The 144,179-nt window shown below is 35.9% G+C and overlaps 2 protein-coding genes across 2 annotated transcripts; one reads left to right on the top strand and one right to left on the bottom strand.

Annotated features, from left to right (window-relative positions):
- Nucleotides 1–23,705: 23,705 nt before the first annotated feature.
- Nucleotides 23,706–67,901, top strand: LOC131152063 (glutamate receptor 2.2-like). Its single transcript, XM_058103668.1, has 5 exons — nucleotides 23,706–24,315; nucleotides 64,375–65,714; nucleotides 65,945–66,257; nucleotides 66,699–67,105; nucleotides 67,197–67,901. Exons 1-5 carry the CDS (start codon nucleotides 23,964–23,966, stop codon nucleotides 67,824–67,826), a joined length of 3,042 nt encoding a protein of 1,013 aa, XP_057959651.1. The 5' UTR covers nucleotides 23,706–23,963; the 3' UTR covers nucleotides 67,827–67,901.
- A 1,468-nt stretch (nucleotides 67,902–69,369) lies between these two features.
- LOC131152062 (histidine kinase 5) lies at nucleotides 69,370–111,273 on the bottom strand. Its single transcript, XM_058103667.1, has 13 exons — nucleotides 110,763–111,273; nucleotides 106,811–107,754; nucleotides 104,842–104,898; nucleotides 104,376–104,603; nucleotides 102,592–102,685; nucleotides 101,466–101,672; nucleotides 100,820–100,950; nucleotides 91,737–91,786; nucleotides 90,452–90,795; nucleotides 90,177–90,280; nucleotides 73,210–74,025; nucleotides 70,584–70,763; nucleotides 69,370–69,645 (listed from the first exon to the last, which is right to left on the bottom strand). The coding sequence occupies exons 2-13, from the start codon at nucleotides 107,525–107,527 to the stop codon at nucleotides 69,523–69,525; spliced, it is 3,051 nt and encodes a 1,016-aa protein (XP_057959650.1). The 5' UTR covers nucleotides 107,528–107,754; nucleotides 110,763–111,273; the 3' UTR covers nucleotides 69,370–69,522.
- Between the last annotated feature and the right edge of the window lie 32,906 nt (nucleotides 111,274–144,179).

Below are 144,179 nucleotides of genomic sequence, written 5' to 3'. Positions count from 1 at the left end.
GTTCCTCCAAGTCATCGTGAAGAAATGTTGCCTTCACATCCATTTGTTCCAAATGAAGATCTTAATAAGCTACCAACTCCAACACAACTCTGATAGAAGTATGTCAGACTGCTAGAGAAAAGATCTCATCATAATCTATCCCCTTATGTTATGAGTATCCTTTTGCCACCAACAGTGCCTTGAATTTCTCTCCTTCCTTTTCTAAAATTGCCTCCTTCTTCCTGTACACCCATTTGCAACCTATCGGTCTTTTCCCATCTGAAAGCTCCACCAACTCCCAAGTTTTGTTTTTCTACAGTGATTCCATTTCCTTAATCATTGCTCCCATCTACCTATCTTTCTCTTGGCCATGCACTGCCTCTTGAAAAGAAGTTGGATCATTGTAACATGTAAGGAAAGCATAAGATACTAACTCATCAAAATCATACCTTGGTGGAGGCTTGATAGTGCGTCCGGATCTCCGTATAAGAATATCATCGACTTGCCAGTTTCCCGAGCTTGAGCTCCCTACAACCACAGGACCATGATTTTCGTTGCCTTAAGCTTCCAACTCCACCTACACAACATGTTCAAAACTGCCCCAGCTTTCTAGCTCCTATTTTTGTTCATCAAAATCTTGAGTACGCTTCATCATTGCCTTCTCATCAAAGAGTATATCTCTATTGATCACCACCTTGTTTGCCACTGGACCCTACAGCTTATACCCCTTCACATCCTCTGGATATCCCAAGAAGATGCAACAACTATACTTTGGGTCAAGCTTAGACCTCTCCTCACTAGACACGTGGACATAGGCTAGACACCCAAATAACTTCAATTTGGAGTAGTCTACTGCATTTTCCATCCAAACCTCTTCCACCACTTTACCCGCTAGTGATACCCTTGGTAATTAGTTAACTAAAAAACAAGTCATACTAACTACCTCGACCTAGAAATTCTTTGGTAGCCCTGCATTCAATATGAGACACCAAGCCCTATCAGCAAGAGTCCGGTTCATCCGTTCTGCCACACCATTTTGCTGAGGTGTCCGATGAACTATTAAATATCTTTTGATGCCCTGCTCCACACAAAACTCCATAAACCAAGAATTAGCATACTCTGTCACATTATCCGACATTAAGTATTTGATTCTCCTCCCTGTCAGGTTTTCCACTTCAGCCTTCCAAATCTTAAACTTAGCAAACGCACTATATTTGTGATGTATGAAGTAAACCCAAACCTTCCTTGAGTAATCATCAATGAAACTCATATAGTACACATGTCCACCCTTTGATGCAACTCTAACTAGACCCCAAACATCTGAATGTACATAGTCAAGAATTCCTTTTGTCTTGTGAGTAGCTGATATGAATTTTGCCCTGTTCTGTTATTCAAGAACACAAAATCCGCAGAATTCCAACTGACATGATTTTAAACCTTTCAACAACTTTCTCTTGTATAGTTCTTTCATGCCATGTTCTCCCATATGCCTAAGATGCATGTCGCGACGTCCCGGGAGCGCGTGTGCCCCGAGTGGAAAAACATGGATATCGGAGTCGCCACTAACCTTTAATGCAGTTAGAACACATGATTACTACCCCGTTAGGGGTAGAATCGGTCTACATTACCAGAGTTGGGGCTGGGAGTTCGGTTACGTGAGGGGAAGGTACGAGCACCCCCTACGCGCCCGTTCTTACGAACGGTACCTAATTAATTTGAAATTATCCCTAAGTTAATCTAATAATTCTTTAAATTACTCCCTTTTATGAATTTATAAATACATGTAAAATAAATAAATAAATAAATATATACATATATATATATATATATATTCCCTCAGAGCTTAGGGTACGTGATGCCCGAAGGCCCATACCCCTGCAATAAAATCATAGGGATAATGAGTAAGAAAATACACTCTCAAAATTTTGAAATAGTATATAAAATTTTTATAAGAAAATACTAGTATGGGAGGTTTTAATATATATTAATAAGATAATAAACTAAGAAACTAAATTACCATAATACATGTAATAATAATAGGGATACATATATGCTATATATACTATATAATAATAAATTGCTTATAACACCTAATAACTTACCCTAATATTAAACCAACCTAATAGATAGTAATAATACACGCATCATAATAATAATAATAATAATAATAATAATAATAATGTAACTCATATCATAATAATACTAAACTTAGAATAATAATAATAATGATACTATATCATACGTAATAATAATAACAATAATACTAATAATGACAATAATATACTACCATATAATAAGATATTAACATCCTATAGATACAATAATAACAACCTGGAAATAATCAAAACCCTAAAGTTAATATTCAATATATACACATATGGAAACAATAAAAAAATAATAATAATATGGAAACAATTTGAACCCTAAAATAAATATACGATATATGCAATAATAGTTATGGAAATAATTGAAGTCTTACCATTAATATACAATAACAATATGAGAGACCAATCAAACCCTAAAAAAAATTCAACATGCAATAAAATGGAAATAAATCAACAATCCTAAAAAATATGTACTAATAATTTGGAAACATAACAAACCCTAAAGTTAAAATGTGATAATAATATGGAAACTCTCATAACCCTAAAATTAATAAACAATCTATATAGAGGCAGTCAAACCCTAAAAATATCAATAACATGCTAATTATAATAATGATGATGATAATAATAATATTTTAACAATAATAAACAATATGCTTGTATTTCTACATAAACAATGCACTTAATACTACCAATAATGTACAAATAATATAACATTTATATTAACACAATTCATCTAATAGTAATACTTAATAAATTAACAACGATATAACCGATAATAGTGACATACTAATTATATAATAATCTTACCAATAATGCTATATAAACAATATAGTAATAGTACTAAGATAATTAATATAATAATAATGCTAATGATAATGAACCAACTACATAATAATATGACTAATAATGATATATAAATCATATAATACTAATAATAACAATACACCTATAATATGATGACAATATTATAAATATTATACAAATCATATAATAATATTATTAATGGTAATATACAAATAATATAACAACACAAATATAAACATAAGTATATATAGAAAAACCTAAAATAAGTATTTCAAACGTAAAACCCTACAATAACAAGATTATACAATAAACACAAAACATAAAACCAAAAGCATTAAAAACCTAAAATGGATATTTCAATCATAAAACCCTACAATAACAATTCTAATAAGTATAGCAATATGCAGATCGAATATTAAAACCAATCCTTTAATAACAATTTTCATATACACAATAATGATAAAATAAAGAAAAATTAGAACTTTAAAACATAAAGTGTGTGTGTGCATGTGAGAGTATGTGTGTGTGCGTGTACAGGAAAACTTACAGTGGGGGGCGCTGTAGAACTAAGAGGATGCCGGAGACGGCGATGGTTGCTGGAGGCACGTGGGAAAGCGGCGGCAACTATGAGTGGCCGGAGCAAGAGAGAACAAGGTTGCAGCGGCAGAGGGGCGACTGAACGTGTGCGTCGGAGCTTGGTGTCACCGGAGTGTAGCAGTCTCCCGCAGGCTTCTCAGGCTCGTGGCGGCAGCAACAGGAGATTAAAGTTTCTGGAGCGGTCGCAGCACTGTCGGAGGACAGCTGTGAGCAGCGACGGGTGCGGATTTTCTGCACTGGCCTGATGTGGGGAACTCGGACCAGTGGTGCTCGCCGGAGGGGGGGGGCTGGTCGTTGCGTTGCTGGAACAGGCCGGAGCAGAGGAAGGTTGTGCTCTGCTCACGGCCGTGCTAGCGTGGCTGGACAGTGCTCGGGCTGCAAAGGGAGCCGCTCCGATAGCCGCTGGCAGGCTGGGTGGCCTCGGGCTCGGGTGAATCTTGATGATTGCAGCAGGTGTTGTCGGTGATGGGGTCGTGGCCGTGAACAGCGAGGACGCCGGGGCTGGTATGCTGCTGGTGCTCGTTGTGGCTGGAGAACAGGGAAGGACGACTGCTGCTTTGCGAGTGGTACTATGGGTATGGATGCGGGGCAATGACGAGAGATTAAAGAGACAGAGAGGATGGAAGAAGAAGAAGAAGAAGAAGAAGAAGGCAAGAAACAGTTTTTTTTTTCGTTTGGCTATGCTCTGCGCCCGTGTCCCCCTGTACGTCTCCCCCCCTTTGCTTTATAATAATAAAAAAAATGAAAACCCTAATACAACCTTCCTTCTTTGATTTTCTTTTTCTTTTTATTTTTATTTTTTATTCTTATGGTAATAATGAAAAAGGAAATAATAATAATAATAATTATCATAATAATATAAGTATCCATAATAATAATAAAAATAATACTACTATTAATAGTAAATAATAATAAATAATTATAGTAAAAATAAAAATAATAAAGATAAAATAATTATAATGATAATAATAAATAATCAATAGTGATAATAATAAATTACTTATAATAATGTAGGAAAATAAATAATACTAATAATACTAATAAATAATAAACAAATAACAGTAATAATAATAATAATAATAATAATAATAATAATAATAATAAAAAACAAATAACAGTAATGATAATAATAATAATAATAATAATAATAATAATAATAATAATAATAATATATCACAAATAATAAAATAAATAAAAAAATAATAATTATAGTAAAGTAAAAAGAAAATAAAGATAGTGAAAGTACTAGTAATAATAATAAAAATGAAAAATAATAATAATAATGATAATAAAAATACAAGCAAAATAATAGTAAAGTACTAATAATATAGGAAAATAATAATAATATAATAATAATAATAATAATAAAAATAATAAGAGGGGACCCCTTGTTCTATTTGATTAGGGCAAAAATAGGGTGTCTACAGCTGCCCCTCTTTGTAGGCTTAGTTGCTTCAATGTAACGATAAGAACTCTCCTACGTTTTTGTAGCAACAAGCCTGCAAAGATAAAAGACACCTATTTGAGCCAAGCCATTCAACTCTCTATGACTTTTCAGGTTAATCAAGAGTTGTTTATTTCTGCCAACCAGAGACGATCCGCACTGTATGTAAGAATCCAGGTTGAGGTACACATGGATGGCTTGCTTGAGTATAGGATCTCGAGGACTTCTCAAATGTAGGATTATAAGAGTCTGCTGATTGCTCGAGTGTAGGATCTCGAGGACTTTCTCAGATGTGCGATTCTGAGAGTTTTCTGATTGATCGAGTGTAGGATCTCGAGGCCTTCTTAGATGTAGGATTCTAAGAGTCTGTTGATTGCTCGAGTGTAGGATCTCGAGGACTTCTCAGATGTAGGATTCTGAGAAATTGCTCGAGTGTAGGATCTCGAGGACTTTCTCAGATGTAGGATTTTGAAAAATTGCTCGAGTGTAGGATCTCGAGGACTTCTCAGATGTAGGATTCCGAGAGTCTCCTAATTGCTCGAGTGTAGGATCTCGAGGACGTCTCAGATGTAGGATTCTGAGAGTTTGTTGAATGCTCAAGTGTAGGATCTCGAGGACTTCTCAGATGTAGGATTCTGAGAGTTTTCTGATTGCTCGAGTGTAGGATCTTGAGGACTTTCTCAGATGTAGGATTCTGAGAGTTTTTTGATTGCTCGAGTGTAGGATCTCGAAGCTTTCTTAGATGTAGGATTCTAAGAGTCTATTAATTGCTCGAGTGTAGGATCTCGAGGACTTCTCAGATGTAGGATTCGGAGAGTCTCCTGATTACTCGAGTGTAGGATCTCGAGGACTTCTCAGATGTAGGATTCTGAGAGTTTGTTGATTGCTTGAGTGTAGGATCTCGAGGACTTCTCAGATGTAGGATTCTGACAGTTTGTTGATTGCTCGAGTGTAGGATCTCGAGGACTTCTCAGATGTAGGATTCTGAGAGTTTGTTGATTGCTCGAGTGTAGGATCTCGAGGACTTCTCACATGTAGGATTCTGAGAGTCTCCTAATTGCTCGAGTGTAGGATCTCGAGGACTTCTCAGATGTAGGATTCTGAGAGTTTTCTGATTGCTCGAGTGTAGGATCTCGAGGGCTACTCAGATGTAGGATTCTGAGAGTTCAATTACTATTCGATGGGAATTATGGACCAATGGTTAATGATGACTCGGGTGTAGAATCCCGGTTAGCAAGATGAATGTTCGACTTGATGATGAATACTTGGGTATGGGATACCGAGAGTTAGATGAATTGTCAATTTGATGATGAAAGCTCAGGTATACGATATTGAGAGCCAGATGAAATTTGAATTTATGATAAATGCTCGGGTATAGGATCCCGAAAGCCAGATGAATTTTTGAATTGATGATGAATACTCGGGTATAGGATCCCAAGAGTCATGCGACCTAATTTGGTCCTGAAGGCAGATGCCCCAGCTTCAAAATGAATGCTAAAATTTGGACTAGGGTCGATTGCCCCAGTTTGGAAGTGAAAGACTTGAATAAGACCTGGGCCAGTTGCCTCAGTCTCAGGGTAGATGGATCGATTGGTACCTGGGCCAGTTGCCCCAACCCCTTTTTTCTTTTTCTTTTTTTTTTCTTCTTTTTTTTTTTAGATGAAATATGGATTGCTTATACAAGGATGACAGGACAGGTGTGAATGAATGATATTATATGGGGATACATGCATGCAAGGTATTTGATATGACACTGGAACATGAGGATATGCAAGCATGTTGCATGATATAATATGTATGCATTTTTCTGTGTAATGCATGAAATGCATGACGATGCATGAACTTTCTTTTTCCAATATGCCTATAATCAATCGATCAATCTCCAATCTTGACTATGTTGCCTCTGACCTGGTTTCCTCGAAACTTGCCCCAGATGAATGGATTCATAACTGAACTTAGCCCAATTTTCTTAATGGAGGTCGTTAACTTGGCTCAAATGAAACTCCATCCCAGAATCTAACCAGTTGAATGGATTTATAATAGCTTTTGGCCCTGTTTTCCTATTCATCCAACCTGATAAGAAGGTGCTTGAATAAGTCCCATGAAACTCAATTCGAAACTTGCCCCAGATGAGTTTATCTGCCACTGATCTTGACCTGGTTGTCAGATCCTTCTTGAATAAGCAGATCTCTAAAACCTGACATGACATTTGCCCCAGTTAAATTGACTGATTCTATGTGCATTATATTTCCTCAATGGGGACCTCTTCTATAAGAAGCACACCAGTGGTTCCGAAACTCTTTGACTATCCACCCCTTTGTTTTTTTTTTAATGAGGAATGATTATGCAATTATGACATCAACTTGTGAAATCAAAAGGTCAACCACCCAAAAATAGATGTTTTACCATGTTCCAATGCTATTACAAGAAATATTCATACCAGTATTCAAAAGCCATATGATATTGATGTTAATTTACCAAACTGAATGACTGATCTTTTCTTTGACTATCCCAGCTTTGTTGATGGCCACCTCTCTTCTTTTGTTTCATCCTGCTGTGAAACCATTAGAAATTTCACATGTTGCCTTTAGTTTAGTCAAGTTCAACTCATGTTTTGATCTCAAGATGGTCTTTAAGACTCGGGACGAAACGTAAGCTGAGGGATACAGGTTTTCAGAATAAAAGGGAAACTAAGGCTCAATAATACCACCCCACATAATGTTTTACACCCCCAGTTTGAGTTGAGACATTTTGCAAGATGTTGACCGAACTTGTTATTTAAACAAGCTGCCTACGTACCTTTTCAGGATCAGGTCATTACGTAGTTCAGACTCGTCATTGAGTCTGACAAATCATTTGAGACAACAATGTATACCAATCTGGTCAGGACTTCATTTGGATCGTAATGTAGGCTGGGGGGTTATAGGTTAAAGAAGAAAAAGGTTAAATAAGGCTCAAAATTGTCAATTTCATCAAGGGTAATTTGGTCAAAGATCACATATGTAATATGTCCCTTATTTCTTTCTCTCCTTTTTTCTTCTTCTTTCTCTTCCTTACACATTCTTTTTACTGCACTTTTGCTCTTCCTTTTGTGAAGGACTTTTTTAGCATTTTATTTGGACATCCTTTGGGACTGATTTCTTTTAAACTGCCCCAGTGTGGGGTGTGATCCTTTGATAGGTTAATCAATAAATGAATTTTTCAGGCTCAAAAGGGCTTGCAAGAGATTTCTTCTTTGAGTTTCTTTTGGGTAGCAGAAAAATGGCCTGCCATCATTTCGATAGCCCATTGTTGTCTCATATGACTTGCCAAACGTTAGGAGACCCAACCCAGGTTAACTTTTTGGTGAACTGACTTTTAAGAAAAGACTAGTTTAACATTTAGGCTCAACTTGGTTAACAATTGGTAAATCAATATTTGGTTCTTTTTAGGGATAACTTGTCAGCCAAAGATGACCATTTATCATTTGATCAAAACATGAATAGTGAATTGACTTGAAATTCTTGACACAACACATATATTTTACTGAATTCCGTCAAAATTCTTTATTTCATCATAACATCTGTCTTCATAGGGTGAGGAAAATTATTTTATCTTCTTCTGATTCCACCTCCCGTGTTTGGTTTTCAAAATTAACATCCCTTTTTGGCTTATGAATATTGGTATTATTATTTTCCTTATCTTTACACGAAGCATCAGCAAACAAATTTTTGGTCAACTGAACTCAGGACACAAGTGATATGAGAAAATGCATAATTCAATTTATTGATGAAAGGGAAATTGTCTGAGACAATAGTGTCGGCAGACTGCCAGAAAATAGAGAATTAAAATGACATCATCACATGAAACAAGCTAGATAATCAAAAACTTGCCCCTTGTGTACTTCTGCTCCCTTTGGGCTCCTTACGAGAACTCTAGGATCCATAACTTGACATATTCTTTTGCCTGACCTAGGCTCCCAGTCCTTCGTACAACATCTTAACCATTTCTTTCCCCGTGATTGGGTAAGGGATCACTCTGAACTCCTGGCTGCTTATCATCGAAGACCAACCAACCGGCGTCCCTCAACGACTGTACCTTGTGTTTAAATGTCCAACAGCGGTCAATGGTGTGAACTGGAGAATTGGAGTGATACGCGCACTTAGCATCTGGGTCATACCATTGTGGTAGGGGGTGTCATACGGCTACTCCAGGGATTGTTGAAATGAGCCTTCTTTCGAGCAATTGGGGGAGAAATTCCGAATAGGACATAGGAATTGGTTCCACCCTATTAGGACCATATCTCTGTGTTTGAACATTTTTCTGTGTGAGCGTAGGCCCATAGGGAATAAACTGAGACCCTGTGCCTGTATGCGCTATCTGGTTAATAATATTTCTTCTAAACCCTTGATTATGACCTCTTTGGTATTGTTGCCCTTGAATCATATAAGTTTCATCATCCTTCTTCCTATTTGTCTATTTCTTGTCCGAACTGATTTCTTCGCCACTACTTCTGGCCTTTCCAACTTTGATGGCTGTTTCGATTCTCTCTCCGGTAGAAACAATATCCATGAAGTCATGGGGGGTTGCCCCTAAGAGATGCCCAAAATAAGGATCTTTCAATGTATTCACGAATAGGGAGATAGCCTCCCTATCTTCCAATGGAGGGCTCACTTGGATGGACATGTCCCTCCATCTATATGCATATTCTATGAATGTTTCATTAGGTTTCATTTGCATGCTTTGCAAGGTCATACGATCAGGTGCCATCTCTATCACATGGCGGTACTGAGCTATAAATGAATTTGCCAAATCTTTCCAAGTACGGATTCGAGCTCGATCCTGCTGAATGTACCATCTGATAGCCGCTTCAGTCAGGCTATCTTGAAAGCAATGCATCATCAACCTTTCATCATCAGTATGTGCAGCCATTTTTTGGCAATACAGGCGCAGGTGGGTCCGAGGACAGTGGGTCCCATTGAATTTTTCAAAATTCGGCAACTTGAATTTTGGCGGCAGAGTGACCTTTGGCACTAGGCAAAGGTCATTAAGGTCAACGGAGTCAAATGTATTATACCCTTCAATTGCTTTCAAGCGCTCCTCCAATACGTCACAACGACGCTCAGACTCAGATCTATTTATCCTCATATCAGGAGTTGCTAAGGGGGAAGTCCCTGCCACTGGAAACCCCTGTGCTGTCACAGTTGGGATAAATGGAGGCATATTTGGCATTGGATCCCCCATGACGCCCGGTGGTGGAGCTGATGTTTGTTCATGATTTAGGGTGAACCCTGGAGGATGAGTAGGGTCTATATCTATTTCAGAATCATTTTGTACCGCTTTTCCTTTGTTCATCAACAATTCCATAATTTTGCTCATTTTTTCAATCAATTCTTCCTGTCCTTGTTCTATGCCCAGGACCCTGTTTTCTAGCTGTTCACTCATTTCTCTTGCCTTTCTTCGGGTATTGTACTGATGTGTAGTGATCTCAATTATTGCTTTTTTCTACTCAAATGACTTCTTTTCCTTGAGAGAGCTGTGGACCAAAACTTCCTTTTTAGAACTGAATGTATGATTATGTAAGGCATGAATGTGTGAGTATTTAATGCATAACCATGGGATGCAATAAATGTTTGTGCATGGATGTAAATAGTGCAATTACACATACAAATAGAGATATGACCATGCATGTGACCTATCGTGCATGATTATGTGTGAAATTATGCATGAATGCATGGATGCAATGTAACCTAACTAACTACTTTGTCAGCATTCTAGGAAAAGTCCCACTAATGAGAGATTTCAAGATTAAGACAATCATTGATGGGCCACAATTTCAATTCAATTCTTCCCTCAATCATTCTTTTCCTTGATGACAGTCCATGTACCTTAGATTCTATGAAGGGTCAAATTATGATCTGAGGTTGGGGTTGACCCAGGTTAGTCAACTCACTGGATTTGTTCAATATGGGCTTGTGGACTTTAGTGTACACTTGGGCCGCAAGTATATTAAAATATGGGCTTCAATATATTTCATGATGGGATCAGACCCTAATTTTAAAAGGACTTGAGCTTGGATTTGCTTAGAAAAATGTTGGCCCATATTTTTAGACAATAGGGCCGAAGCCCACTTTTGAAATCTGGGTTTTACCCTTTTTGAAAATCAGGCCTGGGCTACGTTTTTACTTAGCAAAATGTCGGGCCTAGGTTGGTTTTTTTTTTCTTAAAAAAAATTGGGTTCGAGTTATTTGAAAAGGGTTAGGCCGACCCATATTTTAAAATGCTTAGGCCAAGTGCTTCATTTTTTAAAGGATGAGCCATGATCTCATTATTGGGCTTTTCCAGAATACTGGCTAAGTAGTATGTATGTTTAAAATGGATGTCAAATGTATAATATAATACAAAGTATCTCTTAACCTATACACAACACACTATACATGGAGAAGGATGTGGCTCCTGTCCCAACTTAGGGTAGGTACGTATATATAGGGTTCTTCATGGCTCTATCCTAGTTAGGAAAGACTATAGACAAGTATGTGTGGGTAGGCTCTAATCCCTATATAAAACAGGTTCCTAATCTAACCTCCATCCTCACCCAAAAGGGGTTTGGACAAAGTTTAAACTGAGTGGAGTGGTTCGCAGGTCCCCACAAGCCCTGCCACGTGGGGACAAACGCTATTACACTCCTATCTAATCCTAGTAAGGAAAACTCGGGTATAGAGCGTGAAAGTGTGTGCATTTAAATTTAACCTAATCCTACTATCCCCACATTTATTCACATGCTATAAACGATATGGAAACAAGATATCTACCATTAATACATATATTCAAAAGATAAGGAAACACAATATATGCAATTAATATGTTTATTCAAAAAAATTTGGAAACAAAAAATAAGGAAACAAAATATTTACGATTAGTATACAAAATGTCTATAATAAATAAGCTTATTCAAAATATCTACAATTAATATTCAAAAAAAAATTAGGAAACAAAATATTCTTAATTAATTAAGATTATTTACAAATTATGGAAGTAAAATATTTACAATTAATCAAGGTTATTTATGAATTACTATATTTACAAAATAAGGAGTAATTAAAAGATTTATTAAATTTAAACTTGGGATAATTTTCAATTAATTAATGGCTCGACTCTCTAAGTCCCCAGCGGAGTCGCCAAGCTGTCGCGACGTCCCGGGAGCGCGTGTTCCCCGGGTGGCAAAATTAAAAATTATTTTAATATTTTCATGGAAAAACATGGATATCGGAGTCGCCACAACCTTTTAGTGCGGTTAGAACACATGATTACTACCCCGTTAGGGGTAGAATCGGTCTACATTACCAGAGTTGGGGCCGGGAGTTCGATTACGCGAGGGGAAGGTACGAGGACCCCCTACGCGCCCGTTCTTACGAACGGTACCTAATTAATTTGAAATTATCCCTAAGTTAATCTAATAATTCTTTAAATTACTCCCTTTTATGAATTTATAAATACATGTAAAATAAATAAATAAATAAATATATACATATATATATATATATATATATATATTCCCTCAGAGCTTAGGGTACGTGATGCCCGAAGGCCCATACCCCCGCAATAAAATCATAGGGATAATGAGTAAGAAAATACACTCCCAAAATTTTGAAATAGTATATAAAATTTTTATAAGAAAATACTAGTATGGGAGGTTTTAATATATATTAATAAGATAATAAACTAAGAAACTAAATTACCATAATACATGTAATAATAATAGGGATACATATATGCTATATATACTATATAATAATAAATTGCTTATAACACCTAATAACTTACCCTAATAATAAACCAACCTAATAGATAGTAATAATACACGCATCATAATAATAATAATAATAATAATAATAATAATAATAATAATAATAATAATAATAATAATAATGTAACTCATATCATAATAATACTAAACTTAGAATAATAATAATAATGATACTATATCATACGTAATAATAATAACAATAATACTAATAATGACAATAATATACTACCATATAATAAGATATTAACATCCTATAGATACAATAATAACAACCTGGAAATAATCAAAACCCGAAAGTTAATATTCAATATATACACATATGGAAACAATTAAAAAAATAATAATAATATGGAAACAATTTGAACCCTAAAATAAATATACGATATATGCAATAATAGTTATGGAAATAATTGAAGTCTTACCATTAATATACAATAACAATATGAGAGACCAATCAAACCCTAAAAAAAATTCAACATGCAATAAAATGGAAATAAATCAACAATCCTAAAAAATATGTACTAATAATTTGGAAACATAACAAACCCTAAAGTTAAAATGTGATAATAATATGGAAACTCTCATAACCCTAAAATTAATAAACAATCTATATAGAGGCAGTCAAACCCTAAAAATATCAATAACATGCTAATTATAATAATGATGATGATAATAATAATATTTTAACAATAATAAACAATATGCTTGTATTTCTACATAAACAATGCACTTAATACTACCAATAATGTACAAATAATATAACATTTATATTAACACAATTCATCTAATAGTAATACTTAATAAATTAACAACGATATAACCGATAATAGTGACATACTAATTATATAATAATCTTACCAATAATGCTATATAAACAATATAGTAATAGTACTAATATAATTAATATAATAATAATGCTAATGATAATGAACCAACTACATAATAATATGACTAATAATGATATATAAATCATATAATACTAATAATAACAATACACCTATAATATGATGACAATATTATAAATATTATACAAATCATATAATAATATTATTAATGGTAATATACAAATAATATAACAACACAAATATAAACATAAGTATACATAGAAAAACCTAAAATAAGTATTTCAAACGTAAAACCCTACAATAACAAGATTATACAATAAACACAAAACATAAAACCAAAAGCATTAAAAACCTAAAATGGATATTTCAATCATAAAACCCTACAATAACAATTCTAATAAGTACAACAATATGCAAATCGAATATTAAAACCAATCCTTTAATAACAATTTTCATATACACAATAATGATAAAATAAAGAAAAATTAGAACTTTAAAACATAAAGTGTGTGTGTGCATGTGAGAGTATGTGTGTGTGCGTGTACAGGAAAATTTATAGTGGGGGGCGCCGCAGAACTGAGAGGATGCCGGAGACGGCGATGGTTGCTGGAGGCTCGTGGGAAAGCGGCGGCAACTATGAGTGGCCGGAGCAAGGGAGAACAAGGTTGCAGCGGCAGAGGGGCGACTGAACGTGTGCGTTGGAGCTTGGTGTCACCGGAGTGTAGCAGTCTCCCGCAGGCTTCTCAGGCTCGTGGCGGCAGCAACAGGAGATTAAAGTTTCTAGAGCGGTCGCAGCACTGTCGGAGGACGGCTGTGAGCAGCGACGGGTGCGGATTTTCTGCACTGGCCTGATGTGGGGAACTCGAACCAGTGGTGCTCGCCGGAGGGGGGGGGGCTAGTCGTTGCGTTGCTGGAACAGGCCGGAGCAGAGGAAAGTTGTGTTCTGCTCACGGCCGTGCTAGCGTGGCTGGACAGTGCTCGGGCTGCAAAGGGAGCCGCTCGGATAGCCGCTAGCAGGCTGGGTGGCCTCAGGCTCGGGTGAATCTTGATGATTGCAGCAGGTGTTGTCGGTGATGGGGTCGTGGCCGTGAGCAGCGAGGACGCCGGGGCTGGTATGCTGCTGGTGCTCGTTGTGGCTGGAGAATAGGGAAGGACGACTGCTGCTTTGCGAGTGGTACTGTGGGTATGGATGCGGGGCAATGACGAGAGATTAAAGAGACAGAGAGGATGGAAGAAGAAGAAGAAGAAGAAGAAGCCAAGAAAGAGTTTTTTTTTTTCGTTTGGCTGTGCTCTGCGCTCGTGTCCCCCTGTGCGTCTCCCCCCCTTTGCTTTATAATAATAAAAAAAATGAAAACCCTAATACAACCTTCCTTCTTTGATTTTCTTTTTCTTTTTTTTTTATTCTTTTAATCTTATGGTAATAATGAAAAAGGAAATAATAATAATAATAATTATCATAATAATATAAGTATCCATAATAATAATAAAAATAATACTACTATTAATAGTAAATAATAATAAATAATTATAGTAAAAATAAAAATAATAAAGATAAAATAATTATAATGATAATAATAAATAAATAATAGTGATAATAATAAATTACTTATAATAATGTAGGAAAATAAATAATACTAATAATACTAATAAATAATAAACAAATAACAGTAATAATAATAATAATAATAATAATAATAATAATAATAATAATAATAATAATAATATATCACAAACAATAAAATAAATAAAAAAATAATAATTATAGTAAAGTAAAAAGAAAATAAAGATAGTGAAAGTACTAGTAATAATAATAAAAATGAAAAATAATAATAATAATGATAATAAAAATACAAGCAAAATAATAGTAAAGTACTAATAATATAGGAAAATAATAATAATATAATAATAATAATAATAATAAAAATAATAAGAGGGGACCCCCTGTTCTATTTGGTTAGGACAAAAATAAGGTGTCTACAATGCATATGCCACAAGACATTCTCATCTGATTTAGCATCCATGGTTGCAACTCCACCTACAATGGTAGTTCTAAGCAATGTGTAAATATTCCCATCCAGTTTTTGCCCTTTCATCACAATCAGATTACCTTTCCATATCATCAAGACTCCACCTTTGGACTTGTAATTAAAACCATTACAATCCAAAGTGCCAAGAGATATCAAACTCTTTCTCAACTCAAGTATATGTCTTACATTACACAATGTTCTTACAGTACCATCAAACATTTTTATCTTTACATTTCCTATGTCAACGATCTTGCAAGAAGCATCATTACCCATAAGAACTGTTCCAGAATTTACTAACCTGTAAATGCTGAACCACTCCTTATTTGGAGTCATGTGATAAGAACATGCTGAGTCAAGTATCCAAGAGTTCATTAGATTATCTGACTTCACTGAAACTGATAGAACATCACCATCCGCTGAATCCTCTTCTTAAACAACATTCACAGATTTAGAAATCCCCTTATGCTTATTAGCATTTTCCTTCTTCCAATTTCGATACTCCGGTTTCACATGCCCCTTTTTACTGCATTTATAACACCGAATTTCCTTCTTCTTCTTAGATTGATTCTGGGATTTCTAATTAGACCTATTTTTAAACTTTCCTTTGCCTCGCTTATTACAACCCTTTACCACAAGTCCTTCTCCTTCATCACATATTTTCAACCTTTGATGAAAATTTAACAAAGCATTTGTTACCTCTTCTAAATCAAGTGTTTCTTTTCCCCACGTAAGAGTGGTCACAAGATTTTCGTAGGTATGAGTTGAGGGCAAAGAATTTAACAACATCAAAGCCTTATCATCCTCATCAAACTTCACATCAACTCTCATAAGATCACTTATGATTTGATTAAACTCATTGATGTGTTGATCTAGACTAGATCCTTCTACCATCTTAAGCCAATATAAACGCTGCTTAAGAAAAAAGTTTGTTATTGAGGGATTTAGACATGTACCAACTTTCTAACTTTTCGCAGATAGCCGCTGGAGAATCCTCCTCCATCACCTGACAGAGAACTTCGTCGGCCAAACACAAGCGTATTGTCGACACTGCCTTTGCTTTCAAATCTAACCATGTTGCCTCATCCATTCCTTCCGGTTAAGTATCAAGTAGATTCTTAGTCATTCCTTATTGCACAAGAATATCTTTCACTCTCCTCTTCCACAAACTGAAGTTTTCAGTTCCATCAAATTTGACAATGTCAAATCTTGCAGAAGACGATCCCGATGCCATAACAATAATCGCTTTGATACCAATTTGTTGTGATATGTGGATCGTATAATGAAGATGCACAGTGGAATAAATAACAAAAAATAAATTACACACACAACCAAAACAAGATCAACACAAAAATTTACATGGTTTGGCAAAGCCTACATTTACGAAAGCAATGGCACACAAATTTCACTAAGGAAATCAAATTGTACACAACACATTTCAATAATGATCACTCTCACTCTCAAAATATGCCCAGATGACATATATAGAGTTTTCTCAGAGGTTTCCCCCCGTTTGCCCAACCACCCAACATTCAAATTTTCAAAATTTCAAAAAACTGTCGCAACCCAGGCGCCTCTCGTCAACGAACACAGATCCTCGTCGACGAAATGAAGAAGACCCTTCTTCGACAAATACAAGGCTCTCGTTGAAGATGCTAGAAGTCTAAAAATTTCCTACTCTCGGTAATTGTTCGTCTACAAGCTTCAGAACCTTCGTCGACGAACCTATGTTGTTCCCTCATTGGCGAGAATAGGCTCCTCGTCGACGAGTCCTGTTGTGCTACCCCCTTCATGTTTTTCCTCCTTCCTTCTTTGCTTATGAAAATAGAAGTATAAGAGTAATAAATAACAAATAGCTAAGGGTTTAAGTTGAAATTAGGAATAACTTCCCAAGAGGGGAGGTGAATTGGATTCTTTTCGATTTTAATGATTTTTAAGCTTTTGCTTATGACACCAAGAAAACAACAATTAATAAATGATTATCACACTTAAAAATACTGAAATTCAAATTCACAAGTCAATCAATGAAATCAAAGCAATTCAATCATTCAATCAAACATATTAGTGCTTTTATCAATTTCCCTGTAAACGTTTACCACCTTGTTTGAATATGCTCTTAGTATGCACTTCTCTTGATCAAGATTTCTGCAGATTAATCAATGTACTCCCTTTTGGGTTTCCACAAACGATTTATCAAAACGTACTTTCTAATTATCAAGAGTATTTGTTTCTTTCTCACTTTAAAACCTGCAACCTGAATTTTTAAATCATACAACAACAACAAGTATGAAATATAAAGTAAAGCAGAGAGAAAGACACAAAGATTTTTATGAGATTCGGATTTAACACAGCCTACGTCCTCACCCTTGGCAAAATACCGAAGGGTTCCACTATAGCAGTTCCGTTATCGGGTGGAACAAAGCCTGTTTACAACCACTCCTTGGCCAAGGCTAGAGCCTGCCTTTTCCAAACAATAAACCCTTGTTCGGTCAACGATCCAACAGCCTGGAATCGTCTAGAATCTACAAGAGAGATATTAAAAAGCTGGTGTACAAGAGAGGCTCACACAAAGAGCAGATTAGTACAAATTCAAACTATGTACTTCAAAAGATAAATATCAAGAAATAAATACACTTTTGAACAAGAATTTCACCAAATTCCTTTTCTCCAGATGAGAAATCAATATTCTTTCTTCTGGAATTGATGAGCAAGAATATCAAAACAATAATACTTTCAGCTTTGCACGAGTTTGATCAAAGGAGAGATTTTGAGAGCAAGAGAGCTTGAGAGATTTTCAATGCTTGGTATATATTTTTGATTCACAAGAACAATGTATTTATAGGCTTCCAAGCAAGTTTCCTTGTTGCAAAAGTTTCCTTAAAGAGTTTCCCAAGTTGTTAGAAAATTTGAGGTTCAAACGGCTATAATTTAAAAAATAAGAGTTTTAAAATTTTTGCCTGTTGAACAGTGTTCAGACGTCTAAGGATTCGAGGTCAGACGTTTGAAGTTCCTGAAACCCTTAAAAAATAGAACTAGATACAGGATCAGATGTCTGAAGTCAGAGTTTAGACGTCTGAACTGCTACTGCATCTTTTTGTTTTGCTCCATAAATTCTTCAAACGTCTGCACTTAATCTTCAGATGTCTGAAGTAATTCTTCAGATGTCTGAACATGAAGTTCAGTCATCTGATCTTTCAAGAACTTGTTTTTTTTAAAAATAAATTCTTTACAAACTGTTTTGCTCTCTTTTGATTTTTACAAGACTTATTTCAGAAAACTTCAATAGGCCTTTTAAAACTTTATAATCTCTTGAAAGAGCTTCAAAACATATTTCAAATGACATTTTGGCTTTTGAAATACTTACAAATATGTTTCCTAAGCCTTCATAAGACATGCTTGAGTTCTTTCTCATGGTTTGCTCTTGATGTTCTTTGAAAAAAATTGCTTGACCTTCAAATATATTAGATTCTCTTTGGATCATTTAATAGTTGTCCCATACTTGATTCATACTTGATCTTCTCCTAATCCATACTTGAGCTATACTTGAACTTTGCTTGAACCACACATGATCCATATTTCCTAAAACACAAAACTCAACCTTTCCAAGTTAAATAGTCATTTGCTTGTTATCACCAAAACCTATTGAAAGACCTTGTTAGGCCAACATAAGTATTTAAAATTCCGCAAATAATTTTAAATAACCCAATTCACCCCCCACCCCCCCCCCCCCTTCTTGGAAATACATCCTAATTTCAGAAAAATCTCAAAAAGACCATGAATCTTTTCAAGTTGAACTAAGAAATTTGAAAAATTAAATCGATAATATTTTGAAAGAAACACATGCTTGAAAAAGAAAAATGAAGATCATGGCAAAATCATAAGAGGAAAAGAAAATAAATTCTTGGGAGTTAAAAGAAATATTTCCAAAAAGAATTTGAAATCCTCTTGTAAATCACATAGTCATGCCTCAACAAGCAAAAATAATGCAAATAAGTCAAGACCCTCAGACAAAAACAATGTTTGTCTATATTGTGAATGAAAGGGTCATATTCGATATTTTTGCCCTTATAGAGGAGCTAGAGGCAAAGAAAGGAAAATGGAATGGGTAGTGAACAAAAAGTCCTTTGAACCCAAGGAGGAATGGATACCAAAAGGAAACACATGAATTCTTTGAATTCTGTTTCCTTAGAACCTAGGATTAGGAAATAGGACTTAAGTAGATTTAACCAAGAAGGAATGGAATAAGTGTTGACCAAGTGAATTGTCATAGTGATAACTTTGAAACACTTATTTTTTGTGGATAGAGCTCAAAATGTGAAAATTCTAGACTATGCATTTTAATTTGTTCAAATTATTTTGCTGGAATTTTTTGAAGAATCATGCCAATATTGACGAGTTGAAATTATAAAATCAATGTGATGTTTTAATTGTGTATATGTCATTATCAATTGGTTTCTGTTTTAAAATGCTAGCTATTGCTTATGGGATAAAATAGCATGTGCTCCAAGCTTATTAAGTGGGAAGATCTTGTTTTTCTTCATGAAAATTACTACGGTTTTAGATTTTTTTTTTTTTTTTTATTCAAAACCATGCTATAATTTGTTTTGATGATATATGCTCTTATTTGGATACATTGTAGGATGTCTAAGCATAGCATAATACATCTCATTCATGAAGTTGAGCTTTAGTGAAACTAATAATAACAACAATTGAAAATTTGCATTGAATGTTTGCTCAATCAATATATGGTATTTTTCTTTAAAAAAGTCATCATTCATGATTTTGCAAGAAAGCCATTCTTGGCATTTCCAATGTTATGGTTTAGCACCAATCTTTTGACATATTGTTTTTGCACACACACACCACACCACCATGGAATCTTATATTAAGGGGGAGAAAACATTTTTAGGTAAAATGAATTATACCTCTCTTTTTGATGATGATCAAAGGGGGAGAAGAAGATATTTGGTGTCCGATATGTTAGGAAGAAGATGTTTGGTGTTATGTGCGGGGGAGAAGTGAAAAATGTATGTGGGGTAGAATGCATATGGTAGTATGAGAGTTCATTTTGCTTATTTGTTTATCTTAAATGAACTTTCTATGGTTTGCATAAATATAGCTCAAATAGTCATGAATGTCTTTATTATGTTTTATGTGCATAAAGTAAGGGGGAGCAAATTGTAGACATGCATATAGTAAGGGGGGCATATTTTAGTGCTATTCTAAAATATGCATAATTTGAGGGGGAGCTTTAAAATATACCCTATAGCGAACACCAATGGTTTGTCATCATCAAAAAGGGAGAAGAGTGTTAGCCTTGGTGGTTACATGAGCTTAATTGTCTTGTTTTGAGGATAACAACCTATTAGTGGTTCTAGGTAAGCTTAATTATCTTTGCAAGGCATCTTGGTGATCCTTGTGACTCTTGGTGAGTGCGGTAGGGATTTGTTCCCGAGTGTAGGGTTTGGTACCCCAGTTGTAAGGCTTGCTTCGCCGATGAAGGAGTTTTATAGTGGATTGTGAAATCTTTGACTTGGTGCTAAAGCATGGATGTAAGCTTAGTGTCGAACCACGTTAAAATACCGGTATTAAGTTTTTTCTCCCTTCACTCTTAATTTTTGTCTTGTGCTTAATTTTCATTATGTGTTGTGATATAATCGCTTGCAATCTTATCAAGAGTTTTATTTTGTAGAGAAAATCTTGAATTCGCGAAAGGAGTCCATTCACCCCCCCTCCCTCTGACTCTATATACTCCAAAGTGGGATGATTAATAGCCTCGAATTCGCAAAATGGGCATAGAGAAGGGGGGGAACTAGAGTGTGCCCGATCCTAGTTCTTAGTGGAGCATTATGAGTTAGGGTGTTGACCTTTTTGGTAGAATGGCAATCAATAGAAAGTTAGTAAAAAAAAACTAAAAACATTGTATCATACCGTTAGAATTAATGTGGGACTTACAAATGAGAAAAACTTGGAAGTAATGACCCCTCCATGTTGGATTTTGAACCCACTAATCACATATGTTATATAAATGGTTGCACTCACAAAAGTAATGTACAACATCCCACATAATTTAGATTCATGCAAACTTATGACTCTCGCTTATATGGGTCCAAATGGTAAAGTGGTATTTATAGATGGTGGGTTCCATATCCTCGTGAGGGATCGTTCCTTTCAAATCTTCCTTCTAACGGGCTGACTATACTATAAGATTTTTTACCTATATGATGTCAGGTTCATGACTCTTTTCGAGTCAAAAGTTATGACCATTTGAAGTTAAGTGTAAAATATTATCTCTTACTAAGAGAGTTTTTAAGAATATTGGTACGAGAGTTGTTTTACATTAGGTTTACAATTTTTTTTTTTTAAAAAGGGAAAGAGATATAAAAACTAATTGATTCAAAAATAAATTTAGGAAGCATCATGTGGTTGATTGCTAACTAAAACCCCATGGGTCTTACAGAACCTTGTAAAGTCACTACCCTAGCTATTCATACTTGCTAGCAAAACATATTAGACAGAGAAAAACATCCACACATTAATTAATACTCAAATTAATGTGTATACTTATTGGACCGATATAAACAAAGTTACTCTCTTTACGAGTTGGCTAGTGAGAAGCACACCAAATCACCGTTTTGTATAGCCACTTGCAAGGTCTTCAGAGGTAATTGATGTTGCTGGTGGTGACATGTGAGTCCATGAAGTAAGAGTACTAAGGCAATAATCACATACTAATTGCCAATGGAGTATTCGTATCAACTAATTAAGAGATAGGACATTGAAAATTGGATCCCATGTTTCAGGAATGTACATGCTCAAAGGTGAACTGGGGATGTCGAGTTTGTGTGAATATTATTCAAATCAATTAATATTAATTGGATCAATTCTTCTGTGGATAATTTGATATTTTCAACATTTCTTCTCTTGTTAATACATCACAACAGGACTAAGATTTTGCATAGCTGTAACAAGGAAGCACAAGGAAGTCTGGTGTGAAACCAACTAATATTTCAACTGCCGTGGAAATTGAGCGTACTGGACGGACACACAAGCTTATGAAAATATCATATTGTCCATCTGTGTGTGCGATAAAGACATCAGAAGCTTTGACAATTCAAGCTCTTTAGTATTAAATATTTCTAGTTCTTATTTGAAACTTTTTTTTGTGAAAATGTATAAGACAAAATTGATTTTCTTCAACTCAAGTACCGAAAATTGTTAAGTTTGAAAATTGGATGTTACTCTTACATCTCTCAAAAACATAGTTTCTCTCAATTTTTCACTATAAAATGCATCTTACAGTGACCATTGACAAATTTTCATGTTTTGAAATCGTTAAATGATTAATTTATTTACACTATGTAATTGAAAATCTCTTTCTCAATATAATTGGCTAAATGATTCAAGTTCCGATCAATATAGAAAAGATAACCATTTAGGATTTACCTTAAGCTAAAAACTAATAAACATCAACTCAGGTTGCATTTGGGAGTAGGGGATTTGGATTTGGACAAAAATCAACATGATTTTGCACTATAATTTGAAAAAATTCACACAAGTCCAAATTTCATTGAGAGTGTTTCTAAATACAAAGTCATGTTGCGAAATATTTTATGGGATTTTTCAAAAAAATATTGATAGAAAACAAGGAATTTAATCTTCTTTATTTGAATTAGCCCCTAAATAAAAGAAATTTTAAAAAATTAAATTAGTCCCCAGATCTTATTTATTTGGACTTAAATCCTGAGTAGGTGCAATCTCTAAAAACCTTATTATTTTAAGCCCATTATATATATTTTTTTGTATAGCCCACTCAAACAATTAGTGTGGATTTTCACCCTATTGCCTAGTTGTGGTTTTTTTTTTTTTTTTTTCTAATCAAGGATTTAGCTTGAAAAAAAAAATAAGAAGAAAATTCATTTTATGCCTACTTCTCTTCAATTAATAGTTACTAGTAAAGATTGAAAATTTATTGATGTACAAAATTAAAAGTCTATTTCTTAATTATTACTTTCTTTCAAAACCAAACCTCAAAGAATGAATTCTCTAATTATATTTTTTTCTCTTTTCACAATATTTGTCAACTTTAAGACGAGACTTAATTTGAAAATAAATAATACAAAAATACATAGCAAGATCCATTGTTGTACGCGTACTGGAGGAGACAATATTGCATTATATGCTTACCTATAATTTCTCTTAAACTTTGCTTGGTGGAGGAAGACTCCACGGTCCACTCTTGATACACACACCCCCACACAATTAATATCTTCTGTCAGATGCTATGCAATTCGAATTGTCCCCGCCGGCCGGAGCCTGTCTAGCTTCCTCTTGATACCAGAGAGCAGCTGGTTGTATCAGTACTCAATAATAAAAATGAAGAAGAGGAAGAGCATTAACAGTAGTACCCCCCATGGCCGCCGCTTAGAAGTTTTCTCATCTGCTATCTCCCTGTGTCTCTGTCTCATGGGGATCTACTACTTGGTTCCAGCAGACACTATAAGAATGGCCATGGCGCAGAATTCTACTAATTCAACAATAAGTCCTGCAGCTGCAGAGATAGACGTGGGAGTGGTTCTTGACCTTAACACCCCCGTAGGGCAGATGGGGCTGACCTCCATCTCCATGGCTCTCTCTGACTTCTACGCCTCCCACTCTTCCTACAAGACTAGGCTCCGTCTTCACATCAGGGATTCCAAGAACGATGTTGTTGCTGCTGCTGCCTCTGGTTCTCTCTCTCTCTCTCTCTCTCTCTAGCACTTTAATCATATATATATCATAGAATTTCCAGAATGCCCATAACAAAACTTGATAGTATATAATTGGGGAAGGCATGCGTGTATGTTGCGCAATCCAACTCAACACTTCGAAGTTGAAGTAGCCATGTTGGGTAACTCAGATATTGATATCTTTCTGATATTGATATCTTTCTCTTCGAATGAGATACTAATTTGAGGGAGGCTTACGATTAGAATCCTTCTTCTTCTTCTTTTGTTTTTTTGGATTAAGTTCCTCCATTATATATACTTTTTCTGATTACTAATTTAATATATTCTATCTATGCCTTTTCAAGAATATCTACATGCTTCCTCCATTATATATACTTGTTCTGATTATTAATTTAATATATTCTATCTATGCCTTTTCAAGAATATCTACATGCAAGTTCTTCGCAAGTCTTATCATTAAAATAAGTAATTTTTGTTTTATATACTTCTCTGATAACATTTGTCTTTTAAGAATTGAGCGAGGGACGCGTTTGGCGCTTTTGGGGGGAGAGGGTTTAATTGTTTCCACCGTATTAAATTCGCAATTCGCAAACCTGCTCCACTCCCATTAAATTCTTGACTTTTTCTTTATTTATTTTTGTTTTTTTTCCTATTGCATTAAACTCGGAGGGCCTACTCCAGTCCCATCCAATTCTTCATTTGTCTTTTTTTTAGGAAAATTTTTTTAAAAAGTGCTGAATTTAGCTCCTATTAGAAAGGACTTTAAAAATATATATATATATATATATATTTATAACATAAATATATTTATAATTTTTAAAAAATTATTTAAGTGAATTTAAAAAAAAAAAATTTAAGATAGTTTTTCGCCCACTTATAAGTGACTCTATTCATAAATGGGGTCAATTTTGTAAATATAAGAAAATTTAGTTACTATTTATAGTTTAAAAAATACATCAAAAATAAGTATATATTATTTTACTATGTATTATAATATATTAATTGTCAGTGAAATATAATTTAATTTTAAAATGAAGAAGAAGAACCATTTGTTCATTTAAATTAATATTAAATTTTAAAATTTTAATTTAATTAATAATATTATTTTAACATAAATTAATTTGATAATGATATATTATAAATATAAATTACGAACATGATTATTGTCACTTGAAAAATCATATTATATTTTTTTCTTAATTATAAATTTCAATTAAAAATAACAGTTAAAATAATTATTAATTAAATTTATTAATTATAAATTCATTATATATTATTTTATTACACATTATAATCTATTCATTATTAATAAAATTATAATTAAATTATGGAATGAATAAAAAATCCATCTATAAATTTTAATTAACATTAAATAAACTAAAAATCTTAACTTATATTTTAATACTATTTTAACATACATTAATGTGATAATCATATTTTATAACAACAAGATTATTATCGATTAATAAATAATAATAAAATATTGATATTTTTATTTAAAATATATTTCAAAATACATCTTAGTTATTATAATTCAGTTCTAGATTGGCAAGAACTATTTATTAATTTAAATTAAAATTAAACTAATTAAAATTTTAAATTTGAATAATTGTATATTTTTATCATAATTTAATATGATAGCAATATGTTATAAATATACATTAACAACATGATTATGATTAATTGAAATTATATTATTTTTAATAGAAATATTTAAATTTTAACAATAAATATATAAAAATTATTAATAAAATTTAAAATATTAATATTTGGTATCCTATAATAAAAGTAAGCATTCAAATACTACTTATTTTAAGCATAAACGAACATTACTTATAACTTTCAGCACTTTCTTAGTAGAACACTTATTTTTAGCACTTATTAAATTTAATAATTTAAAAAAAAAAAAAAAAAACACTTCTATATGAATTAAGCACTTATTGTCGGTGCTTATTTTAAGTGATAATTTTTTTTTAACTTTTAAAAAGTGATTTAGAGCAATATACATGTTATTTACTTGTATGAATTCAAAAAAAAAATTCCTTAATTATCTTTGTATATGTACGTGCACACCTGCAGTATTTATTAAATATTTTTTTTCTTTTTTTTTTGCAAAATATTTGTAGGCTTCATGGATGGAGCTACGTGGAGTTGTGCCTAATTAGAAGATATAATAAAATAATATTTGGTAAAATTAATATCTCTTTTCCTATCTTTTTAAAAGAACTAGCTATCTTACTTCAAATAGTATTTGTGTTTACACCATCTTCTATAGTTCAATCACCATCTTTGATCATTTTATTTATAAAATTTTATTCTATTTTTTCTATTTAGGTTTTACCACCTATCTCTCTTATATTGGTTTATTTTATCCTTTCTCTTCCATTTTTTTGAATACATATATCCAACACTAAGATTATGTTGTATAGTTAAGTTTTCACCTGAGATAACTTTACAATCCTTACACGATAAACAATCTAACCTCTTAGTTGATAAAAAAATTGTTTGACTTTTATTTTGTCCAGTTTTGAAGGTTATTAATTGTTTTCTCTCTTTTTAAAGTAATTATTCATTGTAATAAATCATATGACATAGAAAAGTCTAAGATCATTTCCTTAGACTCATTTTTGTCTTCATATCCGTGTCCTCCATACCCTCTCATAACATTTATTATCCCTTTAAACATGCCCATTTAGATATGTTACTATGAATATTTTCTCAGTCTCTCCGATATGTTTGTATAGTACTATTTATATCTTCCCAAAATTGTCTCTTAAGACTTTCTATTAGACCTACTTAAGCAGTATAAATACTAATGACATTTATTATCTCTTGGCCTAAAACCATCTTGATTTTTATAATACTATCCCTTACTCTTTTGACATCTACAATGATATCTTTTACATTTTTGTCTACAATAATTTGCATCACATTTTTAGGTTTTATTTTCCAATATACCAAAGTTTAAATACTAATCTCTCAGTTTCTCTTACTTTCTCCCCCAACCACTTAGTTTCCTATAGGCAGATTAGATTAATTTTTCTTCTAATCATTATGTCCACAATTTTCAGGCTTTTGTTCATAAGTATCCCTATATTTCAAGTTGCTAATTTAATCATAGTTTCATAAATTAACTTCTTTACCCGGTCACGTCCAGAATGATGCGGGAACCCTTGTGGTGTAGGACAGGAATGGTTGACCTAGTCCTATGGTTCAACCACCACACAAGCACATAGATTCAAAACACTTTGGATTAAGAATGTAATTAACCAAACATAAACACCATAAATTATGCTACCGTTCACAAGTTGACGGATTTTTGAAAAGGTGTATGTGTTTATCCATAAAATAAGTCCCAAGGGTCCTTTATCAAGGAATCAAGCTTTATGCATATTGATGTTAATTTCAAAGCCAAGATTGCCAGTTCTAACTTAGCAAACTAATATTCATACAATTGATTTTAGTTGAAAAGTATCAATATTGCAATCTATGGATTCAAACAGGTTATTCGAATATGATATTTTAAACTACTTGCAATGGTTCACAAAATAAAACAAGGATTCAAACAAGTACCGAATTTATCAAGAGATTCGTTTGAATGACTTGACGTTATTCCCACATATTTGGATCACACCGTAGGTCCTTCGTACAAGCTTTGAATCACAAGATGAACGTAGCAATGGAGTGTAAATGTAATAGTCGTGTAGGTATCTATGGGAAGTGGTCGTGGGGGTGTATGTTGGTGGTGATCGTGTGGTGTTGATGGAGGTATTGAGAATCTAGGTATACTCTCAAGAGAGGGGGTGAATTGGGATTTTAAAATTTCTTTGCTTCTTTGTATTACAAATTCCTTAGTTAAGTTTTAACTTCAGCAAAAGTTTTCTTTCAATAATTAATTAATCTTCAACAATCACTCAAATATAATATTGATAACCAACCAAGTATAGTCAATATTCAATCCAAGTTTAAGTCTTTGATGTTAAAGCCCAACTGATAAATTATAAGTTTCAATTTAGGATTGTTAGAAACAAATCTCAGACTCTTTTAAAATTAAAAACTCAAATTTTATTCCTTGACAATGAATAATATAATTCTAGAGATTTGATAAAACTTGCAACTTTAGCAAAATACTTTTCAGTTGTGATATTTAAAATCAAAATTCTAGCAATTCCCAAAATTCAGCAAGTGTTAAAGATCATACATGCAGATTATATTCTTGTAGAAAATTAAAGAGAATAGGGAGAAAAGCTAAGAATCGAATTTTTTACAAGGTTCGGCCAGTAGCCTACGTCCTTGCCCCAAGCAACCGCTATGAGGATTTTCCTTTCCAACTTTCTTTAATAGGCTAAGTTACAACCTCTCTCCTTCTCAGGTGGAGATCCCTCTCTAACAAGAATACCCCTTCTTGTTAGGCAACGATCCAATACCCCTGAATCGCCAAACAACAAAAACAAAGAAACAAACTTTGTGTCATACAAGATAAACTCTCTATTAGAGCAGATTTGTACAAATTAAGAGATACTTCAGCAATATAACAATATAAATATTGAAGCTTAGAGTTATATCACCATGGTTCTATCTTGATTTTAAATTCTCAATAGAAAAATCATAGAACTGTGAGTTTTGATCAGTGAGAATACAGCAAAAACTTCAGTAAAAGGTTTTTCGACAATAGAGCTTTGAACGTGTGAGTATAAGCTTGATTGCTAATTGTTGTTGGTATATGTAATTCTTGAAATTAAATTGTATTTATAGAGTTAAAAAGTATATTTTCGTATTCCCCAAGTTACTTGCATTGTTTCTCAGGTTTTCTCAAAGTTTGGGGGACAAGTAATCAATTTTGGAAACTTTCCTTCACTTTTTTAAATTTGAAAATACAAACATTAGTCGTCTGTGACACCAGGGTCAGTCACTTGTGCCTTTTAAGTTCAGCGTATTTTTCAAACACTGAATGGGGTCAGTCGCCTGTCTCGATTCTGTCTGTTCAGTTTTTAACAATATAAAAATTGTCAGTCGCCTGATGATGTTTCATCAGTCGTCTGTCTCGCTTTTGTTTACTCAATTTTATCAGCATAATTATGTTAGTCACCTGATGGTGTTTCATCAATCGCCTGTCCTTGCAACTCATATGCTTTTAAGAAATTTGTTTCCAAAACTCTTTAGCTTTTAAACTTGAAATATTGAAATGATACTTTAAAAAACATATTTTCCATGGTTTTCAAAAATAGGTCTCTAAGTCAATAATAGTTCCTAAGAGCTTCAAACATTTATATTGAAATCGTGAAATACTTACATGAGACTTCTTAAAAACTATGACTTTATAATCACTAAGTGTAGCGACCCGAGAATTTAAACTGCAAAAAAATATATACTCTCTAATACCAGATACATATATATATTGCAACCCACCCTAACCAGGGAATCACAGGTATACCTGCCATTATTGGAATTAAAAATCATACACCGGAAGATGCTAAAACATCAAAACACTTTACTAAAGTTCTAACTGTTCCCAAAAACATACATACAACTACCTGTCTATATAATACAACCCAACAAAATAACCAAATGTAATAGCTGGTGGCTCACCAGCTCTATCACCCCCAAAAGTCTAATCCTTGCCCCGTAGTAAGCTAGGCACGGTTCCCTAAAAGGCCTGAAAAATGATTTGTATAATGGGGTGAGACACTTCTCAGTAAGATGAATTATATTATTATCAGTGTGTGGCTAGCATGAGTTCCCGTATGAATATAAAACTTCCATTACTTCATTGTATATAAAAATATGGCATTTAAACTATACTACACAATATATATATATATATATATATATGAAAATACATAATTTCAAAATAATAAACTGTCGGCTCAGTATAGCTCATTTAGAGTAAATTTGCTTATATATGCATAAAAGATACAATCAGGATTGCTGAATTAGCGTCATCACGCTATCACATACTTATACAACATGCTTCCCCCCATGACGGGTTGTGCGGCCCAAAGGCTGGACTCAGCATATGGCCTGCCGATCATAACTGAGTTAGAAAAAGGTTGTAAGTACCATTGTGCCTACCTTAAAGGATCACCCGGAACTGCATCGGATGGGGCCCCCGGAACTGCCTTGGAGTAGTACTGTACCAAGGTCTCCAATTGACTATCCCATATCACACTTCCATCCCTGTGTGATTGCACTCACTGCCCACATATAGCTACGGTATCTTGCTCATAATATCACATCGCATATCCACAGGGTTTTAGAATCATATATGGCAATTTACATAATAATACGAAAATCATAATTCATTTTTCATAACATTGCATAAAACATATGTTGTTCATAATTTTGTCATTTTCTGTCTCGATATAAAACCTACATATCAAATCTCGGCTTATAGTCATCACATCACATCTCGGCTTATAGTCATCACATCACATCTCGGCTTATAGTCGTCACATCATACTGTATTATATTAGTTAAAACATTCTGTTCAAATATGCCATTTAAAAACCGTTCTCATGTCACACAATTTTTATCTGATAAACCATAATAAAATAAACTGATGGGAAAACATACAAGTTGTTGAAAACAGAGATATGAGCATCTCCATGGTTTTATCTAACTAAAACTACATATTTTATTGAAAATCAGAGATGTTTAAACCATTCACGTTAGTTTTCCCCAAAAACATATAACAGTCAAAACTACCATTTTCATTTACCCAATTCATTCATAAAATCATATATGTCATTTTTTACAAACATAAATTGCAATTTAATCGGTCCATAATTCAAAAACAACTGACATAATATAATCCCCTTGCCTGTTCCTGAAGAAAATGTCTAAAACCTTCAAAACAACGAAAATCTAATCGTATGAATCCGCCGAAGATCGACGGCCTATGTGCCAGGAGAAGGGAGAGAGGACTGGATAGTACTTGCAGAGACTTCCCGGGCTAGAGAGAGAGAGAAAAAACCAAAGCCCTAATTTTTAGAGAGAGAGAGAGAGAGAGAGAGAGAGAGAGAGAGAGAGAGAGTAAATTATGAAAGAAAATGAGTAACTTAGCCCTTAAGTAAGTTTGCCCGCAGGAAAACTATCAACGATTTTTTTGGGCTTGACAAAACCGTCAATGGTTTGGCCTTTAAATAGCTCTCAATTTTTTACCTGCAGGAAAACCGTCGACGTCTTTTTTAATCCTCACAAAACTGGCGATGGTTTGGTCCTAGCCAAACCCTTTTTCCTCTTTTTCCTTTCCTCTCTCTCTTTCTTTATTTATTTCTTTATTTTTTTGGTTCAAGTTACTACAATCTCCCCTCCTTACAAAAATTTCATCCTAGAAATTTTCTAACTGATTTCCATCACATCTACAGAATGATTACTAATGTGTTGATCCGACTCTAGGAAGGGCTGGCGGCCATCCACATAGCAGCTGCATCCAAAATTTATTAATTACTCTCACTTATCGCGAAGGAATACCATGGTTACACATACTATCTCGGGAAGTTACAATACCCATACCAAAACTCTCCCGAAGACCAACCATGAAACAAACAGTAAACAACTGATAAAGCTAAACAAACCTACTCTAAGCAACCTATATACAAAACCAACACTTACCAACTGATATAACTACCTGATTAGCACTGAGCCTCTCTAAACAGATGTGGATACTTCTAACATATCTCTATCTCTAATTCCCATAATGCTTCCTCTACTGCATGACTACGCCAAAGTACCTTTACAAGAAGAATCCTCTTAGTACGTAGCTCCTGCTCCTTATAGTCTAGAATCTGAACTGGTATTTCCTCATATACCAAAGTGTCCCCGAGCTCCAAAGACTCGTAACTAATCACATGTAAAGGATTTGGAACATACTTCCTTCGCATGGACACGTGGAACATGTCGTGAGTCCTAGATTGTGCTGGGGGTAATGTTATTATGTATGCCACTGGACCAACTCTCTCTAGAATCTCGAATGGCCCGATGTATCTAGGGCTTAGCTTCCTCTCTTTTTTTTCTCAAATCTCATTACCCCTTTCATTGGAGTAATCCTAAAAAATATGGCATCACCTATCTCGAATTCTAGCTCTCACTGGCATATATCCGCATAACTTTTCTGCCAACTCTGTGTTATCTTAATTCTTTCCCTGATAAGCTAGACCATCTCAAAGGTTTACTAAACAAGCTCCAGCTCCAAAATCTTCCACTCACCAACCTTATCCCAATACAACGAAGATCGGCGCCTTTGACCATATAGTGCCTTATACAGTGATATCCCGATACTAGCATGATAACTGTTATTGTATGCGAACTCAACTAATGGAAAATATTTAATCCAACTACCCCTGAAATCCAATAAACACGCCCGCAGCATATCCTCTAGAATCTGAATGGTCCTCTCTGACTGACCATCGGTCTACGGGTGAAAAGCAGTACTGAAAGTGAGCTGAGATCCTAATGCTTCCTATAGACTCTTCCAAAATCGAGAAGTAAACCACGGGTCCCTATCTAAAATGATGGACACAGACACCCCGTGCAATATGACTATCTCCTACGCATAGAGTTTTGCCAGCCTATTCATGGAATAACTGACTTTAACTGGAATGAAATGGGCAGTTTTCGTTAGTCTGTCAACAACTACCCAAATAGCATTTTGTCCATGAAGTGCCGATGGCAATCCCATGAAAAAGTCCATGGAAATGTGCTCCCACTTCCCCTTAGGAATGAGAAGTGTTTGCTATGGTCCTACTAGCCTTTGGTGCTCGGCCTTCATCTCGTGACACGTCAAACACTGCTCAACAAAACAGGTGATCTATCTTTTCATGTTAGACTACTAGAAAGATTCCCTAGATCCCTATACATCTTTGTACTCCCTGGATGCACTGTATATAGAGAGTGATGTGTCTCTTCTAGGATAGTTCATTTAATCCCAGCACCATTCGGCATGCATATCCTGGTGTGAAATCTCAACAACCCGTCGTCTGAGACATTGAAATCTACCTTCAACCCATCTTGTACTCCATTCACAATCTCTACCAACTCTACATCTTTCATCTGAGCTGTCGTGATCCTTTCTCGTAAGGTTGGTTGCACTACCAAACTAGCAATGAACTCCTGGTGATTTCTTTCCACTAACTCCACACCCAACCTTTCCAGGTCCATCCTAATCCGATGTTAAACTCTAACTGCTGAGACTGACGCATTCACTGACTTCCGACTCAAAGCATCAGCTACCACATTAGCCTTTCCTGGGTGGTAACTGATGATACAGTCGTAGTCCTTTTTCAATTCAAGTCATCTCCGCTACCTCATGTTTAACTCCTTCTGAGTGAAAAAGTACTTAAGACTCTTGTGATCCGTAAAGATCTCTCACTTTTCACCGTACAGGTAGTGCCTCCAAATTTTTAATGCATATACTACTGCTGCCAATTCCATGTTATATGTCGGATAGTTTTTCTTGTACTCCTTAAGTTGGTGAGAAGCGTATGCGATAACCTTTCCCTACTGCATTAAGACACACTCTAGTCCTTTCTGAGATGTGTCCCTATAGGTCACAAATCCACCCTCTCCTAAAGGAATGGTCAATACTGGGGTAGTAACTAGTCGCTGCTTCAATTCCTAAAAACTCTGCTCGCACTCACCAGTCCACTCGAACCTCATGTTCTTCCTCATAAGCTGTGTCAGCGGATCTGATAGTCTAGAAAATCCCGCTATGAACCCGCGGTAATTTCTTGTCAGAAATAAGAAACTTTTAACCTTATGCATGTTCTTTGGTCTCACCCAATCAACTACCACTTCTATCTTGCTCAGGTCCATTGAAACACCTTCTCTGGAAACTACATGTCCTCGAAATGCTACTTGCTCTAACCAGAATTTACATTTCTTGAATTTCGCAAATAACTTTTTCCCTCTAAGTACCTGAAGTACCAAATTTCAAATGAGTTGCATGCTCCTCAAGACTCCTCGAATAAACCAGGATGTCATCGATGAATACCAGGACTCATAGAATACCCTATTCATCAAGTCCATGCCGCTGGAGCATTAGTCAATCCGAAAGGCATAACCAGAAATTCGTAGTGGCCATACCTAGTACGGAAGGTCATCTTTGGTATATCCTTTGATTTAACCCTTACCTGATGATACCCGGATCACAGATCGATCTAGGAAAAGAAATGTGTGCCCTATAACTACTCGAACAGATCGTTAATTCAGGGTAATGGGCACTTATTCTTTACTGTCACTTTATTAATCTCTCTATAATCGATGCACATCCTCATTGGCCCATCCTTCTTCTTTACAAACAACACTGGTGCTCCCCAGGGTGATATGCTCAGTCTAATAAACCCTTTGTCAATAAGTTCCTGCAACTGCTCATTTAACTCCTTTAGTTCAACTGGAGCCATTATATATGGAGCATAGAAATAGACGTTGTCCCTAGAAGCAACTCAATGACAAACTCCACCTCACGATCCGGAGGCAATCCTAGTAAATCCTCTGGGAAAACATCTGAGAACTCCTTTACCACGGGAATATCCTCCAATTTAAGTTCCTCCCTTGGTGCTTCTTTCACAAATGCTAGGTACCCCTGGCATCCCTCTAGGAGTAACCTTTTTGTCTGTATGGTTAAAAGAATCTGTGGTGCAGAGCGCACACACACCCAACAAATTTGAACTCCTATTCCTCTGGAGGTCTAAACACTACCTCCTTCCTGTGGCAGTCAATACTCGCATAGCTGGCTACTAACCAATCGATCCCCAAAATGATATCAAAACCATGCATATCAAAGATAATCAACTTAGCAGGAACCATTCTCCCCTGAATCTCCACTGGGCAGTCTCGGATTACTTTACTACACACTACCACTGACCTTGATGGTGTGACCACCTCTAACTCGGCATCTAACAATTGTGTTTCTACCCCGAACAATTTGATGAACCCTTGAGATACAAAAGAGTGTGTTGCACCTGAATCAAAAAACACTACAATACTATTTGACAAAATGGAAATAGTACTTGTCACCACGTTGCCGGCGTACTCTGCATCTCCTGGCGTAAGTGAGTACACCCGTGCCTGGGCATTGTCCATATGGTGACCACCTCGGGATGCCTGGTTACCACCCCGATACTGATGTTGTGGAGGTGCAAAATTCAACGTCGCATGGCAATCTCACACCATATGTCCCGACCTACCACACAAAAAACAATCACCTAGTCTACCCCTACACTCTCCTGAATGCCTCTTACCACACGTAGGGCAAACAGGGGTATGATGAGGTACCCTAAAATGCTCTATCACCCGTATCTCATCGCTGGCCTCCACCGTTACCATACCTCCTCCAAGGACCCTGCCTTGCACCCGTATGAGAAATAGAAGGCCGCGTCGGCCTCTTCTTCGGGTTCTAAACCTCCACATCTCCCTGTAGGCTCGCCTCTGCCACAGTGGCCTTATCCACTAATGTAGCGAACTCCTACACCTATAACACAGCCACCTGCTTTATAATCTCATGCCTTAGACCCCTCTCCAACTTCCAAGCCTTCGTAGACTCATCAAGTACCATGTAGGGAGCAAAACGTGACAACTCCACAAATTGGGCGGTGTATAGCTAAACAGCCAGCTGTCCCTTAGTCAGGTTCAGGAACCCCTCTGCCTTTCCTTTCCTAACAGAGGCTGGAAAATACCAATCAAAGAAAACCTCTCTGAAATGGCTTCATGTCATCACCACCGGTACCAGTCTCTACTCCTCTAGCAGCTTTACCTCTTCCCACCATCTCTCGGCCTCTCCAGTCAGCTTAAATGTGGCACAGAGCACCTTCTGCTCATCTGTGCATTGCAATATGGCTAAGATCTTTTTAATTTTCTGAATCCAATTCTCCACAAGAATCGGGTCAGTATTGCCCATGAAGGTAGGAGGCTTCAAGCGAGTGAATTGGTCGATAAAACCTCCCAGCTTAGTAGTGGGACGATTCTACCCTTGAGAACTCTGCATAACCTCGGCCATAAACTGTTGGGTGAAATCCCGAAGTGCCACTGTAGAATCACTGCCACCCTCATGGGCAGCCCCCTCACTACTACTCCCTTCGGCCATAGCGTTACTGTCCCTGGGATTCATCCTGAAGATAGAACCACAACGAATTTAGAATTCTAATATCCTAACATGTCTAGTGCAATTATAACACTAAAATGCTCACTTTAAATAAATTCCAAATACCAGCCTAAATCTTCTCCCCCTAATTTACGACATGCTATGCCAATTTCATATTCCCATTCTAGTTTCAAGTTCCTATCCCTCTGCTTGGAAATAAAACCATCGATGGATTTTCGTAATTTTCTGAATCTGTCGACTGATATAGAAAAACACAGAAGTCTGTCAAGGAATTTCTACCTCCAGTCTTACGAAGCAAAGCTCAACATTCCTTTTCTACCCATTCCTATCCTCATCCTACTTGAACCTATACTATGTTAAGATCATCCGACATAGTCCGAAGAATCTAGCAACCTAGGCTCTCATACGACTTGTAGCAGCCCAAGAATTTAAACTGCTAAAAAAATATAAATACTCTTTGATACGACATACACATATACATATTGCAACCCGCCCTAACCAGGGAATGCCGGGTACACCTGCCATTACTGGAATTAAAAACCATACAACGAAAGATGCTGAAACATCAAAACATTTTACCAGAATTCTAACTATTCCCAAAAACATACATACAACTACCTGTCTATATAATACAACCCAACAAAATAACAAAATGTAACAGCTAGTGGCTCACCAACTCTATCTATCACCCCCAAAAGTCTAATCCATGCCCCGTAGTAAGTTAGGCATGGTTCCCTAAAGGACCTGAAAAATAATTTGCATAATGGGGTGAGACACTTCTTATTAAGACGGATTATATTATTATCAGTGTGTGGCTAGCATAAGTTCCCGTGTGAATATAAAACTTCCATTATTTCACTGTATATAAAAATATGGCATTTAAACTGTACTGCACTATATATATATGTATGTATAAATACATAATTTCAGAATAATAAATTGTCGACTCAGTATAGCCCATTTATAGTAAATTTGCCCATATATGCACAAAAGATACAACTTGGAATGCTGAATTAGTGTCGTCACGCTATCACATACTCATACAACATGCTTCCTCCCATGATGGATTCTGCGGCCAGAAGGCTGGACTCAGCATATAGTCGGCTGACCATAGTTGAGTCAGAAAAGAGTTGTAAATACGATTATGCCTACCCTAAAGGGTCACTCAGAACTGCATCGGATGGGGCCCCCAGAACTGCCTCGGAGTAGTACTGTACCCATGTCTCCAATCGACTATCCCGTATCACACTTTCATCCCCATGTGATTGCATTTATTGCCCACATATAGCTACAATACCGTGCTCATAATATCATATCGCATATCCACAAGGTTCTAGAATCATATATGGCAATTTACATAATAATACGGAAATCAGAATTCATTTTTCATAACATTGTATAAAACATATGCTATTCATAATTCTATCATTTTCTGCTTTGGTATAAAACCGGCATATCAAATCTCGGCTTATAGCCATCACATCACATCTTGACTTATAGTCGTCACATCACATCTCGGCTTATAGCCATTACACCATACTGTATTATATCAGTTAAAACATTCTATTCAAATATGCCATTTAAAAACTGTTCTAATGCCACACAATTTTTATATGATAAACCATAAATAAAATAAATTGGCGGGGAAACATACAAGTTGCTTAAAAAAGGGGTATGAGAATCTCGAGGGTTTTATTTAACTCAAACTACATATTTTATTGAAAATGGGAGATGTTCAAACCATTTGCGTTGGTTTTCCCCAAAAACGTATAAAAGTTAAAACTACCATTTTCATATACCCGATTCGTTCATAAAATCATATATGTCGCTTCTATAAACATAAATTGCAATTTAATCGGTCCATAATTCAAAAACAACAAACATAATATAATCCTTTTACTTGTTCCTAAAGAAAATGCCTAAAACCTTCAAAACCACGAAAATCTAACCACACAAATTCGCCAAAGATCGATGGCCTAAGTGTCGGGGGAAGGGAGAGAGGATCAGAGAGCACTTGCGGAAACTTCCCAGGCTAAAGAGAGAAAGAAAACCAAAACCATAATTGTTAGAGAGAGAGAGAGAGAGAGAGAGAGAGAGAGAGAGACAACAAAAGTAAATTATGAAAGAAAATGAGTAACTTAGCCCTTAAGTAAGTCTGCCCGCAGGAAAACCGTCGACTATTTTTCAGGGCTTGACAAAACCGTTGATAGTCATTTGGCTTTTAAACAGCTCTCGGTTGTTTACCTGTAGAAAAATCGTCGACGATTTTTCTGATCCTCACAAAACTGACGATGGTTTGGTCCTGGCCAAACCATTTTTTCCTCTTTTTCCTTTCCTTTCTCTTTTCCTTTATTTATTTCTTTATTTTCTTGGTTCGGGTTACTACACTAAGTCTTCATGCTTTGCTTCCATTCTTTATATTTGACTTGACTTCTTGCTTCAATAGTCTTTAGCTTCATCGGATCTTCTAGCTTTAAGTACAAGCTTTCAATAGACTTTTCAATCACTTGATCTTTTATCAACACATGAATCCTGAAACTTCACTTAACAAAAAATGTTAAGTTCCTTTAATTTGTTATCATCAAAATAAGATTCTAAGTCTTGTTAGGCCAACAGGTATATATAGCATTAGCATGGGGGGACAAAGTATAGGAACAAAGCATGGGGGGGACAAAGCAAGGGAACAAGGCATGAAAGGGGGGACAAAGCATAGGAACAAAGCACTGGGGGAACAAAGTATGAGAACAAAGCATAGGGAGGGGGGGACAAAGTACAAGAACAAAGCATGGGGGGAAGCACCTACAAGAAATAAGGGTATTAGTGACGGTTTCAAACCGTCACTAATACTAAAAAAAATCGTCACCAATACTATTAATGACTGTTTTCTCAGTATTAGTGACGGTTTTAGCTTTGTCACCATATATGCGCGGATACTAATACTTATTAGTGACGAAATATTCAAATTGTGACTAATAGTGGAGTATTAGTGACGGAAAAGAGCCGTCACTAATAGCCTACGACCGTCACTATAAAATTGCACATATGGTTGGTTAAACATCGTCACTAAAGCGCATGTATTAGTGACAGATTTAATAACCGTCACTAATATGACTGTAGTAGTGACGGTCAAGAAACTGTTACTAATAATTGACTATTAGTAACAATTATAGAACCGTCACTAATATTTGGCCCCCACAAGGTTGATTCTATAGTGATGGTTTTGGTTATTTAGTGACGGTTTCTAAACCATCACTAATACTTCATCTTCCTATTAATATTAGCAATGGTTTTGAAAACCGTCACTAGTACTTGGAAAAAATTAAATTTTTTTTAAAAATCCTGTAAAAACCTTTAATTACATTTTAAAATACATAAAATTGAACCATAATTACTAAAACATTCATAAATTATTAAAATTTAAAATACAAATTGTTTAAAATTAAAATACATACAAGTACAAATTCAAATTAAAATATACAAATTAATTCTATTCAGTTAACAAGAAAAACAAGAAAAGTAAAAAGTTATACGCATTCGAACCGACTGAAGTGTCTGGCATCGTCATAATGTTTTGAGAGTCACAAACCCTACACAATAATAATTTCACAAGAAATTAGCTAGCTAGTATACAATGTTTGAAAATATATATATATATATATATATATATATATGTATATAGCATGATTTTGTGTTCATAACCAAAGAACAATTCATATTTAATCACTTAATGTATGCACTTTATGACCGTTTTATCATATTTTATTTTTGAAAAAAATTAACTAAAATTTTGGCAACATGCCGTCTGTAACTAGAGCATTTTTACATAACAAAACATACATACAAGCCTGAAGCAATTCATTATGCTCAATATTTTAGTAATAATCCATTCAACACAAGCAGTTCAGTATACTCAATATTTGACAATGTTCCATTCAACACAAGCTATTCAGTATGATAAGACCAAATATTTCATACAAACAATCAGGTTAAGTAGGTCCTTGCAAGCATTAGTTAAGCATAATTGTTTTTCATTACAAAGGTAAAATAAATAAAAATTACAAGATGATTTGCATCAATACACCAAAATAGATGCAAATAGAAAGTAACATCCTTAAGAGAAGCAACGAAAAACTTTCTTGACTTCCAAAACATCATCAGTTCAAGTACAAAAAACGAACACCATCCTCATTACCATCCATTTCTCCCCCTCTGCCATTATCAAAAACAGGGGGTTGTCACTACTGATGATCTAAGAATGGTGCTCTGCTCCTCTATATATGTTCTTATGCATGCATTTTCAATTTAGGATGAAGATCAATCTTCATTTAGCAATCACTTATCCTTTCAATAACAATTTAAGCATGCATCATATCATAAACATTTTACACTTGATTTTTGGGATTTGATTATTTTGGAAAAAATTTTAAAAAAATTTCGGCAGTATGCCGTCTGTATATAAAACATTTCCTAAATCTGTAAATCAAGAAGAGTATACCAAATAGCCTAGTAGTTTTCTATAGCATACAAAACATAAATCACTGGATCAGTCATGCAGGTGACATTCCAAATAAGGCATGCAATCCAGTAGCTCAAATAATAGGTAATACAAAATATAAATCATCCATCAAAGAAATGTAATCATTCACACAGTGTGCAAAAATGAGACACAAATTTTTACCTGCTTATTTGAGCGGCCCTCTAAGAACAAGTCTAAACTCTGCAAGCACTTATGGGGCAAATGTGTGAAGGATTTTTCTCTCTTTAGATGCAAGCCTTTTGTGCAATCACTTCTGATGATCTGCAAACTCCACGAATAAATCCTTTAACTCCTTAGCTATCCTATATTCTGTAGTCTTAAGTGACAAAACTTTAATTCTTCTCCAATTATAGCATTTGTGCTATTTAATTTTTGCTACAATATAAGAATCATAAAATCAATTATGCAATTCAACAACAGAGCTCCAACAGTAAAACAAAATCTCACTTTAATAGTTGATGATATTTCCTCAAAAATTAATAAAAATAAAAATAAAAGAACTTGCCAGGGACTTTAGTTTCAGGTTCCCAATTAATGATTTAAACCATCCATGCCTTAGTATCTTTTCAGTTATCACCCACAACTTAAAAAAATATGAACAAAACAATGAAAGCTAACTAACAAAGGAAATATAAGTTCTAATGAAAGCAATTACTCCAAATCCGATATAATTTGATATAGATTTAAAGGAAAAAGCAGATACTGTGCAATCAATAATAATAATGCATTAAGTTGATACCTTCCTATTGAAAATGTTATAATGTGATTTGGATTGTCCAAAATTTCCCATAATTTCTCCAGGTTCTCTTTAGAATCCAGAAGAACGAATAAGATGAAGGAGGGATGCAAGAGCTTATTAGGGCCTTTGAGGAGTTCTCATGAAGGTGAGAAAGAGGTTGTTGCTTATCTGAAGAATAAGATGAAGGATTTGGAGTGTGCGAAGGCGAGAGCCGAGGTGAGGGTTGAGGCTTGGAAGAAGCGCTCTGTGGAATTAGAGGCTAGGGTGATTTTTTTAAGTGGCAACTGGCGAGTTAGTAAGATACACCTTCGCATTGATCTTGAGCAAATTATTTGCAAGACATTGGTCGTTAACTCTAGTAGAAGCAATGCATGCAGTGACAATTCCAAAATCAACAAGATTCTTTCGCTTCCAAGGACCTTAAACATTAGATAGATTTATTAGCACCAACCAAAAATTAACTTTATAAATACAGAACAAACTAGCCACAACTATAAATAACTGCATCAAGTCATAAAACAATCATAGGGTGGAGGCTAGCCCCTCCAATACAGAGTACAAAATAACTGCCTTGAGATAAATAACCAATTATTATTTCCTGTGCAATTCAACTTAATGCTCTTCCAAACTTACACACATTCATCATTCATATATAGGATTCAACAAAACATGACATCAAATTTAGCATGCAATGTTTGTAAACTTTCATATAAGTGGTAAAAAAAAAAAAAAAAAAAAAGATATAAGTAAGCTTTGAAACACTATGATCTATATATATATATACACACACACATACATACATCCACACACACACACACACACACACACACACACATACATACATACATACATACATATGTATATATATACATACACACACGTAAACTACATTTTACATACCTTATAATGAAAGGAGAAGCCACCTGCATCGTCTGGTCGAGATTGGTGCATAATTTGTTCGAGCTGAGCTTGCCTGTTCATCATGGCTTCCAGTCGAGCTTCAAAGGTGGACATCTTCTCTTTCAATTGCTAGTTCTCCATTTCCACCATATGCACTCGGTGAGTCATCTCCACTGCACGGTGCTATGTAATCAACTAGTGTACCTTTGTAAGTAATATCCACATAAAATCTAGAAATAGCCAGAAAAACGTAATGATATAGTGAAGCACAAAATACAGGTAGAAACCAAAAGCACCATGTATTTTCATTAATTTCAGAGGCAATATAATGTAGATAGAAACATCAAAGCATAGGTACAGCCATTCAAAAGCATGGTAAAATAGACTACAAGAAAAAACAAATAAAAGAAAATAAAATAAAAGCAAAGTGTGCATGAGCACAGTGCATAATCAAAATAGAAAGGGCATGAAAAGATCCCAAGCATCTAGCCTATCCTAATCAAAGTTAGAATCAAAATTAGAACTAGCCAAGCAAGGCGAGGCGGCTGCTCTAGCGGCGCCTCAATCCCATGCCATTTCCTCCAGAATACGACGCAATTTAGTGGTAAGAGGGGAGGGTGGTGGTTTGCGTGGCCTGAGGATACAGAATGGCATCAGCTAATCAGACGTGTCCGCTAGAGGCCCCACAGCAACATCTAGTGGCATGGTTGGCCTAATCATATGGAACAACACCAGTTGAGCGAACATGTCCTCTGTAAGTCCTGGGGTAACATTCGGGGACCAATCTCTAATGGGTGGCACAGCAGAACGTGCCAAGGGCAACTACACATCCTCAAGAGTCACCTTTGCTGCTCTTGTCTCCTCCAAAATCCGTTTGTGCTCACTCAGAGCTGCTCAACCCTTGGAAGAAGACTCTCCCCTTGGCGGGTAAGCAGGGATGGGACGTCGCACAAGGTGGGGCACAAACACCAACATCCATAAAAAATATGTAGTCATTTGGTGCATTATGAATAGTAAACTAGTGCCAAATATTAATATATCATCAACATATAAACATATTATTACGCCACAATTACCATCAAATCTGTTGTACAAACATTTATCCAATTCATTAATTTCATGTCCATCACTTATAAGAGTGTAATCAAACATTTTAAGCATCCATGGTAAAGGTGTTTGTTTAAGTGCATACAATGATCCAACTAATTTACAAATTTTTTGCTTAGCACCATCTACTTTATGACCTTCAGGTTGTTCCATTGAAATTTCTTCCTCTAGATCACCATTCAAGAATTCAATTGTTACATCCATCTAGTGTATATATAGGTTATATATAGAAGCTAAGGCAATTAAAACTCTAGTAGTTGTGACCTTTGTAACTGGAGAATAAGTATAAAAAACATCCTCTCCCTTTTTTTGGTTATACCCTTTAACTACTAATCTAGCTTTAAATTTATCAGTACTACCTTCTTTTCTTAACTTCTTTTTGAATACTCATTTACACCCTATTGTTTTATATTTAGGTGGTAAATCTACAAGATCCTATGTGTTATTTATTTTTAGAGATTCTAATTCATCTTCAATTGCTTCTTTCCAAAACATAGCATCTAGTGAAGTTATAGCTTGTTGATATGTATGTGGATCATCTTCAACTAGAAAATTTATCACAAATTTAGATTCAAAAGTTGTTTCCTTTCTACATCTTTTACTTTTCCTAGGTTTAGGATTTTTTACATTGTTGTCAAAAATTTCTTTTCCACAAGATGTTTTATCTATTACTTATCCTTTATCTTTTAAAGGAAAAATGTTTTCAAAAAATTGGTGCTTCAATATTGTATTTGGTTCTAATACATTATTATCAAATCTAACTATTACGAATCTAGATGCAACACTATTTTGAGCATGTCCTATAAATAAGTATATGATTGGTAGATGGAATAACTTTTCCCCACACATTAGAAGGCAAACCTAAACTTACTAATATTACATTCATCATATCTTTCAATATTCTATTTTTCCTTTTAGATATACCATTATGTTCAGGTGTATAAGGAGGTGTTACTTCATATATTATTCCATTTTATTTACAAAATTCATTTAAAAATCCTATTTCGTATTCTCCTCCTCGATCAATTCTTAATATTTTAATTTTCCTATTTTTTTATTTTTCTCTTCTGTTTTAAACTTAGTAAAAGCATCTTTAGCTTCATCTTTGGATTTTAGTAAATAAACTATTGTATATCTTGAGAAGTCTTCAACAAATTTTATGCAATAATTTTTACCACCTCTACTCATCTGACTTTTAAAATCTCCTAAATCACTATGGATGAATTCTACTAATTGTTTACTTCTAGTTAACAATATTTAAAAGAATTTCTAGTAAATTTAGCTTCTACACAAATTTCATATTTTTATGTGTTAGAGTTAGCTAAGCTTGCTATTAGACCTAAATTCCTCGTTCTTTTAACATAAGAAAAGTTTATATATCATGCCAAAGATCTAAAGAATCAGCTAAATAAGCATAAGAACTAACATTTTTTATCCATACTATTAATAACAATCGATACAAACACAGTCCATTATTATAGTAATCCTTACCTAGGAAGACACTATTACGAGTCAAGATTAATTTGTCTGACTCAAAAACCAATTTGATACCAACCTTATTGAGGATGGATCCAGAAATCAAGTTTATTCTATTATCTGGTATATAATATATAGTAGTCAATCTTAAGATTTTTCTAGATCTGAGCATAAGGCTCACAATACCTGTAACACCCCGAACCCTTAAACCCGGGTCCGGCGCGTTATACGTGATAAAATCCCTGATAATCCATAATTAATATATATATGCAGCAGAAAACATAAACATAATCTTCATATAACGTAATACCAGACTTTACTAATTCTAACTATAATCCATAATAAATCATTCATCACCTGCATTTCCATAAATCTACATAACTCTCAAAACATTTTAGTATTTTCACAATCCATCATTTCTCAACAGACTTAAAACGTAAAGACATAAAACATAAAATATTTACATCCCCAAACTATTATAAAAAATATACCCTTTCTTTTTATATTCCTCAAAAATGCTAAATACCCTCGAGCTCCCTAAGCTCGACCTCGAGGATGTCCTGAAAAAGAAATAATCATATTCGGGTGAGACACATCTCAGTAAGGGAAGAAACAATATATTAAAACAGTGTGTGGCTAACATGAGTTTCATAAATATCATTTTAATAACATTTGCAAAATGTTATCATAAACATTGAAATTATTCTCTAAGCCTAATCAAACACATGCAAAAGTTTTAACCCATGAGATTACCCAAGGATAGGGGTGATTACTCGCCCATACAAGTAGCACCCTCTGCTCTGATACTTAGGCAACCCGAAGGTCACAGTTAAAGCATACCAGGGCACTCACCTTATTCAGTAAGCCCTGAAGAGATAAATTAATCTCGTACTCACACAGTTCATACAAAAGTTTATCTGCGAAGGCTCCCAAGAATAGGGAAATCTACCCGCCTATACAAGTAGTTTCCCTCTGCCCTAACACGTTATGCTACCTACTGCTACGCCTAATACAACCAGGGCACTCGCCTTCTCAGCAAGCCCTCGGGCGAAGAGTTTGTCTCTCCCAAATGTAACATGTTCTACTAGCATAAATACTGCTAATACCATAATACATTATTTTGTTTGCCATTATTCTGCATCTCTCAACTGTTCATGTTCTCATCTTTTACTTTTCATTTCATTTCACTTTACGTGACTCTTTTCCATTTTACATTATTCACATTTCATTTCTATTTCATTCATTTCATTTCATTTCATACCCAGCATCGTTCAGCTGTTTTACCTAGTATTTTTCAGCTATCATACATTTACCCAACATCTTTCAACTGTTTTACCCAACAAATTTCAACTGTTTACATGGTTGCATTAACACACACAAGCAGTATAGTTCATATCATATTTCATTCTCAATGTATTACTTACTTAACATGCATCTCATACATTTAACATATATTTCCACACAACATTCCTATTTACTCATGCCACACAATTTAGTAATAAAATTCATACACTGCCTGTAAAATAAGTCAACTAACATTTAATGTTTATATACTGAAAATACCTTTCATTCCTTACATAATTACCCTGAAAATATTTTTTCACTTTCATCAGTTCATTTTCACATATACATATCTAATAAACAGCTCTAAACTCGAAAAAAATATAATTTAAACAATTGGCATTTTAAACTCATACCGAAACATATACATATACATATAACAAAATTTATTTTTCATTAAATTCATAAAAATTCTAATTTAATATATATTTTTCCAGCTTACCTGGTTTCTTGAACTACGCCAACAGGGACCCCGAAAAATACATGCGGTGCTCACCCGAACCCCGAATTAAAAATCCTAATTCCATTAAATTAATCCTAAATAAAATACTATTTTAATATTTCCTAAGCCCTTAAATACCCAATAAATAATTATACCCTTAAATATAGTCAATTTGCCAAATTTCTCAAATCTCACTTTCGCTTTGGAGTGGGGCCTAAAAATCCCAATTGGAAATTTACTTATGTCAAAATGACGACGATCACAACTAGGACCCCACGGTAGTGCCTGATTGTCGATTTGACTGCAGATTTAACAAGAAATTGAAAGATTAGGGAAATATACCTTTCCCCAGGAGTGGTGCCTACGCCGCTCCCATGACAAATTCGTTCCAATAAAAATGTCGATGGCAAAACTAGGAATCCAACGACACCTTTCATTTTCCGATCAGTGCTCATTAGACTGACGAAATCGAGGAGAAAGAGGAGGACGACGAAGGAGGCGATGACTAAGTGCAGGAGAGAGTGAGAGAGGCTAAGCGCCTTTCCTGTTTCTTCCTTAGGAAGTTTCAGTTTAATCATAATATATATATATATATATATATATATATATATATATCATATTATTTATTTAATACATCAGATTTAATAACACTTAATTTATTTATTTATTTACAATAAATTTTTTTAATTTTTATTTATTTATTTATTTATTTAATTTAATAATGTTTAACTAATTAATTAATTAATAATATTTTTTATTTAATAACTCTTTTTTTTTCCTAGTTATTACAATACCCCTTCTTAGCACAGGTGAGGATTGGGCATTACCCATAAATATTGGGTAAAAAAACAAGAATTTCTTATAATATCACAAACCTTGTATAAGATCTTGATAATTAAAAAATGTCTCCCACAAGGATTTTGAGATATATGGAACCATGAAATCGTAAAGCATAGAAGAAAAACGAGGAATGAGGCAGAAGAGGAATCAAAACCTTGTGGGAATCGTTGGGCACTGAAATCAACGGCGAGAGGCTGTGATGGCGACAAGCTACGACGGCAACAGGCAAGGGGCTCTGCGAAAGGCGACGAGCGAGGGGCTCTGCAAACGATGATGGGCGAGGGGCTGTGACGGTTCGCGAATGGCAAAGGGCGAGGGGCTGCGATGAACGGCGATGGTGAGGGGCAGCGACGAAAGGCGAGGGGCTGGGGTTGCGACAGAGAGAGGAGGATCGGGAGGGGAGGAGGGAAACAGATGGGGAAATGAGGGAATTTGGGGGAAACCCAAGCGGCGTGGGAAAATATATTTATGCGTATTAGTGACGAATCTAAACCGTCACTAATACCTCACAAACCGTCACTAATATATGTACTAAATTATTTTTATATTTTTTAAATAAAGAGCTTATTAGTGACAAATCTAAACTGTCACTAATATCATATTATTAGTGACGAATCTTCTCGAACCGTCACTAATATTGTTAACTAAATTATTTTAAAATTTTTTAAATAAAAATGACTATTAGTGACAAATCTAAACTGTCACTAATACTCTGTTATTAGTGACGAATTTTCCCAAACCGTCACTACTATTGTTTACAAAATTATTTTTAAAATTTTTCAAATAAAAGGACTATTAGTGACGACTCTAAACCGTCACTAATAGTGTCGTATTAGTGATAGGTTCTAAAGTCATCACTAATGCTTACACTATTAGTGACGGTTCTTAAAAATCATCACTAGTACCCACTTTTAATGACGAAATTGAATCCATCACTAATAAATTCATCACTAAAAACCAATTTTTTTTTAGTGTTTACTAGGTCCTGATATAATAAATGCTCTCACATCTTACTAAGCACACATGCAAGCTTGGTTGTCTTGCATTATTACAAATTAAATAAAAAAGATATGTCAAGAGACCCAATCCGTGTGGGGCCCATTGGAGTTGTGTGGAGCCGCTACGATTGTGTGGGGCCCACATGGGTCTCGAACTTGCTTCGCCATATCAACTGAGGTCTTCATGCACCGAAAGTCTTCACATAATCCATGTGTACCTACAAAATAGTTATAAACCGAAGTGGACATTAGGAGGTCATCCACACGTCATCATGTCGGCAAAGGAGTGGACATCACGAGTCACCATGTCTGCAAAGGAAATAGGCAAGGCATTTTGATCCCCATCATCTCTCTCGGGCCCAAAAGAATTCTTCTCCAAAGAATTAGAGGTGTACTAAGAATACAACTCCGGGTTGAGATGAAGGAGGTCTCCTCTAAGAATCCAGTTCCTCTCAAAAAGTGGCTTGTCTCTCCACTTGACCTAGAACTTTTGATATGATCCTGCTCGTGTGGATGTTATCTTGTCATCCAAGATCTCTTCAATCTCATCAAGGTTCTTTGGTATAGGTAAATGTAGAGGCAATGGTAACTTTGGGGTTTCTAGTTCAAGAGGAGTGGGGAATGAAGTGGGATCACCAGCTGGGTTAGAATTTGAAGGCTCCATAAAATATGTTGCTTCAAGAAAAGGGGTTAGATTTTCAACATTAAACAAATTGCTTATGCTAAAATCTATATGAATATCAAGCATGTAAGCATTAGAACTAATTTTCTTTAAAACTTTGAAATGTTCCATCTTTTTAGCATGCAACTTTCTTACCTTTTCTAATGGAATCCACTCAGGATGAATACAGACAATAACCATACCACCCTTTGAAAATTCTTGCAACCTGCGATGTATGTCAGCACTAGATTTATAATGTTCATTATTCAAATTAATTTTCATTCTTCTGTCAAAGTGTAGATCATGTATATATATGCTTTGAAAATGTATCATACTGCTCACACACTCTAGACTTAGGTGGTAATGGAATAAGATCTACAGGGTTCCTATTCACTATCTCATTTTGCCCATCAGTTTGGATTTGGTAGTCATATTCCCTCATTTCATTCACTTGTTTTATTAACTCCTCATGTTATCTCGGGTTCACTCTATGATGTGGTAAGCTAGGTAAAGATGAACTAGGAACAAGATCAATGACATGTTGAATCTCTCTCATAGGAGGCAATTCATTTGGATAGAGATAGCATCGTCGAACTCAGAAAATATGGGTGACACCTCAAGTGTTGTCTTATGTTTAGGAATAGAGGAGTCATTCTCTTGGGTCACCGTGACATAGAAAACCTGTTTCTCTTGCTCAAATTGATCTTTGCCTATGAGATTTAATGATTCTCCACTAGTTTTTGTATTTTCCTTTTTCTTAGTTTTTTTTACCTTTCAGCTCTAGTGGATTCAAAATAATTCTTTTTCCATTACACCTAAAGGAATAAGTGTTGGCACGTCTATTATGTGAGACATCCAAATCATACAACCAAGGTATTCCCGAAAGAATATGGGCAGCATCCATAGGGAGGACATCACACCAAATTGCATCTTCATAATCACCAATCTTAATAGGGACTAGACATCTATGGCTCATAGCATGGTAGTGGCATCAACCTAAGCTACCTTATATGGTTGTGGCTATGGTTCAAGTTTCAATCCTAACTTCTCAGTTGTGGATTTAGACACAACATTCATACAACTACCACCATCTATGATCATCTTGCAACTAATTTTATTCCCGCACTTGATGTAAGTATGGAAAATAGAAGTGTGACGCCAATCCTTCTGATCCTTGGGAATGGTCATAATGTGTCTCATCACACTCAACCTAGAACTCTCATTTAGCTCACTTGACAAGTCATCTATTGATGTATCTCTCTCACCAATATCAATCCTACGACCTAGATAAGGATTCTTGACCTAAGTAAACATCTTAGGGGTTGGGGAAGGATTCAGACACACTATGGCAAACCTTATAATGGTTTTTGGTCACACAAAGTAGGGTTAAGTGTAAACCTAACCTAATTAAGCTCCAAATATCCAAAATTCAGAATTAGGTGGGCCATTCTGAGCAAAATCGTCGACTATTTTCCTGAAGTCGTTGACTATTTCAGACAATATTGAAATCTTGCAAGCTGCTAGCTGCTGCGAACTCCCTTCCATATTTGGAGCATAACTTTTTTCTAGAAAAGTACAAATAGGGTGATTGAGGTATCAAAATAAAGCTAAGAAAATTTCCCATAACTTTTGTGTTTAACATTTTTGAAAACAGGAAGTTTTTGATAGAGAAAATTGCATATCCATTTGGCGGCAGAAAAATAAGGATGTTGGGACTTAGAGGATTCGGCTAATTCGACCTAAGCTCTGATACCAAGATGGTGTAGGACGGGATTGGTCGACCTAATCCTACGGTTCGACCATCACACAAGCACATACATTCGAAACACTTTGGATTAAGAATTTAATTAACCAAACATAAACACCATAAATTATGTTATCGTTCACAAGTTGTCGGATTTTTGAAAAGATGTATATGTTTGTCCAGAAAACAAGTCTCAAGGGTTCCTTATCAAGGAATCAAACTTTATGCATATTGATGTTAATTTCAAAGCTAAAGCCAAGATTGCCAGCTCTAACTTAGCAAACTAATATTCATACAATTGATTTTAGCTAACAAGTATCAAAATTGCTATCTATGGATTCAAACGAGTTATTCAAATATGGGATTTTAAACTACTTGCAATGGTTCACAAAATAAAACAAGGATTCAAACAAGTACCAAATTTACCAAGAGATTCGTTTGGATGACTTGACATTATTCCCATGTATTTGGATTACACCGTAGGTCCTTCATACAAGCTTTGAACCACAATATGAATGCAACAATGGAGTGTAAATGTAATAGTCGTGTGGGTGTCTACGGGAGATGGTCGCGGGGGTGTATGTTGGTGGTTGTCGTATGGTGTTGATGGAGGCCGTGATAGTGTTAAATGGAGGAGGGGATGATGGAGTCCCTGGATAGATTAGTGGTCTCTCACCACTTGATCTCTGGAGAGAACGACGTAGTCTCACACTACTCACTCACAAGGATAGAAACAAGCTTTACAAGCTCAATCAAAGAAATGTTCCTTCTATATTCAACTTCAACTCTCTTCTTATTTTTTTTTACAATGAGAAGGTATATATAGACTTAGCATGAGGGGACGAAGTATGGGGACAAAGCATGGGAGGGAGGGACAAAGTATGGGTACAAAGCATGGGGGGAAACAAAGTATGGGAACAAAGCATAGAGGGGGGGGGGGGAAGCACTAGGTCCAAATATAATAAATGCTCTCATAGCTTACTAAGCACACATGCAAGTTTGGTTGTCTTTGCATTATTACAAATTAAATATAAAACATATGTTAAGGGAGGCCTAATTCGTGTGGAGCCCATTGGAGCCGTGTGGAGCCCACATAGGTGAACTTACTTTGGCATATCAACTGGGATCTTCATGCACTGAAAGTCTTCACCTAATCCATTTGCACCTACAAAATAGTTATGAGCCGAGGTGGACATTGGGAGGTCATCCACGTGTCATCATGTCAGCAAAAGAGTGGACTTCAGGAGGTCGTCCACGTGTCACCATGTCTGCAAAGGAAATAGGTATGGCATTTTGATCCCCATCACCTTGCATATTTGACACTATACCTAGGCGCCGATACGACGCATTGCTTCAAGGCTATGACCTAGCCCACCTAGCCCACTTTTGTTACACTCGGGTGGTATAAGTGCAATGCATCGCTTGTAGAGGATGCCTCAACAAATAATCGATAAGGATTCATGTCATAATGATCTAATAAGTTTTATGCTGGCTGTCAACTACCTAACACAACCCTCCTCCTTTGCTCGAGCTTGAGATCAAATGTGTATGAAAAGATTAGTACATCAAGTGTCTTAAGTTACTTTACATTATAATAGAAGAAAAATATTAATTGATAATTTGATTTTTTTTTTTCTTTGTGTCCATTTGAAAAAATATTAATTGATAACAACAACTTTAAAATTTACAATCTAAGGGATATGCATGGTTTGGTTAACTAAACAATGCATGATCGTGAGTTTAGTTACATCTCTTGAACTTTAAAGTTTTGTCCAATAAACTTCATCCAATTTTGAGAACATATAATTTAAATATTAAATTTAAATTTTATATAAATTTGGATAAAATAAAATGTAAAATTGCATTTCCTTTTTTAAAAATTTACACAAATCAAAATTTAATGTTAAAAATTGTACTCCGAAAATTATGCCTTAGTTTCATAATAAAATGAATTTATGACTACACTGCCATAGTTCCATAAGAAAATGATTTTCTGATGGCAAGCCTATTAAATGAAACAAATATGCTCAATAAAATTGGCTAAATGTCTCATTTATAACATGGAATAAAGACCATCAACTTTTTATATTTGTATATTACAAATGTGTGTACTATATCATGTAAAGCTCAATGTGTTATGTATACTTCATCTTTCTACAATTTATTTCGATATTCTCCTCAACTAACCCAACTAAATCCCAATAATTTTTACAAGTACATGATTGTAACATATTTTATGAACAAAAAAAAAGATAAATTAATGTAACATAATTAAGTACTAGAATCTGAAGGGAGAAAATATAATAAAACTTAAAAGATAAAATGATTAAGAGGGTGATCAGATAATAGGAGATAAGATAGATACGAATAGGGGTGTGCAATCGATCGGTTTGGCCAATTCGACCAATTAACTGAATTTTTTTATTAACCTCACCCCATAACTAAATCGATCGAATTGAGCTCTTTAACCAAACCGTATCCGACTGAACCAAATTGTCAGGTAATTTGGTTAACTAAATTTAACCGAATAAAATTAAAATTAATTATAGAAAAAATATGAATATATAATTCATATGCCAAAATGGGAATGGCCGGATGGGTAGGGAATCTGGGAATGTTTGAATGAAATATTGGAAGTTTGGAACCCTAACCTAAAATCATATAACTTAATAATTTATATTTCATTATTAATTAATTAAAATTCTAGTAATTTGGTTAACTGATTTATATTTTCTCCATAACCAAATTGAAAACCGAATACCCAAATTTACCCTATTCTGAAATTGAACCGAACCGAATTACAAATTAACCTAACCAAATTAAACCGACTGAATTCAATCGGTTAACTCGATTAAAACTAAATTATGCTCATTCCTAGATATGAATACTATCTGAAATAGTGTTGGGTTTCCCTCCTATGTGGAGGATGACCTACATGTATAAATTATTCTCTTAGAAGTCTTAGTCAATGTCCAAGTAGAATTCATGTCCAAGTGGAAGTAAAAAACCTCTATGCTTTGGTATCTCAATTGTTGTCTTGGAATGGAGTGGTTCTTTTTTAGTTAAGTGCATCTTTCTTTGGAAGATGGAGGGTCATTTTTTTTTAGAAGTAAATAAACGCTTTTTTGGGAAGCTATTGTTGTAGAAAAAGAGAGCCTTAAGCATCCTTAATTGAGACAACTAAGAAAGAGTGAGGGAGCTGAGAGAAGAAAATTTGTTTGCTGAAAACTCAGGATTGAAGGTGCCTACGTAGTGAGCTTGATCTTGACAATCGGATTGCATTTCCTGTCTGATTAAGCTAAAAATTTGACAAGTTGTTCATGACTCATCCTTCTTCATTCTGGTCAGTCTGATTGTCATGTGGAGTTTTATAACTTTAGTTTTGTGGCCTAGACAGTGAGCCGAAAATTTGACAAGTTGTTCGTGACTCATCCTTCTTCATTCTGGTCGGTCTGATTGTCATGTGGAGTTTTATAACTTTTGTTTCATGGCTTGGACAGCAACCTCTGTTTTGGATGAGACCTCTCCATTTCTCATTCAAGTTAGATTCCACCTTGATGGTGATAGCTTATATAATTTTTCTATGCCAAGAATTTGTGATTCTTGATGATTTTTATTGATCTATGCCTATAGTTTTAACTAGGGAAGACATATTGTAACCTACTAATTTGAAATGGTGGAAGATTGGAAGTAAACTTTGGTCTTGTGATTTTTTCTTTTATATCGAAGAGTTGTTCACGTAAATCTTGGTGTTCTCTTTGTGATTGTGTGGCTGATTATGTGCGTTAGTTGTTATGTATTTTTATTTTTGGATAATTAATTATTCTACTTAATGTTGATTAGACTTGGGGAAGGTTTATTTTTTGTGTCATTGTGTTTTGGACGTCACCTCCATAACCCATCTCTTCCCTAACAATGGTATCAGAGCTTGGTTTCTTTGTAGTCATGGAGGTGAACACTAGTAGAATGATTAGTTTGAATGAGAGTAATTATCACATTTGGAAAGGAAAAATGGAGGACCTAATTTATTGCAAAAATTATCATGCTCCTATTCTTGGTGAGTTGACCATGCCTAGTGATAGAACTGATGATGATTGGAAATTGTTAAATAGGCAAGTATATATGTGGTTATATCCGGAAATGGGTTGATGATAATGTCCATAATCATGTGGCTAATGAAATTGATGTTCACTCACTTTGGACAAATCTAGCTGAGCTTTATGCTAGAAAAACAGGGTGGAAATAAATTGTATATGATAAAGAAGCTTATGAATTTGAAATATAAGGATGGCACTCCTATTATTGATCATTTGAATGAAATGCAGGGAATTATAAATTAGTTGGTATCTATGAAAATTTCTTTTGATGATAAGGTTCAGACTTTATGGCTTCTTGGTTTTTTACCAAACAATTAGGAGACTTTTAGAGTTTCCATGACTACAAACTCAGTCCCTGAAGGAGTTTGGTAAAAAGTAGTTTGTTGAAGGAAGATACAAGGAGAAAAACTGCATGTTCTTCATCCTCTTAGTTAGAAGCCTTTGTCACAGAAAATAGGCGGAGAAGCAAAGTCAGAGGTCCTGGAAATCGTGATAAATCTAGAAGCAAGTCCAGCTCAAAGAAAAAGTAAAGAAAAGAAAAAAAATGACAAGAAATATGAAGATAAAGATAAAGCTACTACGGTTTCTGATGGCTTTCTTATTGTTTGTGAGAATAATGAAATTAATCTTACTTGCCAGAAGACTAGTTGGGTAATAGACAGTGGTGCCTCCTTTCATGCAACCTCCAGAAGGGATTTCTTCTCATCATATACATTTGGTGACTTTGGTGCAGTGAAGATGGGAAATGATGACTCATCTACAGTTGTTGGCATTAGAGATGTATACTTGCAAACTAACAATGGCAACAAGTTAATGCTCAAAGATGTAAAGCCTATTTCAGACATCAGATTGAATTTAGTCTCTACAGGGAAGCTTGATGATGAGGGATATTGTAACACCTTTATGATGGGCAAGGGAATCTCACTAAAGGTTCTATGGTTGTTGCGAGAGGAAAGAAGTGTTCTACACTTTACTTGATGTAGGCAAAGTTCTTCAAGGGCATGGTCAATGCGGTGGAAAATGATTCAAATTCAGAGTTAAGGCACAAAAGACTTGGGCATATGATTCAGAAAGGAATTGAATTTTTAGTTAGGAAAAAGCTTTTCCCATAAATGAAAGGTATGTCTTTGAAGCCTTGTGAACATTGTTTAGCTGGAAAGCAACATAGATCCTTTAAAGCTACTCCTCCATCTAGAAAATGTAATATTTTAGATTTGGTGCATTTAAATGTGTGTGGTCCCATGAAAACTAGAACACTTGGTGGTGCGTTGTACTTTGTTACTTTTATCGAGGATCATTCCAAGAAAGTGTGGGTGTACACCTTGAAGACCAAAGATCAAGTGTTTGATGTGTTTAAACAATTCTAGGCTAGTGTTGAAAGAGAAACATTAAGAAAATTGAAGTGCATCAGATTAGATAATAGTGCTGAATATTTAGGGCCATTTGATGAGTATTGCAGAGCTCGGGGCATTTGACAGCAAAAAAATCCTCCAAAAACTCCTCAGTTTGAATGGTTTGGCAGAAAGTATGAACAACATTTTTGATAGAGAGAGTGAGATGCATGTTTTCATACGCTAAGTTTCCAAAATCATTTTGGGCTGAGGCATTGAGTATAGCAGTTCACTTGATAAATCTCTCCATGTATTCCCTTGCAGTGTGACATGCCAAAAAAAGTTTGGAGTGGGAAATATGTTTCCTATCATCACTTAAAAGTGTTTGGCTGAAAAGATTTTGCACACATTCCTAAGGATGAGAGATCAAAACTTGATGCAAGAACAAAATCATGTATCTTTTTGGGATATGGACACGACAATTTTGGGTACAGATTGTATGATCCATTTGAAAAAAAAAATTGATTAGAAGTAGGGATGTTGTTTTTGTTGAAGACCAAACTATTGAGGACATTGAAAATTTTTTTGAAAAGGAAAAGAATAATGATGACTTGGTTGATTTGGATCTAGTTCCTCATTCTATGATTTATGCAAATGATGATCGGGGTAATGTGGATGACGTAGATCCACCTACAATTAGTGATGAGGTAATTGAGTTAAATGAGCAACCAATTGTAGAAGACAGAGTGCCAACAATTTCATATGATATACCATTTAGGAGATCATCGAGGGCCCATCAACCCTCAAGCAGGTATTTCCCACATGAATATATATTGCTCACAGACAGGAAAGAACCAGAGTGCTATCAGGAGGCCGTAGAACATGAGCACAAAGAAGAATGGTTGAAGGCTATGCAAGAAGAGAGAAAATCCCTACATGAAAATAATTCATTCAAGCTGATAAATTTACCAAAGGGTAAGAAAGCATTGAAGAATAAATGGGTATACAGATTGAAGACTAAATAAAATAGTTCACATCACAGATACAAGGCAAGGTTGGTTGTGAAAGGCTTCAGCCAAAAACAAAGAACTGACTTTGATGATATTTTTTTCTTCAACTGTGAAGATGTCATCTATCAAAATGGTGCTCCATTTAGAAATGATGGTATGGATTTGGAGATAAAGCAGATGGATGTGAAGATTGATTCTATCCATGGTGACTTGAAAGAAGAGATCTACATGAAGCAACCAGAGGGTGTTTAGGTGAAAGGAAAAGAAAATTTGGTTTACAGGTTAAAGAAGAGCTTGTATGGGTTGAAGCAAGCACCGAGGTAATGGTATAGGAAGTTTGAATCAATTTTGGAGTGGCATGGTTATGGAATTACTTATAGTCTTAATGTTTTTATTTAAAGATTTTCTAAAAGTGATTTTCTTATTTTATTGCTCTATGTTGATGATATGCTAATTATTGACCATGATATGTACAAGATTAACAGGTTGAAGAAAGATTTGAGTAAGTATTTTGTCATGAAAGACTTAGGGACAACAAAGAAAATCCTTGGCATAGAAATCGCTTGTGATAGGAAAGTCAAGAAGTTTATCACAAGAAAAGTACATCAAGAAAGTGCTTGAAAGATTTAATATGGAGAAGGCTATGGAAGTTAGCTTTCCCTTTGCTAATCACATAAAGTTGAGTTCCAAGCAGTGTCCTTCCACCAAGAAATAGAAGGAAGAGATGAAAAGAGTTCCATATGCTTCAGCAGTTGGAATTTTGATTTATGCAATGGTTTGTACAAGGCCAGACATAGCTTATTCCGTTGGTGTTGTTAGTAGATTTCTCTCCAATCCTAGTAAAGAGAATTGGAATGCTGTGAAATGGATTCTCAGGTATCTCTGAGGTACTTCCTCCTTATGTGTTTTCTTTGAGAGTGGAAAACCTTTATTGGTTGGTTATATAGAGGTAGACATGGCTGAAGATGTTGATACTAGAAAGTTTACATTGGAGGTACTTGATTACTTTCACAAGAGGAGTTGTGGGCTGGCAATCAAAGTTAAAGAAATATGTTGCTCTTTCTACAACTAAAACTGAGTTTATTGCAGCCACTGAATCTTGTGAGGAAGTGTTGTGAATGAAAATATTATTGTAGGAGCTTGGATTCAAGCAAGAGAGGCATGTGTTGTATTGTGATAATCATAGTGCGATTCATCTTTGTAAGAATCACACTTTTCATTCTTGATCGAAACATATTGATGTGAAATATCATTGGATTAGAGATGCACTAGATTATGACTTGTTAGAAACCAGAAAGATTCATACTAATGACAATAGTTCAAACATGATGACAAAATCCCCTATCAAGGGAAAAACATAAAACATGTTTCATGATTGCTGATATGGTGAACTTCTCCACATAGTCAGGAGGGGGAGATTTGTTGGGTTTCCCTCCTATGTAAAGGATGACCTACATGTATAAATGATTCTCTTGGAAGTCTTCGTCAATGCCCAAGTAGAGTTCATGTCCAAGTGGAAGTAAAGAGCCTTCGTGCTTTGGTATCCCAATTGGTGTCTTGGAATGAAGTGGTTCTTTATTAGTTAAGTGCAACTTTCTTTGGAAGATGGAGGGTAATTTTTTTTAGAAGTAAATAAACACTATTTTGGGAAGTTATTACCGTAGAAAAAAGAGAGCCTCGTGCAACTTTGGGACAGCAAAGAAAGAGTGAGGGAGAGAAGAAAATTATTTGCTAAAAATTCAAGATTGAAGGTGTCTCCGCAATTAGCTTGATCTTGACGATCGCATAGTCATTTCTTGTTCCATTAAGCTCAAATTTTGATAGGTTGTTCATGACTCATCCTTCTTCATTTTGGTTGGTCTGATTGTCATGTGGAGGTTTGTAACTTTGGTTTCGTAGCTTGGACAACGGCCCTTGTTTGGGTGAGACCTCTCCATTTGTCATTCAAGTTTGATTCCACCTTAATGGTGATGGCTTATATTATATTTCTATGCCAATAATTTGTGATTCTTGATAATTGTTGTTGATGTATGCCTATAGTTTTAACTAAGGAAGACCTATTGTAACCTACTAATTTGAAGTGGTGGAATATTGGAAGTGGACTACGGTCCCGTGGTTTTTCTCTTCATACCAAATGGATTTTCACGTAAATCTTGGCATTCTCTTTGTGATTGTGGGGCTAATTTTGTGTGTTGGTTGTTATGTATTTTTTTTTTTGGATAATTAATTATTCTACTGAGTGTTGATTGGACTTGGGGAAGGTTTGTTTTTTGGGCCATTGTGTTTTGGACATCACCTCCATATATAACGCACCTCTTCCCCAACAAATAGAATGGCTAGCTCAATTGAAAAAAAAAATAGTAAAAGAGATTTTAGATGAATTTAGACAAAATTATCAAGTAGTAAAGAAAGTTGGTGGTACAATCAAGATATTCAAAAGCCAAAAAATAATAATAAAAATTGGTATAAAACATGACATAATTACATAAACATCGAAAACTTTAAAAAGTATAAAGATGTAGGAAAAGATGTAGAAAATGTCATTTGTGAAGCTAAAAATAGAGTTTATAATAATTTATCTGCTAGGTTAGATATAGAAGTGAAGTTTTGGTTGAATAAGAAGACATTAAAGAGAGGTGACAAATCTACTTTATAAGTTGTTTAATGAAAATTAAATTGAAAGTTTAAACTTAGTAGTGGTAAATGAAGAAAAGACTAGCAATTTGATATTTATTCGTAAAATTAGAATTATTGGAATTAGGATGATTTTAAAAAGATGGAAGGTGGGAAATCTATTGGACCACATAACATCCCAATTGATGTTTGGAAATGTTTTGGCGAATAATGGAAGTATATGGTTAACCTATATATTCAACAATATTATAATTAAAAATCAAGAAAAGACATGAATGAAGAAAAAGTACGTTAATACTTACATACAAAAACAAAAATGGTATTCAAAATTATAATAACTATCATAACTTATGAGTCATAAGATGAAATTGTGAGATAAATAGTTAATTGAACAAAGAATCAATTTGGTTTTATACTTAGGAGTTTGGCAACAAAAGTTATCTTTATCTTTTTAGAAGATTAATGGAAAAGTTTAGAGAAAAGAAAAGAGATTTGCGGCGCGCGCGCGCACACACACACACACACACACACACATATATATATATATATATATATATATATATATGGTTTTTATTTACCTAGAAAAGCATCATGACAAAGTACCTAGAGAAATTTTATGGTGGGCCTTAGAAAAAATATACGCAATAGGTATACTAATGTATACACACACACACACACACACACTAAGACTAGTATTAGAATTGCAGGAGGAGAATCTAATTAATTTTCAATCACAAAGGTGAACATCGGGGTTTTACTTTGAACCTTTATCTTTTCACTTTAGTGTTTGATGAAATCTCTAGGAATATCCTAAATGAGATGTCATTGTATATGATGTTATTTTGATTTATGAAAATAGGAGTAGAGTAGAATTTAAGCTTAAACTATAAGAGCTGCTTTAGAATCTAGAAGTTTTAGGATAAGTAAAAATAAGGTAGAATATATGAAATGTAATTTCAATCATGTTAGTAAGAATATTAGCGATAAAATTAAATTTGATGATTAGGAAATTAATAGCATTGGTAGATTTCAATACATTGGATCTATTACGCAAGCGAAAAAAGGAGAAATCAAAGAGGTACAATAGGTTGGGCAAAATGGGGTGCTCTTTGAATGTGTGTCTGATTATAGAATACTCTAAATATTTTTTTTGAAAAAAAAATATTTCTCTTGGACAACTATAAGGCTGCCAATACTTTATGTATCATTATGCTAGATAACTAAGAAATAATATATCTGAAAGTAAATGTTCCCAAAATGTGAATGGTAAGGTGGATGAATGGGCGGAATAACATTAAAGTGTAAATTAAGGAACAAATATATATATGCACAATAAGTTAGACTTAGCATATGTCAAAGATATGATAATGGAAAAGCGGCTTCCATAGTTTGGACATTTGAAACACAAGTCAAATAGTGAACCAATGAGGTGTGAGCTAGTTATTATTACTAGTATTAGAAGAGATAGGGTACATTTAAAATAATATCCAATGTGATTGTAAGGAAAATTGAATAGATCTTGAACTGGCCGAAAAAAATGCCCACGATCATTGAATTGGTGGAGAAGGATTCATACACGTGATCTTACCAAGTGAGGCTTAAGGCTTCTTCTTCTTGTGTTGTTGTTATAGTATCTTGAACTAGCCGAAAAAAATGCCCACCATCATTGAATTGGTGGAGAAGGATTCTTACACGATCTTACCAAGTGAGGCTTAAGGCTTCTTCTTCATGTGTTGTTGTTATTGTACCATACTACAAGCTAGTCCATCTAGCAAATGGGAATTAGGCATTTGTGGTCCCTAACCATTTGGACTTGAAGGGTGTCTCAGCATAATATAATTCTGTAATTGCCGCGAAAAGATGGTGAGAAAATGAACATCCGAGTGATCCTACCATAGAATTCTAGCTCTAAATTAATAAAGTAATGTGCTGCATAGAGGTACCCACCCCACTCGGTAGCGGAAGAATCTTGGAGTTGGGAGGGGCGGATGTTGCGTCCTTCTGTTCTGCCGATTCGCACAGGCGATCGAAAAGAACTGTACTGATCGCGAAGCAAAAATTATTTTGGGAGAGAGAGAGAGATAGACGGAAGGGGAAGGGTTGGAGATGGAGGGAATGAAGGTAATCAAGTTTACGATCGGGGACGCAGTGTTGACTTCCATGTGGGTGTTCTGCGCCGTCACGCTGGAGGCGCTGACCTCCGTCTTTGCATCAGCCCTAGGAAGGCTGGCCAACCCTCCTCATCACCACCCTCCTCGTCTTCATTCTCGTTTTTGTGTTCAGCTTCGTCGGTGATGTATTGGGCGGTGCCAGCTTTAATCCCACTGGTACCGCCGCCTTTTATGCCTCCGGTGTTGGGCCCAACAATCTCTTCTCCATGGCCCTCCGTTTCCCTGCTCAGGCAGCGGGTGCTGTGGGTGTCGCCCTGGCTATCACGGACGTGATGACAACACAGTACAAACACATGCTGGGGGAGCCTTCCTTGAAAGTTGACCTGCACACTGGACCAATTGCTGAGGGTGTGTTGACCTTCACAATTAGCTTGGACGTGCTTCTCATTATTCTAAAAGGTCCTAGAAGCCTACTATTTTTTTTTTTTTTTTTTGGATTACGCACCAGGTATCCACGTGTCTATTTTACAGTTCACGTGACTAATCCTGTCCTCCCTAAAGTTGACCCCGCAACTCCAAAGGGAGGGTAAATTCAGGAGTCCAGGGACGGAAACGAACCTGAAAGGGTTTGAACACCTAATCTCGTGAAAGACACTCCCGCAGCCGCACTACCACCTGAACCATATCCTATGGGTTCCTAGAAGCCTACTATTTTTTTTGGATTACGCACCGGGTATCCACGTGTCCGTTTTACGGTCCACGTGACTAATCCTGTACCTCTTGAAGTTGACCCTACAACTCCAAAGGGAAGGTAAATTCAGGAGTCCAGGGGTGAAAACGAACCCAAGAGGGTTTGAACACCTGATCTCGTGAAAAGCACTCCTACAGCCCAAACTACGACCTGAACCACATCCTAGGGGTCCTAGAAGCCTACTATTTTTATTTTATTTTTTTTTTTTGGATTAGGCACCGGGAATCTACATGTCTGTTTTACGGTCCACGTGACTAATCCTGCGCCCCTTGAAGTTGACCCCACAACTCCAAAGGGAGACTAAATTCAGGAGTCTAGGGACGAAAACAAGTCCAAGAGGGTTTGAACACCTGACTTCGTGAGAGGCATTCCTGCAGCCCGCACTACCACCTAGAAGCCTACTATTGAAGATATGGTTGCTTGCCATGTCAACTGTTACATTGGTTGTTGCAGGTTCTGCTTATACCGAACCTTCCATGAATCCTGCTAATGCATTTGGATGGGCATATGTAAATAATTGGCACACCACATGGGAGCAATTCTACGTGTATTGGATTTGCCCATTTGTTGGAGCAATATTGGCGGCCTGGGTCTTCCGATTTCTTTTTCCTCTGACGAAACAGAATAAAGCATGAGGAAGGCATCATACCACATGTTTTTTTATCAGTAAGTTAGTTCATGTGTTCACTGTTTAGGCTTTCTACATTGGTAATAATAAGATAGGTGTTTCCAACTCTCATTTTACTGCTTTTTGTCTTGGGACTGTCTTCTTTTAGTGATGCAGCTTTGGCTATTGCAAGAAGTATGTGGATAGCGGTGATTGTATTTCTATTTTACAACTGTGAATATTTTACCTAAAAAAAAAAAAATGTGCTGCATAGAGCAGCAATAAGAACACACAGAAAACTAATATAAGCACATACCAGTGGCCCAAAACAGAACCTGCCCAAACCAAGGAGAAGAACTTAAAAGGATTACAATAAGAACATGTGTTGAGTATGTCTTGAAACTTATGCCTTAGGGGCAGTAAGTAGATTCTATTTTGTTTTGTTTTGTTTTGTTCTGCCATTGATTTGTTTATCTGCTTTATAGTTGGGTTGTTTTGTAGTTTGATTGTAACAGAAGACAGTGACCAAACATAAGAAAAACAGGTCTAATCAAGGACATCATAACTATAAAGTCCATTTTATTAGCATTGAAGTCCATTTTCTTCTCACAGTTGGCACCTTTTCTCCTCAGCTCTAGATCTTATTAAAAATGTGCAAGTTCAAGCCATCATAGGGCCATCAACTTCCATGGAAGCTGTTTTTATGACTGATCTTGGAGACAAAGCTCAAGTGCCCATTATTTCATTCTTGGCGACAAGCTCATTTCTTTCTTCCACTAAGAATCCATACTTTATCCGAGCCACACAGAATGATTCATCTCAAGTGAAGGCCATAAGTGCAATTGTTAAAACCTTCGGATGGCGAGAAGCTGTGCCCATTTACGTTGACAGTGATTTTGGGCACGGCATAATACCTTATCTGACCGATGCTTTGCAGGAGATTGACACCCGTGTTCCCTACCGGAGTGTCATTTCTTCATCAGCCACAGATGATCAAATTGCAAAAGAGCTATGGAAGTTGATGTCCATGCAAACCAGAGTGTTCATTGTGCACATGTCATCTTCCCTGTGTTCTCGATTCTTTTCTAAAGTGAAAGAAGTTGGAATGATGAGCGAAGGCTATGTTTGGATCATGACTACTGGACTAACAAATCACTTGAGCTCCCTCAATCCTTCTGTCATAGATTCTTCAATGCAAGGAGTCTTGGGCGTACAGACATACATTCCAAAAACAAAGGAATATGAAAGTTTCCGCATTCGGTGGAAAACAAAGTTCCAACAAGACAATCCAAATGTTACTGATGCCCAGCTGAACGTTTATGTGCTATGGGCTTATGATGCCGCTTCTGCTCTAGCCCGGGCAGTTGAGGAAGTGGGAGCTGCAAACTATAGCTTCCAAATGCTGAACATGTCAGGAAATTTAACAGATCTTGATACTTTTGGAATCTCTCAAACTGGTCCAAAGCTTCTCCAGGCAATATTGAATACTAAATTCAAAGGCTTGAGTGGCAGTTTCAAGTTTGTTGATGGCCAGCTACAGTCATCTGTTTACCAGATAGTTAATGTGGTTGGCAGTAGTGCACGAAGGATTAGTTTTTGGACAGTTAAAAATGGAATTGCAAGAGAATTGAATTCCACAAGCACAAACCTGTACTCTACTCCTGCATCAAATCGCTGGGCAATAATATGGCCAGGAGAATCTACTTCACCTCCAAAGGGTTGGGTCATTCCAACAAATGGAAAGAGGCTGAGAATTGGTGTTCCAGTGAAGGATGGTTTCAATGAATTTGTGAAGGTAACAAAAGATCCTAGCACCAATGTGCCAAATGTTACAGGTTACTGCATCGATGTATTCAATGCTGTAATGGACTCGTTGCCATACTCGGTTCGTTATGATTTCATTCCCTACGCAAAGCCCGATGGTCAGCCAGCTGGTTCTTACAATGATTTGATCTATCAAGTATATATTCAGGTTGATTAGTCTCTTATCTTTCCTATATATAAGTAAACATATTAGGCCACAGTTGGTAATGCATATTTTTGTACAGAACTGATCTGCTGAAAATTAAATCTTGAGAAACTGTTAGCTATGCAGATAAACTGAAATCACTCATACTATGTCCTGATTTGATTTTGTTTTTTTTTTTAAAAAAAACTATAGTAATTTGGTTTCGGGATTCATTTTTTTTTTATTCTGAACAGAAATTTGATGCTGTTGTGGGAGATACGACTATTATTGCAAGCAGGACCAAATATGTAGATTTTACACTTCCATACACAGAGTCTGGTGTCACAATGATTGTACCAATCATAGACAACAGGAGTAAAAATGCATGGGTTTTCTTGAAGCCTCTAACTCTGGAACTTTGGATGACAAGTTTCTTTTTCTTCATCTTCATTGGCTCTGTGATTTGGGTTCTTGAACACCGAATAAATGAAGATTTTAGGGGGCCTCCTTCAAATCAAGCAGGCGTGGTCTTCTGGTTCTCATTCTCAACCATGGTGTTTGCACACAGTAATTTCTCTTCCAACTACTTATTTATTTACCCACTAGCAGGGAAATTTTCAATGATATGGATACTCAATACAAACCATGCATTTCAAACATAACTGCCTAGTTTTAACACCTTTGTTAGGCTTTAAATATATAGAAGGTCCCATAGATGATGTATGGATCAAGTTTTAATGCGAAAGAAATCTTTCGGGCCACAGGTATACTATCTTGATCAAAAGTGGTACTCCTGTCTGTCCTGCTTGTTTTCCATGCTAGATGTTTCTATAAGAATGCAAGCTTCCTGGTATCAAGATTTCATGTCTAGTCAATTATAGTATGAACATTAATGCAAGTAAAATCCGGGAATATGATTTCTGAATGGGTTAGTTTCAGAAATCATTTTGAATCCCTGCTGATATTCCAACATAGATTTATCTTCTTACAATCAACTGTTTTTAACAGAGGAGAAAGTGGTCAGCAACTTGGCTAGGTTTGTGGTGATTGTATGGGTTTTCGTCGTGCTTACACTGACACAGAGTTACACAGCCAGTTTAACTTCAATGTTAACAGTTCAACAGCTGCAGCCAACAGTAACAGACATTAATTATCTTATTAAGAAAGGGGAATATGTGGGTTACCAACGGGGTTCGTTTATAGTGGGACTCTTAAGACGAATGAACTTCGATGAATCCAAGCTTCGTGTCTATGACACTCTGGAGGGATTAGATGAAGCTCTTTCTAAAGGGAGTGCAAATGGTGGTATTGCTGCAGCCTTTGATGAGATCCCTTTCATGAAGCTTTTTCTGGCAAAATACTGCTCAAAGTACACAATGGTCCAACCAACATATAAGACAGATGGTTTTGGCTTTGTAAGTACTTGCTATCTCCCTTTCTCTCTTTTTCCAAGATAACTATGTGCATAAATTTTCATGTGGGTTTCTGATATTCTGTGACCATTAGGTCTTCCCTCGGGGTTCCCCACTGGTGTCTGATGTTTCAAGAGCAGTATTAGATGTGACCGAAGGGGATTTAATGGTAAAAATTGAGGCTGCATATTTCGGGCAAGCAAGTTGTCCAGGCAGTAGCACCTCTGTTTCTTCAAACAATCTCGGTCTTGACAGCTTTTGGGGCCTATTTCTCATTGCTGGAACAACTTCATCCTTTGCTCTAATCATCTTCACTTCTATGTTCCTTTATGACAATAGGGATATCTTCAAGCTGTCTGATCCCGAAGCTTCGATAAGGAGTAGAATTGTGGAAATGGCTCGACGTTTCGACTGCAGAGACCTCACCTCCCACATTTTCAGAAAAAGTGAGTTGCACGATGGAATTGGTGGCGCCCATGTTGCAGATGGTTTGGGTACAGTTGAAGCCGCCTCACCAAGGACAAACTACCCTCCTAGTCCCTCGAGCTTTTCAAACCACAGTGACCTGAACTTCCCTTTCAGAGAACAGGGAACACCCTCTGCAGGGTATGGCACCCCAAGTCAGAATAGCCAGGCATCTCAAGAGATTGTACCGACAATTGAGCTATCTGACCTAAATCAAGAGAGGCAGGGAGCTTCTGAGACTGAGCATGAAAGCAACTGATACTGATTTTCTTGTTCCTTTGAAGACAATGTCCCCATCACACATTTGCAGAATTTCTTCTCTTTTTCAAACCAACTATTAGTCTTGGTATCATTATTTCTTTTTGGGGAAGCATGGTCCCAAGTCTCTGCTACAGCTGCAGCTAGCTATTTGGTCATGATTAGGATGAAACTCTATAATTTTCCTTTTGAAACCATTTTCCTTTCCTCTTATACCACAAAAAATGTACCAACAAGAAAGAGAAAGCACCATTGATAAACAACCACCACAGCTGAAATTCCCATGTTTCAGGAGCCCTGCTGCACCATCTAATACTCTGATGGAAGAAGGTGAACGGAGGCCTCCTGTAGCACAACTCACACTGCGGACATTGTCCTCTCAACCAGTGAGCTATAGAACCTTTATGGCCTGGTATACGGTGAGGAAGGTGAAGAAGAAGGCATTGAACTTGAAGTGGACATTGCCTAGAATCATACTCAGCAAAGATGATCCAACGTGCATGAGGAAACTATATAGACTATCACTGATTATTATACTTTTGGGAAGGGTGTAGTCCTTTAATTTCCTGATGCTCGATAAAGAAAAAAATGGAGTTCAAACTTATAGGACTACCATTTGGTGAAAGGTGAGGATCCTGAGGACCTCCTCCATGTCCTCTAGGAGGGCACTTGGATAATTGCTATGACAATTTGAAAATCCAGAAATGGAAGCCCAAGTTCTAGGTTCCCAGAGATGTCCATCAAATACTTTGGAAGGGAAGCACTCACAAAAATTGTAGTTTGCTCAGTTTGTGTGGAGATCAACAGGGAGAAATTACCAAACCCCAGTGCTAGATTACCACTTTACCTAAAAGTTCAAGCTATTAGATTGTGAGTCAACAATCTATATCAAACCTTAACACTCCCCCACATGTGCAGCCCGACAACACATGGAGAGATAAACAAACGATAAATAACACCTGTTACGGGGATAAATAACACATACTATAGAGAATACAATAATTTTTTATATAGCATAACAAATGCAAGTAACAAGAATAGAATCCAAGACCTCTTGAAAATCATAGCTCTAAGCCTCTAATACCATGTTAGGTTATCACTTTACTTAAAAGCCTAAGCTTGGTTGTGGACTAATGATATATATCAAGCCTCAACATCCATAGTTTTCATTTCCTCCAAATGGCAACATGTTGAATATGAGGGACTCCACCGTGTGTGTTTATAACAAGGAAAATTTTGGCACCACAAGGAAATCTGCTCTGCTGATGCACTAGAAAAAGCTGCAAATGAATCACAGAACCCTTCCTCCCTTTTGCTTCGCCCGTCTTTTGGTATCACATGTTGTAAAGGAACATACCAAAGCTAATTTGACAGTTATAGGGATTAAAGATAAAAATATTTTTAGAACTACTTCATAAACTGAATTTTTTATCCACTTACCTTCCTGCATTTCCTCACAATGCTTTTCCAACTTTTTCCTGTCCTAATTTCCAACCAGAATCTATAGAAATTGTAAACTTCAGCTGAACAAAAGAGTGATAAGATTTTGTAGAGAAAATATGATATTGATTAGACAAACTTACACAGGATATGCCAATGCCTTACCAAAACATGATACATTGATTACAAAACTTTCCTAACATGCAGTTTTTTTTTTCTTTTTTTCTTTTTACAGATGGGTATATGTACAGAATGTATTATGTTAAATATTGTTGAAGACATTCTTTCAGTTTTTGGAAAGTGACAGGCTTTGATACAAACGAGTCCATTCCATTTGCAAAGCACTCATCCGCACTCTCTGCCAGAGCGTTTGCAGTCATCTGCATTTTTACAAGAAGCCTTGTTAGCTGTTATACACACACACAAATTTAAATGACACAAACGATAAGATAATACAATTATATCTGCGGAGGAAATTCTAATAATATAAAAATAATGATGATAATGACTTACAATTATTACAGAATTCAGTCAAATATATAAAACATGTTTTTCTTTTTTTACAAAAATTAGGTTGTTGCAAATGCCCATAATTTAGCAGTGGCCTTTACCGCACTACTTCTCACAAATATTCAAAGCTAGTGCAACTGTGTGCCAGCATGCATCATGCACATGAATGTACACTCACCCACACACTACGAACACACAAACACTTCAATATTTAGCACAATCACGAACAAGGAATGGTGAGTGGCAAAAAGATTTGTTTCAATTTGTATACCATCAGAAATCATCCTCGCTGGATAATCTTAATCTCCAACCAAAAACATTAACAATGTTTTTATCAGCTCAGGATAGGCTAAATGAATACGCAAGCAAATCCACCAAAAGATTTTGTATAATATGAGCACACTACACACAAGAAATATGCCAACTGCTAAGAATAGAAATGTAATGAATAAAAAATATTGCTAGATTACGACTTTACCTAAAAGCCTAAGCTCTTAGGTTGTAGGCCAACAATGTACATCAAGCTTTAACACTCCCCCACATGTGCAGCTTGACAGTACATGGAGAGATAAACACACGATAGATAACACTCATTATAGGGAATGGAATTATGTTTTAAACACCACAAAATAAATGCGGATAACAAGACTAGGACCTAGGACCTCCTAGTAAACAGCTCTGATACCATGTTAGATTACCACTTTACTAAAAAGCTTAAGCTATTAGGTTGTTGGCTAACAATGCATATCGAGCTTTAACATAATGTATTAATACCGATTCTGAGAGACAATGGGATCAGACAGTTTACCGCAATGATAGGGATCCGCTTTGTAGATGGCATAGATTCTTTACCATTTGGTAATGAATCAGGAGTAGGAACAGATTGTTCGATCCCAGCCTGCACTGCAGCATCCCAATTGCTAGTTTCCTCAAAAGAACGAATTAGTCTTGTAGCTTGAAGGCCATCCATAACTGGCATGCATACATCCTGCACATATAACACAGTACTCAGCATTCTCTGCTAATTTTCTTGAGTTATTCATTAAAATTAGTCACCATATTACCTTTTCACTGGGTGCAATTCAAGCTTATGCAGGTGTTGTACCTATATCTAGTAGTTTTATTAAATCTGTTATAAATCTGCCAAACAGATAATGCTTAAGCTTACATGTCTGGCAGATGAAAGACAGATCAATTGTATAGCTAGAAGGCTACTTTAGATTAAAACTTTGTGTAGCCAAAATAGATCTGTCCTTGTGCAAAATCTCAACACCACCTTTATAGATAAACAAGAGTTGTAGCAACATACAGGCATGCAGGCATTTGGGTTTGTGTATCAATGAAAGAAAATATTTTTTTGTTGAGAAAGATGCATTACTCACTGCAAACACCTCAGGAGCAGACACATAATCACCTCAACTTAGAATTTAGCTCGACTCAAAGTAGTAGTAAGCTGAATATGAAACAAGGACATTTGACCATCTTTTGAAATAGAAATGAAGAAACATGACACTGCTGGTTCTTGCAGTATTCTGGGAGTGGTTCTCTGGTCCAAGTTTTGGGACTTATTTGCTAGAAATATCAAGTGTAAGAATTGAAGACCTCAAAGGAGTATACTCATGTTCTCCACTGAGATAATTGAAAATCCAGTTGTTCCATGGCAGAACATAATTGCCACATTCAAATTTTGAAACATGGTCTATATCACACTAATTTGGTATGGTTTAGACATGCTAATACAACTAGAAATGAAGATTTCATAATCAGAACTAGGAGTAGCATGAAACCAAAATGGGTGCCACAGCTAATACCAGGCTAATAGGTGTAGCTAAAATTCTTATATAGAAAAATGCTACCATATATCTTGCTCCAATCCAAAGTAGGAAGTGAACTAGAGGGTTTGAAAGTGTTGAGAATTCCACTTTTTCCCACATTAAAAAAAATTAAAAAAAATAGAGTGGATGATGGGTGCTTATATACATGATTGGGTCTAAGACCTTATAGGCTTAAGCTTTTGGGTCAAGTTGGTGGTCACCTACATGTATCAAGCCTGTTCATGAACTCCCCCTGGTGCTAACAAGTGGTATTAGTGCCAACACTTCGTAATTCTAGGTGAGCGATATTGTAAAGTCGAGGTGTGAACTTAATTCTCCTGGTGTGCTCACAGTTGGAATACCAAGCATGTGGTCGAAGCTAATAAGAATCATCTAAGCCTGAAGATGGATCCGAATAGGTTCAAGATGTAGGAGGTTGGATTGATTTGGAGGCACGTGGCATGCAATCCAAGGCACAATAGGTGCAGGATAAAGCAAACTAGAGCAACAGTTGTAGAATTGTGTTTGCTTTCATGAGGGAGACGATTTCTATTCAAAGAGAGTTTGTGTTGGGCTTAGTGTTCATGCATGTGTTTCTGCAAATGTAAACATGTGGAAGAGGAGTGATGATGAGTGGACTCCCATGGTTTCCTGTCTCTTTGCCATGGTTGAGTAATGGCTCCTGGTTGGTTGCATGACAAGTAATAGCTTCCGTTCAAGGGAGAGTGGTTGGAACTCACAAGTGAAGGGAAGTTTGTTAAGAAATCCGCTTGTGAGTTTGTCCTAGATTAAAAAAATAGAGTGAAGGATGAATGTTTATATACATGGTTGGGCCCAAGACTTAATAAACTTAAGCTTTTGAGTCAAGTTGGTGCTCACCCATGTGCCTCGAGTCCCAATGAAGACTCCTACAACGCTAACAGAAAACAAAAGAATCAGCTGTAGGCATTCATTGTTATGAAACTAAATGAACTTTTGGAATTTTTAGTTATTTTGTAAGTTCCAGCCAAGCTCAAAATTCAGTGACTTCACACCAACAAAGTGAAGTGCCTCATGAGAGAGAGAGAGAGAGAGAGAGAGAGAGAGAGAGAGAGAGAGAGAGAGAGAGAGAACATTCATTTTTATCATCACAGATCCAGTTTGAGAGATATGGCATTCGTTTGAATGAAGGAAATACAAAGAGGATTAAACTTTCGATAAACAAACAATTCCCCTTTATAATATCTGCATCAATTCTCATGATATGCAGATGTAATTATGTAAATGATTGAGAAAAATGTAACTATGAATAAAGCATAGATCTTAGGACATCAAGTTTATATGCCAGTAGAAGTTACTTCTTGTACATTGTCACCATATGAAAACCAACAGCACTGAAGAAAAACCATCAATTACATTTCATCAAAGACACAAGGAAATCATTTTGAAGGATAATCATCAAATGCCAGCATGGATTTGGGAACCTAAATCACATAGCCATTTGCTTACTTTTGGAAAAGGCTAGGCTAGAAAATTTTCCAGTAATGCATTGCAGTTGTAAAAAAAGGAATGCATAACAAGTCAGTAGAAGGCAACTCTACAGATACAGCAAAGTAAAATGTTGGAAGTTCTTGAAATTACCATTAATATGAGATCATAACTATGGTGCTGAACTGCACGTACAGCTTCAACTCCATTGTTTACAACATCTATGCTGTGGCCTAACTGCTTCATCATTGACTTCGTTACCATCACGTTAATTTTGTTATCTTCAACAAGAAGGATCTTAGGTTTCAATATTGACTTGGGCACTTCTGGAGTACTGCCGGAAATGCTTTGGGAATTCCGGTCAGAATTCTTATGCCTCTGAAATGTTTCCTGGATTTCATTTTTATTTGCCATTTCACCCATTTCTTTGCTTCCCTTTAAGCAATGAGAGGAATTTGAAGTTGTATTCTGGAATTGGCCATTTGCTCTATCTTGACGGAGTTTGTCATTGCTGACCGCAATTTCATTGTCAGGTCTTGAGGATTGTGGTAAAGAACAACTAGGCTCAGATAATGTCCCCAAATTTTTAATTAAACTGGCAGAATTATTTGAAGCCACCTCTTCTGCTGCGGAACTATTAGAGGGGAATGAATGCAAATTCTCTGAGAAACCATTTAGTTTATGTAAGCTCTTACAACCAATATTACTTGATGACTGTTTTTGGGTCCTGCCAGATCCATCAGAAGAGAATAAAGAACCCAAAGTGCGTGGTTGGAATTGGAAATAGTCAATATTTGTATCATCAGTGCTGGCATCACCTCCATTTTCATGATCAGCCATATATGAGAGCTCATCAGAGTCGTCTGAGTGATCATATGTGGGAGAAACCTTGTAAGGCAGTACAAATGTGAAAGTAGACCCACAGTGCACTCGGCTAGAGACTGTGAGATGACCCCCCATCAGCTCAACCTGTTCCAATGTTTAAATGACTGTTAAAGGTGCACAATAAGTACCGGTAACATTAAAAGTGCATCAATACATCTCCACTGTAGAATTTAAAGCACAACAAATGGGGCTTTTTATCCTCTTTTAAATCGTATGCAAGCTGTCTCCACACTAAAGATAACCAAATCAATTACAAATTTTGGCATATAATGATACAAAATTGTCATTGAATTTTGAGAGCAACTTTTTGAGTGAGGACTGGAGAGCTCAAAAATTTTGAGCTATTTCAAAGAGATTCTGATCGAGTAGCCATGGTCCAAGGTTATATAAATATCTGTTAACATGCTAGTATGGGTACCTATATGTCCAACATATATATGTGTATGTATGTGTGTGTGTGTGTGTGTGTGTGTGTGTGTGTTGTGCAAATGAATGCGCAGTGGAAACAAATAATCTTACAATGCAACAACCAACGACGAAATATACAGAAAAACACAATCACGCAAATTATATGAGAGCAATAAAACAATGACACGAAGAATTACATGACTCGACAATGCCTACATCCTCGGGAGCAAACAGCTGTGAATTTTCACTATCTTGCATCAAAAAAGACATCAGAGTTACAATATACAACATGCATATATAACCCTCCCGGAGGTTTTCCTCCCGAAACCCAACCTATTCAACTTCCCAATTCAAAATTCAAAAACTAGCGCTGAGAAACCGCGCAAAACCATTGACGGTTACAGACATACCGTCAACGGTTTAATGCCAAGACCAAACAATCGACGTAACACTGCAAAACTGTCGACTATATCTTCGGCACCGGAACAAAACCATCAACGGTTTAGTCTTGCAAGCCAGCCTCTCTATTTTCTACCATGTTTTCTTTTGTACATGTATTCCCACTCAAAATATAAGCCACATATAACAACAATCTCCACCTTGGCGAATATACAATTCTTAGGAGAAAATCGAAAACATAACCCGCTGCTCCACCTAGGACGATAGGTTGGGACTGCCTCCCGTCTAGCAACTGGAGACATTAAGCAAGTCCAAGCAATGCTTGAACTTATCCATGGTAACAGGCTTTGTCAAGATGTCTACTGCATTTCTCAAAAGTGTGAACTTTCTCAAGCACAAGTTCACCAGAAGAAACCAATTCCCGGATCCTATGAAACCTGACATCTATGTGCTTGGTCCTTGCATGATACATTTGGTTCTTTGCCAAATAAATGGCACTCTGACTATCACAACGCAGCTAAACTCCACCTTATTGAATACCCAACTCCTTGACCAATCATGTAAGCCACAATGCTTCCTTGGCAGCTTCGGCGACTACCATATACTCCGACTCAATTGTAGATAGTGCAACCAGAGACCATATCATAGACTTCCAACAAATAAGTCCTTCACAAGGGTGAACACATACCTTGTTGTAGACCTCCTATCATGCAAGTCCCCTGCATAGTCTGCATCCACAAATCCCACAACTGATGGATGACTCTGTTGCCTGCCAAACATGATGTCATAGTCTATAGTACCCCTCAAGCATCTAAAAATCTACTTGACTGCCTCCCAATGCTGACGACCCAGATTTGAAAGAAACTTTCTCACCACATTGACAACTTGTGCCAGATCTGGTCCGGTACATACCATAGCATACATCAAACACTCCACTGCACTGGCATAGGGAACCTTTAACATGTCACGAATTTTCATCATCCGTCCTTAGGCACTAAGCAGTAGACAATTTAAAATGACTCGCCAATGGTGTACTTACCGGTTTTGCATTAACCATGCTAAACCTCTCCAACACCTTCTCCACATAACTACCCTGAGATAACCACAATCTCCCTGCAGCTCTGTCCCTGCAAATCTCTATCCCAAGAATCTTCTTGGCCGCACCCAAATCCTTCATATCAAACTCTTTACTCAACAAAGTCTTCAACTGATTTACCTCAATCATATTCCTTGCAGCAATCAACATGTCATCAACATAAAGCAACAGAAAAATGAGTGAACCATCCTCAAAACTATTCACATAAATGTAGCAATCATACTCATACCTCCTAAAGCCAATTCGGATCATATGGGAGTCAAAACGTTTGTTCCACTGCCTCGGAGACGGCTTCAGCCTATAAAGTGATTTATTCAGTTTACAAACCAAGTGCTCTTATCTAAGTTGACTAAACCCTTCTGACTGTGCCACGTAAATCAGCTCCTCCAAATTACCATAAAGAAACGTTGTCTTTACGTCCATATGCTCCAATTGTGTATCAAACGCGCCACCAATCCCAACACTACCCTGATAAAGGTGTGCCTGGTCACAAGGGAGAAAATCTCATCATTATCAACTCCTTTCCTCTGTGAGTAACCCTTTGCTACTAACCGAGCCTTGAACTTTTCTCTTTCGTTTTCTGATACCGCTTCTTTCTTTCTATACACCCTCTTCCCTTATGGAAATTCCATTAACTCTCACACCTAGTTCTTATGCAAAGACTTTATGTCCACCACCATTGCACCCATCCACCTACTTTTCTCCTAGCTGTGTGTCACGGTCCGCCTTTTTCACACCGTTGTGAAGGGCCGTGCGGCGCTAGCTAAAGCACTCTTGCTTAACTAGCCAGCCTTTTGTTTACCAACCTTCATCCACGAAGCACTTTCATTAACATTCAATCAGATAGCAGCGGAAATAATAATCAATTCATGAAAGCCGTGGCAACCAAGCAGTAAATATTGAAGCAAACGTAATTCATTAACAAATCCTCCGTTGACATGTTGTACTTAGCGAGGGAGGCAAGTAGGCTAAGCACGTTGACAATTGCTAGTGAGTTTTACAATGATTGATGAACACTCACCCTCCCCTAAAGAGCTTTCTAGGCCATTCTCACTCTAGCACTAGGAAACATCAAAGTGACCGAGGAGTCATACTGCCTTATTTGGCTTACAATGAAAGAAATACTAGAAAATAACCCTACACTAGTATTTACATGATGGAAACCCATCCCAAACACACGAGATAAGCGGTCATAGGCAAGCATAATGCCCTGAACAAGCTTAGCCCGTGACATTCTCCCCCACTTATGCGGTCGACGTCCTCGTAGACTTTTGGCGGTAGGTACACTTCAAATTTGTCCACGAACAGTTGAATATCTTCCGCAGAAATCCAGCTGATTTCTTTGTCATCAAGGCGCTTCCACTTCACTAGGAACTTCTGCCGCTTCTTCCTTGAGGATATGAACTTTCTGCCTGCAAGGATCTCTTCAACATCATGTCTGTCAGGTTGCACTGTCTTCAACTCTGCGCTGTTTGACTGACTTCTGCTCAGGTCATTGGTGTTGGCGTTGAATGGCTTGAGGCAATTGACATGAAATTGCGGTTTTCTCTGTTGATCTGCCCACTTCTTCATCTGCTTAGAATCTTTCTCCAGATAGACTTGGGCAAAGTCTGCATTCTGTCTCCCTTCACTGGTGAAGATGTACGCCTTAGGACTCTTTCGTCTATACGGCTCGCCCACTGTGTGAGGTAACAGCGGCAGCTGGCCTGTAACAAGCGCAAAAGGGCTCTTGTTGGTTGTTGAGAGCCTTTGGGCGTTGCCACAGAACGGAGCCACATCAAGTAGTTGCACGCCATTCTTCTGGTTGTCGTTGACAAAATGGCACAAGTACTCATCTAGTAGCTCTCTGAATCTCTTCATCGGTTCGTCTGTTTGTCGATGATAACTCGAAGAGATGTCAAGGTGTGACCTGAATATCCTGAAAAACTCTATCAAGAAGTTGTCAGTGAGCATTAAATCTTGGTCACAAAGAATAACTTGGGGAAAACCCCAAAGTTTCACAATAGTCACAAGGAACAACTGTGTCGTCCCCTCTGCCAAACAGTACTTTGGTGCGGCCATGAAAGTACCATACTTCTTCCGCTCCCCCTTGTCTTGTTGGCAAGTGAGACAAGTTTTGGTATAATTAACCACATCATCCCGCGTGTGCGGCCAATAATACCTCCCCAGTAGTCCTGTCATTGGAGTCATTCTCCGCGAATACCCCTTAATGAACTTCCTGCAGCATCTAGTAAGGCCAAGAAAGGAACGCAACTCCTTCACTGTCGTGGGGATCTTCCGTTCTTGAACCATCCTTACCTTCTCCATACCCCTCCGGATACGACCTTGTTCAACGACTTGACCAAGGAATTCGTTGCTCCGCCGAGCGAAAGAGAAATTCTCCTTCTTCATATTCAGACTGTTTCCCTTCAGCCTGTCGAACACCTTCCGTAGATGCTCTTCATGTTTCCTCTGAAACGACACCGATACTCCCAACGGTGTTTTGGAAGGGCGAACACATCCCGCTTCCACTTCATCAAGCTGTTTCCCCAACTCTACTATCTCTCTAGGCGCAATCCAACATGGCCTTTTAGTAGGTGATTTCACTCCTGATAACAACTCGATCTCTTGCTCCACAGTCCGTCGTGAAGGCAAATTTTAAGGCAGCTTATCCGGCAACACCTCCTTATCCTCATCCAACACCGCTTGGATGGGCGTAGGCTCCATCTCTTGGCCTACTTCTTTGTCTACCACCACCGTGGCTAGACGTGTCTGCTCACCCTGACCCAATCCTTCATTGAGTTGTATGGCTGAAAGGGACTTCCCTTCGTCTCCTTTCATTGCAACGACTTGCACCATGCACGAGTGATCTCCCATCAGACACAGGGAACCAGCCGAAGGCATCAGCACTGCCCTCGTCCCCATTAGGAACTCCACTCCTAGAATGACTAGATAGTCATCCAATGGCACCGCTGTGAAATTCGCATGACCTTCCCACTGTCCAAGCTTTATAGCCACTTGCTTGGCTACTCCTAGAGTAGGCTGGGCTACAGAGTTAACTGCTTTCACGCGTCCTGTATCCTTCTCTAAGGATAAGTTGAGTCTTCCTGCTTCCAACTGCGAAACAAAATTATGAGTAGCCCCCGTATCCACCATAGCGCGAGTACTCTTCCCATTTATCCTCAAGTCCACAAACATTAACCCTTTTGCTCGTGTAACTTTCGGTATTTTGGCCTGCTTTTCCAATGCGTTCACTAACCGCACTGAACCCACCCTCGGGGCGTCATCCTCTTCCCCATCGTCTTCCACTGCCTGTTCTGCAATAGAAGCCTGTAAGGCATTAAGTGATGCTTTGTGAGGGCACTCAAAAACTCTATGAGGACCTCGACACAAGAAACACTCAATTTTACTCTTCCCCTTTCCATTGGGTGTGTTGAACCCTCGAGACGACGAAGCTTCCTGTAAGGTTGATGAATTAGGGTCGGCTCCCCCACTCTTGGGTTTGCCATTCTTGAAAGACTTTCCACCGTTTCCCTCTCCGCCAAACCGTTTGGACGAAGTGGTCTCATCACCAGCGTAGTCTGTCAAGCGTTCTGCAGCCGCTTGTGCAGTTGACAAGTCTTGAACCCTTTGTCTATCAAGTTCAGTTCTTGCCCACGGTTTCATCCCCTCTAGAAAATAGAACAACTTGTCCTTCTCCGACATATCCCGAATATCCAACATTAAAGCAGAAAATTGTTTCACATAGTCACTGATTGACCCCGTATGCTTGAGATCTCTCAGTTTTCTCCTTGCATTATACTCAACGTCCTCAGGAAAGAATTGGGCCTTGAGCTCTCTCCTCAAGTCTGCCCAACTATCAATCACACAGCTTCCATTTTCAATTTCTCTGTACTTGGTACGCCACCACAGTTTGGCATCACCAACCAAGTACATGGTCGCAGTATCCACCTTTGCCTGTTCTGAGGCCATCCTCACAACGCGAAAGTACTGCTCCACATCAAACAAGAAGTTCTCTAACTCCTTGGCATCTCGGGCACCCCCATACGTCCTGGGTTCTGGCACCTTGGTCTTGCTAACTCCCGGAGTGTTGGAGTTCCCCATAGCAAGAACCATCACATTTACCTTTGCATCCAGATCTGCCATCCGGGCTTGCAAAGTTTCCACAGTGTGGCGAAAGTCCTCTGACATGTCGCCTATCAAACCTGCTTGATGTTTTTGTGATCCCCTCACTTCATCAACAAGTTCTCTCATCTGGGCCACCTCCGCGACCATAGTGTTGGTTGACTCTTCAACCTGTGCTTCCAGCACGCTGATCCTCTCAGCATTGTTTGGTGCCATGGTCACTTACCAAAGCTTTCCAAACCCAACAACGAAGGCAATCGAATTCACGTAGCAACTCAACCTTGGGCTCTCACCAAGTGTCACCGACTTGGCTCTGATACCAAATGTCACGGTCCGCCTTTTTCACACCGTTGTGAAGGGTCGTGCGGCGCTAGCTAAAGCACTCTTGCTTAACTAGCCAGCCTTTTGTTTACCAACCTTCATCCACGAAGCACTTTCATTAACATTCAATCAGATAGCAGCGGAAATAATAATCAATTCATGAAAGCCGTGGCAACCAAGCAGTAAATATTGAAGCAAACGTAATTCATTAACAAATCCTCCGTTGACATGTTGTACTTAGCGAGGGAGGCAAGTAGGCTAAGCACGTTGACAATTGCTAGTGAGTTTTACAATGATTGATGAACACTCACCCTCCCCTAAAGAGCTTTCTAGGCCATTCTCACTCTAGCACTAGGAAACATCAAAGTGACCGAGGAGTCATACTGCCTTATTTGGCTTACAATGAAAGAAATACTAGAAAATAACCCTACACTAGTATTTACATGATGGAAACCCATCCCAAACACACGAGATAAGCGGTCATAGGCAAGCATAATGCCCTGAACAAGCTTAGCCCGTGACACTGTGCACCGCCTCTTGAAAAGTAGTAGGATCCTTGCTAGTAGAAATGAGTGCATAAGACACCAGATCATCAAATCCATACTTGGGCGGTAGCCTGATAGTGCGTCTAGGCCTATGTATAGCTATACTGTGATCCTGCTGGTCTCTCAAGCTAGAACTCCCTACAGTCTTAACCCTATCATCACTGCCCTTAGTCTTTAACTCCACCTGCACCACATGCTTATTGTTGCTACAGTTTTCTGGCACCTATTTCTCTTTATCTTCTTCCTGAGTACGCTGCACCATGGCTTTCTTATCGAAAACCACATCTCTACTAATCGCCATGTTGTTTGTCATTAGGTCCCACAACTTAAACTCTTTCACACCTTTTTGATAGCCTAGAAAAATGCACCGTCTAGACTTTGCTTCAAGCTACTAGAAATGTGCGCATAGGCTAGACATCTAAACACTCTCAAACCACGATAGTCTACCACATTACCTGTCTACACCTCCTCTGCAACTTTCCCATCTAGTGATGCCCTTGGCGATCAGTTAACCAAGAAATATGTCATACTCACTACCTCTGTCCAGAAGTTCCTCCCAAGTCCTACATTTAACCTGAGACACTGAGTCATTTCAGCTAGAGTTCGGTTCATCCTTTCCGTCACATCATTTTCTTGTAGTGTCTTGCATACTGTGGAGTGTCTCCTTATGCTATGTTACTCGCAAAACTCCTTGAACCTTGAATCAGCGTACTCGGTTCCATTGTTTGACCTGAGGCACTTAATCTTTCTCTTGGTCTAGTTTTCTACCTCAGATTTCTACAATTTAAACCTGGAAAACGTCTCTAACTTGTGCCGCATGAAGTACACTCAGACTTTCCGTGAGTAATCATCAATAAAACTCACAAAGTACATATGTCTACCATGTGATGCTACCCTCACCGTCCCCCAAACATCTTAATGAATGTAGTCAAGGATACCCTCCGTCTTGTGTGTGGTTGCCTTGAACTGCACCCTATTCTGCTTCCCAAGAACATAATGCCTATAGAAATTCAGTCTACATGTTTTGACACCCTTCAAAAGATTTCTCTTATAAAGCTTCATCATTCCACGCTCACCCATATGCCCTAACCGCATATGCCACAAAATAGTATAATCTAGCTCAGATTTTGCAACTACAATTCCACCTACAACTGTGGTACCCAACAGTGTATAGATATTTCTCGTTAATTTCTGTCCCTTTATCATCGTTAAGACGCTTTTACACACCTTCATTTCCCCACTTACAGACTTGTAACTACACCCGTTAGACCATTACAATCTAAAGTGCCCAATGAAATTAAATTCTTCCGTAGATCTGGTATATACCTTACATCACATAATGTTCTCACAATACCATCAAACATTTTAATTCTGACATTTCTTATTCCAACAATTTTACATGAAGCATCATTTTTCATTAGAACAGAACCAGAATTTACTGACCTATAGGTGCTAAAACAATTTTTATTTGGTATCATGTGATAAGAGCATGCCGAATCTAGGATCCAAGAATCCATGAGGCAATCTGAACCCAATGAAACATAAAGCATATTACCATCACTACACCCCAAGTCTCCTTCTTCCACTACATTCGCCCATTTTGACGAACCCTCTTGATTTTCTATATTCCCTTTCCTTCTTTCCAGATACTTAGATTTTATGTGCCCCTTTTTCCCGCACTTAAAACACCGTATGTCCTTTTTCTTCCTAGACTAGGATCGAGATTTATTACTACTTGATCCACTCCAGAACTTGCTTCTCCCACGTTCCTGGTTACCCTTCACTACAAGCCCTTCACCATGTGAAATCTCATCGTTGGCTTTTTTCCTTTGATGAAAACCCAGCAGAGCGCTTGTAACCTCTTCCAAATTCAGGGTTTCTTTCCCCTATGTCAGAGTAGTAACCATATTTTCATACGTATAAGATGCAGGTAGGGAATTCAATAGCATCAATGCCTTGTCTTCTTCTTTGAACTTCACATCAACCCGTATCAAATTACTTATAATCTAATTGAATACATTGATGTGTTGGTTCAAACCCGAACCCTTCACCATCTTAAGCCAATACAATTTCTGCTTAAGATACAACTTGTTCATTAAAGACTTGGACATATAGTGTCTTTCCATTTTCTGCCAAAATGCCGCCGCAGATTCCTCATCCATGACGTGATACAACACGTCATCAGCCAGACAATGCCTGATAGTCACCACAGCCTTCGCTTCCAACTCCTTCCAACTTGTTTCGTCCATGCCTTCCGGTTGACCTTCGTATAATGCCTTTACCATACCTTGCTACTCTAAAAGATCCTTAACTCTCTTCTGTCATAGTCCGAAATTTTCCGTTCCATCGAACTTTGCAGAAGAAATTCCAAAAGCCATTGTAACCAAAAGCTCTGATACTAATTTGTTGTGCAAATGAATGCGCAACGGAAACAAATGATCTTACAATGCAACAACCAATGATGAAATATACAAAAAAAACACAATCACGCAGATTATATGAAAGCGATAAAACAATGACACGAAGAATTACGTGGTTCGGCAATGTCTACATCCATAGGAGCAAATGACTGTGAATTATTACTATCTTGTGTCAGAGTTACAATACACAACATGCATATATAACCCTCCCAGAGGTTTTCCCCTGAAACCCGACCTATTCAACTTCGCAATTTAAAATTCAAAAACCAATGCTGAGTAACTGCGCAAAACTATCGACGGTTTCAGACATACCATCGACGGTTTAATGCTGAGACCAAACAGTTGATGTAACATTGCAAAACCGTCGACTATATCTTCTGCACCGGAACAAAATCGTCGACGTTTTAGTCCTGCAAGCCAGCTTCTCTATTTTCTACTATGTTTTCTTTTGTACATGCATTTCCCTCAAAATATGAGCCACATATAACAATAGTATATACATATAGGTCCTTGCATTTAGCTACAACATAATACATGTGCTATGGAAATATCAAAGTTACTTATGGATATTCAATTTTGATAGAGGTAGATGAATGATACCTATTCTATTTTCATCTGAAACATTCATTAAATTTTTGAAATTTTAAATTTGATTTATTCGAATTATCAATTTTTGGATAAAATTTCAGAAACTTTAACCCTTTATTTTCAGTTTTTTGTAAATTCTAAAGTAATGCATGCTATGTATAGTAGATTATTCATATATGACTGTGTGTGCGCATGCGTGTATGTATGAAATCTATTCATGGTTTCTTAACCTACGACACTCACACTGTTGCTGTTATATATGCTAGTTTTTACACATTTTGGGGGCTTTAAATTTTCATAACATTCTCCAAATCTCTGCTAAGTTGGTATCAATCTCAAATACAGAATGCTGTTGTCCGTTAGTATGCCTTTTATCATTGAATAATATGCTCATTTCTTTTTATCATTAACTAAAAGACCCATTTACATTTCTACTAAATTGGTATCAATCTCAAACCCCTACACTGCTACATTTCTCTGAATTGAGAACCAGAACAATTAATTTGCAAGTCTTAAGTTATCTTATTTCTCTAAGTCTGAATGTCTAATTGCAACAGCCTATCTATTGGAAGGTCATTTGTGTGCTGCCACGTGTCAATTTCTTGATATTTTCCTCAGCTCCTTTATGCTAGTACTCATTTTAGTATAGCATCTTGATCTTCATTAACCACTTACAAAAATTATAATCATTATCCCATTGTATATTAAGTCATTCTAAGTTATAGTAAACTTATTTTGGACAAATTAACTAATCTATGATGCTGAATAAAAATTAAAACTCTAGATGCGATATGGGGATGAACCAAATTTGTTGTAATTTTAGTGGCCACTATTTTTAAGGAATATATTTGCTGTTTTTTGGGTGTTTTAGGGGTTTTGAGATTCAAAATGGAGTAGTAGTAGGATACTATACAAGTTAGGAATATTTTATAAGGGCTTTTACTAAGTGGGCAAGTTTTATTAGGTCTGTAAAAGGGCATGAACAGTATAAAACAAGATTTATCACCTAGATTCAATAAATTTTGTTGTGTTTTGAGTTCTTTCTCTAGTAAATTGCTTCTAGGTTTTTATATCATCCACTTTAATAATTGAAATTAGAATAGGTTTTCTGTATTTCTTGAATAATAATTTGTACAAGCTAATACATTACACTTATACAATTGGGTATGCTAAAGATGGAAACAATCTCCTAAAATAATCTGTCTTAATAATAGAGAATCTTCTACATAAATATCCCCTAAATCACTCCAAAAAACTCGATATTTCCACACTCCCCCTCAAGTTGGATCATAGATATTGATCATATCCAACTTGCAGATGAAATCATCAAAACTCTGTCAGGCTAACCCTTTGGTAAAGATGTCTGCTGTTTGTTCTTTGGTAGGAACATAAGTCAAACAAATGGTTCCTTCTTCAACCTTTTCTTTGATGAAGTGTCGGTCGACTTCTACATGCTTAGTGTCACAGGCTAAACTTATTCAGGGCATTATGCTTGCCTATGACCGCTTATCTCGTGTATTTGGGATGGGTTTCCATCATGTAAATACTAGTGTAGGGTTATTTTCTAGTATTTATTTCATTGTAAGCCAAATAAGGCAGTATGACTCCTCGGTCACTTTGATGTTTCCTAGTGCTAGAGTGAGAATGGCCTAGAAAGCTCTTTAGGGGAGGGTGAGTGTTCATCAATCATTGTAAAACTCACTAGCAATTATCAACGTGCTTAGCCTACTTGCCTCCCTCGCTAAGTACAACATGTCAACGGAGGATTTGTTAATGAATTACGTTTGCTTCAATATTTACTGCTTGGTTGCCACGGCTTTCATGAATTGATTATTATTTCCGCTGCTATCTGATTGAATGTTAATGAAAGTGCTTCGTGGATGAATGTTGGTAAACAAAAGGCTGGCTAGTTAAGCAAGAGTGCTTTAGCTAGCGCCGCACGGCCCTTCACAATGGTATGAAAAAGGCGGACCGTGACACTTAGTCATGTCATCTTGAACTGGATTGAGAGAGATACTGATGGCTGCTTTGTTATCACTGTAGAGTTTGATAGGGAATTTCACAGTGATTTGTAGTTCTTCCAAAAGTTTTCGTAACCACAGTTATTCACATATCCCTTGTACAAAATTGCCTTGAACTCAGCTTCAGCACTACTTCGAGCCACTATATTTTGTTTTTTACTCCTCCAAGTCACCAAATTTCCCCATACAAAGGTGCAATATCCGGTAATAGACCTTTTATCTTCCGCTGATTCTGCCTAATCAGCATCTGTGAAAACTTCTACTTCCTTGCTTTCACACTTCTTGAAGAAGAGTCTTTTGCCCGGAGAACCCTTAAGATACCTGAGAATCTTGTACACAGCCTCTAGGCAAGTCTTCTTTGGTGAATGCAAGTGTTGACTTACCACACTTACTGCAAAACATAGTGTGATCTGACTACCCTTGTCGATATCCTTGGTTTTTAATCACCTTCGCAAATCTATCAAACCATGCTCTAGGAGATTGCTTGAGTCCATACAGGGACTTCTTGAGTTTACATACTCTGTTTTCTTCACCTTTCTTACTAAAACCTGGTGGTATCGTCATGTAGACTTCTTCTAACTCACCATTTAGAAATGCATTCTTAATGTCGAATTGCTGAAGTGGCCAATCCAAGTTGGCTGCCAAGGACAGGAGAACCCGAACTGTATTCAATTTGCCACCGGTACAAACGTCTCCATGTAGTCAATGTCATAGGTCTGTGTAAACCCTTTTGCAACAAGACGGGCTTTATACCGTTCAACTGTCCCATCAGCTCTATATTTCACCATGAAGACCCATTTGCAGCCTACTGGCTTCTTCCCTCTCGGAAAATTCATAACATGCCAAGTTCCCTTCTTTTCCAGGGCCGCATTTCCTCCATGACGGCTTCCTTCCATTCAAGAATCTCCAAGGCTTCCTAGATATTCTTTGGAATTTTTATCCTGTCAAGGTTAGAGGTAAAAGCACAACACCCTGTAGACAGAGTTTTACAAGACATGTATTTTGACCAGGGATAGAGAGTACATGACCTAGTTTGTTTTTTGAGAGCAATGGGTAAATTTATGTCATTAGGTGCAGAATTATCAGAAGGAAGTCCATGACCATGTGGATTTATTACCTGATTGGGATTGGGTGTGGACTCATGGTTGCTCAGAGCTATCACCGGTTCCAACTCTCGTGCCTCAGGTATGAGATTCTCCCTGTTCTTTGAATTTGGCTTCCTTGAGTAAACAAGTATCTCCTTGTTATTTTGTTTTTCTGCATCTCCCCCTGAGTTTAAGTGGTCTTTTGTACATGACAGATCAAGGAATGGTGTAGTGCTGTTGACAGACTCAGTGTATGGCACAAATTCATCAACAGAGAAATCAAAGAACCGATCTTCACTCCAATTCTCCCCATGAAGAGAGGACTTTTAGAAGTAAGGAGTAGTTTCAAAGAACATGACATTAAGGCTAACAAATATTTTTTTTGTGACAGCACTGACAGGATCATAACATTTGTAGCCTTTCAAGTAGGAGAGTAACCAATAAAAACGCACTTAATGGCACATGGTTCCAATTTGTCCCTATTGTGAGCATGAACATGTACAAATGCAGTACACCGAAAAATTTTTAGGGAGAGATTGGAGTTGGAGTTGAGCCGAAAGTTGGGAAGACATTCTTGGAATTTTTGGAGAGGAGTGGCAAAAGAAAGAACCCAACTAGGCATTCTATTAATGAGATATGTAGTTGTTAAAATGACATCGTCCCAAAAATATTTTTTCATATTTGTAGTGAACATCAATGTCTGAGCTACTTCAAAGATATACCTATTTTTGCGTTCAGCAACCCTATTTTGTTGAAGAGTATCCACACAGGAACTTTGATGGATAATTACATTTTCTTGAAGATAATTTCCCAAGATATTATTGAAATATTCTATACCATTATCAATACGCAAGATATGAATGTGAGTTTAGAATTGTGTTTGAATCATGGAGTGGAAATTGATAAAAATAGAACGGACTTCAGTTTTATCTTTCAACACGTAAACCCAACAAATATAAGTGTTATCATAAATAAAAGTAACAAACCATTTCGTGTGAGTGCGATTAAGAGAGCATGAGGGCCCCCATAAATCACTATGAATCATAGTAAAAGGTCTAGATGGTTTGTATGTGGATTTTGGAAAGGAATTACGATGGTGTTTTGCAAGTTCACAAATCTCACACTGAAAATCAGAAGACGTCTTATTTGAACAAATGGAAGGAAATAAATGTCTTAAGTATTGAAAATTTGGACGACCCATCCTAGAATGCCATAACAAAATTTTACTATCCCTAAAAAAAGATGCAGATCACAAATAACAGTTTTACATTACTCACTCATATTCGCCTCCTCAAAGTAGTAGAGTCCTTCAAACTCCTTAGCACTACCAATCGTCTTCCCCGATGATAGGTCTTGAAAAACACAATGAGAGGAAACGAATTTAGCAGAACAATTGGAATCTTTTGTCAACTGGGTAATGGATAACAAATTGCATGACAACCTAAAGACGTGTAGGACAAAATCTAGAGTTCTAGAGTCAGAATTTCAAATACTCCCTTTTCCTGCAACAGATGAGAGTGATCCATCTGTAATTTTAACTTTCAAATTTCCAGCACAAGGTGAATAGGATGAAAACAGATAATAGGAATCGATTATATGATCAAAAGCACCAGAATCAATTATCCATGGTGATTGTAATGAGAGATGGTATTTAAGGCTGTCAAAAAATTACCTCCATGGGCTAAAGAACTAGAAGGAATACTTGTGGAAGACTGACCCGATGTTTGAATGGTAGCAAACATTTTATAGAGTTTCTCCAACTGTTCTGGACTGAATGCTCCACTTGAAGTGGAATTATTATTTTTCTCACCTTGTGGTTTCTCGGCCGGGTTATCAATAGCAGCTTGGTAGCCACAATTTTTTGGATTCTGTCTCGGCTTCCAATTTGCGGGCTTCCCATGTATTTCCCAGCAATTATCTTTTGAGTGGCCCGGCTTGCAGCAGTGCTCACACCAAGGTCTTTCTTTCTGTTTTTTTTGGCTTGTCCCAGCAGAAGTTCCTCTTGAAATGAGGGCAGACATTTTGGGCCCATTATTTCCGATCAGAATCGGCTCCTTCAACATCACCTTGCAACCATTCTCCTCTCGCCTCACCTCCGAGAAAACTTCCTGAGTTGAAGGTAAAGGTCATCGACTGAGAATCCTCCCTTGCACCTCGTCCAAGTCTCAGTTGAGTCTGGCCAGAAATTCGAAGACACGTTCATTCTCGAGTCTTTTCTTGTATCGGGCACTATCTCCAGGGGATTTGCCATTCTTCCTCAATGCTCAGGTCGAGATCTTGCCAAAGATTCGTCATCTCCATATAGCAGTTTGTGACTTCTCTTCCTCCTTGCCACATCTGCCATAGCCGAGTTTTGATCTCAAAGATTTGAGAGTAGCTTTCAACATCTGAGTATGTCTCTCGAACAACATCCCAGATGTCCTTTGCCGTCGGTAGGAACAAATAGGTCTTACCTATTGAAGGTTTCATGGAGTTCACCAGCCACGCAATCACCATGGAGTTCTCAGACTTCCACCTCTGCAGAGCTGCGGCGTCGGTTGAGGCGGGCTTCTTCTTCTCGCCGGTAAGGTAGCCTAACTTTCCTTTGCTGTCAATCACGAGTTTGATTGATTGAGCCCATTCACGGAAATTCTTTCCGTTCAGTCTCTCCATTGAGAATGGGAAGGACAAGCTGTCTAGCCCATTCGAATTCAAGGTGGAGGTGGCTTCAGTCTCACTATCGAGAGCTTCAGAGGTGCTCGACCCTCTGCTATTGACGGCTCCTTATGCCATCGTTAACTAGGATTATAGAAACCCTAGCTCTGATACCATGAAATCAAAATAGGTTTTCTATATTTCTTGAATAATAATTTGTACAATTGGGTATGCTAAAGATGGAAACAATCTCCTAAAATAATCTCTCTTAATAATAGACAATCTTCTACATAAATATCCCCTAAATCACTTGACACTCGAGATTTCTACAATAACATAAAGCCTCGCACTTTCATCCTATGTCGGAAACTTAAGCTACAATTTCTTAGCAGGACTTCATACTAAAAGAAAAGCTTACACTTAGAGATACTCCTAATTAATTACTGATTTCATAAGATGATAAACTGATACAAAATATATGAGCATACACAAGTATGAATTGATATGTGTGTGTGTGTGTGCGCGCGCTTCCCAATCTACGTTTCACAAACAAATTTAGTGACACAGAAGTAAATTGAGAAAAAAAAATTTTAATTCTATCTAAAAGAGCTCACCAGTTGTTTACATATTGCCAGGCCTAGTCCTGTCCCACCGTACTTTCGAGCATGATCTGCACTCACTTGCATGTACTTCTTAAACAATGTTGGCAAAGCATTTTCTGTTATGACATCAAAATAGCAATAAGTACTCTCAATTCCAGAAATCAACTCAGACAAATCACAAATAGCCAAAACACAAAGATAGGAAAAGGAAATGAATTGATGAAATTCAATATTGAATGCTCCAAAATATTACTTTAAATACAAATAACAGAACATGAGAATTGTACCGGGTATTCCAATTCCTGTGTCATATACATCACAGCGTAACCAAACTGTTGTTTCAAGCACATGAGGATGCTGCTCCTTATCTCCTGTTGAGGATTCATGCTTAACTGGGGTTCTAGGTTCGCCATTCATTGTGCAATTTTCATATGAACCATTCCCATGTTTCGGGTCATGAATATTATTTTTATCACAGCCCGTTCGAGGCAGTGATAGACATTTCTCTTTTGCTGGAACAGTTGACTCGTATGCAGTGAACTTTTGATCACAACCATCTCTAGAATATGGATCTGCTACAACGTAAAGTTTTATCCCAACCTTACCTTCATGGGTAAATTTGATAGCATTGCTGCAGAGGATAGAAACTTGTGAATACAAAGCATGGAATATCTAGTTTCATGATTAATGTGAACAATCAGGGGCAACAAATTATTTAATGGGGCTAGTTCTTCTACTTGCTATATTGTCCTTCCAAATCAGAGAACATCTAATTATGTTATTTAGAAAACAAATGTATTTGAATTCATATATAATTCTACTAAAGCTCATGGGCATAACGCAATATCCTAATTTATATTTACCGAGTCCAGTGAGGGAAATTTATTGAGAACTAATTCAAGACCTTGAATTTTCCCAATATTTTCTTTTTACATGCCTTTATATTTCCAACTCTGCCAGACACTCATACACCCCCTTGAGCTTTGGCAATCTTGTAATGAGTATGGTCTTGTCCACTCCAGCCACCATGAACAGCCTGATTTTTCCTCCATAGCAATAAGGAACTAACGATCTACAACCTTAATTCCAGTTCCAAATATAGGAAATTTTGTACTAACTGTAACAAAGGCAGTGCAGATTGTCAACAGGACCTAAATTAGCAACAGGCTCCCCAAGAATACCGAAAATTCATCCTTGAGTCTCTCCAATGACTTGAGCATTTCAAGGAGGTCCCGCATAAATCTCTTCCATTCCTATCATTATAAACCATTTGTAGTGCTTGTTCCATGTTTCAAATGTTTTTTCATTCAATCAATTTGATGAATTACGATTGCATACATAATATAAGAAAACTATGTAGTATTTATTGAAAAACCTAAGCCACATTAACTAGTTTCCTAATAGGTAAAGCAACTCACTTTACTGAACTGTGTATGTCAGTCTATTTCAGTCTACAGAGGAATCTTATGATCCGCTTCCATAGACAAACATATTTATGCTAGATATAAAAAGCCAAATTTAGCAAACAAATTTCTTATATGAGAATAATCATGAGCTTGAAGAAATAGACACCTGATCAAATTTGTGAGAATCTGTCGAATTCTTAGAACATCTCCAATTACCTGAAATTGATAGAGAATGTCATGAGAAAATAACATACAAATCCAAATGAACATTGAAAAATTTTACTGGAAATTACAGTAAGTTCAGCACCATATTTGCTCTTTCAAGTTTCAAGTAACACAAACATCACTAAAGATCAATATATTGAATAACTGTAATATTTAGAAATTATTTTATTTCAATAAATGCCCAGAAAACAAGGACAGAAAAAAATTATACTTAAGATGTATGCTAGAGACTTACCTAAAACTGTCCACAAAATTTAGTAACAAACGGAGCACCAAGAAGTCCAGATCAATAGAAATATAATCATAAGGGATTTAGGGTGCATTGGTGCAAAAGAAAGAAGTTTTCAATTATAACTGTGGCATGATTATCCTTTCTCAAATAACTAATCATGGAGATCACATGAACATATTGTGAGGAATCCACAAGGCATTTGCCTTGCATTTGAGCCTTTACTGACACATCTCAAGGCATGAACCTGCTACCATTTTCCTTTTTTTGATTACCAAAAAAAAAAACTCATCATATTGTCCTATCATTGTTTTAACAAAAATGTTTCAGACTCCTATTGAAATGTTCCACAATGAAACCAATTATCAGTTAGGGCTGGGGTGTTTGGGATGATTAATAAAAGTCCCTTACATGACTTCTATCTCAAATAATTATTATTTTTTCTTTTTCGAGATACTAAGAAATGTTGACAGAGAATGTCATGAATAAATAACATGACATCCAAATGAAATGTCGAAAAAGATTTTTGGAAAAGAAATTGGAAAAGATAATGAGAGGATACATGGAGGACATGGATATGAAGATAAAAAAGAGTTGGGATAAGATCTTAGACTGCTATGTCTTATGATTTTATTATAATGAATGCTTGCTCTAAGAAGAGAGAATAACAGTTAATAACCTTCAAAAGTGGACAGAATAAAAGTCAAATGGATTTTCTCTTAAGTAGAATAGAAAGGTAGATTGTTTATCATACGAGGATTGTAAAGTTGTCCCAAGTGAAAGCTTTTAACTACACAAGATAGAGTTTTAGTGTTAGATATATGTATTAAAAAGTGAAAGAGAAAGAATAATATAAATTAGTGCAAAAAAACTAGGTTGTGGAACCTAAAGGGAGAAAACATAATAAAATTTAAAGAAAAAATGATCAAAGATGGTAATTGGACAATAGAGGATGGTGTAGGTGCGAAATCTCTTTGGAAAAGGATAGCTAGCTCTATTAAAAAGATAGCAAAAGAGATTTTAGGTGAATCAAGAAGAAGATTTTCAAATAGTAAAGAAAGTTAGTGGTGGTATCAAGACAAAAAGAATTTGGTATGTAACATGCAAAAAAGTGCAGAAAGATGGAAACTTTGGAAAAGTATTAAGAGGTGAGAAAAGATGAAAAAGAGGCCATTAGTGAAGCTAAACATAGATTGTATAATAATTTATATGCTAGATTGGATACAAAATAAGAGGAAAGAGACATTTAAACTTATTAGAGCTAGGGAAGAAAGAGCAAAGACTTAGATAATGTAAAATGTATAAAAAGTGAGGATGATATCGTCTTGGTTAAGGAAGAAGACATTAAAGAAAGATCGTCAAGTTACTCTAGTAAGCTATTCAATGAAAACCAAGTGAAAGACTTAAATTTAGAATTGATAAATAAGGAAGGGGTAAAAATATGATATTTATTTGCAAATCTAGAGTGATTGAAATTATGTTTGCATTAAAAAAGATGAAATTGAAAAGCTATAAGACCGGATAATATCCCAATTGAAGTTTGGAAATGCATAAGTGATAATAGAATTATTTGGTTAACTAATTTATTTGACACGATTATAAAATCTAAGAAAATGCTAGGATGAATAGAGGAAAAGCAGTTTAATACTTATATACAAAAGTAAAGGAAATGTTCAAAATTGTAATAACTATTATGAAATTAAACTTATATGTCGTACAATAAAAATGTGGGAAAGGGTGGTTAAAGAAAGATTAATGCTAGAAACAAAGGCCTCAAAAAATCAGTTCGGTTTAATGCCTGAGAGATCTATTACAAAAGCTATATATCTTTTAAGAAGTTTAATGGAAAAGTTTAGGCAAAAGAAGTGAGACTTGATATTGGTTTTTATTGACTTAGAGAGAAAGCGTATGATAAGGTATCTAGGGAAGTTCAATAGTGGCTTTTAGGGAAAAAATAAAGGCATATGTAGTAGGTATACCGCATGTTGATGTTATTAAGAATATGCACAATGGAGCAATAACTAGCGTTAGACTACAGGTGGAGAGGCTAGGGAATTTCCAATCATAATAGGTGTACATCAAGGATATGCTTTGAGCCCTTATTTTTTGCACTAGTGATGGATGAACTTACTAGAGTATCTAAATTGAGGTTCCATGGTGTATGTTGTTTGCAGATGATACTGTATTTATTGATGAAACTAGGGGAGGAGTAGAATCTAAGTTAAAATAAGGAGAGATTCTTTAGAATCTAGAGGTTTTAGGATAAGTAAAAATAAGACAGAATATATGAAATGTAATTTCAATTGTGAGAGGAGAAATATTGGAAAAAAGGTTTAACTTGAGGGTCAAAAAATCAATAATGCTAGTAGATTTCAATACCTTGGATCTATTATGCAAGTTGATTTATTATCAAATTCAAGAGTCACTATTTTAATTTATTTTAAAAATATTAATGTGCTATTTGATATTTATTGCAATTGCATTTTGCATGTCTAGCTTTTGGCAAGGTGTCTAGAATAGATTTTATTACCTTCATTATATTTTCATCTATCATGTAGATAATGGTACCAGAGATATCTATGCTGATTTGTAATGGTGGATGGTGATTAGAATTCACTTATAAATGGTGAAGAATGATACGCAACACAAAGCACAGCCTTAAAACAAACTATAAGATTAAACATATTTCCAAAGTTCACAAACTACATAAATAATTTGTGAAGACATGGTGGCAGTTTACCCACTGTTAACACCACAATAGCACTTGGATACACAACACATTACAGAGTTCAAGATAATTTTGACACATTAATAGAGTTCAAGATAATGTTGATGGGAAAACAAATTGGGAGTCTTGAAATGCTATACTTTTTAATTCATTCAAAAAATGCATAGGTACATACATATACATATATACATATATACATACACATATAGAGACCCTATAATCAAGCTAATCATATCTAGACTATAGCTAATTTACATTTGCACCCTCTTTGGAATAGGAAAGAATCACCTAGACTAATTGCACAGTTTCAATCCACTATTTCAGCACTCCCCCTCAAGTTGGTGCATAGATGTCACACATGCCCATCTTGTCCACGAACTGGACGAATACCTGATTTGAAAATGCTTTGGTGAGAATATCGACCAACTAATCTTCTGATTGAATTTTCGGCAACTCCACGATTTTTTCATTCAACTTCTCCTTAATGAAGAATCTATCCACCTCTACGTGTTTCATGTGATCATGCTGAATCGGATTATGAGCAATGTAACATGCTGCTTTACTGTCGCAATAGAGTTGGATTGGTTGTGTTGGTGAATATCCCAAATCTTTTAGGAGAAGTTGTAGCAATAATGCTTCACAAATTTTGAGTGACATTCCTCTTAATTCAGCTTCGGCACTTGAACGTGCAACAACATTATGTTTCTTTCTTCTCCATGCAACAAGGTTACCGCCAACGAAGGTGAAATATCCTGAAGTAGATCGTCTATCATCTACTGCTCCAACCCAATCGGCATTAGTATATGCATCTGTACTTTGACAGTCTAAATTTTTTATGAATAAAATTCCCTTTCCAAGAGCAGCCTTTAAATACCTCAAGATTCGCATAACTGCATTCATATGTTGTTCTCCATGATTGTGCATGAACTAGCTAACGATACTTAATGCATAGGCGAGATCAGGCCTAGTGTGTGCTAAGTACATCAACCTTCCTACCAATCTCTAATATCTTCCTTTATCAACAAGTACTTGATTAGGCTCAAAGCTTAACTTCAAGCCTTCTTCCACAAGTGTACCAACTGGTTGACATGCTGACATACCGGTTTCTTGTAGCAAGTCTAAAGTGTATTTTCTCTGTGAGAAGAAAATACCTTTATCAAATCGGGATACTTCGATTCCAAGGAAATATTTCAAGGGGCCAAGATCTTTCATTTCGAACTTGCTAGACAAATAATTCTGTGAGTTCTTCCTTTCTTTAGGATCATTTCTTGTGACCACCATGTCATCCACATGGACAATGAGTGCAATGATCTTATTATGCCGCTTCTTTAGGAATAAAGTGTGGTTTGAATTACTTCGATGATAGCCAAAAATTCTCAAACTTTGTGAACCTTCCATGCTCTTGGAGATTGTTTTAACTCGTATAGTGATTTCTTCCGTCTGCACACCTTCTGACTATGTATCTCTAGTAACATGCATCCTAGTGGAAGATCCATGTATACTTCTTCAGGTAGCTCACCATGCAGGAAAGTATTTTTTACATCAAATTGTTGTAATGACCAATCTAGATTCGCAGCTAGAGACAACAGGACACGAACTATATTGATCTTAGCTACAGGTGCAAAAGTTTTTGTATAATCAATTCCATATGTCTGGGTGTATCCCTTTGCCACAAGCCTTGCTTTAAATCGTTCAATTGTGCCATCTGCTTTGTGTTTCACAATAAAAATCCACTGACACCCAACAAGTTTCTTTCCTGGCAGACAATCAACAAGCTCCCAAGTTTCATTTTTTAGCAAGGAATCTACCTACTCATTCATCGTTCCTTTCCACCTTGGATCAGTTAAGGCTTCCTGCACACTGTTAGGAATAGATACAGTACATAATTGATTTTAAAATGACTGATTTGATTCCGACAGGTGATGGTTAGACGTATAAGAACTCATAGGGTATTTAACTCTACTAGAAAGTTCGGGTTCATATGTGGGTTTAGAAATACCTCTGATTTGACGTTGTGGCGACTTTTTTCTCACAGGTTCGGCTACAAGATAAGGATCCTCGACAGGCGATGGGTGTGGTGATGTTTCAGTTGCTTGGGGTGTGAGAGCCTCGTATGAAGGTGCTTCAACTAAGTGTGTATCACCACTTTGATCCAAATGTATACCACTTAGTTCCAATTCATCACTCACTTCGTGACTTTCCATGGATAGTATATCAGTGTCCTTACTAGCATCAAAGGTGGTAGCTATACCTTCATCATAGTCTCGAGTCTGAACTTCCTTCGGATGCTTCCCCTGAAGATCAGACTCAGAGGGAAAATACACAGAGGCTTTATGGAACACAACGTCCAAGGTAACAAACATGCAACGTGTAGGAGGATGGTAGCAACGATACCCCTTTTGATGTAGAGCATATCCAAGGAACACACATTGCAATGCTCAAGGTTGCAACTTGTTGCGCTGATGTGTGTGAAGATGGACAAAAGCAACACAGCCGAAAACATGGGGAGGTAAGTTTGGGAGAGCTGGAGCAACAACAACTTCAGCAAGGGCCTGGGATGGTGTGCGACAGACAATGGTACTAAATGGTACCCTATTAATTAAATATGCCACAGACATCAGTGCTTCTCCCCAGTAAGCTAGCGGCACATGGGCTTCTATTAATGAAGCATGAACAACTTCCAACAAATGACGGTTTTTTCACTTAGCTACCCCATTTTGTTGAGGTGTGTGGGGATAGGTGGTTTGGTGGATAATACCTTGGGACTTCAAGAGCTACTAAAATTTAGAACTCATATATTTCCCGCCATTATCACTGCGAAGAACTCTAGGTTGAGCATTGTACTATGTGCATATCATTTTATGAAAATTTTGAAATAGCAAGTTCACTTCACTTTTTTTCTTCATCAAACATACCCAAGTTGATCTTGTATAGTCATCAACAAAAGTAACAAACCATCGTGAACCACTCAACATGGGAACATGCGCTGGATTCCAAACATCAAAATGTATGACCATAAAAGGAACTATACTTCTATTCAAACTTAATGGGAATGAAGTACGATGACTTTTTGCAAGTTCATATACATTACACTAAAAATCAGAAACACTACATCGTGCAAATAAATGAGGAAATAATTCTTTCAAGTAACCAAAAGATGCATATCCCAGATGTCGATGCCAGAGCAAGATTTTAGATCTGTCCTTCCCCCCTTGTGAACTATCCACAAACAAGACTTGATGCAATTTATTCAAATTGTTCCACACCAAGTCGAGATAATACAGCTTCCTACGTTTAATACCACACCCAATCGTTTGCCTTATTTGGATGTCCTTAAACACACAAAATTCGGGCTAAAAAATAACAACACAAGATAGGGCAGTGGTTATTTGTGAGACTGACAACAAGTTATAGTTCAAAGAAAGAGCAACTAAGACAGAATCTAGCTGTAAAGTTTCAGTAAGGGGCACGGATCCTTCCCCAATAACGGTGGTGGAAACACCATTGGCAATGGAAACAAATTTTTGTGAGGAGTTATGAATGGATGAGACTTGTCTAGAATCAAAAGTCATATGATCAGTAGCACCTAAATCAATTATCCATGTACTATTAGAAACAAGTGTAGAGATAACGAAAGCCTTACTAGTCGGAGTTGTAGTCGCAGCATGAGCAAAAGCAATGTCAGCAGCATCATTCTCTTCTTTGGTTTCAACAACAACAGCGGTAGAGGTGGGCCTCCTAGAATTCTTCCAGCGGGAATCATGATTGTGATCCCACCATTCTGGATACCCGACAAGTTCAAAGCACCGATTTTTGGTGGCTAGTCTAATCACAATGGGTTCATTTTTAGGAATTTTTGTCTGCCACCATTTTTTTGATGACAGAACTTTGTTAGGTCTAGCGAGTTTTGAGAGGTCCGGTTGTGTGCCACCATTGGTGAGGTTTCGAGATCTTCAGAGTCATCATTCATCATTGTGCGGCGGAAAGCTTCACGATGAATCAAGGCATAACATTCCTCGAGTTCAGGAATAGGGTCCCTTTGCAGAATTTCACCATAGATTTGTTCAAAATCGCCATCTAATCTAGCAAGGAAAATATGTACCCGTTGATGTTGCACTGATTTGCGATAAGCTTCAACATCTTTCTCATTCTCCATGATCACTTTATCACAGTGATCCAATTCACTGAAAATTTCAATCAATTCTCCATAATACACAGAAATTGCTCTGCCCTTTTTTTTGGTAGAGAATGCTTTCTAGTTCAAGGCAAATACTTGCAATTCATCCAATCCATCATAGAAAGCCTTAGATAGAGCTTTCCAAATATCACGAGCTGTAGGCAAGCGAAGGTAGCGTTTCATAATATCTGGGGTCATAGACGTCAATAGCCATCCCTTGACTTTTTGATTATCCGCGTACCACTTTTCATACCCTACATCCTCTTTTGCAGGGATTGTCGACGTGCCACGAATATAGGAGAGCTTCTCCTTTTTAGCAATATGCATTTCAATAATTTGAGACTATATATCATAAATTGTCTCATTGAGGATAATTCCTACAATGAAAGAAGAACCTTCAGATTGAATGATGATGGGTGCAGATTTGCTACCAGGCGCGTTAAAGTCTGACTGGCTCATGGCGTGGTTGGTTCAATGATGGGGTTAGGTGTTTGAGGGGTGGATCAATGATGGGAAAGAAAATCAGAACAATACAGGGTCTGTCCTAGCTCTGATACCATCTTGAAATGTTATACTTTTTTATTCATTCAAAAAATGCATCGGTATAGATACCTATATATATATATATATATATATATATATACACACACACATATAGAGACCCTATAATCAAGCTAATCATATCTAGACTATAGCTAATTTACAGTTGCACCCTCTCTGGAATAGGAACGAATCACCTAGACTAATTGCACATATTTCCGTCCACTATTTCAGCAGGGAGATCAAGATGTGTCTCGCATCAGAGCACCAACAGAAGATTGAGAATGTGAAAACTATTGTCTAAAGTCATTTCTTTAAATCTGTTGGGAAAGAGATCTAAAGAAATGGTCTACCAACAAACGATCCTTGAAGGAAAGCATGAGATCTCCTGGATCCAAAATAATATGAAGGCACCAAGCTTTGCTTTGGCTATTGTGCATAGTCCAGTTGTCTACTGTGAGTTGAAAGTTAAAGGGCTCTCCTCATATTTGGCCATGGAGAAAATGTTTAAAAGAATTATCACAACTAATTTAAGTAATGAGAGAGTATGCTATCTCCTAAAGAATCCCACTGGAGAGTTAAGTCATCAAACTCTTGTGGTTTAGAACGTGTAGAGCTGAACAAATATATATAAAAATTAACAGTTTCTATCCATCTATAGGGTCGCACTTTGCTCCGATTAGCTTACTACGAAGCTACGAGGTTGATAGAGATATAAGTGGTTTACATACTCCAACAAGTTCTCTGGAAAAAAATCCCATTCATTTATCCTGAAAAAGCGTGTGAAATTATGCACACAATTTTTGTGCAACTACTCCAAATATGTCATATTTGTAGATAAATATTTACATGCATGTTTGGTAATATCTACTTTGATGGCATCATATGTACCTATAAAATGTTGCCCGTTCATGAACTATGCTTTGGTTTACATTAAAATTAATCACTTGTGAAGACAGAAGAGTCATGCACAGTGCTCCACGGCATGGCCAGTTAGACTCTGCTACTAAACCAAAACACATAAAGGAATGCTAGGAACATTTGCTCAACGTAGTCTTTCGTACTCTCCCCATAATTGGGCCACTTGGCCATTTTCATCAAACATAGTATGAGGCAACCACTTCAGACAGTAATGGATTCTCAATGCTACCTTTTTTATTTTTAATTTTTCATAAATTATGGTTAAGAGTTTAATAGGTGGCCCATTTTTGTTTTTAAAATAATGCCAAATAGCTAATCATAGGTAGACTGTTTGAGGAGTCTGCAAGGGGCAACTGCTCCTAGCATTCCTCAACATGTAAATCTCAAGACAGATTAGTCATAAATTACAATATGTGATAAATTTCTCACCTCCACAGGAACATCCTCTGCTACCTGCCCTTCCAGGATCAGTATCTTTTTCAACGATGCAGCAGCAGTCTGGAGTACGTGCTTGATTACTTCTCTAGGCCGGAATTTCGCAGCCTCCAACTTCATAACTCCTAAAAGGAGAGAGAGAGAGAGAGAGAGAGAGAGAGAGAGAGAGAGAGAGAAAGATTTAAGTTTTTGAAAATTTAAAAATCACATTTAAATTAGATCATATATGTTAATGATGACTGCAAGTCATTCACAAACAAGGACTCAAAGAAAATGACCTCTAGTGAGAACATATTTAAACCTGATTCAACTGTAGGAAGTCAATTATCATTGGTTTGTGCGCATGTATGAGAGAGAGAGAGAGAGAAAGAGACAGAGAGAGTTTTAAGTATTTGAAAATTTAAAAAATCAGAGCATTTATGACTAATGATCACTTCGAGTCATTCACAAGGACTAGAAGAAAATGAAACCTCTAGTGATAGTGGATTTCAAACCTGATTCAACTGTGGAAACTCAATTTTCATTATTATATAGAAATGAAAAAAAAAAAGAGATTAAATCCAGGCTACTAATTGTAATCAATTCAAGTTCCAGAAATATAAATATAACAAGCAAATAAAAGCAGAAAATTAGGGTATACCTGATTCAACCTTGGAAAGATCAAGAATGTCATTAATGAGTTGAAGGACCAAATCTCCTGATGACAGCATAACATCCAACAGCTGCCGTTGTTCCCGATCAAGTTTTGTGGTGGCAAGAATCTCAGCCATGCTAACAACCCCAGATAGAGGAGATCTTATCTCATGGGACATGGTTGCCAGCATTTGTTTTGCTCGCATTGTTTCCTCTGTAATGAAAATGACAAGGTTAAATTTTGAATAAATTTGTTGAGCCTTAATCTAATCAAAATGTGTGGACTCCAAGGGTAGATTTTGATGAAACCAATAATGTGGATATTGGCTTCCACTTAATTCTAACAACTTTAAATGAACTGAAGTTTAGTGATTGAATTTATCAGGATAAGCAAACTCAGCTATATCCAAACTATAGCTTGTTAGTTGTTTAGTAGAATAGGATCAGGTTGGACGAACTCTGTGTGAATGAGATTTCTGACTGTTGAATTTGTGAGCAAACTCATCTTCAGGGGCTATCTCAGTATAGGACAATCTTGTACTTTTATTTCCGGATAGTTATAACTGTTGAGTGTTGAGTGAGCTTAATCTTTTACTGTTTAATTATTCTTAGATTTAGATGGATCCAAAGAATTGATTTTTGCTGAATTTTCTGGTTGGATTAAATATTTGAATGTGACCACTTGAAAGAAGATATGAACGGAGACATTAGACAAATGTTCTGCTGGAAGAAGCAATTTGTACTTTTATTGTTATCTTAGCTAATTAAAGAATATTTCAAACTTTAATCAATATGTAACTGGAAGTATTAGTTGATAGAAAAAAGATATTGCTTGTATTGAGAGTGACTAATGAGTATAGGTCAGAAACATGTTACTGTTATAGTTCAGATGCAGCATCCATTGTAGAAAAATCTTAGCAAACTTTTAGGGAGTGGTCATAGGTCAAGGTGTAACCAAACCACTACAAAATTGATTTTGTTACTGTTTCCCTTATCTCTTTACTGTTATCCTTTGTTTATTGTTTAATACTTTCTTCTGCACATTATTATTTACTTAGCACGAGATTTTTAGTAGCATGCCAGGCCAACAAAGTTAAACCTGCAGTGACTAGAATTTCTCCTAGTAGATTAACCTGTTATGTGGATGGTTTTGTTAAGTTCCGTTTCCTTGGCTTTTTGAACAGCTATCTCCTCTCGAAGCTTTGCCATCTTCTCTCTTTTTCTCACCTGTTGCACAATCATGAAATCATGCATCCACTTTTTTGTGATAATAACGGACCTAAAATGAAAATAAAACTCATATAGTAAAGTAATAAAAGAATTTAAGTTAAAACATCGTCAATAGAAGAAACATGAGCTTCATTGGCCTTGAGTTATCCTATACTTCTGTCTATAGAAACTAGGAAACTTAAATGGTCCATGATTTGGTGTTCTGCACCTACTTATATAGATTCTATAAATGATCCATCATTTAATGTGGAAAAAGCCATCATTACTTTAAAAAGGAGTCACCACATTGTTGGCTTTCCCAAGAGAACTGATATTCTTTAATTCACAACTCACTCCCTATCATTCTCTACTGTACCCTACTCCCTGTGCAAGTTGGTGCAGCCACCAAGCAATATATTACATGTGCATACTTGTTTGGTATCCATAGCCACAGACCTACTGAAGTTAGATAGTTAAGTGGTTGTGGTTGAATAGATAAAATCTCAAATTTCTACTTGGTTTGTCCAACTGAATTGGGCATAGAACCAGTTCCCAAGTTCAACAATCTGCACTTCAAGAGAATACCATAATAATATTGACTTCAAAAACAGTCCAAACAAGTAGCAACTCAAATGAGAACCACCTACAATGAGCAGTGTAAAATAAATACAAAAATAATGAGGGTTGCTATTGCTTATTCTTAAAAATTTTAATGGGGAGGAAGCACAGTTTTCTTTTACAAGCTTTTCCAATAACTTTGAACAGCACGCAACTTTGAAACTTCTATGCTACGCTACTATCTTCTCCAGCAATCACATTGCATACATATGCTTCTGGTACAAGAAAGTGGCACATATACAAAATATGGAATAAAAGAATCTCTTCACCATTGATAAACTCAAAAGAGTCTCGGGTACAATGTGTTTTGAGATGGCAAGCACAATAATAAATCTACTTCAGCATAAAACAAGATCAAGTCTCTAATAGACTGTCCCAGCATTTGAGAACTTCCTACAAGGTTAGATGGAGTTGTCCACCCAGTCCTGCACTGTTCATATTAATTTTTAATTACTTGTTTTGAAATGTAAGCAAATGGATACATGTGGCATTCACATTTTTTTATATCAGAGAGGAGAAATGAAACAAAATGATGGTGAGGAGAATATGAGATGAAAATTGAATCTTACATGAATACATCATGATATTGAAAAAACCAAAACAAAACAAAGCAATACAATTTCTAGCACCAGTTTTGTGGACCTGTATTATTTTCAGCCGTGATTTTTTCCTCTTGTTAATTTGGACCACCTGACAAGTTGCTGCTCACTGAAATTTATAAAAATGAACTATGAGAGATTCATTCATTCATTTAATTCCATCTGCAGTGGATTGTCTAAAACTATCTAATGGGTCTTATGTGGAAGTTTTCTGCAGAAATTGAGTCTTAAACCTGTGCTTGAATTTGGAAGTTATTTAAAAAAAATTATTAAATATAAAATTAATCCATTCCATGGTTTAGGGAGGGATATTTCTCAAGAGTAAATTATGTCTCTTTACATGAAAAATAAAATCCAATTATTTAAAGATTCACTCGTAAAAGATAAATTTCCAATTAAGTCGCAGTGCAAGATGAGCTTAATGAAAAAAAAAAAAATTGACAGAGAAGTTGCGCATAAAGGAAGGAGTCCAAAATATAAAATTAACTCACCTGATCAGTAATCTCCATTCCCATATAATTCACGCCTATTGTGTCCCCTGCCTTGCTGAAGACAGGTTCCACATATATCAGGAATGTCTTTAACCCAAATAATTCTGTCTCGAATGTAATTTCCCTTTTTGCAGGTATTCCTCGTTCCAAGACTTCTTTCTTGAAATCATGGGATTCCTTAACACCAGCACCAGTAAAAATCTCCAAATCTGTTTTTCCTATAATTTCCTGAAAAATCAGTGAATTTGAGGAATGCATGTTCCATTTTTTTACGACCAAGCCATGAAGAAGAAGCAAAAGGAATTATCAAAAGAAGGGGAAAAAAAAAAAAAGATGAAGAAGATCCCCACATTACATCATTTACCCATGATTAGCACCCAATAAAAGATGTTGAATTTGCAGAATACAGTAAATGCTTCATTCATCTTATCAAAAATGGAATATGAACTATACTGAGAACAATTACCTCTTCTTGCAAACTTGGGAAATGGTTATAGATAAAGCGATACCGCAATTCTTTATCCTGAAAGAAAGATATTGGAAACTCAGTCCCTCGCCAGAAGATGGCCTCAATATACGGTAGAGGAGAAAGAAGCTTTTAACAACAACAAATAAGATTAAACTATAAAGGTATGATACAGGAACAGGGTTATGTATGAAGAGGTATTTAGCATCAGTATGGTATTCACCTATTCATAATTCAAAAACTGCAAGTTCATATAGTATGGTCGTGTTTAGCTGCATATTAATGTAAGGTCTTCCTCCTTGAACCCCTTCATGTGCATTAAGCATCTAAGCATTTGGCAACACTAGAAGAAAAGTTGTCGAGGTAATTCCTAGGAAAATATCTTGGATCTTAATTCCATATAATGTGGTTTTCCATTAGATGGTTCAGGTTGAATTGCCAACAGCAAGTCAGCAAAGCTGCAGGGGAAGGCATACTAGCCTGGGATTTACCATCCCTGATTCTGGAAAAGGGATTTGATTTGCACAACTGACCTCTTTATATATTTTGTTATTTATTTTTTGGTTAATTTGAGTGTAATTTACCATTATAAAATCTATACACATTTAATTTACAAAAAACAATAAAACATTAATGCATGAAACAGTTGGATATAAATATATTGATGTATCTTGTGCTGTAGGGTTCTCCCATTCTGTACCTGTTTTTCTTTTTAAGTACCAAACAATTTTAAAAGGCAAAAATGAATAAAATATATTGAAAAAATTTAAAATAAAAAAAAAAAAAAGATAGAATAAGAAAAGAAATTTTCTTGAATCCTTTAACTGTTTTTCACATTTAGAAGCAAAATTAAATAATGCATATTACAACTTTGAAAAAAATGAATTGAGGAAATTAAAAGCATAGTTCTCCTGAAATACTCAATACTACTCTTTTTCTTACCTAGAACTTCACTAGATACACTCAAGCAGATGAACTACACTGTGTGTGAGAACACTGAAAATTAGAAAAGCATATTTGTAACATTCATACTCACCGGTTGTCAACTGTTAAGCAAGAAAAATTTATTACAATAAAGGTGCTTGTTAGCAAACAAGATCACTTAAAACCATTAATCCACATTAACATATAAAAATTCTAGAACTAAATGATTTGCTTGGTGCAAAGCATCTAACTGTTGATCTTCACTAGCCTATCTTCAACTTTTTCTGCTAGGGTGCTTACAAGCCCAAGCAATAATCACAATTAGGCAGCTTCACTGTCGCATATCACTTCCTTTCTTTGGCAATGAAAAATGATCCCCTAATTGGCACAAAATTCCTACGGTCCACCACATGAGGCAGGTAAACCAGGCAGCAAGGCATCATCTTAACCAGGCTAACCACTCATAAAGTGAAGTTTTAAAGGGCCATACGTTAAATAAGTCTTGAAAACTAATGGAGACACATTAATATAGATGGAGAAAAAGTTACAGAATTTGATTTTGACTAGATTTAATTGGCAATCAAATTTGAATTGCAAGATTTAGAAAATAACTACTATCATATATGGGAGCACCCTTGAACTTTCAGAATCATAGATTTAATTTGAAACATGGAATCGGGACTTTGTATCTAGAAATGTGAGAATTGGACGAACACAGAATCAGATTTGGAATTGCATAGAGTTCTGTTCAATTCCACATAAGGTTGTGTCTAAATGCAACCTAACGAAACTTAAAAGATTTTTTGATAATATGACAAGTAATTTAAAAACTTATTAGCTTCAATGTAATGCTTATATCTTCTTCCGACTGCATCAAGTCAAACACATGCATAATCTGAATCAGGGAAATGAAATATGAAGAAAAACAGTTCAGCTACAAAAAATTGCACTTAAATAATTCTGACAGTGTCAGATACAGTGGTTACATATCACAACTATAAAAGCAACTTAAGGAAGAATTTGCATTATATCTGGCAGAAAATACCTGATGGCCAATGACAACTGGTGCCGTCTGAAGAATAAAATGTAAGAAATTATCAGCTCTTTTCAGAATTTGAGACAGCTCATCCACAGGTGATGATTGCTTTTCCAGATTTTTTATGCTTTCCTCCAGCTTTTCTATTAGCATCTGCTCTCTCTGGACACTTGCCTCCAACAATTTCTCTAAGTGCATGGACCTTTGTTTCCAGTATATGACAGTGTCATACTCAGCATCTATTTCAAGTCTTTTGTTTTGGACAACTACATGATTTTTCCTCCTAGGGGCATCTTGCCATATATCCAAAACGTCATCCAGTATAGAAATTAAACGCTTATCACCGCAACTTTCATCCTCAAAACGATGTTGCTCCAATATTTCCCTTTTCTTGAGCTCAACTTCCAGCCTTTGTTTGCTTAGGTTGTCAAGCTCTTCTCTCAGAAGGCGAACAGCATTTGCCTGCTTATACTCCCAGTGTTTGACCAGGTAATTCAATTGAGAGGATCCCTTCTCACTATAATTGGTTAACTCTGAAAGACGCATGAAATCAACTATAGTAGGCTCTTCTGGGATTGTAACCTCCTCTAGCATATCTTGAACCACTCCTGGTTTATCTACATTGAATTTCTTTCCAGCTTCATTTCCAAGATCTTCAGGCCACATGGATGGGAGGACTTCAATGTCCATTTCTTCAAGCGAATCACTCTCCATCTCCCAAACCATGAAAAATATAAAACCATAAAATATTGCATCCAATTCTAAATTCTGCAATTCAGATGAACTTTAAAAGCTAGCAATCCATGGTTTAGTACTTGAGAATGTGCATATCAGCAAATATCAGATCAACCCACTGTAGCACTTGGTTTCAGTCAACAGAGCTACAATGGAAAAATCTGAAGGCATAAACATTACAATGAGGTTTCACAAGATGTTCCATATCATGTAAGGACCTGCACAATTATATTGCAGACAATCAAATTTACGCATCTTTATACATCCAAAAAAGAGTGCTGATTAAAAAACTACACAAATACCAATATAAAACCCAGATATGTCTCAAAGTTAAGTTCTGATAATGAATGTCATGTCAAACTGGGTAATTAGCAAGCTTATGAACAAGAGTAATGGAATGATCTGAATGGCTTTTCAAAATTATCATCAACAAAAAGCACTATATGAATTTTTTTTCACAATTTTGTTTCACCTTGGATAACATCCTCCAAAAGTTGGGCAACTACCAATGCTTCTTTGCTATCTCAAGTAAAGATATCTTAGGTCCAACTCACTCCTTTCTGCTATCACCATCAAATCAACTTTACTACCTCAATACAAGTTTGTCTAAGTCTATTCTTCTTCCATCCCACTATCTCTTATCTCTAAATGCAATCAAATTAACTTTCTCCCTTGTGTACCTTCCCCCCCACTATTTCTTATCTCTAAATGCAATCAAATTACCTTTATCCCTTGTGTACTGTCTAGTTCTCACTGCAAGTGCCAAGATCATCTTTCGAGTCCTTCCCTTTCTCATCTTCCACACTGCCACTCCTAACACGCTATTGAAGTGTTCATTTCTTATTTTATCTTTTAAGAGTTATGCGATTCATCAATATAATTCTCATTTCAACTACATATATTTTTTGCGTTCTGTTGTTTTTCAGTTGCCAAGATCCTGATCTATATAATGTAGCTGGTCTTGCAACTGCCCTAGGTCATTCCACAACTTATGCTGAATTCATAATCAGAATGAAAGATATGATTTATGCTTTATATATTTACCTAGTTTTCATAAAAATTTATTTTCTCTCCATTTATTTATTTGAAAAACAGCATGATTTCAAACTCCACAGTGGTCAATTTGGCACTGTTAACTTAAATCCAACCCCTGTGATTTAGAACAACTCCGCCAAAAAAAGAAAGAAAAAAAAACCACAACACATGAAATCATATTAAACTCCAGCAAAGACATCAAAAATGAGGGGAGAAGTACGCACAGGAACTTGGAGGGGACCAAGATCAGGATGCTGATTGCACAGGATATTCATCAGCCAAGAGCAGGCTGACAACAATCCTGATGCAACCATCCCACATCTCACTTTACAACCAAAACAGTAATATTTCAAAAAATGGCTATGCAACTAATGCCAAAAAAGCATCATTCACGCCCATCAGAAAATCACCAACTAAAGAAAAATAAAATAAAATAAGCAAATTTATAAATAAAGAAGAATATTATATACAATACAAAATACTATGGCTCTATTCGGATCAAAGGTTTTGTTCGACAAAATGAATGGGACAAAAAAAAACTGAGGAAATTAATTTTCCATTATATCTGCTCTCCATATAAAATACTATTTAAAATGAAAATTTGTTCAAATAAGATTAAAAATTAAGAAAATTAAAGGTTGATTAGTAATTACGTGTCAATAAAATTTTCTTTGAATTACACATATTTTATTTTCTTCCTCTCTTTTTGATAAAAAAACATAAAAAAAAGTGGATTCCTTCATATTTTCTTTTCTTTTCCCTAATATACTTTATGTTCCAAACTGGGCTTGAAAGCATTGAGAAAAGGTGCAATCATAACTATAGATCCCCAAGTCTTAACACTTGTCCGGCTGCTACCAACAGAAAGAAGCGCATGCCACTTTCACCATCAAGGAAAAATTCAAATTAAAGCTCTTGTTTTGGTCAAAACAAAAATCTAAGGCTATGAAGATGTACAATTCTTGGAAAACCTACTTTCAAAAGCCACAAAAAAACACAAGAGAAAGTTTGAGGGAGTTGCTACCCTTCCAAAGACCTTCATCAATTCTGTCCAATCCCACGTGTACATAATGGTTTATGATAAATTTCCCTATCTGGTTGTTTGAGCTCTGATATTTGAGTAGTAGTTTTCTAGCCTTGGTTGGCTTGCTGATTGCTTTGGGGGGCTGTGCTCCCCTTTGGTTGACTGAGTTGGTTTTTGTTTGTTTTGTCATCGTGTCCTTTGCCCCCAGGGATGCTCAGGTTTTGATGTATTGAGTTGTAGTTAGTCTCAGCCATGTTAGCCTTTCTGATTGTCTGCTTTGCAGTTCCTTGTTTGGGAGTTAATTCTCCCTTTCCTGGGTATGCCAGTGATTCTGTACATATTTATGTGGTCTATAATTATAATTTTCAGATCATAAAAAGAAAAAAAACACTACACTTTTTTCCAGAAGCCACACTCTGGAGTTCTGTAACGCGAATAGAAGTCATTCAATTAAGTTATATGTAGAACTCGCCAAAGGTGGAAGTTGAAGAGGCTGACAAAAGCTGAAATAGCATGCAGAAGGTCAACCTGCAAGCCGGCATGGTCATTCCGCCTGTAGCCCAGAATGTAAATTCCTCAAAGCCACTTGTAGAGGAAAACTGAAATTTTCCATTTGCAAGGGGGGAAAACATATAGCCACCTCAAATTCAAAAGCAGTCAACATGTCTAAATAACTACAGAAGCTGGTTAATTAATTTAATTTTTGAAAAAGCAAAATTAATATTTTTCACTTGCAAAACATCTCTGGAAAAATCGAAATTACTCTGCATTCAAAATAAGTAGGAGAAAAAACCAAAAGCTATTCGAATATCTTGCTCAACAAATTTCAAGGACCCTCTCAATTAAAATTAATCACATACTAAACAAAACAACTCAAATCACCCCATATTCAACATATAATTCGAAAACAGGTAAGGTCAAAAATAATATATCTAACAAATTATTAAAATTGTTTTGATTCTTTAAAAAATCAAAATCTTTCATTCACAAATAATGCAAATTTAAGCAAGTAAACCAAAACCCGAACCAGCAGAATGAAGCAAAATTCAAAAAACGCGAAACGTGGTAAAACTCAACGCATGAGCAATAGGGACACCATTTGAAACAAATCAGATCAAACTTCATAGTTAACATGAAAAAAATCAATGAAAGAGGCAATGAGCATACCTTCACGTACATATGAGCGAGAGGAGGCAAAGATCAATCCGGCACACAGTCACTGAAGAAGAATTTGGGTTCCTGGGCTGAGAATAGCTAACAGCTTTTACTGTAGATCTGAAGTTGTCTCTTGAAGTTATCACTTCGCAGTCAATGAAAATAATAAGCTAAGGTAAGCATTCCAGAGATAGAGACGGAGAGAGGGAAGCATGTGAGGGAAAGGAAAAACAAAATGTGTTGCGAGTAGAGAACTCTAGGAAGCCATGTGCATTTGAGGTCAAAAATATTAGAGAATTGTGGCCTTTCCTCTTATGGGTTTCTTAATTTAACTCCATCTCTCTCTCTCTCTCTCTCTCTCTCTCTCTCTCTGATGTGGGTGTCTTTGTTTTTTGAGGTTACATTCAGAACCTCTTTCTGCAAAAAACCCAGAGAGGCTTTCCAATCACACATTCGTCCTGTTTCCCCTGTGTTCCTCCTCTGTCCCTCCGCCCCACAAATGATTCACTCATCAATCAAACCAGCTTAGAGAGAGAACGGAGAGACGATCCTGGAGAGAGAGAGATTTTTTTTTTTTTCTTTTCTTTTTTTTTTTGAGAGAGAAGAGTTTGGTTTTTAAGTGGGAAGGGTTTACTGAACTGTCAAGGCCGTGAAGAGTCTTCTTTATAAGCAAAACAAACTGCCTTAATAAAAAATTGGATTAGATTTACGTAACTCATTATAACAGTTAATATACAATTGTAACAGTTGACTAAGCTGGTGGTTGGGAAAATAAATTGATTTCTTTTGTAAGAACGAAATCTCGCTCACCTCATTCACCTTAAGCGCTGATTGTATAAAATTACTTGATAGTCTGATCAGTAATGTTATCCTAATCTATTCATAGATGAATATGCACTAATTGAGACGATTGAATCATTATACCCCATACCTAAACTCTGGCCTAATGAATTTACGGGTAGTCGTTAAGCATTTAGTTATGAGCTCAACCTCCAACTGTATAAATAGGCTTGCCGAGATTTTATCGTGTACAAAACTATCCCACTTTGCTTTTATTTTTTTATTTTTTTATTTTTTATTTTTTTTTATTTTTTATTTTCAATTCTACTTTTTTGCTTTCTTGAAAAGAATTATTTTTGCATAGGAGATGAATATAAAAATTTTTTAAATGAAATTATAACCTTTTAAAAAACATAAAAAAAAAAAAATTTGAAAATGGACAATCTATAATTCAAGCAAACTAAGATTATTAATGCAGAGATGAACAATAAAAGATACAACCTTCTCTTTGTATTGAGCTTCTATTTCTTTAAGAAACTAAGGATTTTAGAAACCCTAACCTTGCAATCCACAGCTAGTAAGACTAAATTAATGATTTGCTAACCAAAAGAAAATAGGTTACTATAAATGCAAGTCCAGTCCAATCTCATTTCGGAGAGTTGCATTTGGACTTTAAATTTAATTTTGTACAAATTTAGATAAATATAATTTCTTAAATGTACTTATTAAAGTATCATCCAAAGTTATTTTAATTCATAACCTTAATCTAAATTATAACAATTTAAAATCCATAACATTAAATGCAAACTGAAATAGAATTCACATTTGAATGAAAGAGACCATGAGGCAAATGGCTAAAAGGATGATCAAAGATTCAAAATGAAAAAAATAAGAGATAAGTTTTTCTTATAACGAGCCCCCAAAAATATACGATACAAAGATTAGTGGACTGATTACTAATATTAAATAAAATAATAAACAAAAAATAAAAAACATTAATTAAAGTATAATTATATAAATATATATTAATATAATATAATAAATATAATAACAATATAATATATTATATATATATATATGTTAGTTCAAAAGTTACGAAAACCCCCCCCCCCCCCAATTCTTCCACTATCTCTCTCCCTTTTCTCTCTTTCTATTAAGCATTTGCTCTATCTTCTCTCTCTCTCTCTTTTTTCAATTTCTTGGTTCTTTCACGGTTCAAATCGAAAAAACGAACCACCATATTCGAGAGTCTAGCTTTGTCTGAAACACTTTTTAAAAACGGCATGTGAATTTGAATTTATTGGTTGGGACGTCTTAGCACCACTCCGGTTAAGGTTAAGAGAAATAAGTAGATTATGTCAGACATATTTTAAAATATTTCCATTTAATCTAATATATGGATTTAATTATATTTATTGTGATTTAAATATATTTGCAAGGTTTGGGGATATTATTTGGAATTTAGATTTGTAAGAAACCCGTTAAAATTGAGGCAAGCTTCCATCGACGGCAAGAGTCCACCGAGCACGGGTCATCGACCCAAGTCACGTGCGCTCGTCGACGATTTCAGAGGGCGCGTTGGACGAGGAGAAGCCGAGGGAGGTTTGAAAAAAAATTCCGGAAAGCTCATGTGCCTCGTTGATGATTGGGAAAACCATTGTCTTAATCGAACAAAAAATAACGACTGCCTCAGTCGATTGAAGACCGTCACATCATCAACGAGGGTCGTGCCCCAGACAACGGGTTCCTTTAAAAAGATATTTTGGGTTGCTCTTAGTCAGAAATTGGTTTCTCTCTCTCGAAAAACTCGAAAGGCCTCTTTCTCGCAACTCCGCTCTTCTTCTCTCTCTTTCTCTTCTTTCTCTTTCCCCCTCTTTCTGCAAAAAACCCAGAGAGGCTTTCCAATCACACATTCGTCCTGTTTCCCCTGTGTTCCTCCTCTGTCCCTCCGCCCCACAAATGATTCACTCATCAATCAAACCAGCTTAGAGAGAGAGAGAGAGAGAGAGAGAGAGAGAGAGAAGAGTTTGGTTTTTTATTTTTATTTTTATTTTTTTAAAAGAATGGGGGCTGCTTCCGTGCCCGCCCTTTCCGAGGTAAGTTGGTAGGTGGCGCGTGGTCGTGACGCGCGAGACAGGGGAGTTGGGTTGACAGCACCAAGATGGTCAGCTGATGGCAGTGGGAAGGGTTTACTGAACTGTCAAGGCCGTGAAGAGTCTTCTTTATAAGCAAACAAAATGCCTTAAAAAATTGGATTAGATTACGTAACTCATTATAACAGTTAATATACAATGTAACAGTGACTAAGCTGGTGGTTGGGAAAATAAATTGATTTCTTTTGTAAGAACGAAATCTCGCTCACCTCATTCACTTTAAGCGCTGATTGTTATAAAATTACTTGATAGTCTGATCAGTAATGTTATCTAATCTATTCATTAGATGAATAGCACTAATTGAGACGATGAATCATTATACCCCATACCTAAACTCTGGCCTAATGACATTTACGGGTAGTCGTTAAGCATTTAGTTATGAGCTCAACTCCAATGTATACATTAGGCTTGCCGAGATTTATCGTGTACAAAACTATCCCACTTTGCTTTTATTTTTTATTTTTTATTTTTTATTTTTTATTTTTTATTTTCAATTCTACTTTTTGCTTTCTTGAAAAGAATTATTTTTGCATAGGAGATGAATATAAAAATTTTTTAAATGAAATTATAACCTTTTAAAAACATAAAAAAAAAAAAAATTTGAAAATGACAATCTATAATTCAAGCAAACTAAGATTATTAATGCAGAGATGAACAATAAAAGATACAACCTTCTCTTTGTATTGAGCTTCTATTTCTTTAAGAACTAAGGATTTAGAAACCCTAACCTTGCAATCCACAGCTAGTAAGACTAAATTAATGATGCTAACCAAAAGAAAATAGGTTACTATAAATGCAAGTCCAGTCCAATCTCATTTCGGAGAGTTGAATTTGGACTTTAAATTTAATTTTGTACAAATTTAGATAAAATATAATTTTAAATTATATTAATTTCATCCAAATTATTTTAATTTCATAACTTATCTAAATCTAAAATTTAAAATCCATAACATTAAATGCAACTGAATAGAATTCACATTGAATTGAAAGCACATGAGCAAATGCTAAAGGAGATCAAATGAAAAATAAGAGATAAGTTTTTTCTTATAACGACCCCAAAAATATAGATACAAGATTAGTGGAATGATACTAATAAATAAATAAATAAAAATAAAAATAATTAATTAATTATTAATTATATAATATAATATAATATAATAATATAATACAATATAATATTATTATATATATATATATGTTAGTTCCAAAAGTTACAGAACCCCCCCCCCCCAATTCTCTCACTATCTCTCTCCATTTTCTCTCTCTCCTTAAGCATGCTCTCTCTCTCTCTCTCTCTCTTTTTTCAATTTCTTGGTCATTTCTCGGTCAAATCGAAAAACGAACACCATATTCGAGTCTCAGCTTTGCTCTGAACACTTTAAACGGCGTGAATTTATTGTTGGGACGTCTTAAGCACCACTTCAAGGTTAAGGTAAGAGAAATAGATTATGTCAGACATATTTTAAAATATTCCCTATTAAATCTAAATATATGGATTTAATTATATTTATGTGATTTAAATATATGCCTAGGTTTGGGGATATTTTGGAATTAGATTTGTAAGAACCCGTAATTGAGCAAGCTTCATCGACGAAGTCAGAGTTCATCGACAAAGTCCACGTGCCGCTCGTCGACGAATTTCAGAGGCTCGTTGACGAGGAGAAGCCGAGAGGTTTGAAAAAATTCGGAATCTCATGCTCGTTGATGAAACCATTGTCTCATCGACAAAATACCCGACTGCCTCGTCGATGAAGACGTCACCTCATCAACGAGTTTGCCCAAGACAAGGGTTCTTTAAAAGATATTTTGGGTTGCTTCTTAGCTTTCTCTCGAAACTCAAAGCTCGGGTTGCTCTCTCTCTCTCTCTCTCTCATCTCTCTGTCTCTTCTCCGTCTCTCTCTCTCTCGCTCTCTCTCTCCTCTCTCTTTCTCTCCTTCTCGTCCCTTTTCTGCTCCTCTCGACTCTGACATCGCTGTCTCTCTCTCTCTAGTTTTCTTCATTGTTCATCGCGAGAATTGACGATCCGATGTTACCACGTGGATCGGGGCAGGATTCTCTACAAGTTCTACGGATCGGATATTTGATTTGGGTATCTTTGGGTTTTGACTCGGAATTGAGGTAAGGCTCAATTTTCGATTCTGATCCAGTAGTTGTGTAAAGAATAGGATTGTGAGTATTTTTTGTACTATGATTTGTAGGTTTTGGAACTCGATTTACTGTTTAGGGGCCGTAAAGTTCGGGATTGACCATTTAGGGAAAGGTAAGGGAAATTACATTTATGTCGATTATTTTTTAAATCAGATTCAGTGGTACTGTGGACCACGGTCCCGTGTGTGTTTTGGTTACTCATTTGGAGGAATTTAACGGGTAAAATTATGGGATTTTTATGTTACAGTTTTGTAAAAAGGGGGCGACGAGCTGCATCCCTGGTTTTGTTGGAAAACTATAAATATATTGTGATATATATTATGTTATAGGGATAGTCGTGCCTTGACTTATTTAAACTGTATGTATTTGGAAAATTGTGATTTTAGATTACCAAATGAGTGTGGTTTTGGTTGGTTATATGAGCATGCATGAATTGTGTTTTGGTGAAATAGGAACAAGTTTCCAAATTGTTCCAAGTTTTGAAATTCGTCTTTTGTCGAAGAGTGCGCAATACCACTAGATTGCCCAGCTTTCGAGCTGAAGGGTGTGCGAACACCAAATCTGCACCGGTTCAATGCTAATGTTATGCCAGGTTAACGGGGGCACCAGCATTTGTCGAAGGGTGTGAAATATCACTAGATTGTCGATATTTACCGAAGGGTGTAAAATACCACCAAACAGTCCATCTTCGAGTCGAAAGGTGTGACGACACCAGATTGTATTGCTTGTTTTGTGAGAATACTAGAACTGGTTTAAACTATTTTGACTGTGAAACTATGCATGTTAGTATGTCATGATAACACTCATATGCCACACACCGATATAACCTGATTCTTCCTTACTGAGAGGTGTCTCACCCCTACTGTACATACATATTTTTTCAGGTCCCTCGAGTAATTGGAACTAGCATCCTGGTGTTGGGAGCGTAGTGGTCGGTGTACTGCGGGTAGCACTTGGGTAAATGCTAGGACTTTTGTTTCGCGGGTTGCCGTTTTGGGGTATGTTTGGCACCCAGACGTACGTTTGTATGTATGGAGCCTGGACTCCATTTTTGTATAGACTCTGGTTGTAACATCCCTCAATTCCTTAACATAAAATGTCACATAATAGATAAAATGGTCAACCCGAACCCATGGGTAACGGGAACACCTGTTATTTACAGCGGAAACCTAAGCAACAGTATGTATAAAATTGAAATCATCCATCCATCATACATAATACCAGAGTTTATTACATCATCAAAATACTGTATTTATATACAACTACCAACAAGTCAAAACAACACTAGGACCATACAACAAAAATCTCCTAATCCTAGTTCAACGCTTACCCTTATAGTAGGGAAGCTCCACTCACTCAACGGCGGCCTTGACCCGCCGGTTTCTCTGGGTTTCTTGAAAAGTTAAATAAGCTCGGGGGTGAGACACTTCTCTATAAAGGAAAATAAACTAAATACAGCTGTGTGGCAATATGAATATTTAATGCAATTATACTTATACAGTACATTTCATATTTCATAAACATTCATCATACCATACTGAAAAATCACATGCTTTCATATTTTCTAGTAAGTCATATCATACATAAAACATCTGTTATACTGATAATATTGAAAACATATACCCAGGATGAATAGTTAGCTGGTGTCATGTATTACCCCCCCATGAGGGGTTGTGCAGCCCAAAGGCGAGACCCGACAATGGCTGGCCGACCACTGCTGAGTCAAATATGTCTGTAAGTACGATGAGCCCGCCACACCCTGGTCCGGACTGCCAGGTAGACGTCCACACTCTACTGAAAGCCACATCAACTATCCATCTCCCATCCCCTCGTGGGATAGTTAGTACTAATCTGACGTAGATATCTGATCTACAATATAGCTACGGTACCGAGCCCCTGAACTGAACTAAACTAACATCCTGGTTGTGATAACATATAATACATGATCATATATATAACATCATTACGGCCTCGTACCGAAATCATGCATAAATACGGCCTCGCGCCGATATCATAAATACGGCCTCATGCCGATAACATAAATGCGGCCTCGTGCCGATAACATAAATGCGGCCTCGTGCTGATAACATAAATGCGGCCTCGTGCCGATAACATAAATACGGCCTTGTGCCGATAACATAAATACATGGCCTCGCGCCAAAATCGTTTCAGGTATATATATATATATTCCGAAAATAAATCATTTATCATATATTCGTCAAATTCATCACAACATAACTCATCTTTTCATAATACCTGAAATCATGTTTTGTTTGTTAAATCCTTCATATCATAATACATTTCACGTAAAATAATATTCATGCCACACATATGCTATTAAAAGTCGTACTTCAAATTCTAAAATTGTGATTTTCCGGCACCTCATACATACATATATATTTTAATCATCATCGTAGTGTTTTCCCAATCGCACATTTCATTCATAATAAACAATATAGCATATGCTTTTCTGAAAATAAATTTACTCATAATTAATAATAATTTGCATGAAAAATAACTGCTTTAGTTTATTCCCTTACCTAACTAATGACAAATTTGTTATGACCCAAATCCGACGCCCTTGGCGCCCGAAATTTAATTCCTGCAATTTACATTTTTTCCAAATTAATTAATCTATTTTTCCAAAATAATACTCGTCTAGCCTTCTTTAGGCTCCACATACCTCAAATTAATATTTAAACAATTATTTAACATCCCCACTTAATTTTCTAAATTTTACCTGCGGGTCCCAAAATTACACCCGCGGCGCTCACCCGGGCCCTAAATTCCAGAAATCTTACTTCAGTCCCAGATGTTTAATATTTTAGCATTTCTAAATTAATACTAATTAATTAAAAATAAGCTCCTTAATAACCCCTGCACCCCAAATTTAGGGTTTTGGCTCGACACCCCCACGAGAATTTCGTCCCACTAAACTTGTAGAGAATCATCCCTAGATTCTCGTGGTGGTGTCTGTTCGTCAATTGGGCTTATATTTTGTAAGAAATTAAAGAAAAAGGGAAAAAATAGCTAACCGTAGGGAATACGCTTACGCCGCTCCTACCACTGATCCGCTCCGGTAGAAATAACGGTAGCGACGAATGGGGTCCAGTGGTATCTTCGAATTTTCGATCGGGCGAAAATCCGTCATGAAATCGAGGAGAGAGGGAGAGAGAACGTGAGGAGAGAGAGAGAGAGTTCAGAGAGTTGCAGAGAATAAAATAAAGAAAAGAAAAAGTAAAGAAGAAGAAGAATAATAATAATAATAAATTTAACCTTTGAATCTCTTGAAGCTTCAGCAAGCTTCAGGAGGATAAATATAATAATAATAATAATAATAATAATAATAATAATAATAATAATATTTAATTAATATTAATAATATTATATTTTATTAATAAAATAAAATTTTATTTTAATTATTTTTTTTATAAATCCGTTTAATTAATTGGTTAATTAATTATTAATAATTTTTATTTTTATTTTTATTTATTTTATTTTTAGAAATCAATCCACTAATCTTTTCTATCTCTTTTTGGGGTTTTTACACTGGTATGGTACTATGTATGTATAGAAAGACCTTTTTTCGTTGTGTATATGATTGTATATGGATGTGTTTAGGACGCCTGGGAACCCCACGGGGTTGGACCCTCATTCATTATGTTGTTTCATTGGATATTTGTATGATACAGAAACAGGTTATGTTACTAAAATCACCCCTAGGTCCCATTTTTGGGTTTGGGGCGTGACAAGATTAAACTGTGAGAATTTGATCATATTTGTGTTTTTAAATATGTTAGAAATTAAATTTAGATATTGGAAGTGGATCATACCCGCGTTTTTTTTTAGAATTTATCAAGTATATATTTATAAGAATTTTTCAGGTAATTTATGAAATTTTAATTATTATATAAATTGTGTGACATGAGTTTAATTTATTTAAAGCATAAATAAGCATGTTGAAATTTTTATGATTATTATATTATGAAATATTAACTCAAATTGTGTGGCATAAGAATATATGGATTTTAGAAAATGTTGTAAAAATTATGGAATCATGATAAGAGTACAGATGGTTGTGTGCCGATTATAGACGGCTATGTGCCGAGTATAGATGGATGTGCCGATCATAGATGGAAGTGTATCAATCACATATAGTTGTGTGCCGATTTTAGATGGCTATGTGCCGAGTTATTAAGTAATGGTTTTATAAAGAGTTATGAAATGACAAATTTTATACAAAATTGTGATTATATCAAATTATATGTAACGACCCCAAAAATATTAAAGGTAGTGATACAAAAAAAATTAAAATTAAAATTAAAATTAAAGTTAAAATTAATTATAAGTTGTTATATATATATATACATATATATATATATATATATATATATGTAAACTGAGTTTCCTTAGAGTTCAGAAACTTAGTTTGAATGTGCGTAGAGCTTCTCTGCATTCTCTCTCTCTCTCTCCTCACGCCTCCGTCTCTCTCTCTGTTCTTGATTTTTTCAGTCAAACATGGGCCAATCGAAAAACGAAAAATACCACTGGGTTCCATTCTCTGTCACTGACATTTTAACCAGAGTTAATTTATCGTAGATCCCACTCCTAAGATAAGGTAATCTCTCTCTCTCTCTCCTCAATTTTTCTCAAATCTTTAACCAAATCAACAATCGAACACCACCACGGGATCCTAGCGTCGATTCTCGTCATTTTAATGGGAGCAGATTTTTAATTTGGGTTTCCTAAGCACTACTCCAAGGTTAGGGTAAGTATAATGAAATTATATTCATTAATTATTTTTAAATTTTAATTTAATTGGAGCAGATTTTTTAAGAGAGTATTTTTATTGGACATTTATTTTTAAAGTGTGTTTATTGCAAAAACGTTTTGAGCATAATATCTTCTCCAAAAAATATTATTGCCAATCTTCATTGGAGAAAATATTTGTTTTACATTTGATTTTTGAAGCTTTTATTGCATGTTTCATATAACATCAAAGATCTTATATATTAGTTTTTGCAAAAATATTTTTAGAACAAACCCTAGGATCTTCGGTATATTTGAAAAATATTTTTTGGAGAATATTTTATCAGGTTCAAATCTTTGAAACATTTTATCATATATTTCTTTCTTCAAAAATTAGAATATTTATTTTGAAAAACATCATTTATCTACTAAGCATAAATCATATCATAAGAGAGTGCATATATTTGAATTTAAACGTGTGCATCTTTGCTTGTATTTTTAGACGCACTATTATATACAAAAATGATTTTTATTGTATCGGTTAGGTTCAGTCTGAAATTGAACTAGGGAGTTTCAGCCCCGTAAGTGAGACCGGTTGTGTTCAGCCCGGTAAATTGAACTAGGGAGTCTTAGTCCCATAAGTGAGACAAGTTAGGCTCAGCCTTGTAATTAAGTTGGGGTTTATCTCGCTCCATAAAGAGAGGTTGTAACGGCTTCTATTCCGCTCGTTTAAGTGAGCAGGTTTAGTGGAATCCTTGGGGGGTATGCCCAAGGCGGGGACATAAGTTGGTTTGACCGAACCTCGATAATAAATATCGTTTGTCGCTCTCTCCTTATCTCATTTATTTTATGCCCTTTAAATTCAACATGTGTATGCTAGTTTACTTATGATGGGCGGAGAGGAATGCTCAGTCACTGGTTGTGACTGAAACTCAGTGAAAATAAATACACAAAAAATAATATATTTCAATCTGAAAAAATACAGAGAAATTTCAAAGACATCTCTCACTCTCTCGCTCACTCGTTTTTCACTTTCAACACACCACACTACATTACACACACACACACAGCTATTTATAGTAGATACAGAAAACGAATAATCAATAATTGTGGGAGTAAATTTTCAATGGAGGTGGGCTGGTAGGTGGAGTAGGTTGCCTAGCGATTCTAGAAAAATCAACAGCGGTGGGCTGCCGGCCATCTCCAGTCAAGTTTACTATTTCAACATCCCCCCTTAAACTTGACTCTCCTAACTTTGTCATTCTGAGCATTGTCTTCAGTCTCGCAAAAATATCATGTCTGACTGGCTTCATGAAAATATCAGCAATCTGATCATACGTTCTGCAAGATATCAAGTACACTTCTTTATTCTTGACATGCTCCCTGATAAAATGATACCGAGTATCAATATGTTTGCTTCTTTCATGGTAAATTGGATATTTTGCAAATGCAATCGCTGATCGGTTGTCGATATAGACTTCTGTGGGGTTATCTTGAAGAAATCTCAGATACTTCAGTACATTCTTAATCCATATACCATGACAAATAGTTGAGCAGGTAGCAACATACTCAGCTTCACATGATGATAGTGTTACGATGGGTTGCTTCTTCGAAGACCATGTAAACGATGTATCTCTTATGAAAAATGTGAATCCCTTCGTGCTTTTTCTTTCATCAAGATCTTTTTCCCAATCTCTATCTGAATAGCCGATAAGTTTGCAATCACCTCTTGATAAAATAAAACATACCATTGGTAATGGTACCCTTGACATATCAGAGTATCATTTTCGCTGCATTCAGGTGGGACTGGTCAGGAGTCTCTATGTACCTACTAACAAGTCCAACTCCATAGAGTATATCTAGTCTAGTGCATGTCAAATACCTCAAGCTTCCAACCAAACTCTTGAAGTACGTGGGGTCAACATCTCCTTGCTCATTATTTCTCAACTCCAATCCCGTTTCAACTGGAGTTGTCACAGGGTTGCATTTTTCCATCTTAAACTTCTTCAGTACTTCTTTTGCATAGTGGCTTTGGGAGATGAAGATTCTCTTCTCACTTTGCATGACTTCTATGCCAAGGAAGTGAGTCATTTGGCCAATATCCGTCATTTCGAATTCTTTGACCATGCTCCTCTTGAAAGTGACAAACATCTCTGGGTTGTTGCCGGTGAAGATCAGATCATCAACATATAGGCAGACAATTAGCATGCTTCCATCTGTCTCCATTTTTATGTATAGTGCATGCTCGTAGGGACACTTCTCAAATCCATTCTTCTGGAAGTAGTCATGAATCCTCATATTCCACACATGAGGTGCTTGCTTCAAGTCATAGAGTGTTTTCTTCAACTTGTACATTTTATCTTCTTTGCCCTTCTTCACATATCTAGGTGGTTGATCGATATAAATCTCTTCTTCCAGAAAACCGTTTAGAAATGTTGATTTCATGTCCAGTTGGTAAATCTTTCATCCATTTTGTGCTGAAAGTGAAATTAGTAATCTGATAGTTTCAAGTCTGGCAATCGGGGCAAAAATTTCTCCATAATCAATCCCTTCTTTCTGCTTGTAGCCTTTGGCAACAAGTCTTGCTTTGTATCTCTGAATTTCTCCTTGAGCATTCTTCTTGGTCTTGTAGACCCATTTCACACAATAATTTTGCGGCCCTTCGGGAGATTTGTCAACTCCCAAGTCTTGTTCTTCTCGATGGATTGAATCTCCTGATCCATCCCTTTTCTCCATTTGTCTTCTTCGTTAGCTTCCTCAAAGCTAACCGGGTCGCTGGTCAACAACAGACAGTATAGAGTAACATACTCTTCTATTGGTTCTGTAGTTTCATATATGTCAGCTAGATTTCGAGCTCCTCTGGGTCTCATGTCTTAGATTTCACACTTTATTGGTGATGGAGCTTCATTCCTCTGTGATGAACCATGTGGAGGTGTCTGCAGCTTAGGAACTTGTGCCTCGATAGCCACTTCTCTTGTCTGTGTAGGTTCTTCTCCTTCAAGTGTCAATTCTGCATCTTTGGAACATTCAGCCTGGTCCCATTTCCAAGATTCATTTTCTTCAAAAATGACATCCCAACTATGAAAGACTTTCTTGTTGATGGGATTGTAGAGTTAATATCCCATGGTGCTATCGCCGTATCTAACAAGGATACACTTCTCTCCTTTATCATCCAGCTTTGTCCTTCTTGCTTCTGGAATCTTGGCGTAGGCTATAAAGCCAAACACCCTAAGATGACTCACACTGGGCTTGTGAGTACTCCAGGTTTCATGTGATGTTTTTGTATCAAGACTCTTCGTAGGATATCGATTGAGCAAATAGACTGCACATAACACTGCTTCTGCCCAAAAACTCTTAGGCACATTCTTATTCTTTAACATGCTTCTGGCCATGTTAAGGATTGTGCGATTCTTCCTTTTGGCTACACCATTTAACTGGGGAGTGTAGGTTGGTGTGAACCATGTTTGAATCCCTTGTTGCCTAAGGAATTCCAGGAAAGCTTCGTCTTTGTACTCTTCTCCTTGGTCTGACCGGAGTGACTTGATGCGGTAGCCACTCTGTTTCTCCATAAGAGTTTTGAACTCTTTGAACTTATCGAACACCTCTGACTTCCTTTTCAGGAAGTAGACCCAGGTCTTCCTGCTGTAGTCATCGATGAAGGTTAGGAAGTATCGATTCTGTCCATTTGAAAATGGTCTTAGTGGACCACACACGTCTATGTGTATTAGCTGGAGCGGCATGGTAGGTCTCTAGTTGGCTTGTTTTCCAAAACTGTTTCTGTGTTGCTTGCTCATAATACAGCTTTCATATATCACATTTGGATGATGGATGTTGGGTAAGTCTTTCACCATATTCTTGCTTCCCAATTGTTTCAAACTTTCAAAATTTAGATGTCCATACCTTAGATACCATAACCAGTTTTTATCTCTAATGATAGCGCTCAAACACCTTGGCGTATCATGTTGGATGGCGAGCGGCAGAAACATTCAATTCTTTGCCATTTGAACTCGAGTAGCAAGCTTTCCTCAAGCATCTTTAATCACCATTTGTTTATCACTAAGGCTAATTCGGTAGCCTCTTTCCATGAGCTGTCCGAGACTAAGTATATTAGTCTTCATGGCTGGCACATAGTAGACGTTGGAGATGTAAGCATGATCTCTGGACTTCTGTTTGATCAAAACATCTCCTCTCCCACGGATTGAGATTTTAGAGTTATTGCCAAAAGAGATATCCCCTCGAACTTTCTCATCAAGTTCAAAAAATAGGTTCTTTCTTCCAGTCATATGGTTGCTGGCTTCAGAATCAAGGTACCAAACACTTTGGTCCTGGGAAGTTGAATTATGTGCTATCAGCATCAACAACTCTCCATCTGCATGTTCAATTTCAGTAAGGTTAGCCTCCTCGCTAACCTTTTCTTGTTGTCATCCCCAACACTCATTGCTATAGTGTCCGTACTTATGACAGTTGTAGCATTGAATGTTTCTTTTGTCTACATTCGAGCGGTTATTGTATCCTCCTCTTTTTCCTTATCCTCTACCTCGTGGGACATAGTTCTGTTGATTTTGTCCTCCTCTAGTAGGACCTCTTCTGCTTCTGCCACCTCCTTTAGAGTCAAAGTTTCTAGAATTTCTTCCACGAGATCCTCGGCCTCGTTCTCTTCCTTGTTGTGATGTCCCCCCCTTTGTTGTATCTATCTGCAGTGAGGGACAACTTCATTTGGAGGGCTTGCTCCAGTGCTTTATTATCACTTCTTCTGTTGACTTTATGCTCATGGGCTTGGGTAAGGGTGGGCATAATTTAGTTAATCAAACCATTACCCTTGAACCGTTAACAGGACCGAAATTTTGATTGACTAGAAAATGTAAATCGAAACCGAAACATTTAAAAAACAGTTAATTGAAATTTGTTTAACCAGTTTTTAGACTAATATCCATTGGTTAATTAAACCGACGGTTAAATTAATTTTAAATTCTAAAGTCATACAAATAATATTTTTTTTTTCCTTCATAATAATCAACATATAAATTTTAAGTATTCAAAATAAAAATTTGGACATAAATATTGTAAAATTTAAACTATTAAAATATATGAAATATTATATATAATATATATTTTTCATATATATTTATAATATAGTGATTTGGTTTGGTTAATTGTGGATATTGAATGGGCCCAATGGAAACCAAACCAATAATAAAAATAAATAAATAAAAATTATCCATCGAAGTAAAACTAAAAAAAAATGGTTAACCAATTATTTAGTTCAATTTGATTCGATTTTATTGGTTTGTTCCATTTTTTTAGTTTTCTTGTCCATCCTTATAATTGGTGACAATAGCTCAATGCTAATTAGCTCATCGCACCTCTTTTCTCCTGTCATATTATTATTATTATTATTTGAAAAGACGGTATTCGAGATCCTTTAGACACTTAGCTAATTCAACAGATTAATGAGTCTGCTCTTTTACCCTTCTCTATTTAAATATTAAAATATTATCTCAAATGGAAACTTGTAATCCTCAAAACTTGAACTTTTATCACCAATTAAACCACCCTTAAGAGGCTGTTATTATTTTTATTATTATTATTATTATTATTATTATTATTATTATTATTATCTTGAAATAATAGAGTTCTTACTTCCATCTAACTATTAATTTATTGTATCAAAGAACTAAAATTAATGTGCATAGCAATTAAAAAATAATAAAGCATTAAATACCATCGTGGGGCGGTTATGTCTTCTGTGGAACTTTCTCCAGTTTTACGAAATATAAAATATACATACCCGCAGTTAATTAATTATTAATAATTAATTAATACGGGAACCCAGAAGATGCATTAATTATAAAATATAAAAGTTTGAGGGAGATGGGTTTGACGCATTGGTTTAGTTTTATTTAAGGGAAGACTAGTGAGCGCTGTCTATGGTTTATCAGAAAACCAATTAATTAAACTACTAATTAAGCCATATTCTGTCCTGTCCTGGTCATGGCCTCCTCTCTCTCTCTCTCTCTCTCTCTCTCTCTCTCTCTCGTGACCCTTTCGCATGTCACAGTTCACTGACATGTCATTTGCCACGTCACTTACAAACTGCCAGCTCGGATGCAAAGGGGAAGGAGGGGCTAGCTGATGCATGGGGGCATGTTGACATGGCACCATAGACCATATATATGTATATAGCATGCATGGTGTGGCGCTGCCAGGTAACATTTGTTCACCACTTCAGTCGCAAACATTGGAGAGAGCATGATGAAAACCACATGAGCCAAGCTGCATATTCCTTCTACCTAAAAATAAATAAATAAAGGTTTGCAATTGCATATTCAGATATTCTTTTGCCTATCAGCTGCTACCAAAAGGAACCCAAATAATAATAATAATAATAATAATAATTAAAGCTGATTGATTCTCCTTTTTCTGTGATGGCATATAAGTAATTAGCAGGCACTCAATGCTGTAAAACTAGCAAAATGCCTATTCAAACATTTATTTATGGGCAAATAAAAACAAACTTATTTTTCTATCGTCGTGTTTGAGAGACCTTAAATTTAAATTCGAGTAAATTTAGATAAAATTTAATCTAAATACGTACAAATCCCAATCTAACGTTATTCTCAAATATAAGGTAAGGATGCAATAAAAAGACAAAACTTTCTTGAAATATGAAAAATCATACACAACTATTTGAGATTGTAAAAATTACAAGATCATCCTCGACATTTAATGTTTGGAAAACTTCTATCCTTCTCTAGGAAGAGGTTTTTGCATCTTTTTTTTGCAAGTCCTAGGGTAGGCTCGTGTTCCTCGTGGCTTCCATAGCCTGCTTACCCTTCGTGCAAAATCTCAATGCACATGTAAAATACCAAGTGATTTATCATTATCAAAACATGATTAAAGTCATAAAGTTAATAGTAACTCAGGGGCAGAAGGCATAAAATTGAAGCCCCTTTTCACCAACTTTCAAGTTAGGGGGCAACTGAAAAGTGGTAAAATGGGCCACTTGTGGTTGAATGATTTACATAACTAACCTAGAGAATCAAAAGAAGATTTGATCCCATGATGTAGGAGTCTGGGGAGATCTTCGATGATCACTCTCATAAGAGGAATCCTTGATACTAAAATAGGGTGGTTATGAGTTATCTTGTTATAAGGTGGAATAGGGCACTTAAAAGAAGGTAAATATACTACCTAAACTCTTGTACACTTCCATATGAAAATACCTTACTAAAGCATCACAAGGTTTTTCTAGAGCCCTACTTCGGTCACCCCTATTATTTCCTTTTATAGGACAAGTACATGCTCACTAAGCAATTCACAATATCGAAGGAAGTAGTAAGCATGTTATAGTTGGGGCATCATGCCATTTTTTCCCCAACAGTACTACTACCTATAGTTGGACATCCTCATAAGAATTGAATAATAATTTTTAAATTCCTATAATATCTACAATAAACAACCATTAAAAATAGTTAAAGGAAAAAACTTTAGACAATTATTGATCAACTGAATTAATTTTTGTAGTTCACAAGAAGTGATGTCAAAAGTTTCAATATTTTATTTCAAAATTTTCATTCTACAATAATTGAAACTTGAGAATAATACTAAGATAAGGCACTCTTGGAGGGAATAAAAATTTGCAAACATTTGGGTCATACTAGTATTGATATTTGTTGGCCTAGCAAGCTCTTTCAATTGATTTTAGTGATAACAAACAAATGATGATTTAACTTAAAAAAAAGTTGAGTTTTGATGTTTCAGGAAATATGAATCAAGTGTAATTCAAAGCAAAGCTCAAATTTAGATCAAGTATGATTTATGAGAAGAATAAGTGTAAGTCAAGTATGAAGATATCTTCTCAAAGATTCATGAAGGGTCTGATATTGTTGAAGCTCAAGAAAATTGTTTAAGATATCTCAAGAGATGAGAGGACTCAAGCTTGAAGGCCTAGGAAACATATATGTAAGTATTTCAAAAGGCAAAATATCTTTGAAATATATTTTGAAGCTTTTTCTAAGAGATTATTAATGTTTAAAGACTTATTTAAATCAAATATTTATTTCATGAGAGAACAAAAGAGTTTTTTTTTTTTAAAGAAAGTAAAGAAGATTGAAGTAGAGACTTCAGTTGACTGAACTTTTCAGTTCAGATGACTGAAGTAAAGACTTCAGTTGACTGAACATTGAGTTCAGACATCTGAAGAATTACTTCAGTCAACCGAAGAATAAGTTCAGCTGACTGAAGAATTTTCAGAACAGGCAGAGAGTTGCAGCAGTAACTTCAGTTGACTGAACCTGTGACCTCAGTCAACTGAACCTGCGATTTCAATCATCTGAACTCTAACTTCAGATAACTGACCTTGTATCTTGTTTTAATTTTTGAAAGTATAAGACACTTCAGTCAATTGAACCTGTGACCTTAGTTAACTGAACCTGCAATTTCAGTCAACTGAACTCTGACTTCAGTTGACTGACCCTGTATCTAGTTCAAATTTTTAAGGGTTTAAGGAACTTCAATTGACTGACCACGATACTTCAGTCAACTGAACACTGTTCAACGGACAAAATTTTAAAATTCTTATTTTTAAAATATAGCCATTTGAAACCCAAATTTTCTAAACAAATTGGGAAACTTTTTAAGGAAACTCTTACAACAAGGGAACCCACTTGAAAGCCTATAAATATATGGTTCTTGTGAATTAAGAATTTCATTCAAGTATTGAAAACTCTCTTGTTCTAATATCTCTTACTCAATCTCTTGCAAAGCTGAACGTATTGTTGTTTTGATATTTTGTTCATCAAATCCTGAAGAATTACTGATTTCTTATCTGGAGAAAAGGATTTTGGTGAATTCTTTAAAAGCTTCAAAAGTTTATTTCATTGTTGATATTTTATCTTTTGAAGTACATAGTTCTTATCTGTACTAATCTGCTCTTTGAGTGAGCTTCTCTTGTACATCAGGTTTTGATATTTCTTTTGTAGATTTTAAACATTTCCAGGCTGTTGGAGCGTTGACCAAACAAGGATATATTGTTTGGAGAAGGCGGGCTATAGCCTTGACCAAAGGAGTGATTGTAAACAGGTTTTGTTCCACTCGGTAACGGAACTACGATAGTGGAAACCTTTGGTATTTTGCCAAGGGCGAGGACGTAGGCTGCGTTGAAGCCGAACCTCGTAAAAATCTTGTGTCTTTCTCTCTATTTTATATACGTTATTTTCTGTGTTGTATGATTTCAAAGTGCAGGTAATAAGTTTTAAAGAGAAAGAAATAAAGATTCTTGGTATTTTAGAAAGTACGTTTTTGATTAACCGTTTGCGGAAACCTAAAAGGGAGTACATTGGTTAATCTGCAGAAATCTTAATCAAGAAAGGTACATACCGGAAGTTAATTCAAAACTGGTGATACATATTCACAGGGAAATCAACAATATATATATTATTCTTGATTAAGTAATTAAATTGTTTAAACTTTATTGCTTATCTTGTTTGGTTAAATTACAAGTATTCTAAGGTGTGTTTATATATTATTTGTTGTGCTCTATCTAGTATCTAAAGAACAAGATTAAAAAGTATTAAAATTAAAAAGATTCCAATTCACCCTCCCTCTTGGGAAGCTATTCCTAATTTCAATTGGTATCAGAGCGGGTTATAGAGATTCCTAACAAGAAACTATAAAAAGATCTAAATGGCAAATATTGGAGTAGCACCCTTTGGTGAAGGCCAATCATCAACCCGTCCACCAATCTTTTGTGGACACAATTATACTTTCTGGAAAAAGAGAATGGAAATATATTTCCAACACATGAATTGGAAAGCTTGGGAAGTAGTCTTAGATGGAAATCTTATCCCTACTAAAATAGTTGATGGAAAACATATTCCTAAAGAAAAGAAAGATATGACTGACCTAGACTATAAAATGCTACAAATAAATGCAAGTGCTGTAAATGCATTATATTGTGCATTGGATGCTAATGAGTTTAACCGAGTCATGGCCTGCAAAACAGTTAAAGAAATTTGGGATAAACGAGAAGTAACTTATGAAGGTATTGTTGATGTTAGAGATAACAGGATAGACATGTTAACAAGTGAATATGAAGCTTTTAAAATGAATTCTGATGAAACCATATCAAGCATGTATACTAGGTTTACTCACATAATAAACTCCTTAAGTGCCTTAGGAAAAACTTATACTACTTATGAAATGATCAGAAAAATTTTAAGAGGCCTACCTTCTATTTGGGAACCAAAGGCCACAACTATTACAGAAGGGAGAAATTTAAAGACTACTTCACTAGATGAACTTATCGGGTCACTTCTCAAGTATGAAATGGCATTGAAGGAAAGAAATCCTGAATCTAAGCATAAAAAATCTATTGCTCTAAAAACATCTAGCCATAGCACTAGTGAAGAAGAAAGTGAAACAAGTGACTTAGATCAAGATGAGCTGGCTTTTATTACTAAAAGATTAGGAAAATTTTTTAGAAGAAATAAAAGGTTTCCTAAAAAGTTTAATAAAAAGAAAACTAAAAAAGGAGAGACAAGTAGGAAAGAAAGTAAAGGTAAGAATGATTTACCAATTTGTTATCATTGCAAAAAACCAGGGCATATCAAACCTGACTGTCCATCATTCAAGAAAGACAAGAAGAAAAAGAAGGAAACAATGAAAGCTACTTGGGATGACTCGAGCTCCAGCGAAACTGAAATCGAATCAAGTGAACAGGAGATGACAAATATATGCTTCATGGCAAACAATGAAGAGGTTTGCCTTAGGACAACAATGACAACGGACAAATGGTACTTGGACAGCGGTTGCTCAAGGCATATGACCGGTGACAAGACCAAGTTTTCTACTCTTAAACAAAAGGATGGGGGATACGTAACCTTCGGCGACAATGCCAAAGGTAAAATTATTGGTATTGGAAAAATTAGTAAAGAATCTTCACTTACTACAGATAATGTGTTATTAGTGGAAGGACTAAAACATAACCTTTTAAGTATTAGTCAATTAAGTGATAAAGGTTTTGAAGTAATTTTCATGAAGGAAAAATGTATTATTCAAAATCCCAAAAACAAAGAAATCCTGTTTATGGCTTATAGAATAAATAATGTATATTGTATAAATCTTGAGAAAATAACAAATCAAAACATAACTTGTTTAACAGTTATGAATGAAGTAAGTTGGTTATGGCATAGGAAACTAGGTCATGCTAGCATGGATTTACTATCAAAATTATCTAAGAAAAATCTTGTAAAAGGACTACCAAATACTAAATTCATAAGAGACAAGTTGTGTGATGCATGTCAAAAGGGAAAACAAGTAAAAACTAGTTTTAAAAAGAAAAAATATATATCCACTAAAAGACCTCTAGAACTCTTACATCTAGATTTATTTGGTCCAACTAGAACCTTAAGCATAGGTGGCAAGCAATATGGTTTTGTTATAGTAGATGATTATTCAAGATACACTTGGGTAATATTTTTAGCAAACAAAGATGAAGCATGTAACCATTTAATAAACTTATGTAAGAAATTACAAAATGAGAAAGGTTACAATGTAACAAGTTTTAGAAATGACCAAGGAAGAGAGTTTAAAAATAAGGAAATTGAAAGATTTTGTAATGAATGTGGAATAACTCATAATTTTTTTGCACCTAGAACTCCACAACAAAATGGAGTTGTTGAACGGAAAAACAGAACTTTACAAGAAATGGCAAGAACAATGCTAAATGAAAATAATTTGTCTAAATACTTTTGGGCAGAAGCTGTAAATACAACATGCTATATTGTAAATAGGGTTTCAATAAGATCAAAAATAGATAAAACACCTTATGAACTTTGGAAAGTTAGAAAACCTAATATTTCCTACTTTCATGTTTTCGGTTGTAAGTGCTTTATATTAAATACTAAAGATGATCTAGGAAAATTTGATGCAAAATCAGATGAAGGTATCTTCTTAGGTTATTCAACAAGTAGTAAAGCTTATAGGATTTTCAACAAAAGAACTTCTACGATCATGGAATCAATTCATATAACTTTAGATGAAACAAATAGTTTAGACATTAAAGACATGAATGATGAAAAAGAAGTTATTCTTCAAAAAGAAAAAGATATTGATATAAAGGAAGAAAAGAATAATGTAGTCTCAAATGAAAACTTTGTAGAAAATCTAAATCTTCCTAAAGAATGGAAATATAACAAAAATCATCCAAAAGAACAAATACTTGGTGAAACATCAAAAGGGATAATTACGAGAGCCTCACTAAAGAATATTTGTAATCATTATGCATTTTTGTCCCAAGATGAACCTAAAAATATTGAAGATGCTTTAAATGATGATTCTTGGATTATAGCAATTCAAGAGGAATTAAATCAGTTTGAAAGAAGTCAAGTATGGGAACTTATACCAAAACCTAAAGATAAATCAATTATAGGAACTAAATGGGTGTTCAGAAACAAGAAGGATGAAAATGGAATTGTTATAAGAAATAAAACTAGGCTTGTGGCTCAAGGGTACAATCAAGAAGAAGGAATTGATTATGATGAAACATTTGCACCAGTAGCTAGGATGGAAGCTATTAGGATGTTTTTAGCTTATGCAGCTCATAAGGATTTTAAGCTATATCAAATGGATGTAAAAAGTGCTTTTTTAAATGGATATATAAATGAAGAAGCGTATGTCAAACAACCCCCCGGTTTTGAAAGTTCTAAAAATCCAAACTATGTATTCAAATTGACAAAAGCTCTCTATGGTTTAAAACAAGCTCCACGAGCTTGGTATGAAAGGTTAAGTAAATTTTTACTTAAAAATGAATTTATAAGAGGTAAAGTTGATAGTACCTTATTCATAAAATCCAAAAACAATGATATGCTAATAGTCCAAATATATGTAGATGATATTATATTTGGAGCAACAAATGAAGATTTATGTCAAGACTTTGCTTTATGTATGCAAAAAGAATTTGAGATGAGTATGATGGGAGAGTTAAATTATTTTTTAGGACTACAAATAAAACAAGCTAAAAATGGAACTTTCATAACTCAAACTAATTATATCAAAGATATGCTTAAAAAGTTTGATATGGAACAAAGTAAACCAATAGGAACTCCTATGACTACAACTACAAGTCTTGATAGAGATGAAAAAGAAAAGCAAGTAGACATTACTAACTATAGAGGAATTATTGGTAGCCTACTATATTTAACTGCTAGTAGACCGGATATTATGTTTAGTGTATGTATGTGTGCTAGATTTCAATCAAATCCCAAGGAATCGCACTTAACAGCTATAAAAAGAATTCTTAGGTACTTAGTAGGATCACTTGATCTAGGATTATGGTATCCAAAGGACACGGATTTTGACATGATTAGTTATTCTGATGCTGATTATGCTGGATGTAAGATTGATAGAAAAAGTACAAGTGGCACATGTCATTTTCTAGGACAATCATTGGTATCATGGTTTTCAAAGAAGCAAAATTCCATAGCTTTATCTACCGCTGAAGCTGAATATATAGCCGCAGGAAGTTGTTGTGCACAAATCTTATATATGAAACAACAATTAAAGGATTTTAATTTAGAATATAAAACAATTCGGATAAAGTGTGATAATACAAGTGCCATAAATATATCTAAGAATCCAATTTCACACATTTTTTGATCAATGGGCTGATATTTTTACAAAAACCTTTATGTGAAGAAAGATTCATACATATAAGGAGGGAACTTGGGTTAATTCACTGTAGATAAGTGTTTTAAAAAAAATTTCAGAATTTATATACACTTCTGACGACTGATGATTCATACCTCAGACGTTTGAACTCAGCAGAAGAAGAGTTCAGATGACTGAACCTTGAGTGTCAGACGACTGAACTTATACTGATTTTTAAACTTTCAAATTCTTCAAACTTCAGTCATCTGAACTTAATCTCAGTCATCTCAAGTCGTGGGATTTATATATTTTCAAGTGGACTAAACCCTAACTTCAGACTTCTGAAGTTCTTTGTTTCATTCATCCGAACTCTAAACTCTCCATTTTTTTTTACTTTCTCATCACTTCATCATTACAACCCTACTCAGATTCCTCACAGATATCTCAAGTGTCTGCAAATCTCTCTCCCCATGCCTCGAACCAAGCAGACTGTGCACAAAGGTTCTTCTTCAGGCAGAGAAATCCAAAATATTGATAAATGGTTAGTTGCTCCTAAAGCTCGAATTCGTTATCAAAATTCCTTGAGTTCTATAGAACCTATTTTAGGTAAACTTCTAGATATATCATTCTTTGTCACTGAATTTCCTGATATTCTCAACTTATTTCGTGATATTGGATGGTATGACTTTATCATTCAACAAACTAAGGGTTGTTTTCCTCATTTAGTCAAAATCTTCTATGCAAATATACAATATGAACATGGGATGTATACTTCCGAGGTTAAAGGAAAGAAAATTTTGTTGAATTCTAAAATATTATCTCCTATCTTTCAAATTGCTCCAGGAGATTTAATTGTCCTGTGTTTACTCAGTCTTGGATCCTAGAACAAGGCTTCACCCCTGCAGAATTTCTTCCTATGATTATGGAACGTGAGCCTGTTTATTTTGCACATCCTCCACTTTACAAACAATTGAATTTAAAAGGTCAAATTCTTCATAAGATCATTTCCACTAATATCTTACCAAAGCAAGGTTCTTTTGATCATCTTTCTTATATCGAATGTTTTGTTCTTTGGTGTCTTCTTAAAGGTAAGAAATTGGATTTGGCTAGTTTGATTGTCCGTTGGATGTGGACTAAGGTGGAATCCAATCGAGTTATTCTTCCTTATGGAGGCCTTCTTACACTCCTCTTTACTAAACTTAATGTTACATCTGGTTCTGAATTTTTCATAAAAAGGACTAGATATGATTTCTTCAATGAGACTTCTCTTAAACAAATGGGCTATGATAAGGGTAGTACTAGCTGGTATTTGAAAGTTGCTAAGCCTGCCAAAACACCACCTGAACTGCAGTAGGTTCAGCTTCAGCATCAGCCTCAGCCTCTGCTCCAGTTTCAACGGCAGCTCAATCTTCCTCCTCACAAGATCTTGGTTTATCTTCAAAAGCACCTTCTTGGTTTTTATCCTTTCAACAAGATTTTTCTAGTTTCTCTTCTGAAGTACGCACTGTTCTTCAGAATATCAAGGCAAAGGTCACATCCCTTGATAAACAAGTGACTCTTATAGAGCACTATCAAGCTAAACTTTCTAAGGGCAGTGATCCCATGGACATCACTTCTGCTCATCCAAGTACTGAAGGTGATGATGATGATAATGATGATGATGCAAATGATGATAATGAGGGTAATTCTGACAATGAAGATGATGAATAAAACACTGAAGAAGAAGGGTCTCAAGAAGAAGGAGGAGGAGAAGGAGAAGAGTCTTAAGAAGAAGGAGGAGAAGAAACAGCAAAAGGAGATGATTCTGTAGAAGAAGATTAGGATAGCTAGATGTTATCTAGTTTAGGTTTCTTTGTATTTTTCTTTTTTGCTCCCAACTGATATCTTTTACCTTATCTTGTTCTTCTGCTTAAATGTAACTTCTTGATGTATGGGATCTTATATATATATATATCTCTTCTCAGTACATTTTTTTTGGCTCTTTACAATTGGCTTGTTCTTTTTGATTAATGCCAAAGGGGGAGAAAAGCTAGCAAAGATAAAACTTAAAACCTCCTTAATATATATGTGAACTTGTTTGAAATCAGGATCTGAATTATGTAAAAGCACATAAACTGCAATCATATATTGAGAAAATGATTCCTTGTTATATATATGAATTACATAAATATATGGCTTTTAGCAAGGGGGAGTTATTTAGCAAGGGGGAGTTATTTTTATTTGCTTATTAATGTTCATAGTAAGGGGAAGTAATTCACTTTCATTTTATCTTTACCCCTTATTTGTCATCATCAAAAAGGGAGAGATTGTTGGCCTAGTAAGGTCTTTCAATTGATTTTGGTGATAACAAACAAAGGATGATTTAACTTAAAAAAAGTTGAGTTTTGATGTTTCAGGAATATGAATCAAGTGTAATTTAAAGCAAAGCTCAAATTTAGATCAAGTATGATTTATGAGAAAATAAGTGTAAGTCAAGTATGAAGATATCTTCTCAAAGATTCATGAAGGGTCTGATATTGTTGAAGCTCAAGAAAATTGTTTAAGATATCTCAAGAGATGAGAGGACTCAATCTTGAAGGCCTAGGAAACATATATGTAAGTATTCAAAAGGCAAAATATCTTTGAAACATATTTTGAAGCTTTTCCTAAGAGATTATTAATGATTAAAGACTTATTTAAATCAAATATTTATTTCATGAGAGAACAAAAGAGTTTTTTTTTAAAAGAAGTAAAGAAGACTGAAGTAGAGACTTCAGTTGACTGAACTTTTCAGTTCAGATGACTGAAGTAAAGACTTCAGTTGACTGAACATTGAGTTCAGACATCTGAAGAATTACTTCAGTCAACCGAAGAATAAGTTCAGCTGACTGAAGAATTTTCAGAACAGGCAGAGAGTTGCAGCAGTAACTTCAGTTGACTGAACCTGTGACCTCAGTCAACTGAACCTGCGATTTCAATCATCTGAACTCATTCTTCGGTTGATTGAAGTAATTCTTCAGATGTCTGAACTCAATGTTCAGTCAACTGAAGTCTTTACTTCAGTCATCTGAACTGAAAAGTTCAGTCAACTGAAGTCTCTACTTCAGTCTTCTTTACTTTCTTTTAAAAAAAAACTCTTTTGTTCTCTCATGAAATAAATATTTGATTTAAATAAGTCTTTAAATATTAATAATCTCTTAGAAAAGCTTCAAAATATATTTCAAAGATATTTTGCCTTTTGAAATACTTACATATATGTTTCCTAGGCCTTCAAGCTTGAGTCCTCTCATCTCTTGAGATATCTTAAACAATTTTCTTGAGCTTCAACAATATCAGACCCTTCATGAATCTTTGAGAAGATATCTTCATACTTGACTTACCATTATTCTTCTCATAAATCATACTTGATCTAAATTTGAGCTTTGCTTTGAATTACACTTGATTCATATTTCCTGAAACATCAAAACTCAACTTTTTTTAAGTTAAATCATCCTTTGTTTGTTATCACCAAAATCAATTGAAAGACCTTGCTAGGTCAACAATCTCCCCCCTTTGATGATGACAAATAAGGGGTAAAGATAAAATGAAAAGTGAATTACTTCCCCTTACTATGAACTTAATAAGCAAATAAAAAGAACTCCCCCTTGCTAAATAACTCCCCTTGCTAAAAGCCATATATTTATGTAATTCATATATAACAAGGAATCATTTTCTCAATATATGATTGCAGTGTATGTGCTTTTACAATTCAGATCCTGATTCGAATATTGTTGTAACTTGGATAAGATCCAGTAGGTGCTCCTTGTGGTATTTGTGGGATTTTTGGGAGCAATTGATTAGTTTATTGGAGGGAGTAGATTTTTCGATAAAGCATTGGTATAGAGAAGGGAAACAAAATGGCTGATGCCTTAGCTCGTCAAGGTGTTATGGGGAGGAATAGTTTGTTTACAAATAGTAATCAACTCCTAGAGTCATCAATGAGTTGTATAAACTAGAGAAGATGGGTACGACTTATATGAGGTATGTTTAGCTGATTCCTGTTGGTTTTGGTTTATGCTTTATGTTGTTTACTTTATTTGTTTTGTTGGCGTGAGATTTGTTTTGTAGGTCTTTGGTTTTGTTTATTTTGTTTGGACTGTAATCCTATTTTTGGCTGGATGTTGGTGTTATTTTTTAGGAGACCTTAAAATTTTGTCTTTTGTTTCTCCTTTGATTGTCTTGAAACCATGGTATTCCTCCGCCAAAAGTAAGGATTTTATCAATAAATAAATAGAGATGGCCGCCCTTCTTTAAAAAAAAAAAAGTCAAACCCTTTCAATCCAACTTAAACACCAACTCAATCACCAAAACACCGAATCAAATAGAAAAAGAGTAAACTTGTAAGATGGGTAGATCAAAGCTCAAGAAGATGAATTCGATCGAGCAAGCACAAAGGTCAAATGGGTTGTGTGTGTGTGTGGTGTGTGTGTGTGTGAAGAGAAGAGAGCGAGAGAGAGAGGAGATAGAGAGACTAGGGTCAAAGACTATTGAGAAAGATAGATGGATCAAAGTTAGAGCTGCTATGCCTAATTGGTTCTTTGGCTTTGTTGCATGGAGAGATAGAGAGAGAGAGAGAGATGAGAGAGAGAGAGAGGAGAGAGATAGAGAGAGAGATTGCATGATTTATTGCAAATAAATTTTTTATCTGGTCAAAGAAGATTGAAATCTAATGGATCAAGTTATGATGGCTATGCCCTAATTGGTCTTCGGCTTGTGCATTGGAGAGGAGAGAGAGAGAGAGAGAGAATGCAATGCTTTATTGGCCCATAATTTTTTATCTTTCCCATGGAAATATACAGTGCCTTAGCTAATTGTTGTTGAAAAGTTCTATAGAGAGTTTCTTCTTTGATCACTTCTTCACCAGTACAACCAAACACCAGTACTTTGCCGCAAACAATGTACAATCCATTAGTATGCAGCTACGCAATGGCTAACCAACATAATCCAATTTACTTACTTTTGGCATTAGATTCCACAAAGAAGTTGAAAAAAAAATAATATTATTTTTCTAAAAGAACGCCTCTTGTAGTTAGCAAGAAGGCCCATACCATACGGCAGTGTTTGATAGTTTGGTGATCACAGAAGGTTGTTAGTAGAAATAATAATCTAATAATAATACTAATAAAATAATCTAAATAAAAGAATTATTATAAGAGGTCACCTTTCTTCGATACTCGGTCCTATTGTGCGCCTACGTGTTGTAGAATTGCAGATTGGTAGTGTTCATATTTTGTCTTAGGTAGGTATAACGACCCCTACTGTTTGGTTTACAACTTTGTGCGTTCTAGCAAAGTTTCTAGAGGTCGGCCATCCCAAACGTTATGACCCAGTTTATTAAATGTCTTTTTTATGCCTGACAAAAGTACTACCTCCCGGCCTCTCCCACGTACTAAAAGATTGTTGCTAATTAGCATCTACATAACTAGACACTTAGAAATAAAAAGATTGCGAAAGACATACAACATAAGTGAACACGAAATACTAGACAAACATTATTTCGTGTATATAAGTTGGTAACAACGGTACGAGCGAGTGGGTTGTGTTTTAATCGAATTACTTTGTTTAGTGTAAACTGACATATGAGTTCAATCAATACCGAACTGTATAGAAAAAATGATTCTACGATTAACACCACTTGGTCCTCTCGAAGTGTAAAGGCATATATAACGAGAAAAGAGTAAACATGAGGTACGCCACGGTGGGATTAGGGGTGTCAACGACTCTTTGTCTGCGAAAACCACTAGGAGCCCTATCCTGCATGTTGTGTTGATTCATTAAATTGGCATCCGTACTAACTACAAATTACAAAAAATATATTATCTTAAATAACATAATAATAATAATAAGTCAATACATAAGATAATAATACGTAAGAAAAACCGAAGAGACCCTCCAGTGATTAAATTAGAGTTTTGGGATTGTTTTATGCTTTTGCTCCCGAGCACGAAGGGCGCACATTAGAAAAGAAACATGAACAATTACATATCATATTACTATACATCTATATATAGTACTATATATATATATCAATGATTGGGCAGTTACGTAACACATAGTTTATTGTTCAGATAAGGGTCACTATTGTCAAAAATATTTTTAAACAATTAAGCAGTAGAGTGTGACTGAGTGAAAACAACAGACCGTAACTCCTATATATGTGCTACCCTATAATATATATACAGAAAACGCTTCCATGTCTTTCAGTTTTTTTTTATTGTTACCATTCTACGGTACTTGATATTACTATGCTAGTAGCTGGTCTATAAGTGAAATAGGACAACTTTATCAGCTACCCCAGTTTGTATGCATTAGTGTGATGCATTCTGGGGTAAGTTTGAAAAGGGATGTATGTACTTCTGGTTTGGGGGGGGGGGGTGGGGGGGGGGGGGCCCTTCTGTCGGGCCAAGGCCTGGAAAATGGTTGCGGTGTAACAGGTTTGTTGAGCGGCCCGAGAGGGAGCAAAATCGGAAATGCGAGTGGGAAAAGGAAAATCAAAGAGGAGGCACACAACGACCCCGCCACTTGGGGGGGGGAGGTTCCGCCACACACTAGCAAGCAGGTTGGGCCAGCCCGGGGTATTGGTCTCCATTGTGGGGGGGGGGGCGGGTTGCACGAGAGAGCCGGGGGACGCCAATGCAGCCATCCCGTTAGCCACCACGCCTTACAGGCAACCGGCCCACGCCTGCGCCTGTCATCTCTCTAGTAACAGATCCGGGACAACCGCTGCTACATTCTTCTTTGTGGACTCTCCGACTTTAGATTATTTACAGCATATTGGTACCTTGTGCAATTCAGCTCTAACATCTTTATTAGACCGGGTTGGTTCGTCTAGAGCTTTGTTTTATCTAGTTGCGCGAGACATCTCCATCTTTACTATATTGGTTTACACTACCTCTTGACTATTCCAAATGGATGTAAAAAGTGCTTTTTTTAATAAATGATCTATAAAAATGAAGAGCGTATGTCAAACAACCCCCCCGGTTTTGAAAGTTCTAAAAATCCAAACTATGGTTCAAATTGACAAAAGCTCTCTATGGTTTAAAACAAGCTCCACGAGCTTGGTATGAAAGGTTAAGTAAATTTTTACTTAAAAATGAATTTATAAGAGGTAAAGTTGATAGTACCTTATTCATAAAATCCAAAAACAATGATATGCTAATAGTCCAAATATATGTAGATGATATTATATTTGGAGCAACAAATGAAGATTTATGTCAAGACTTTGCTTTATGTATGCAAAAAGAATTTGAGATGAGTATGATGGGAGAGTTAAATTATTTTTTAGGACTACAAATAAAACAAGCTAAAAATGGAACTTTCATAACTCAAACTAATTATATCAAAGATATGCTTAAAAAGTTTGATATGGAACAAAGTAAACCAATAGGAACTCCTATGACTACAACTACAAGTCTTGATAGAGATGAAAAAGAAAAGCAAGTAGACATTACTAACTATAGAGGAATTATTGGTAGCCTACTATATTTAACTGCTAGTAGACCGGATATTATGTTTAGTGTATGTATGTGTGCTAGATTTCAATCAAATCCCAAGGAATCGCACTTAACAGCTATAAAAAGAATTCTTAGGTACTTAGTAGGATCACTTGATCTAGGATTATGGTATCCAAAGGACACGGATTTTGACATGATTAGTTATTCTGATGCTGATTATGCTGGATGTAAGATTGATAGAAAAAGTACAAGTGGCACATGTCATTTTCTAGGACAATCATTGGTATCATGGTTTTCAAAGAAGCAAAATTCCATAGCTTTATCTACCGCTGAAGCTGAATATATAGCCGCAGGAAGTTGTTGTGCACAAATCTTATATATGAAACAACAATTAAAGGATTTTAATTTAGAATATAAAACAATTCGGATAAAGTGTGATAATACAAGTGCCATAAATATATCTAAGAATCCAATTTCACACATTTTTTGATCAATGGGCTGATATTTTTACAAAACCTTTATGTGAAGAAAGATTCATACATATAAGGAGGGAACTTGGGTTAATTCACTGTAGATAAGTGTTTTAAAAAAAATTTCAGAATTTATATACACTTCTGACGACTGATGATTCATACCTCAGACGTTTGAACTCAGCAGAAGAAGAGTTCAGATGACTGAACCTTGAGTGTCAGACGACTGAACTTATACTGATTTTTAAACTTTCAAATTCTTCAAACTTCAGTCATCTGAACTTAATCTCAGTCATCTCAAGTCGTGGGATTTATATATTTTCAAGTGGACTAAACCCTAACTTCAGACTTCTGAAGTTCTTTGTTTCATTCATCCGAACTCTAAACTCTCCATTTTTTTTTTACTTTCTCATCACTTCATCATTACAACCCTACTCAGATTCCTCACAGATATCTCAAGTGTCTGCAAATCTCTCTCCCCATGCCTCGAACCAAGCAGACTGTGCACAAAGGTTCTTCTTCAGGCAGAGAAATCCAAAATATTGATAAATGGTTAGTTGCTCCTAAAGCTCGAATTCGTTATCAAAATTCCTTGAGTTCTATAGAACCTATTTTAGGTAAACTTCTAGATATATCATTCTTTGTCACTGAATTTCCTGATATTCTCAACTTATTTCGTGATATTGGATGGTATGACTTTATCATTCAACAAACTAAGGGTTGTTTTCCTCATTTAGTCAAAATCTTCTATGCAAATATACAATATGAACATGGGATGTATACTTCCGAGGTTAAAGGAAAGAAAATTTTGTTGAATTCTAAAATATTATCTCCTATCTTTCAAATTGCTCCAGGAGATTTAATTGTCCTGTGTTTACTCAGTCTTGGATCCTAGAACAAGGCTTCACCCCTGCAGAATTTCTTCCTATGATTATGGAACGTGAGCCTGTTTATTTTGCACATCCTCCACTTTACAAACAATTGAATTTAAAAGGTCAAATTCTTCATAAGATCATTTCCACTAATATCTTACCAAAGCAAGGTTCTTTTGATCATCTTTCTTATATCGAATGTTTTGTTCTTTGGTGTCTTCTTAAAGGTAAGAAATTGGATTTGGCTAGTTTGATTGTCCGTTGGATGTGGACTAAGGTGGAATCCAATCGAGTTATTCTTCCTTATGGAGGCCTTCTTACACTCCTCTTTACTAAACTTAATGTTACATCTGGTTCTGAATTTTTCATAAAAAGGACTAGATATGATTTCTTCAATGAGACTTCTCTTAAACAAATGGGCTATGATAAGGGTAGTACTAGCTGGTATTTGAAAGTTGCTAAGCCTGCCAAAACACCACCTGAACTGCAGTAGGTTCAGCTTCAGCATCAGCCTCAGCCTCTGCTCCAGTTTCAACGGCAGCTCAATCTTCCTCCTCACAAGATCTTGGTTTATCTTCAAAAGCACCTTCTTGGTTTTTATCCTTTCAACAAGATTTTTCTAGTTTCTCTTCTGAAGTACGCACTGTTCTTCAGAATATCAAGGCAAAGGTCACATCCCTTGATAAACAAGTGACTCTTATAGAGCACTATCAAGCTAAACTTTCTAAGGGCAGTGATCCCATGGACATCACTTCTGCTCATCCAAGTACTGAAGGTGATGATGATGATAATGATGATGATGCAAATGATGATAATGAGGGTAATTCTGACAATGAAGATGATGAATAAAACACTGAAGAAGAAGGGTCTCAAGAAGAAGGAGGAGGAGAAGGAGAAGAGTCTTAAGAAGAAGGAGGAGAAGAAACAGCAAAAGGAGATGATTCTGTAGAAGAAGATTAGGATAGCTAGATGTTATCTAGTTTAGGTTTCTTTGTATTTTTCTTTTTTTGCTCCCAACTGATATCTTTTACCTTATCTTGTTCTTCTGCTTAAATGTAACTTCTTGATGTATGGGATCTTATATATATATATATCTCTTCTCAGTACATTTTTTTTGGCTCTTTACAATTGGCTTGTT

The sequence above is a fragment of the Malania oleifera genome, chromosome 3 (genome assembly GCF_029873635.1).
Source record: "Malania oleifera isolate guangnan ecotype guangnan chromosome 3, ASM2987363v1, whole genome shotgun sequence".
NCBI classification, from domain to species: domain Eukaryota; kingdom Viridiplantae; phylum Streptophyta; class Magnoliopsida; order Santalales; family Ximeniaceae; genus Malania; species Malania oleifera.
Note: the sequence above shows the minus strand (reverse complement) of the source record. Positions and strands in the feature narration are given on the sequence as shown.

What these genes read in the sequence shown, in the direction of transcription:
- LOC131152063 (XM_058103668.1), top strand. Translation starts at nt 23,964, where the DNA reads ATGAAGAAGAGGAAGAGCATTAACAGTAGTACCCCCCATGGCCGCCGC. An exon ending in TGTTGCTGCTGCTGCCTCTG is followed by an intron (nt 24,316 to 64,374) that starts GTTCTCTCTCTC and finishes TTTTCTCCTCAG; the next exon opens with CTCTAGATCTTATTAAAAAT. An exon ending in AACCATGGTGTTTGCACACA is followed by an intron (nt 66,258 to 66,698) that starts GTAATTTCTCTT and finishes TGTTTTTAACAG; the next exon opens with AGGAGAAAGTGGTCAGCAAC.
- LOC131152062 (XM_058103667.1), bottom strand. Translation starts at nt 107,527, where the DNA reads ATGGTTTGGGAGATGGAGAGTGATTCGCTTGAAGAAATGGACATTGAA. An exon ending in GAATGGAGATTACTGATCAG is followed by an intron (nt 102,686 to 104,375) that starts GTGAGTTAATTT and finishes ATTGTGCAACAG; the next exon opens with GTGAGAAAAAGAGAGAAGAT. An exon ending in AGCGGATCCCTATCATTGCG is followed by an intron (nt 69,646 to 70,583) that starts GTAAACTGTCTG and finishes GTAAAAATGCAG; the next exon opens with ATGACTGCAAACGCTCTGGC.